This window comes from Euleptes europaea, chromosome 7, assembly GCF_029931775.1.
Source record: "Euleptes europaea isolate rEulEur1 chromosome 7, rEulEur1.hap1, whole genome shotgun sequence".
Lineage (NCBI taxonomy): Eukaryota > Metazoa > Chordata > Lepidosauria > Squamata > Sphaerodactylidae > Euleptes > Euleptes europaea.
In genome coordinates this window covers 16,746,484-16,890,662 of record NC_079318.1, presented here as the reverse complement: position 1 = coordinate 16,890,662, position 144,179 = coordinate 16,746,484, and the positions used below count along the sequence as shown (strand labels likewise).

The following is a 144,179-nucleotide window of genomic DNA, read 5'->3' as shown; positions in this document are numbered from 1 at the left end:
GTGGCTCCTAGTTACGTACATTTTGTTGCCAGGTAAGGGCTCGCTCCATTCATACTCAGGAAGACACTATGAATATACAGGGCTTTTTCTGTGACCGTACTCACCAGTACTGAGTACTAGCACCTTTCCAAAGTTCTCCCAAGTCCTGATCCTCTTGTGTTGGCCCACCCCACTCAGCCACAGAAAGCGAGGGTAGACCTCAGGAATAGCCTAGTGGGTATCTGCAGAGGGAGGGGGGAATTGATGAAAAATCTATGCAACCTTATATATAGGGTTGCCAACCTCCAGGTAGTAGCTGGAGATCTCCTGCTATTACAACTAATCTCCAGCCGATAGAGATCAGGTCACCAGGAGAAAATGGCCGCTTTGGCAATTGGACTCTATGGCATTGAAGTTCTTCCCCTCCCTAAACCCTGCCCTCCTCAGGCTCCACCCCAAAAGCCTCCCATGGGTGGCAAAGAGGGATCTGGCAACCTTACTTATATATGAGTGCTGTCACTTTTTTTTTTTTTACACAAAAGAAAAACTGAATATTTATACCAAAAACTCTGAAGTCCGTTTCTTTGATATGTCTATCCTGCCAGGACATTTCTGTTATTAATTACAATGTTTGCATCCTGCCCTTCCTCTAAGGGACTCCAGACAGTCCATGGTTCCACCCTTCCCCAGTTTAGCCTTACAACAACCCTGTGAGTAGGGGCGGATGGGCCATTTAGGCCACCAGAAAAAGTTGCGCCCTCCTTCATACCTTGTTCTTCCTATTCAACCCATGTGAGCATTTTGAAAAATTTACCCCTAATTTTAAGAAAGTAACAGTTAATGCAAAATGCAATAAAAGATGAGGCAGCAATATGATACGTACAGAAACATCACATTCCTCCTGTCTTTGATTAGAACGATACTATAAATCTAAAAAATGAACACGTGGTGTTTAATATCTGTATTATACATTCTCTGTATTATAAACCTCTTTCAATTGTTCTTTTAAATCAGGAATGACTTCTACAGTTAGAAACAGGACTGGTAATTATTTGGGCCTGAACTTTTCCGTCCTGCACAGTCACTGTCAGCTGTGAGTTTCTACTTAATTTGTGGCATCTGTAATAGCTCTCATGTGCATGAGGCAGGTGTGAGATCAGGCCATGAGGTGGATGTTGCTATAGCCGAATCCAGTTTTCCACACCCACAGTGCAATCCTAAGAACACTTTCTTGGGGGTAAGTGCTGTTAAATACCATGGGTCTTACTTCCGAGGAGACTAGTTTAGGCTTGCTTCCCAGTCAAGCAATGTCTCTTTTTTTATACTAGGGAATTGTTTACAAGTCTCAGAAATTCGTAAGGTTGCCAGGTCCCTCTTCGCCACCGGCAGGAGATTTTTGGGGCAACCAGAGTAGGGCGGGGTTTGGGGGGGGGGACTTCAATGCCATAGAGTCCAATGGCCAAAGCAGCCATTTTCTCCAGGTGAACTGATCTCTATCAGCTGAAGATCAGTTGTAATAGCAGGAGATCTCCAGCTACTTCCTGGAGGTTGGCAACCCAAAAAATTCATCTGGAGGACATCTATGGTGTTTTATGCAGGGACATTTCCCTGCGGTCACCCCTGCCGACTGCTTTGGGACTTCCTTTTGATTATGCATGCCTTTTACGCCCGTCAGAGGTTGCCTCGCTCTCCCTGCATGTTTTGCCCGTATTTTTCCGATTCTTGCTAAAACAGCATCTGGAAAACACGGGCAAAACATGAAGGGAGAGCGAGGAAACCTCCAACGGGCAGGAAAGGCATGCATAATCAAAAGGAAGCCGTGAAGCAGCAGCTGTACGTCCCTGCATAAAAGGCCACTGTTGGAACTGAAAGAAGGTTGTCAACAGGAACTTCTGATGCCTTTTAGGGCAGCCTGACATGAAAAGGTCAAACAAGGGAATATTTCCTCATGATTTTGTCACCATGCCAGGAAATCTGAACGATTTCTGTGCATTAGGGCTGCTCTTAAAAGTTCAGAAGGAGGGCTAGAGTTACCATCCTTCAGGTGGGACCTGAAATTCTCCTGGAATTGCAACTGATCTCCAGTCAACAGAGATCAGTTCCTCTGGGGGAAATGGCCGCTTTTGAGAGCAGACACTATGGTACACTCTATGATATGCCATAGAGTCTAGGAGAAAATGTAGTTCTAGAGTAGCACCACATCCCTGCTGTTCTCCCTCCCCTTCCTAAACGGTGCCTTCCCCAAATCTCTAGGATTTCCCAAGCTGACATCCGCAAGGAAGGTCATTAAATAAAAGCTGGTGACTCTGAAAACTAAACAGAAAAAGTAATTCTTGTTGAAAAATACCAATAACAAACCAAATCATGCCTCGTAACCAAGACTTAGTTTGGTTCATCAAATTACATATTAATCACAGGGCAAGGAGAGGAACTGGCTTAACAGCAGAGCACCTGCTTTGCGTGCGAGATCCCACTTTCAAGCCCTGGCATCCCCAGTTATAGGATCTCAGACAACAGGTGCCGAGAACTACCTTCCTCTGCCTAAATGCCACCACTCCCAATCAGAGTAGAGAATATTGAACTAGATGAACCAGTAGTCCACTTCATTATAAGCAGCCTCATATGAGAAAAGGAAAAACTTTCAGTAAGATTTAAAATATATTAGTTGTGTTGATAACGGGGTGTCTGAAGTGTTTTCGTTCATGATCGATTTGAGATGGAATGACAACTGTTGTAAACAATGTCATCAATCAAGTATTTGATGACATTCTGCTTATGGTGGCTTTTTCTTTTCAAAATTCTGGCACTAAGGCCAGAGTGCCTTGGAACATATATGAAGTATATTCCTTCTGAAGGAAACAAGGATTTGTACTGGGAGGAAAAAAAGAAGACAAAGGAGTAGTGCCTCTGAGCACGTGTAGAAATGCCTTTTCCCACTAAGATGACAGATTTGAAGAACATAAGCACTCCTACTCTGCTACACGTAAAACAAGCCTGCAAACAGCTTTTCACTCTCTACATGCGAAACACCAACCACCATTCATGTGTTATGGCCTTCCTGGTGCTCGACCCCTCTGCCTTTAGTCACTTGGAACCCTAATTTATCATCATTTGAAGCTACTGGCTTGGAACTCCCTTTTTCAATTTCAAATACGGGAATTCAGTTTGTCCCCCTTATTTTCACCTCTAGCTTTATGGTGTTGATTGACACCATCTGACATGGCCATAGTATGGTGTTGATTGACACCATCTGACATGGCCATAGTACTATCGTGAGCTGTTCTTTTTGGCATCAATGACTAATCTTGTAAAGTCATGACACCACACATCTCAAGACATCTGGGGAGGAAAAAATGCAATTCAGAATGTGAGCCAGGACATGCTGAGTTACAATCTCAACAATAGTTAGATCATTCAAAGGATTGGTCACTGCATCTATAACTCGTGGCTTCGACATATAACCACATTAAACCAGTCATGGGACTCAGCCTTGATGTAGATTTTTATGATAGGACCCTGGCATGGGATTCAGCCGTACTTAGAAATGTTTGTAATGGGACAGGCCCAGGTGCTTCTTTGTGGTGAGTTTACACCCCCTCACTGTAATGCCTAGCTCTGGTTATCACATGACTCCTTCCTACTGTGAAGAGTTTCCTTGAAACCCTGGCATCCCTTGCAAGCAAGAAAAACCTCATCATGTGATATGGAGGAGTTGTGAAGTCAACAGATATGGATATGACACGGTGTGGGTGGTTAAGTCATGAGGAAGCACTTAAGGTGTGGATAAAGTAACATACTCTGTCCAAAGCACTTTATCATTTATTTTAATCATTTATGTCCCGATATTTAGGTATTGAGGTGGCTACTGGGATTTCTGATGGCTCTTTCCCATCTTCTTCTGCTCTTTCTTTCTCAGAGAAAAGCCCCAAGGATTAAAGATAATGGTTTAGATTCCCTGGGGCATTTCTGTGGGCAAAGGATTTATGTCCATGGAGCACAACTTTCTCACCTCTCCCCTTTCACAGCTGCCTGAAAAACCCTCCAAAATTTTGTTCCTGGGTGACAGGGGATCCCCAGATTAGGAGGGCATTTCAGACTGCCATAGGAGGGGGACATATGAGAACATTGCACTCCATGAAGGGACTTCTTCTACCCACGGAAAAACTCTAGGAGATTTAAGCCAATATATGTAACTTGAAACTGTTTCTTAAGCTATATCTTATATAATTACTGCACCAGCCTCACACACTAGTTACAATGATGTGAATCCTGACAATCACCCAATTAATGTGAATGGCATCATGAAGGTAAAGAGAGAGAAACTGATAAACAGTCCTAAAGAACTCAAGTTTGCTCCCTGTTTGTCCTTCTTTAGTCCTTTGAAAAGATATTGCAATATTGTTGTTTCTGAATTTTTTTTTCTGTGAACTAACACTACTACTTACATTCTTTGTCTATTTAGAGCAATGGCATTTGCTCCACAGCACACAGAAAGCCACAATCACAATTAGCAGCAACAGAAAGAGTGACCAGTATGGTATGCTCCATGGAACGATATCTTTTTAAAGGTAGCACTGTCTCTTCCCACCACTGCTGAACCTTAGCCAGGCCTTGCATATGATGCAAAACTGCAAATGGTGCAGCTGAACCGGAGTCCACAAAAAGGGGCCCCCACAATAAGTGAAAAAATTACATACATACAGTGACTAAAAAAAGCACCAACCGAACACCCCAATTTTTACTCTTATCCTCTAAAAAACATGATGAAGAAAAAGTGGGAATTGAGAATCATCACACTAATCACACTAGTCTCAATATATTATTTTTTATTTTTTTAATTATTAAACTTTTTAATATTGTTTTTTTTAACATATATATGGGGGCACCAAAATCTTTTAAGTGCTTAGGGCCTCTAAAGGTCTTAATCCGGCTCTGATACAGCATTACAACATTATAATGGTCTATGTTCTAGTTCCTCTGAATTCACAGCTTTCCTATTTCTTCCTATTTCTTTCCTATTTCTAGCCCCCTTTGTTGCGTAGATATAAGGGGACAGGAATGTCTCTGCAGTGAAAAGGGCCAGAACGTTTTAAAATGAAAGTTGAGAATTAGCAGATAGATCATTATAGCATTAGCTCTATAAACTGCTTGGGAAAGCTTGTTGAAGGGAAGTATATAAATGACAAAAAAAAGGACAAATGAAGATGGGGAATCAGTTTGAATAAAAAACCCTTATGTAACCATAGCAATGAGGAGCCCCGTGGCGCCGAGAGGTAAGCTACAGTACTGCAGTCCAAGCTCTGTTCACGACCTGAGTTCGATCCCAACGGAAGTTGGTTTCAGGTAGCCGGCTCAAGGTTGACTCAGCCTTCCATCCTTTTGAGGTTGGTAAAATGAGTACCCAGCTTGCTGAGGGTAAAGGGAAGATGACTGGGGAAGGCACTGGCAAACCACCCCGCGAACAAAGTCTGCCTAGGAAACGTCGGGATGTGACGTCACCCCATGGGTCAGGAATGACCCTGTACTTGCACAGGGGACCTTTACCTTTTTTAACCGTAGCAAATCTCACCCCCAAACCCTAAAAAGATCAATAGATAATTAATCAAAAGAACTGATAGTCATAAATAGTCATAAATTCACAAACCATTTCTAATGGGAGCTCATTCTTTCAGCAAACATGGGAATGCTGACCAGTTTATCTGTTCAATCAAAGGCATTTGATATAATTGCTTACAGAGTTCTGTCCTGAAGTTACATAACTGTATCTTGCCTGCATGAGGTCATAAAGCTATTTATCATCCAGCTCCCTAATTAGGCATTTTAAATTTGAGTCAGCCTAAGTTTAGACGCACTAACCTTTTGATCAGCTTCTGGACGGGAAGCTGCTCAGAGTCAAACTCGAAACTGTAAGCGCTGAAGATATAGTAATTGTGCTATATAAGAGGCAATGAAACCTGTTGGCAAACCCTTATAAGGGCAGTTTAAAAGCCAACTGAATGGGGCAACTCTAGGATATGGTCTATTGCTGCTTGACCTCCTAAAAAGAGACAATGTGCTCCTTACTAATTTGGTAATGTACCTATTTTTAGGTCGGGTAGGGGAAAGGGGAAAAAAAAGACAATCTGGAGATCGGGTTGCCAACCTCCAGGTATTAGCTGGAGATCTGCTATTACAACAGATCTCCAGCCGATAGAGATCAGTTCCCCTGGAGAAAATGGCCTCTTTGGCAATTGGACTCCATGGCATTGAAGTCTCTCCCCTCCCTAAACCCCACCCTCCTCAGGCTCTGCCCAAAAAACCTCCCACTGATGGACCTGGGAACCCTATCTGGGGATGATGTGAAATGAATTATCAACCGATACTGTTTTATGACTTGGGGGTGAGATGCAGCTGTGGAAGAAATCAGGAGCCATCGCCCACAAGTCAAGCCCCACAGTGGGCTGGGGGTGTTGTGTGGAGAACCATTCGACTTCCTTTCATGCCTTGAAGTGAAAGAACTAAGACCAACATCAGGAAGGGATGCCTCCAGTAGTATTACAAACTTGCCTTCCTGATGATCCTCTGCAGAGTTACTCTGGTTTAAGCGCATTGATTCTGGGGGGGAAGCAGGGTTGCCAACCTCCAGGTGGTAGCTGGAGATCTCCTGCTATTATAACTGATCTCCAGGCGATAGAAATCAGTTCTCCTGGAGAAAATGGCTGCTTTGGCAATTGGACTCTATGGCATTATATTCCCCCCTCTCCAAGCCCCACCCTCCTCAGACTCCACCCCCACATCTCCAGGTATTTCCCAACCTGGAGCTGGCAACCCTAGGAAGCAGACAAGTAGTAAGTGCTTCCAGTATCATAAATAATGGCTTTAAAAGCACATTCTTAGCTGACTCAGATGCATGTTTTACGTGCCAAGTGTATTATTAATCCACTTTCTAAAATCCCAGTGATATAAACAAGCATGTTCACTTTCCCCATTAAATAACACTCTGTCCTCAGAGTTCACATTTTGGTCATTTTAATATTAAAAAATCTAAATATAACTGTGGAAAGTAACCGTTATGGAAGAGGGAAAGGGACCCTGCCCAACTTTTTTAGCGTTTTAGTTTGGCAAACAAAATTCACATACTACGATCATTAAAGTGTCTCTAGGAAACTCTGGCCTATTTTAAACTCTATACCAGGACTCAGTTTAAAAATGTATATTAAAACATTAAAAATGTATATTAAAAAATATTACAGAGTAGTATCCTCTGGGCATGCGCAAAGTAAGGTTTGATTGTATCCAAATCTCACTATGGCTGGCTTTCATTGTTAGGCTCTGCCTGCCCTAGACCATGTGCAGCAATTTGCAGGGGCATGAATACCTCTGGGCATACAAAGAGAAAAACAGAAGAAGAGCCCTGCTGAGTCAGACCAGTGGCCCATCTAGTCCAGCATACTATTTTCACACAGCAGACCCTGGAGGGCCAACAAAGGGCGCAGGGGCAGGCCCTTCCCATGATGTTGCCTCCTAGAACTGGGTTTCAGAGGTTTACTGCCTCTGAATATGGAGGTTCCATTTACTCACCAAGGCTAGTAGCCACTGATGGACCTAGCCTTTATGAATGCACCTTTTAAAGCTATCTATACTTGTGGTCATCACTGCCTCCACTGACAGTGAATGCCACAGTTTAATTATTCATTTTATAAAGTATTTCCTTCTGTCTGTCCTGAACCTATTTCCCAACAACTTCATCGGGTTCCCTTGAGTACTATTATTATGGGTAAAAGGTAAAGGTAGTTCCTTATGCAAGCACTGGGTCTTTAGTGACCCATGGGGCGATGTCACGCACAACATTTACTAGGCAGACTACGTTTACGAGGTGGTTTGCCATCGCCTTCCCCAGTCGTCTTCCCTTTACCCCCAGCAATCCGGGTACTCATTTTACCGACCTCGGAAGGCTGGAAGGCTGAGTCAACCTTGATTCTACAAATATTACAGTGTGGTGGAAAGTACCATCAAGTCATAGCTGAGTTGATGGTGACCCCATTGGGTTTTCAAGGCAAGAGATGCCATTGCCTGCCTTGACATGGGCTGAGAGGGTTCTGAGAAAACTGTGACCGGCCCAAAGTCACCCAGCAGGCTTCACGTGGAAAAGTGGGGGATCGAACCTGATTCTTCAGATTACAGTCCACCTCTCTTAACCACTACACCATGCCGGCTCTCATTATTATTATGGGAAAGGAATAAAAAATTCTCTTTACCCCCTTTCTCCATCCCATGCATAATTTTATAAACATCTGTCATTTTTCTCCTTAGCTGTCCTCTCCAGATTGAAAAGTTTCAGGCTGCCCCTTTCCTCATAGGGGTGGTGCTCCAACCTCCTAATCATCTTGATTTCCCTCCTTTGCTCTTTTCCCATCTCTGAAATATCCTTTTTTAAAATATGGCAATAGAGTTGTGCAAAAAAATTAAAAAAATTGTAAATTTCAGGTTCGGGTTTATTGGGCCTGATTTCTTCAGTAAACCTGGAATAAGCCAAATACCCATACCGGTAAATGTGTATTTCAGCTTTATTTCTGGGTTAATAAAAAAAAAAAAAAATCGGGACCATTATAGTCTATGGGGATTTTATGAAGCTCCTGTGGGGGCATTTTTAGAGGTAGAGTTCCCACATTTTCAGGATAGCTTCAAGGGACTCTCCTTGCATGAACCACAAAGTTTGGTGAAGATTGGGTCGGGGGATCCGATTTTATGGGGTCCGGAAGGGGTCACCCCCTCCTCCATAGAGAAGCATTGTAAACTACCATACTTCTCTATGGAGGAGGGAAGTGACAACGTCCGGATCCCATAAAATCAGACCCCCTACCCCAACTTTACCAAACTTTGGGGTTCATGCAAGGAGAGTCCCTTGAAGTTACATTGTGAATTTGGTGACTCTACCTCAAAAAATGCTCCCCCAGGAGAATGTTAAAAAGACTAACATTTCACAGTCTATAAGTCTTTTAAAATTCTCCCGTGGGGCATTTTTTGAGGCAGAGCCACCAAATACGCAGCATAGCTTCAAGGGACTCTCCTTGAATGAACCCCAAAGTTTGGTAAAGTTTGGGACGGGGGGGTCCAATTTTATGGGGTCTGGAAGGGATTGCCCCCACTCCATAGAGAAGTATGATAAAGTTTACAATGCTTCTCTATAGAGGAGGAGGTAACCCCTTCTGGACCCCATAAAATCAGACCCCCTGAGCTAATCGTCACCAAACTTCGAGGTTCATGCTGCCCTGAAAATTTGGGAACTCTACCTCCAAAAATGCCTCCCCCAGAGCTCATTAAAAAAATTAAACGCCCGGGGAAAGCTGAAGCCAAAAAAAGCCGAATATCTGTTCAGCTGATTGGGAGGATGGCTATTTGGCTTTGCCTTTATTCCCAGGTTTTAGTATTTGGTCAACCAAAATCCGAATACTGTCAAAACAGCTAATTTCAGGTTTATTTTCAGTTTGGGTTTATTGATATGCACAACCCTATATGTCAACCAGAACTGTATACCGTATTCCAAATGAGGTTGCACCTAGCTTTATACAAGGGCATTGCAATATTGGCTGTTTGCATTTCAATCTCTTTTCTATGGAAATGTGTCAAAGTAAAAAAATAACCTGGCATAGCAAAAAAACACTTTTTTTTTGCTGTTTTGGATAAGGAAGTAACATTCAGCAGTGATCCCGTTATTAATGTCATACAGTTAAATCAAAGCCAAAATACTTGTAAGCATGAAAAAATACATAAAACGTTATCACCTGCACTACATCTGAGCCAAAGGATATTAGGAGGAATTGCAATCTGCCTTGTCTTCATGGCAATAAACGCACAATTTCTCCATTCACAGAATTCCCTTTGGTATTTCCCCTTCTCCCTTCTACAAAGTAGCCTCGTAAGTTTAGGATTCTTTCCTCTCAGTAGAATAAATGCCAGCTAGTTCTGGAAAGAATGAAAAATAGTTTTTAAGTGCATAAGGCGCAGGGCTGCCAGTTGGCAGATGTGCTTTTCATTGTGCATTGAAAGGAGACATCTTGCTCAGCAGCAACTTTCCCCCGCATTATATGGGGTGTAATGGAAGCTCCCAGTGTGGAGAGCCAGCATGGCGTAGTGGTTAAGAGCAGTGGACTCTAATCTAGAGAACCAGGTTTGATTCCCCACTCCTCCCCATGAGTGGCTGACACTAGTCTGGTGAACTGGGCTGGTTTCCCACTCCTCCACATGAAGCCTGCTGGATTACCTTGGTAAACTGACCATTTCCAATCTGTGGGCTATTGTTTTGTTTTCCATATGTGTTGGTGTGCAGCTTGCACTTCACTTTCTAAAACTGTTGGTTCTTTTTCAAAAGTTTCTTGTTGGAAGAAATCTGCCAGCCTTTCATCTCTTTTGTATAGTTCTTTAGGGAATTGTTTCTTTATTTTGTCCTGTTCAGTTACTGTATTCCCATGTTGTTCTTTCAGCTTCCAAAGAGATAGAAGTCTTGATACGGATTGCTTTGGTATCTGTTTTCCTTGGGTCATATACAATGAGGAAACCAGGGCAGGGAAGAAGGAACTGGATCACCAAACAACTAGACCTTTCCTAGTGAGGTAGTCTGAAGGCTCTGACTAAAGAGCAAGATGAATCCATACTCCTGTGGCCAGCAACCGTAGACAATTAATTGCCAGGTTTCCCCAGCCACTGGTGGGCAGTGAGGGGTAGGGATGCCAGATCCAGCTTGGGAAACTCCTGGAGATTTGGGGATGGAGCCAGGAGAGGGCACAGACCTCGGTGGGGTGCAATGCAAGAGAGTCCACCCTCCAAAGCATCCATTTTCTCCAGGGAACTGAACTCTGTAGTCTAGAGATGAGCTGTAATTACAGGGGATCCCCAGGTCCCACCTGGAGGCTAGCATCCCTAACAATTAAAAGAGCCTTCAAAAGTCAGACAAAAGGTCAACAAGAAAGCCAGCATAAGAAAGCTAATTTGGATAACTGAAAATAAGCACCTTCACGTTATTGATAACAGACATGTTAATGTTTCTGCAGCCCAAACACCGGTTGCTGTGAATCCTGATTAAGAAGCGGCGCACACAGGATCTCACAATAAATAATACATGTACTCAGGAACATCCTGTGTAATTGTTTTAATGTACTGTCATAAATCTGCACATGGTTTACACTTGGATTACTATCAATTATTTGCCTCTATCGTTTCCCTTTCTGTAAAGCTCCATTAAGAAGCCCTTGAGATCTATAAAAAAATCTTTGTTGCCATTCCCTTCAAATACTGGTTATTCTAGTATCACACCTACCCCCTCCAATATACCTTAAAGATGTCATTTTCTTTTTTAAAAGAGCCATATTTGGTTCCATACTGCCATACGCCATAGAGGAAAACTGAGTTTCTTTCTAGGAAGGCTGTCCAAGCAGAGGAAGGAGGTGCAGTGAAAGAAGTAGGTGACTAGGTAGGAAAAAGTGGTTCAACTCCAGCCCATAGTTCTGTGGGTCAGCCCATTGACAAGTGCTTAGTTTAAGTTTTATTTTTCTTCATCTTTGAGGAAAGGGGAACATGTGTCTTATTTGGATTTCTGGCAGCTCGAGGGATTAACCCCCACATAGGGTTGCCAGCTATGGGTTGGGAAACACCTGGAGATTTTGGGGGCGGAGCCGGAGGAGGGTGGGGTTTGGGGAGGGAAGGGACTTCAATGCCATAGAGTCCAATTGGCATAGTGGCCATTTTCTCCAGGGGAACTGATCTCTGTCACCTGGAGTTCAGTTGTAATAGCGGGAGATCTCCAGCCACCACTTGGAGGTTGGCAACCCTACCTCCACAGCAGGAGCTGAGCAACTCCTTCCTCCAATACCTGGTTGCGATGCTCCTGCTCGGGTGCTCAAAAGGACAGAGAACCCTCTGCCTCCATATTACTTGCACAGTTTCAGCTTGTCATCTACATGCATACCCACACTGCTAGAGGTGTCTTGGGATTATTTATCCCCAGAGGTCCAGAGCCATGGTTGGAGGAGGAGGAGCTGCCACATCTGTTTGGCATGATGGAGTGTTAGTGGAATGCAACTGTGAAGAAAACGAGTTATGGAGTTGGAAGTATCTGGGTCAACTCTTTCACTTTCCACGAACCTTTCTAGTTTGCCTTTTAGACAAATTACTCTCTCTCAGCCCCTTATCTGTCAGATGAAGGCAAAAACACTGACCTACCTTGTGGGGCTTTTTGTAAAGATTACTATAATCACTTTGAATTCAGAAATGTTATCCTGACTTATTCTCTACTGTACTGCAGAATACAGCGATATATGTGCATGTCTAACCCAATACACAGCACTTCCCCTTTGTCCTTTCTAATTTCAAAAGGCATGCCATCTTTCAGGTATCCATCGCTGCTGGGAAGAAAGAATCAAATGAAGGTCTAATGGAATCCACAGCCCTGGCATTCCTTTGTTCTCAGAGCACTTCAGGCAGCTCAGCCTGAGCATGAAAGAACTCATTCAATGTTAATATGATGCGGTATTGCTTAAGACTGGTCCTGGCCATAAGAATCTTTTGGGCTTGAAAGCAAACGCCTGAGTGCTTGCAACGTTTCCTTGATTAACCAAGGATACGACCACATGCTTATGTTTTTAAAAAAATATAAATTGGTCTCAATTCTGCAAGTCATACAGCATCCTTGCACAGGATTTTGAATGAAAGCTACAATCTAATGCATGTTTGGTGGTGGAAAGTGTCGTCAAATTGCAGCCGGCTTATGGCGACACAGTAGGGTTTTCAAGGGAAGAGACTAACAGAGGTGGTTTGCCATTGCCTTCCTCTGCAGAGCAACCCTGGTATTCCTTGGTGGTCTCCCATTTAAATACTAACCAGAGCCAACCCTGCTTAGCTTCTGAGGTCTGATGATATCGGGCTAGACTGGGCCATCCAGGTCAGGGCAATGCATGCTTACTCAGAAGTAAATCTCACTGAAATCAGGGTACTTACATCTGAGTAAACCTTGAGAGACTTGAGCTATAATCCTATGCATACTTAAAGGTAAAGGTCCCCTGTGCAAGCACCGGGTCATTCCTGACCCATGGGGTGACGTCACATCCCGATGTTTACTACGCAGACTGTTTACGGGGTGGTTTGCCAGTGCCTTCCCCAGTCATCTTCCCTTTACCCCCAGCAAGCTGGGTACTCATTTGACCGACCTCGGAAGGATGGAAGGCTGAGTCAACCTTGAGCCAGCTACCTGAAACCGACTTCCGTCGGGATCAAACTCAGGTTGTGAGCAGAGCTTTTGACTGCAGTACTGCAGCTTACCACTCTGCCCCACGGGGATCCTCCTGCATACTTGCTCAGGAGTATAAGCCACTGAGCTGCCTAGTAAAATTGCAGAGGATTTTGGAATAAAGTATTTTGGGGTAAATCTATGCAGACTTACTATGATTATTCAGTAAAATATATAATCTTGCCTACTTAAATTTCTCAATGCATCTGTTTCAAAGCAAAATATGTATGACACACTTTACAAATAATATGTTTTACAGAAATAAAGGAAAGATGGTTAGCAGAAAAAAATTAAAAGACATTTGATGATATCTTAAAGACCAACAGATTTATTGAAGCACAAGTTTTCATAGGCTAAATCCCACTTCATCAGATGTATGAAGTAAAGCCTCAGCTGAAATATAGGTACAGCAGATGGGGCTAGGGAGAAAAGATAGAAAACAAATTATGAACAGCAGGTCAGAAGATAATACATTGCCGTAGTTTGTGACATTTCTATGCAAAACTCAAACATATACAAGATAAGAGCAGTGTCTGTTCATAACAACGGTTATTTATGATTGCAGAGTTGTAATAAGCAATTTAACATTTGTGGAGGCTAAAAAGGGAGCTATTGGGAAGGAAGGTGTCATGGAATAGCCCAGTCTTATGAGATCTCAGAAGCTATGCAGGCTCAGTTCTTGGAAGGGAGACCACCAAGGAAGGCTCTGCAGAGGAAGGCAATGCCAAACCACCTCTGCTTCTGACCATAAGTCAGCTGAGAGTTGACAGCACTTTACATGCACACACACAGAGACACACAGGAGCTGGATATGTTAACTCCCTATCTGATGAATTATAATTCAACCATTTCTTTTGTTGAAAAATGCTGACTTGTAGTTAAGTGCCCCCAAACTCCCGTTTGTTTGTGCTGCAGCAGACTAACACAGCTCTGCACTGGAATCGTTGCTCACACCCACCTCTGTTCCTAGTGCCGGGTTGCTGTCCAGTCTGCCGCAGAAGATCAGAACAGTTGCTGGAAAAAATAACATGCCAACATTACTCCCATATTCTGCCGGCTTTGGAAATTCTGGAGAACAAATGGGGTGGGTCACTCGTGGCGCTTCCAAGCTGCCCTTGTAGCAAGGAAGCAGCTCTCTGGGCACCATTACACATTTCTCCTCCAAGGCACTGCCTCCCCCTGTACCCATCAGAGGGGAGAAATACCAGTTTGGAGGATTTGTTCCCTTTTCCTTCCACTTCATCTTGGTTGGGAGGAAGGAAGACTATCAAGGTACTGGGTTTTGGCATCAAAGAACACTGAGCAATGTGAAATGACAAAGAAAACACACACCCACACACACACTGATGGGCTCAGGAACAATCCTCTACAAACTAGGTAGGGTTGCCAGGTCCCTCTTCTCCTCCAGCGGGAGGTTTTTGGGATGGAGCTTGAGGAGGGAGGAGTTTGGGGAGGGGAGGGACTTCAATGCCATAGAGCCCAATTTGCCAAAGCGGTCATTTTCTCCAGGGGAATTGATCTCTATCAGCTGGAGATCAGTTGTAATAGCAGGAGATCTCCAGCTAGCACCTGGAAGTTAAAACCAAATCAGACACCTCTATACACTTATCATAAGATGAGAAATTCAGTATAGGAATAGCTATGAGCAATGCCAACAATATTCTGGCTATATATTCACAGTACGTGGTAATATACCCACCAATGACATATATTCCCAACAAGCATATGTATTTATTTCTTTTCCATGTAAAATTTCCCCAAAGCACAAGTTCACAACAATTCCTATGTAAGGTAAGTATGGAATAAAGTCAATTGAAATGTCTTTAAAGATGTACTTCTTTTCTTTGCAGCAGTTGATTAATTGCAGGAGAAGACGATCGTTTCAAGGCACACAGCCCAATTCTTCCTCAGTTCTTCCTATGTAATACAATAAATAAAACTCTTTCATAGTCACAAATGTCTTTAAAACCCATTTCATATCAAACCACAACAAATACTACTCCTAACATAGTTGGTAATAAATATATACAAAAGTCCATCATATACTTACAAGATTATATTGCGTGCAATTATTCATCATCATCCATAGTCTCAGGTTTCAACCGAATAACCCATTTATGAATAAAATATACTATACTTCCCCAACAGAGGTAAGTAGAAGGATACCATCCATTACAGGTAAGGATCCTAGTGACATTATTACAACAGTGTAATCTAGGCAACCCTACCTCCAAAGCTCAGCCTTCCCCTTTACCCATCAGAGGGGAGAAATACCAGTTTGGAGTCGTTGTTCCCTTTTCCTTCCACTTCGTCTTGGTTGGGAGGAAGGAAGGCTACCAAGGTACTGGGTTTTAGCATCAAAGAACACTGAGCAATGAGATGGCAAAGAAAGTACACATGCACAGACACAGACGCGTGTGCACAGATGGGTTCAGGAACAAGCCTCTACAACACTGGTTCCCAACCGGGGGTCCATGGACCCCCAGGGGTCCGCGAGAACTAAATTAAGGTCCATGAAACAAAGTTATAAACCTTTAATAAATTAATATTTTCAATTAAAAGTTCTCTATTATAAAAATATATATTCAAGTATTATTCTAAGTTTAATGTTTAACTAATAGTTATGATTAAAGTTTATTTTCAAATTCTCAGAATTTTTATTTTGAACCTTGGGGTCCCTGCACCGAACAAAAAAGTCCTAGTGGTCCCTGGTCAAAAAAAGGTTGGGAACCACTGCTCTACAAACAAGGTAGCATCTCAAAGTTGCTCTTTAGGCAGGGGATTCTTCTAAACTGCTGCCCTCTCCTGAGCACTGGTGTTATAGCAGGATTTTCAAAGAAGGAGATTAGAAACTTGAGATCTGTCGCATATAAAGTTGCCCTCTTTGCTCTAGTAGCAAAGACAATTCGGGCCAGGCTGGCCCAACGCATTAAAATTGATTGCTGCCCCAGCCCAAAGGGGGGGAAGGGGGGCGCCTCCCCGGGAGATTCCTGACTCCCCTTGAACAACCCGTATACTCCTACCCAAATATGACATGCACACTGTAGCTGGAGTGAAAAGGCCACAACTTTTATTGATTACAGCGTTAGGCATTGGCATGCATGAGGGGCGGGATCCAGGGATGACACCCTGTGCCCAGCCCGCCTGCTGGGCGCAGCCTGAGATGGCAGTATGCTGGGCCCCCACGTGGACGGAAGCCAACTCCGTGGTCCACTGCCACTTGGGAGGAGGCCAAACTGTATCCCCCGAGCCGGGCTTAATTAATCCGGGCCTCCCCCCAAAACCCCTTATTGGGGTCCCCAGAGGGGCACGCTGGCCATCTTTCCCCAAAACTGGATCCGGCCCCATGCCCAAGCCGCCAACCGTCAGTTGTGACAGATAAGACCCAACTTCCCATAGCGAAAAAGGGGAGGGTGGGCGGGGCAAGCGGTGCCAAAAGTGGCCGAGCCAGGGGCGGGGTCCCAATTTATCTCCCCCTCCATTGGCCGGCCGGCGCTGACCCCATAGGCTCTGGCCCGGCCACGTGACCCACGAGCCGGGATAGGCCCGCCCGCGAGCGGGTAGATGGCCACGGGGGCGGATGGGAGCAGGCTTCCTCCATTGCTGGCCTCTGCCTCCTTGCGGGTCCTGCTGGGGTCCCCCCAGTCCGCCCGAGCCGCTGGACGCCGCCCCCGGGACCACCCGCTGCGGCTGCTGGTAAGCCGGGCCCGGCGCCCCGCCCCCCGCCCCCCAGCGGGGCCGCAACCCCTGATCCACGCCAAGCGGATCCGCCGCTTATAACTGTACTGCAAATCCCATTTAGATGTTGTTGGAGATTCCCTGTTCATAAAAGTGAGCTCTAACCAGGCAAGTATTAAAAGCTGTGACTCTAAGTTATGAGCAGCTGAGGGTTTTGGTGGTTAAATGTTAGTTAATTTTGATTGTAAACAATGTTTTATGCTCAATACTTTGATAACTTTCGGTGGTTTAGAGAATTTTTTTTCCTTTCTGTTTTAATTGGGCACTAAAATGTAAAAGTTAATGTACTTGTGATCAGATTGTTACATGATTTTATGGTGACGTTTAGTCCAATTTTTGTAACGGCCTTTGGCCATATGCAATAAACCTGAACCGTGAACCTTGAGACCTGAAATGACCACCAGAATTTCAGTTGACATGGGGACCCCAAGGTAAAAGACTATGCGCAGGTTTTGATTGGTTGGTAGCTTTAAAAGTGACAGGAATCCTCTTTGTATATCTGCAGGCAAGCTGCAGGAGGATGCCTTTCTGCAGGGTGTAGTCCTGAACACCACTAAGATGTGAATTGCTGATTCACAGGTTACACCCAAGGTCAACCCTAAGTCATGAAACGAACTCTCGAGCACACAGATGTGATGGCAGAGGAGTCCTGGATATCAGGATTTCATGTTACTATATGAGCATGCATTCAAGAAGTTATTCATGGGTCACTTTACAACATGACAGTTTTCCCATATAGAAATCATCTCTGTTTAGATTTTTTTTTAAAGTCCACATAGGTTGCAGTTCGGTCCTTGCAAACGTCTGAAGTCTTACTTATTGTAATTCATGCATTTAAGATTGGGGCAAAGTGATCCGCCTTTCCCCCAAACATATCAGTGCAAATTCATGATAAGGCAAGCCTTATCATGAAGCAACGTGGAGGAGGCAACAGATTTGAGCGGTGGAGGCTGTTCTCCTGCATCCAACTTCTATCTGTGTGGGCCATTAAAAATGAGCGGAAGCAGAGCTTCATTTTGACTTTTTGCTTCCAGCACAAAAATGTTGAGGATTGGCTCTGATGAAGGAAAATACCGTGTTTATGTGAATTTAATATCTTTTCCTGTTATTTTCCTTCCTATGAACTCAGATTTGGGCTTGGTTCATACAAAAAGAAGTTAAGGTGGTACAACTCTTTCTATATGGTTTCATTTCAGAGTGCAGGTGGAGATTTCAAGAATGAGTGCTTATCCATAGGAAAATACACATAGAAAAAGTAGTCAGGGAGGAAAATTCTACTTGATGGCTTCTCCACACTAAAACATTTTGCTCTGTTTTTGCCATGCTCCATGCTGAATTGATGTCAGAAGTTGATTCCATACTACAAGCTTTTTTCTGCTCCCCCCTCCCCAGTTTTTCTAAATTTCCAAGCTAGGCTTTCCTTTGCACATTGGAGCTGGTGAAAGAGGGCTTTTCTCCTATGTCTGGACATTCATGGCTGCTGAGCTCACAGTGCACTGCCCCTGAGGGGTTTCTCCTTTAAAGAACAACATCTAGGGTTGCCAACCTCCAGGTAGTATAGGAAAAGGTGTACCACGCTTCCGAAAATATTCCGAAAATATTCGGAAAGTATGGACTAAATATCTATAATGATTTACACATCACAACACAACAACAAAATAACAAAATAATGGTATGTCATATACAATCAAATTACAGAAAGGATCCAACCACTTAACATGAATTGCAATTACAAGTCCACTGTATATCAGTCACAAGAGTCAGATGCTCTCAGCAGAGGGGTATAATGCCAACATGTATAATTTTGGATATCAATATGAGGGAAGGTAAAGGTAGTCCCCTGTGCAAGCACCGGGTCATTCCTGACCCATGGGGTGACATCACATCCCCACGTTTCCTAGGCAGACTTTGTTTATGGGGTGGTTTGCCAGTGCCTTCCCCAGTCGTCTTCCCGTTACCCCCAGCAAGCTGGGTACTAATTTCACCGACCTCGGAAGGATGGAAGCCTGAGTCAACCTTGAGCCGGCTACCTGAAACCGACTTCCGTCGGGATCGAACTCAGGTCGTGAGCAGATCTTTAATTAGTTTTTTTCATTTTCTAGATTTATCCCATTGCTCCCCCCCTCCCCTCTGACCCTAACCCATTACATTCCCCTTGTATATAGTTCAGCCAGCTGCTTCTTCATCCGATGATGCTGATTCTGCCCTCCCAATTGCTCCTGCTGCCTTTTCTTCTTCAGTAAGATCCTTTCCAGCCAGTTCTCTAGAAGGTTGTTGTGGTGGCTTACGTAAGTCTCCTTCATATCTTCTGAGAAACTGCTCTGCTTTGGCAACATCTGTAAACTTGAACCTTTTAGCTTTGAAGATGAAAGAAACTCCTTGAGGATATTCCCATCTATGTTGTATTCCATTATATCTCAGCCTTTCCACAAACTCTGCGAAGTCTTTTCTTTTCCTCAGTAATCTTCCCGGGATTTCCTTCATTAGCCTCACCGAGTTGCCCTCTATTTTCAATGGATTATTAAAATTTATCATTCAGTTCATATCAGCACTGCATCATTGAACATAACTGAGCTAAATCAAACGAAATGTACAGATTAATCTAATCCTATTGTCCTCCTGAATTTTTAAAGGTGTGCTATGCATCCAGAGCGAGATGTGGAATAGGGTTACTTGCTCTGGGTTGGGAAATACCTGGAGATTTTAGGGGTGGAGCCTTTACTTGTTGTATTTAGAATATTTCTTTGCCACCCCTTCTGCTTGAGGTGGCTTACAATAAAAACAATGTCCCAATACTTAAAGGAAAACCATAGAAGCAAGACACTGGATATAAACAGTATAAACACTATCCATAAAACAGAAACAGACAATTAAAAACCTGGTAAGATAAAATCCCTATTTAAAAGTCTGGGGGGGAAAATGTGTTTTGGTCTGCCACCTAAAACAATGTAAAGTAGGTATCAAGTGAGCCTCAAGGGGGACAGCATTCTAGAGGCAAGGTGCCACCACAGAAAATGCCCTGTCTCTACTTGCCACCCATCTCACACAGCAAGGCTTCAGAGACAGATCTTCAGTGGTGGACTGGATAATACAGGAGGAGATGGTCCTTCGGGTACCTTAGCCCCAAGCCATTTTTTGTTTATTTATTTTTTTGTTTAATTCATTTATACCCCATTGGAGACCCAAAATGGCTTACATCATTCTGCTCGACACTATCATCACAACAACCCTGTGAGATAGCTTGGTCTGAGCAAGTGTAACTGGCTCAAGGTCGCCTAGCAAGCTTCCGTGGCATGAGGGGGGATTCATACCTAGGGCCTTAAAGGTAAGATACCAGCACTTTGATTTGTTCCCAGAAACAAATAGATAACTTGCGCAGATCTTTCAGCACAGGGGTTATACAGTCCCTGTAACCTTCCTCTGACAATTGCCTAGCCATTGCATTTTGGACCAATTGAAGTTTCCAGACTGTTTTCAAAGGCATCCCCACATAGATTGAACTAAAAGGGTAAAGGTAAAGGTCCCCTGTGCAAGCACCGGGTCATTCCTGACCCATGGGGTGACATCACATCCCGACATTTACTAGGCAGACTTTGTTTTACGGGGTGGTTTTGCCAGTGCCTTCCCCAGTCATCTTCCCTTTACTCCCAGCAAGTTGGGTACTCATTTGACCGACCTCAGAAGGGTGGAAGGCTGAGTCAACCTTGAGCCGGCTACCTGAAACCGACTTCCGTCGGGATCGAACTCAGGTCGTGAGCAGATCTTTTGACTGTAGTACTGCAGCTTACAATATGAGGTAAGCTCTTAGTATATTGGCTTGTGAGTAATATAGGATCCGTCTATGACTAATTTGTAATACTTTATTTTATTTAACCTTAACAAAGCACACTGAGGAAAGAATTGAAATGGTTCAATATCTAGAATAACCATTTGAGCTTGGATTGGGTGCTTGGATTTGTTTTGTGCATTCGGCGATGGAATCTGCAAAGTGATATTGACACATACTGCATTTCCACTGAGGATACGACAGTTCAACCGGCAATTTACATGTGGACATTATACCATTCTGCTGAGAAGGATAACTATGGTAAAAACAAATGTAATCTGTCCCTTGAGAACTCTGGAGGATAGGATGCAAATATTACTCATTAGTTCACACACACACACACACATAAATCACACACAGTCATAACTAGGAAGAAATATCTATATTGACCTCCTGTTTTCATGTGTGGCTAAGGACCCAAAGTGATGCACATTTATTGCAAAGTGGAACTCAAAAGCCTCATTTCCTTCTGTCCTCTTACACCAGTGGTTCCCAACCATTTTTTGACCAGGGACCACTAGGACTTTTTTGTTCGGTGCCGGGACCCCAAGGTTCAAAATAAAAATTCTGAGAATTTGAAAATAAACTTTAATCATAACTGTTAGTTAAACATTAAACTTAGAATAATATTTGAATATATTTTTATAATAGAGAACTTTTAATTGAAAATATTAATTTATTATGGGTTTATAACTTTGTTTCGCGGACCTTAATTTAGTTCTCGCGGACCCCTGGTTGGGAACCAGTGTTTTACACCCTCTTACTTTCAGTTGGATAGCATTTCTTTCCGTTGGTTGAAATAGAATGAGATAAGTGAATAACAAAGCAGCAAGGCTGGCTAGCAACCAAGCCTAGTGAAAGGAAAGGTCAGCTGAAAACTGCTTTCTTTGTTCAAATGTATAGGCCATGTGAGAAATGGTGGCATTCCACCCAGAAGTGGCAGACCTCAATGCAAATGAAAAGTTATACCCATTCATTTTCTCCTAACAACATATTTTAAATTGCAGATTGGAATGGCTTTCTTCTGCATACTTCAACCACTAAAGGCCGTCATTATAGTACTGCTTGGGTTGGGAAGAAGAAGAGAAATCCATGTTGTTTCTCTAATTTATTTAAATTATTTCTTGGCTTGCAAAACAGAACAAAACCCTTACCGTGAGGCAAATAAAGGGCTCCAGGTGTAGAAGGCAAAGTGTGGATTGTGTGGGTGACTGTCTCAACCCTCAATGTGATCAGGTTGCAAGTAAGTAATATTATTGTTGCGTGTTTGCTTATAAAGAGGGGAGTGAAGTGGCCTACCAGTGTTGCTCTTTTGAAAAGAAAAAAAAAAAAAAACAAGTGCAGAAATTAAAAGATATGTTGCATTTCCCAAAGCACAGATTCCTCCATAGTTTCATACTTTTCTACATTACATTCCTGCAAAATATAATTATAACAATAGTGTCTTAATCCAAATTTCAAAAGTAGTCAATCCACATCACACCTAAAGAATATTATTTATTTCTTTGATTATAAATCGCAATAATACAGTTGGCTTGAGTCAAATGCAATAATCTCATGCGTTCCAAACAAGTAATATCATTCCAAATTCTTATCTTCTCATCTACATCTTGAAATCTTTGAAGAGCTGTAGGTTTATACAAACAAAATAGATATTTGATTTTTTTAGCCAGTCAATCTTGAGTGATTAATGTTTTTGAACATAATGACATCCAGAGGTTCTCAGTATTATCCCCATAATGCAGGTAATAGAAATGAAGAAGAGTTGGTATTTATATGCCGACTTTCTCTACCACTTAAGGGAGACTCAAACTGGCTTACAATCACCTTCCCTTCCCCTCCCCACAACAGACACCCTGTGAGGTAGGTGAAGCTGAGAGTGACTAGCCCAAGGTCACCCAGCTGGCTTCATGTGTAGGAGTTGGGAAACAAATCCAGTTCACCAGATTAGCCTCCACTGCTTGTGTAGAGGAGTGGGGAATCAAACCCAGTTCTCCAGATCAGAGTCCACCGCTCCAAACCACCGCTCTTAACCACTACACCATGCTGGCTCCCAAATGAGACTGAAGAATCATGGTTTGCCTCAGGGGAGTGAGAGGATAGTCCTAACAGAGTTACACCCTTCTGAATTCATTGACGTCAATGGGCTTAGAAGGTGTAACTCTGCTTAAGATTGCACTGTTAGCCACTACAGTTCAAATGCTCAAATGTTGCCCATTCGCTAAGCAGATATTTAATGAGAAGTTGTTTTGCAATATGAATACAAACTGCTGCCAAATTAGATATGACTGTTGACTGAGTTAAAGAATGCTGCCATCAGGGTTACTTGCCACATCTGTAAAGAGTTTAGGCCAGAGCTAAGGTTGCCAACTCGGTGTTGGATAATTTCTGGAGATTTGAGGCTGGAGCCTGGGAAGGAAGAAGAGGAGTTGGTTTTTATACCCCGATTTTCTCTGCCTTTAAGGAGTCTCAGACTTGCTTACAATTGCCTTCCCTTCCTCTCCCCAAATCAGACACTTTGTGAGGTAGGTGAGGCAGAGAGAGAGTTCTGAGAGAACTGTGACTGGCCCAAGGTCACCCAGCTGGCTTCATGTGGAGGAGTGGGGAAACCAACCCAGTTCACCAGATTAGAGTCCACCGCTCATGTGGAGGAGTGGGGAATCAAACCCGGTTCTCCAGATAAGAGTCCACCGCTCTCAACCACAACACCACGCTGGCAGGGTTTGGGGAGGGACCTAACCAGGGTATAATGTCACACAGCTTAATTTCAATTTGTTCATAGCCAATTTACCACAGCAGCCAGGCAGTTATTCAGGACCTGTACCACATCACCAGGGGATAAGGATATATAGAGCTGGGCATCATCCGAGTATGGATGACAACCAACCCCAAATCTACAAATGATTTGTCCCAAGGGCTTTACATAGGGGCTGAAAAGCATGGGGGATAGAACTGCTCCCTGTGGAATGCCACAGGATAGATCCCACACTGATGACAACTGGTCTCCAACAGCAACCCTTTGAGTCCAGTCCATGAGGAATAATTTGAGCCAGTTCAATGTGCATCCCCTGATACCTATTTCTGCCTCCAAGCACCTCAACAAGATGGTACGATCTACTGTATCAAAGGCTGCAGATATCCAGTAAGAATCATAGAGCTGGAAGGGGCCATGCATCTAGTCCAATCCCCATGCACGCCATCATCTAGAGCAACAAAGAGGCATGGCTTTTGTCTACACTCAGACAGAGGTTGTCAACTAAAGCTAGCAGAGCCATCTTTGTCCCATAACCCAGCATGAAGCCAAACTGAAAAGGGTCTAGAGCAGATAGGTTATCCAAGAAGACATGGAGTTGGTCTGCTACTGCTCTCCCAATCATTTTGCCAAGAAAGGGCAGGTTAGAGATTGGGCAATAACTGGCTACATCATTTTTCTTTAGGGATAGTTTTTTAAATAGTGGATGGATAACTGCCAGTTTGAGCGGCTAAGGAAGGTGCTCTTAGTGACTGGTTTATAATAGATACTCATGGTTTGTTCATGACGTCCTTAAATTATTTTAGCAGCCACGATGGGGAAGGATCCAGAGTACAAGTAATGGCATTCACTGATTCCAGGATCTTGTTGACATTCATCTTGAAAACTGGGACATAAGTTATATTACCCCAACCTTCAGAAGTTTGCATACTCTTCAGGTAACCTGGTATTAAAATTAGTAGAATTAAGCAAGTTCTGTCCTTGTTACAGCTCACGTCATCTCCTATCTCAGTATTTGTCCCATTAGTCCTTTACTATCAGAACTAAGGATACTAGTTACTTGATACCCTAGCCAGAATGCAACTAGGTCTTGCCACATTGCAAGACTGGCAGGCCTCCAACAAGTAAGAGATCAGCGTCTTTGCTAACTATACTTTGCACATGTCTGGAATGCACTCTTGAATTTTGAGGCACTGGAATGGTATCATTCCAGACCAAGTTTGCAGATGACACCAAATTATTTAGGGTGGTTAAAACAAAACAAAACAAAACCAGAAGGATTTCTGCATACTGGAAGAATGGGCATTAAAATGGCAAATGAGATTCAATGTGAGTAAGTGTAAAGTGATGCATATTGGGGCAAAAAATCCCAACTTCACATATACACTGATGGGATCTGTGCTGGCAGCGACAGACCAAGAAAGGGATCTTGGGGTGGTAGTGGATAGCTCAATGAAGATGTCAACCCAGTGTGCGGCTGTTGGAAAAAAGGCAAGTTCCATGCTGGCCATAATTAGACGAGGAATAGAGAATAAAACTGCTGATATCATACTGCCCTTGTACAAATCTATGGTGAGACTTGGAATACTGTGTACAGTTCTGGTCACCACACCTAAAAAAGGATATTACAGAGCTTGAGAAGGGGCAGAGAAGAGCAACCAAAATGGTTAGGGGACTAGAGCAACTGTCCTATGGGGAGCGGTTAAGACGCTTAGGGCTGTTTAGCTTGGAAAGAAGGCGGCTAAGGGGACACATGATAGAGGTCTATAAAATTATGCATGGTTTGGAGAGAGTGGACAGGGAGAAGTTTTTCTCCCTCTCCCATAATACTAGAAAACGGGGTCATCTGCTAAAGCTGGAGAGTGAGAGATTCAAAACAGATAAAAGGAAGTATTTTTTCACACAACGCATAGTTAAATTATGGAACTCCCTGCCCCAGGATGTGGTGATGGCTGCCAGCTTGGAGGGCTTTAAGAGGGGAGTGGACATATTCATGGAGGAGAGGGGTATTCATGGCTATTAGTTAGAATGGATACTAGTCATGCTGCATACCTATTCTCTCTAGTATCAGAGGAGCATGCCTATTATTTTGGGTGCGGTGGAACACAGGCAGGGGGTATTCATGGCTATTAGTTAGAATGGATACTGGTCATGCTGCATACCTATTCTCTCTAGTATCAGAGGAGCATGCCTATTATTTTGGGTGTGGTGGAACACAGGCAGGATGGTGCTGCTGCACTCGTCTTGTTTGTGGCTTCCTGGAGGCACCTGGTTGGCCACTGTGTGAACAGACTGCTGGATTTGTTGGGCCTTGGTTTGATCCAGCAGGGCCTTTCTTATGTTCTTATGTTCATTTACTTACCATTCATACTTTTATAACAGAACCAAGTGATTTTGTTCATCCTTAAAAAGAACATTTTCCTTATAAGTTTTTTTAAACTCTGGTTTGTAGATGTCTTCCTATTCAGAGATCTTGACAAATATACACTTTCTCTGTATTTCATTTTCATTCCTTGCTTTTGGCGGCTAGTGGGATATGTAACATTCTGATCTAGTACAATACTACCTACCTGGTAATTTTGTAAAGGTGTCTCAAGGTCTCTCTTCTCTTCTCTTCTCTTCTCTTCTCTTCTCTTCTCTTCTCTTCTCTTCTCTTCTCTTCTCTTCTCTTCTCTTCTCTTCTCTTCTCCCTCCTTCCTTCCTTCCTTCCTTCCTTCCTTCCTTCTTTTCTTTCCCACCTATTGCTATATGCATGCATTATTAAACAAATAGCCCATTCAAAAAAGTGTCAACCTATAGAACTGTCTACATTACCAGATGGAAGAGGCATATATGTGGGATTTTGGAAATAACCAAGGAGCAACATTGGAACAATGAAGGACAAAATGCATCAAAACAGAATGGAACTACAACATGAAGCGCTGTAAGCTTTTAAATTCTTGTTATTGTTCTACCACAAGCAGTGATTACACTTATAATTCACTGCATCAGCTTTATCATTTCTAAGGAGAATATGTTAAGTGCATATTGGAAATAGGGCTGTCGATTCGGTTCGTCCAAACCGAAAAAACAGCCAAATTTTCCGCAATTCGGGATTTTCAGTTCAGATGGAACCGAACTGAAAAAAGGCGGGAAAACGACGTCCCGAATTCAGCAAATTCGGGGTGATCGCCGAATAAATTCGGCAGGTTTGGCGTTCCCGAACCTGCCTTTTCCCGCCTTTAAAGACCCACCACCCACTTTCACGGGACTCCCGGGAAACCGGGCGGGGGGTCTTTTAACTCCCCACTTAGGCTCCAGGTACTCTTGCCTTCCAGCAAGGCGCTTTAAACAGATCTGCGCCTTCCAGCTGGGAGGCGCAGATCTGTTCCCCCCCCCCATGTGCCTTCATGGGGCTTCCCTGAAGCCGGGTGGATGGCGCTTTAAACAGATCTGCGCCTTCCAGCTGGGAGGCGCAGATCTGTTCCCCCCTCCGCGCGCCTTTACGGGGCTTCCCTGAAGGTGCACGGGGGGCGCTTTAAACAGATCTGCACTGAAGGCACAGATCTGTTTAAAGAGCCCCCCCTGCGCCTTCATGGAAGCCCCGGGAAGGCCCGCGGGGGGGCTCTTTAAAGCCCCCTGCCCCCTTCCCGACTCTTGGTTTGAAGTGGTGGGTGCCGCCTGGGCAGGCAGTGCCCAGCACTTCAAAGACCCGGCCGAATTTTCCCCCGAACTCCGGATCTCGCACCAAATTTCGCGGATCCGAAGCGGGGGAGTTCGGACTTTGGCATGTCCCGAATTAAAAAGGGCCAAATTTTGCCAAAGCCGAACTTTACCGATTTTTTTTTCAACAGCCCTAATTGGAAATGCAGAATTTCTCAGGTGAAATCATAATCCCATCTTGTAAGAAGTCCTTGGACTTTTTTGAGGGGGGGGGGAAAACTTGGAAATTGTCATCATTTAATATGTCTATATAAGCCTAAATGTGCTAAGAACTGCAGAATAGTTAAAAACCAACAGGTTTACAAGCTTACCAATGAAAAGTTTATATCATACTTACAAGTGTGTCTAGAGTCACTGTAAAACACTCTCTGGCTATTTTGCATAATATCTATTAATACCTTCCTTACACATAGAGTAAGTCTATCTTGTAAAATAAAGTTGGAATTTCCTTTTTCCTGCTTTCAGTGATTCTTCATTTTGTGTATTTCCTTCTTCTTCCCACTCCAAAAACTTCCTCATTTGATTTGCTTTTCCAACTGGGATGGAATTAAGAAACCAAACTTTGACTTCTTAAAAATATCCCTGGTCTTATCCAATACTTTCCCGGTACTGTTATAATAAATTCACCTTTACTCTATGGACTTTCCCAAGCTTGGCATTATTCCCATTTGCTGCATATCAGTTCTTGCCCAGCCACCTTCATACCTGAAAGCTGTAACCTTGAAACTTCAGCCTCAAGGGATATGCTTAGTACATGACCTTGAGACTTTCCCCAATTTTTAGGGATGCCTGTCATCCTTAAATAATACTGAAACAATACACATAAATGGCCAAATTAGGGTAATTGTTTTAGTAGTACATTGTAATTTGAGATTCTGATCTTAAAGTAAATTAACTTCAATGATTAACTGCTATTTAATATGTGCCCTGGAGCTGATTGTAGTTTAACCACTGTGCTAACGAAAGTACCCCAATTCTCATTCACCTTAGATAAAAAATCTTCTTTAGGTAAGCCTGAGGATGTCAAACAAGAGGGCAAACATGAATAGATCAACATTGTTGCAGGAGAGGGATGTGATTTAGACAAGATGCACGGTGTGCAGAAAAGGATATGCTCCTGCCTGTTCATAAAAGGAAAGCCTTCTTCAAGTGTTGAAAACTGTCAGCGCCAGGTAAAAATGAGTACAATGACACAAAAGACTCAAGCACCAAGAAGAAGTGAACAAAAAAAGGTTCCCCAAGAAGAAGTGAACTAAAAAGTTTAAATATCTATGCCACCTGGTAAAGTGCACACATTCAGAGCTGGTCTTCTTAATGGGCACCATGGGTACAAGGTTATGGTGGAAGGAAACTGGAGATCTAGTATTTTATTATTGGGAATAGTGAAACAGTTGTTATGTGGATGCGTGATTTGTTTCATGAACAACTGTTTTGGTTGTTTTGGTTACTCTCTAGCCCTCTCTAGGTTTTGGCAGGGAATTGCCCACCAATCCACCCAGCCACTTTGGAGTGATGATCATGTGTGTGCACGGGTGTGAGCACCCGATAACATCACTTCTGGTTTTACTTCCGGAAGCATCACATCGTCATGGCTGCTTTAGCACTCATTGGCTGCAGCGATGCAGCTCTTCCAGAAGTAAAACTGCACGCACACAGCCGCCCCAGCCCTGCCCCCTAAAACCTCCCACGGATCAGAAGGGGGACCTGGCAACCCTTCATATAACTACACCTGTCTCTGAACTCTGTTGCCTGGAGATCAGTTCACTTGGAGAAAACGGCCACTTTGGAGGTGGACTCTGTGGCATTATACCCTACTGAAGTCCCGCCCTCCCCAGGCTCCACCCCTACATTCTCCATGTATTTCCCAACCCAGAGCTGGCAACCCTAGGTGTGTGGGAGACAAGAAAAGTGGGAGGGAGAGAAGGATGCAAAGAAAGAGGAGAAGTTATGGAGGCTACTATGTATGTATGTGTCATCAAGTCAGATGCAACTTATGGCACCCCCAGCCAGGGGTGGACCTACATTTTTGGGGCCCTGAAGCTTGAACTGATATGGGGCCCCCTTCACAACCAGCAACAACAGGGCAACGTCCAACAAGGTCCAAAGGGCTTTGCTGGCCTTGTAAGGATCTTGAGGCCCAAATGGCAGAGAACAGGGTGGTGGGGTGGAGTCCTTGAAAATGGGCCATACAGTGATGAAATAAAACTATAGAACTATTAAGCCATGCACCAGCGAAGAATTTGAGGATCCAGCTGCCAAAATGTAGGCTATGAATAGATTCTGGTGAGCTCAGAGAGGCCTTACAGCTGGGGGTTCGGGCTCTGCAAGCCCCCGAGAAAATTTTGAAATTTGACCAATTACAGGGACATTTTGAGGCCATATGAAATGGATATTAGAGCACATTCTAAGGTCAATATTAAGTACTTTGGCTTATTGGCTTATGATTCTATCACTAAAAAACTCCATCGATTTTGTTGAGAAATTCACTCATTAAGTTGCTTCAGGGGCCCCCTCCAGGATTAGGGGCCCTGAAGCTTAAGCTTCATTAGATCCGCTTTTGCCCCCAGGAAGGGGCTTTCAAGACAAGTGAGAAGCAGATTTGCCATTGCCTTCCTCTGCAGAGCTTACTTGGAGTTCTCCAATCCAAGTACTGACCCTGCTTAGCTTTAGGGTTGCCAGGTCCCTCTTCTCCACCAGCGGGAGGTTTTAGGGATGGAGCCTGAGAAGGGCAGGGTTTGGGGAGGGGAGGGGAGGGACTTTAATGCCATAGAGTTCAATTGCCAAAGCGGCCATTTTCTCCAGGAGAACTGATCTCTATCAGCTGGAGATCAGTTTCAATAGCAGGAGATCTCCAGCTAGTACCTGGTGGTTGGATACCCTGCTTAGCTTCCATGATCTGGCAAGATCAGGCTATACCATGTTGCCTTCCCTCCCCATTGGGGCTTCTAGGAGGATGGAAAGAGGAAATATAATGGAGAAAGGGATGAGATGCCCCCCCGAATCCTCAAGGGTCCTCCTCCTCTTCACAAAGTTAAGAATTATACTCCTTGCATGTACATAGAAAGGTCTCTCACCTTTCCTACCACCTAAGACAAACATTTAAAGGCTATTTTGCAAGATTTTGAATTCAAGGTACTGTTTGAACATGCAGAGTTGAGGGGCCAGGGTACCGAGAGAATGATTAACTTGATTGGGGGGTATCTTGTTTGCTTGATGTCTTCTAACTCTGTCAATAAAACTGTCCAAAGAGACTCTGGGCTTTCAGCGCACAACCTGCCTGTCCCGAAATGGGGGCTAGAAAAGATATCTTAGTGTTACTTTTATTTCTCTATTCAGGTAAGGCTTCTTTTACATTGCTTTTTTTAAAGGAAACTGAGCTTATGGAGAAAGTTTGTATCACTAATTTGCAATCCTCAAACCAATTTATGTTGGATTTACCCTTTTGACCTGAAAAAGGCTGAACCACAGTGATAGCTTGTGTCCTTATACAGTTGTATCTGTCAAATACTGGATACCAAAATCTCTAATTTTAAAAATGTGCCATAATCATGTGGGATTTCCAAATGGCTTATGGTACTAAAGGGGTGACTCAAGAGTTCTGTAGCCATGTTTAATGTAAACTAGGCCATTTTTATTGAGGCTTGCCAAGCTTCAAGTACTCCAGTTTGCAAACTGTGACCTGTACAGTAAAGTTCAAGGCACATGAGTCATTCTTATCAGATAACCCAATTTCACTCTGCATTCTTGTTTAAATCATTGTATCATTTTTGTAATTTTTTGGTAATTTTTACACTGGTCTCCAAATTCCCAAAGAGCTCAGGTTGCCCATTCACACAGCGTATATTGTCAGACCTGCTTAGCTTCAGCAGTAGCACTACATCCATGTGCCTTCAGACCACCCTCTAATTAATATTATATATAAGTATTATAGTTGGAGAAGGTGACAAATGTTTCATATTAGCAGAGATTTCTGATATGTAGAGGTTTCAGTGTTAACGGCTTCCCTCATTATGCGAGAGGCCAACATGGTATGTCAAGTCAAGCTTAAATTGTAAAGTTCAGAACCACCAAGAAGTGTCCAGATACACAGTGTGAGTTCATTTGATCCATAACGTGCCGTTGCTGTGTGAGTGCTGGAGGACATTTCATTTGCAAGGTGTAATTTGTTTATGTGCACTCATGTGGTGTGTGCCTAGGGTTGCCAACTGCCAGGCAGTAGCAGGAGATCGCCTGCTAATACAACTGATCTCCAGCTGATAGAGATCAGATCACCTGGAGAAAAATGGCCGCTTTGGCAATTGAACTCTACGGCATTGAAGTCCCTCCCCTCCCCAAACCCCGTCCTCCTCAGGCTCCGCCCCAAAAGTCTCCCGTCGGTGGCGAAGAGGGACCTGGCCAACCCTATGGGTGCCTGTTGTGTAAGATGTTGTCACATTTATAGCTATGACAAATCACAATATTAAGATTTTGTTGCTGGAAGCTTGGTCGCACCAATTCCAACGAAGGATTTGATATCACTAAGTGGGGTTAAACATAAAGAAAGAGAAACTCGCTGTTGAAAAAAAGCTCCTAACATTATTTGCCTGTCCTTCACATGATTTCTGAACTATCACAAGGAAAACCCAGTGGCCTGATTTTCCTATTTATTTTTATTTATTATTTAATTAACACGCTGCCTTTCCTTGTGGTTCAAGGTAGCTTGCAATAATAGTTTAAAAACACTTCCAGTCCAAACCAATAAAGTAGTATGTTAAGTATGTTTCACTATGTATAAAACAGTCTATATGAAGCATTAAGTATGTTTCAAAAACATAACATGATGAGACAGATCTGTCCACCTTGAATCTGTAACATCTTCATTAGCTCCTTGCCCAGTCTTGAATGGTCAGGTCATCAAGTTTTAACATTTTCATGTAATGTCCCACCTGTCTGTCCACCATTTCCTTCGATAATGCTTTGTCATCTTGGGCTAGAGAGGTATTGTTGTAAATCTGAGCAAGAAGGAAGGTAGCAGATTAACAGAGCAACCCTGAAGGGGAGGGAATGGCCTCAGGAGCTGGTGTGACCCCTGTGCCAGCATTAGTGCCACTTCCACCTTGCAAATGAGCCCTAATGCTGGCGTCGGGCCACTTATGCTGGCGCTGGGGAGTGGCACAGCAGCATGAGGCAGGGGCACTGGTGGAGCCTCGGTGGCAGCGTATTTCCAGCGCACACGCTCGTGCTGGCACCAAAAGGGGCATTCCCGGGGCGGGACTGACTCGAATTAGCTCCCTGAGCCCTTTTGCTCCATAAGCAGCTCTTTTTGCCAGCGCAAAATTGCGCCGCCAATCATGGTGGCGCAGCCCTGTGGAACTGCATGGAGCAGTTTCACGGGGTTTGGGGAAAATAACATTGTTGACTTGCTGCGCCAGGCCAGCAAGCCACTCAGGAGGTGGCGCGGTGGCGCCATCCCCGGGCACCCCGCAACAACCCCACCCTTTAGGATTGCTCTGTCTCTTTAGGGAACCTACAACCTTTAATCTGAAAGAAAGCTCCCCATACCTTTTCTTCCTAAGAACTGCATAGGTGATTGTACTGCTTTTGGCAGCCATTTGCACCTTGGTGACAATAGCCCCAATTATACCTTTGCCTCCTCATACCTTTTTGTATACCTATACCTGAATGTCAGTGTAGTCCCGTACTTAGGGAAGTGGGGGCAGAGGCAAGGGTCCCAAGGAATGGACAATCGAAGGAAACAGGAGACAGTGGAAGGAAAGGTAGGACAGAGATATCTGGGAAGAGAAATTTAGGGCTGGCACGTGGCACCCTTCCCTTCAGCCAAAGCCCACATTTGTGGCCATAATTGCTATTATTTGTTAGGCATTTTGATAGTAAGCAATCAATTAATGAATTTGGTCTATAAATCAATAGGTTTGCTTTGATAAAGAGGCTGAGAGGAGAATCGATGTCCAATCTGATACCGGCTGAATGGATTAAATGCTGGGATGAATATAGGTCACAAATACCACCTCTAATGTAATGACTGGAACCAATTATTGACCATCCTGACTTTGAAATGGACAGGCAATCTGGTAATTTTTGTATATGGGTAAGATACAGCTTCACAGTTGATGCATTTTAGAGGTAATCACTGTGGGGGGGGGATTTGTGATCGTGCAAGAAAAAATTAGCCTAAAAGGGGTCTCTAGGTTCAGTGCAAGCAATTAAGGAACTTTCTAAAAGTTTTGGATAGGAAGTTTAAAAACATATAGGAAGTTTACAAATAATGTTTAAACATTTTTCCCTCAACTCACTAGTTCAAAAGGGGCTACTGAAAAAATTCTATGGGGCTTTTATGGATCAAACCACACCAGTATTACCATTCAAAGAAAATGGGAAAGACACTTCCCTGTCTCTGTGTCAACACAGGAATGGTGCAAGGTGCATAAAATAATGAATACATCTATATTTGTGGAGGTTAAAGAGAATAGGATTAAGTTGCTGTATCAATGGTACTATCCCATCAGACTGGTACAAGTCTTTATAATGCAGTTTCCAGTAAATATTAGAGATGTGATGGTGCCTTCTTGCATATATGGTGGAATTGTTTGGAGGTCCAAGTATGTGCATGCATGTGTTAAGTGCTGTCAAGTCACTTCTGACTTATGGCAGCCATATGAATTAATGATCTCCAAACATCCTATTGTTAACAGCCTTGCTAGGGTCTTGCAAACTAAGGGCCATGGCTTCCTTGACTGAGTCAATCCATCTCATGTTGGGTCTTCCTCTTTTCCTGTTGCCTTCAAATCTTCCTAGCATTATTGTCTTTTCCAGTGACTCTTACCTTCTCAGAATGTGACCAAATTACAATACCCTCAGTTTAGTCATTTTAGCTTCTAGGGAGAGTTCAGGCTTGATTTGATCTAGAACCCACTTATTTGTCATTTTTTGCAGTCCATGTTTACCGTAATACTTTCTTTCAACACCACATTTCAAATGACACCATTTTCTTCCAGTCAGCCTTCTTCATTGTCCAACTTTCACACCCATACATAGTAATGGGGAATACAAGTATGCTGGGATAAAATATTTAAATATATAAGTGAGATTCTAGATTCTAGGTGAGCTGATGAACAAAAGCTTGAGTTTGGCTCTGTTAGGGATCTTACTTCCATCAGTACCAAGCAAATATAGAATTCTGATGCTATATATGTTAGCAGCAGCAAGAACCTTAATAGCTTAATAGTGGAAGGGAATTCTTCCAGATATGCTCAAATGGTTTAGGAAAGCATGTTACATGATGTATATGAATAAACTTAAGAAAAAAGAAAAATTACGGGCAAGAAATGTTTGCAGAATAATGGTATCCATTTATTAATTACTGGAATCAAACACACATTATCATCTTCTAATAGCGAAGTTGGCCAAATCTGAGGATACTTAAATCCAGTGACTGGAGCTGTGACTAGGCAAGACAGATCTTTCTACAAACCTAGGGACCTAGGTTTGCAGAAAAATCTGAAATTAAAAAAATACATGGTGTGTGTGTGTGTGTGTAAAAAACCCCAAAATGATAAAAGGAGCAACTGTATTTTTAAGCAATGGATTCCTTCAGTGGCCATTGCTAGGCAACCACAGTATTCCAGGCTGGGTTTCTGTGAGTTAAAAGGCAGGAGGAGGGGCAGAGCTCTCTCCAGGCCTATTTTGGCCTTTGAGGGAGGACTCATTGGGGCCAAGCTTGACTAGGGTTGCCAGCTCCTGGTAGGGAAATTCTTGGAGATTTTGTGGTAGAGTTTGTGGAAGAGGGCAGGGTTTGGGGAAGGGAGAGTCCTCCGCTGAATATAAAGCCATAGAGTCCACCCTCCAAAGCAGTCATTTTCTCCAGGGGGTCAAATCTCTGGAGTTCAGCTGTAATTCTGGGAGCTCTCCAGATCCCACCTGGAGGTTGGCTACCCTAGGCCAGGCAGCAGCCTCTGGGTGACTTGATACCACCTGACTTGCATGACTCAACTAGGCTTTGCTGATTGCTACTCTTCAACAGCAGCCATCTTATGAAAGCCAGTGTGGTATAGCAGTTGGAGCTTCAGAGTAGGGTCTGGGAGATTCAAGTTCGAACCCTCATCTTGCTGTGGAAGCTCACTGGGTGATTTTGGACCAGTTACATAATTTCAGCCCAACCTACCTCACAGGATTGTTGTGAGGATAAAAAGGACGAGAGAATAATGATGTAAACTGCTTTAGTCCCCACTGTGGAGAAAGATGGGGTAGAAATTAAGTAAAAAAAAATGTAGCTGAAGATGGGAGGCAGATAAAAGGTAGATTGGTGAATGGCTGAGAAGGAGAGAATGAAGCAGAGAAAAGGGAGAGGATATTGGGGTTGCCAGGGGGAGGGAAAGAGGAAATAGTGTGGGGAGGGTATACAGGGGGAAGTGAAGTGCTCACCCCACAAGTCCTTGAAGATTCCCTACCATGCAAGTGGGCCTGGCCACCTCTACAAAACAGGGCCATAGCTTTTTTAGGTAGAGGCTACTTGTGGGGGGGGGGAGGGAAAGCTGAAGACAGGGGGCAGATAAATGTAGGTTGGCTGTTTGATGGGAAGGAGAGAAGGAAGCAGGAAAAGAGGCGAGGCTATGGTGGTTTTCAGGAAAGGGAAAGAGGAAATAGTTGGGGAGTGGGAAATGAGATGCCTACCTCAAGTCCTTGCGGGTTGCCGCTTGTATAGCCTAATAGCGACCTTGGCCAAATCTAAGGATACTTAAATCCCGAGACTGGAATGATGAATGAATATGAACTATGTTATGACAAACCCAAAAAATGCCTCAGGTTTAGAGAAACATCTGAGTAGTAGTACTACTACTACTACTACTACTACTACTACTACTACTACTACTACTACTACATTGGGTATCTAAAAAAAAAAAACCCAAAATGTTAAAAAGGAGTGCCTGTATCTTTAATTAACAGAGGTCTTCAGTGGCCCTCAGGGGATATTGCTAGGCAAGAGGCAACAACAACAGTGTGGCCTGCATTTCAGGCTTAATATCTGCTTGGTTTCTTTTATTTATGTGTATATATATATATATATATATGTGTGTGTGTGTGTGTGTGTGTGTGTGTGTGTGTGTATATACATACATGCATGTGTGTATATATATACATGCATACAAACAAATAAAAAAATTCATCAATAAACAAACAAACATACACACACACATATATATATGTGTGTGTGTGTATGTTTGTTTGTTTATTGATGAATTTTTATATTTGTTTGTTTGTTTATTGATGAATTTTTAGGGTACAGAAATAAAAGGGGAAGCTGGGGAAAGGAAAAAGGGAAGGAGAAATTATTGTATTTTGATATCCAAAGTCAGTCAACAAGAACTTTACATATCTCATAGACACATTAATCTATTGTGCACCCAATCAAGTAGTATACCGTTTGATAAACAGTACATAATCCTGCACAAGTGTTTACACTGGTGATATATGTTCTTTTGGTTTTTAGTTTCTAATTAAATCTAGTTGCCCTATTAGATGCACTTCACGTTTCAGACATCATGCATATTTATCATAAAAGGGTTGCCGTTTACGCCAAAAACAATCTAATGGCTGCTTGTTTATCAAACAGGTTAGTTTTGACATTGTGGTGAATTCAAATGTAACGATGTAAACTGCTTTAGTCCCCACTGTGGAGAAAGATGGTAGATGGTAGATGGTAGAAATCAGATGGGGTTATATCAGTCTTTGTTGGGATCTTGGTGTTCTTCCAATATGAAGCGTACAGGATTCTCGCAGCCATGGTGGCATATTGAAAGAGTTCTTGCTGGATTGGACTTATTTGTGTGGGAACAATTCCCAATAGCATGAATTTGGGATCTAGTTCAAAGTGCACTTGCAAAATACTTTGAATGTCTTTATGCACAATCTTCCAGAATTGCCGGCTTTTTTTACATGTCCACCATTGATGGGAAAAGGTTCCTTCAGTCTCTGAGCATTTCCAGCAATTGGCATGATTTGTTTTTAACATTCTTTGAAGGTCTTTTGGAGAGAGGTACCATCTGTAAAACATTTTATACCAATTTTCTCTGATCGCTTGTGAAGAAGAAACTTTGATTCCTGTTGTCCACAAACGTTCTGCTTGGTTTCTGTCCGTAAAAGGCTGGGGAGTGGGCTGCTTCGGCCTTTAGAGGACTCATTGCAGCCAGGCCTGGCAACCACCACCAGGTAACTTGATTCAACCCGAATTGCTTGACTGACCCATGTCTTGCTGCTTGCAACTGTTCAGCAACAGCTACCCCCATAAAGGCTGTGCAATGTAGTAGTTAGAGTTACAGACTGAGACCTCAAATCTACATTCTGCTGTGGAAGCTAACTGGGTGACCTTGGGTCAGTTACACATTTTCAGTCTAACCTACCTTGCAGGAGTAGAAAAGAGCCAGAGTCCAGTAGCACCTTAAAGACTAACAAAAATATTTTCTGGCAGCTTTCGTGAGCCACAGCTCACTTCTTCAGATACCATAGTTTCTTACAGGGTTGTTGCCATGATAAAATGGAGAGGAAAATGACATACGCGCCATTGGGTCCCCATTGTGGAGAAAGACAGGATATATATGAAGTAACTAAATAAGATGGGGAGGGGCAGCGTGAGCCACAGCTCACTTCTTCAGATACCATAGTTTCTTACAGGGTTGTTGCCATGATAAAATGGAGAGGAAAATGACATACGCTCCATTGGGTCCCCATTGTGGAGAAAGACAGGATATATGAAGTAACTAAATAAGATGGGGAGGGGCAGATAAAAGGTGAATTGTTGGGTGGGTGCGAAAGAGAGAAGGAAGTAGAGAAAGGTAAGGATATGGGAGTTGCTAGGAGGAGGGAAAGAAGAAATAGTGTGGGGAGGCAATGCAGGAGAAAGTGAGGTACCCCCCACAAGTCCTTGCAGGCTCCCCCCAGATGGTCCCAGCTCAGCTGGCACCACACAACTGGGACACAGTTTTCCTGGGGAGAAGCTGCTGGAGATCGGGGAGGAGGGAAAACTGAAGACAGAGGGCAAATAAAGGTAAGTTTTAGGGATGGAGCCTGAGAAGGGCAGGGTTTGGGGAGGGGAGGGACTTTAATGCCATAGAGTTCAATTGCCAAATCAGCCATTTTCTCTAGGTGAACTGATCTCTATCAGCTGGAGATCAGTTGTAATAGCAGGAGATCGCCAGCTAGTACCTGAAGGTTGGCAACCCTATACATAGTTGTACATATGTTAATTTATCAATGTCTATAACAAAATGGAAAAAAGAGGCATGACCTTTACAATGGGCTGAGGGTGCACATATTCCGCTAAGACCCATAGGCCGCTACAGCTGCTCATCACCTTTAAAAATCTTTGCCTTGATGTAAAGGCTCTTGCAGTCATGGAAAAGTTTCACTGCACTTTGAGTCTGGGTCAACAAATGTGTCCAGGAAAATGTGTCCACTGCCAAATATCCTGCAACTATTTGGTCTTGAAAAATATTGTGTACCCGTAAAGAATTTCCCTATACTGAACAGACCAAGGGTCAGTCTCATCTTGTACTGCCAAGAAGTCTGAGATGGGCGATCTTTTTTGTGTCTGAGATCTTTCAGTTTAGAGGTGATACTGATCAAACCTGATCTGATTCAAACAAAGTATGTACTTCACCAAATATCGAGCCTGTCCTGCAGAATATTTCATGAGATTAGAAGCAATTAACATCAGGAGAGCTTCCACTCTTGGAGGGGAAATTTCTAAAGATCCCCTACTCACAAAGCCTCTGTCCATGTGCCACTGGTGAACTGGAGACAGTGGAACACGTTCTTTTTAGGTGTTGTTTTTATAATGATGCGCGCGGAAAGATATTGGGACCTCTTCTTGAGAAAAGTACAGGTTACACTGAGGCAGATAGAGTAAATCTACTTCTTAATGATGAATTCCTAGAAATAACAAAACAGGTGGCCAGGTTCTGTAGACTGGTGTGTAATGTAAGGAAGGCCAAACCGATTTGTACTTTTATTCCAGCTCTTAACAGGGACTCATGATTTTATCAAATAGTGTATTAAGGATATGATTTGTATTCGTTTATTAATGTATATTATTGAATTTTAACTATTGGTATATGTTTTCGGGTTTGTATTCTTTGGATGTTGGAAGCGTGACTGTGGATCTCTGAATTTCATATGGAAGTTCCTCCTTTTATATTGACCGCAATAAAATATATTGAAATTGAAATTGAAAAAGTATGTACTTACATATTGGACTGTCCCCTGTCCCTCCTTTCATTTCCAAGCTCAAAATAAAAAAAAAAATTCTATCATATAGACAATGTTTCTGCTTTCAATAGCTGGCTGCCTCTGAAAGCTTTCTCACTACTAGTTGGCCCAGGGCAACAAATCATTTTCAACAGATTAAAAATTTAATCTGAGGTTGTCTAGACACTAGAAGATTACTTTTCCAAAAACACATAAGAAGATTTATTAAAATGCTAGGCAGTGTGCTACGTCTCTGTAAAATAGATTTATTCTATTAATGTCTGCAGTTGCTGTAGAGAACTGGAATAAATGATAGAAGGTTACAGGAGTAAAATCTCAGCTTTGAAAATCATCAAAAGAAGATAAAATACTTATAGACATATTTCTATAGTTAGGCCAACTCTCTCCTTGCCTTTCACAAAATGGCAAAGACAATGGTGTTCTGGAGTATATTTGTCCCTCTGGAGATAAGCTGTTCTGTTGAAACTGCTTGGTATGCCCTGGATGTTCTTGCTTTCTGTTTTTCGGCTTTGGGGTTATTTTACAGTTTTAGCATTTCAGATGTCTTTTGATAGGATAATTTTATTTTAAGTTGTTTTGAAGACAATATGAGTTATAGGATTACCTGTGATATTGGTAGTAAGATTACTATGATGCCTGCATCATGATGAGGAGCATATGGGTACTTGCTGACACTGACTGAAACAAAGACATGCCAAGAGCCAGTTAATAGCACTTTTCAATTATTACATTTTCATGTGTATGTAGAGAATGTGCTACATGCACTCTTCCCAATATGCATGATCACCATGTGGTCAAATGGACAATGCACATATTTTCGGTGAATTTCACATATTGTCACTTGAACCAGAACACTAGAAAATCATGGTTCTGGGTATATGTGTGTGGAGGATGAAAATACGCATGTTATCACTTTCAGACAAAATGGCAATTGTGCATATCGGGAAAATCGCATATAGCGCATTCTCCCAGAATTCTTGGTAAAACGTTATGACTGAAAAGAGTTGCCATTAACTTGCAACTGAAGTCATAATGGCTGCTTCCATTCTAGGATACTTTGTGCTGCTTAGTCTTTCTTGCTATGCAATTATGAGCATCTGGAACTGAAGCAGGAGTTCTATGCAACACTTAATATGATATTAAATACCCATAAAAAAATCCTGCAATGCAATGGGCAAGATTACATTATAAATTTAGCGGGATGCAAGTCCCATTCAGCGATTATTATTCTTCTCCATGTAGTTCTCCTTTTGTTCTTTTGTTTATAGCTGAATTAGCAACTTCCTTTGCCCATGGTATCCTTAATCTAAGGTTAATTACCACTTCTTATCTCCTGGAGATAAGCCCTGGATGACCCAGGTTAGCCTGATCTGGTTAAATCTCAGAAGCTAAGCAGGGTTGACCCTGGTTAGTATTTGGATGGGAGACCACCATGGAAGTCCAGGATCATTATGCAGAGAAAGGCAATGGCAAACCACCGCTGTTAGTCTCTTGCCTTGTAAACCCTAATGGGTCGCCATACGTCAGCTGCAACTTGATGGCACTTTACTCACACAACAACTCCTGGAGAATGAGAGATGGATTTAAATATTGCTATAAACTTTGTGGTTCAGTTGATTGCTCATTATTGTTTTCTCTTTTCATTATAATATTGTAATAGTGCTCTAATGAGAATTAAAATATAATTTTAAAAATGAAAATATTTGGCTGCAAAGTGAAAAGCAGTACTTAATTTCCCTCCCACACACTCACACAATTAACAATTGACCAACTTATGAAGTTAATTAAGCTAGAAGCCAATGCAAAGAATGGTAAAATGGATTTAGCCTGAAGAAACCCCTGTAGCACTGACTATCTATACTAACAGCCTGAAACTGCACTTATGTTTTATATTTTTTTAAAAAATCAGGCCTGGAAAAAAAGGGAAGGTAGCAGGGAAAATATCAGGATGTACGGGGTTGCTGATGACACCATCTGGCTTTCCCATAAAACTGAGTGACTGAATTATTGTTATTCCAGACTAAATTAATAGTGTGGGAACAATGCATGCCTACTATCCAATACAAAGCAAGGTGTGTTCAACTCACTGAAATAAACTCTGTGATAGATTATGACCTGTATGCATTGTTTAAAAGATAATAACTATATTGACGTCTGAAAAATAACTAGCAAAATAATTCATAGCACTATGTTGCTAATTTAGTAATAAGAAATGGAAAATATGCTGCAATCCATGTTCAAGCAAGTCCCATTCAAATTGACACTAGTTATTTTTTCTGAGTGAGCCTCTTTCACATCATGGTAGTAAGAATATGCCTTTTATTGAACCAGCCAAGGAGTTTTTAACTACTGTCTTTCAAGCTGAAAAAAATATTTTACTCATGTGCTAGATTAATCCAGTTGACACATTTTGCAGCCATGGGTACATTATTATTTTTTGCTTTAATTGCATTGATCCATTGTTGGGGGTGGGGGAATGCCCTTTGTGACTAGCTTTCTACAGGCCAAAGATTTCATCTGTTGGAATGCTTATGGTTCTATTTGAACTGTTTATGAACTACCTCAATCAAATGAGATTTTGGGTGAGGGACTATTAAAACAATTATTATGGCTGTTGTGACATCCTTTAGTGTAGTTTGTGTATTGGTCACTGACTTTTCCTGCTTAGTGTTTCAGGAGCATCTCACTCGTCACTAAACTGATAATAAAATTACGGGAAAATAGAAAGTATATTAGCAAATGGCTGTTGCTGGAGATTGGATTAAACGAATCATTACTCTGAATCAATATATTATTCCATTTATATTTACACTGAAATAGTTATTCTGCTATTTTATCTCAGTCCAGTACAGCTGGTGATTTGTTTTCACAAAAGGCTAAATAAACTTTCATCATTCAATAAGTCTTTTCAATTTAATAATACATTTTTCTTTTGAAGACCCCACCATTTTGTTTCGCTGAAAAATGGTGAAGATTTTTGGGGATCATAGATTTGTATTGAAATTACAATGCCAAGAGTAGAGATGCCAAACTCCAGGTGGGAGCTGAGGATCCCCCGGAATTACCGCTCACTTTCAGACTATGAAGATCCGTTCCCCTGGAGAAAATGGATGCTTTGGAGGCTGGACTCTATGGCACCGTACCCCACTGAGGTCCCTGTCCTCCCCGGGCTCCATTCCCAAACCTCCAAGAGTTTCCCAACCTGCCTCTGGCAGCCCTACACCCCCCCCCCATCCACCACTGATAGTCAGAGGAGACCTGGCAACCTCAGCCATGAGCCATTAAACCAAAGTTCGTCTAGATTCATCGCCTCGCCCCACAATTTAGACTGCTTTAAAAGCAGAGTTGTATATTACTTTCCCAGATGCCTAGAACCTCACTGAACTCTGTTCTGAACTTCATTCCTGATTCCTGGTTCTTGTTTGACTGACCACAGTCAGTTTAATAGGCCAGCTATTTTTAATGTGCTTTTTACAGAAGGCAATTTTAGTGTATTTTTAGAGTAGATCAGTTTGCTACACACATCCTAATATTTTGGATAATTGAAATCTATGAGCAAATGTAGTTGTCACTATTAGCTAAGGCTGGTGTTATGGGCAATGTATAGCTACCACTGCAGATGTCCTCTATCTTCTCATGTTTCACTTCTGCATGATGTTTAATAAGCAGTCTAAGATGTTTTAGTGTCTGAGGCAGAAAATCCAAATGATAGCGTCAGGACGGTGAAAGTATAATAATAAATAGCTGCTTTTTAGGGATACCCCAAATCTGCCACGATGTGGAACAGTTCATCCTACTATATGGTTCCTCCAGCCCTGTAAGGCAAAGCATGTAACATGAAATCATGAGTTTCTCCATCCACCCACAAGTGGCAGCCAATGAATCTGTGAGGGTAGGGAGACTCACAACACAAGGACATCCTGTCACACAAGAAGATTAAGAACACATAAGCACATGCTTTGACTTACTAAAAAACAGAAGAGGACGGAGAAGAGCTAATTATCAGTCATCACACATTCTGATAAGATGGGCCGGCAGCTCTCATCAGTATCTGATGAAGGGAGCTTTGACTTTCAAAAGCTCATCCCCCCAAAATCCTGTTGGTCTCTAAGGTGCAGGGGTGGGGAACATTTTTTCCGCCAAGGTGAGGCCAAGCATGCAGGCATCCAACCGGTGGTGCACTTGCCCACCTGGTGGCACAGGATGGCCTGTTGCACCTGCTCCGCTTGGTCGGGGCCGGATTCTACAGCTGGCTCCTGCTACCTCTGCCGGCAGGGATGAAATGAGGACACACTGGCTAAGAACTCCCCCCACTGTGCATTCTGGCTCTGCCCCCTTTAATCCCTCCATTGTTGCCACTTCCGCCTCCAGCCCTCTTGTAGTACAGAGGGAATACGTTTCTCCACAACTGTGTGGGAAAGGGTTAACGCAGTTTCTTGGGCGGTCCTAGCAGCTCCATAGCTAATGACTCTTCTGCAAGGGGGAAAAAAGGTTCCTTTTCTCGGCAAAACAAACTTACATCTGCCTTGAATAGAGGCTATTCCTGTCCGCGGGAGGGGTCAGATCACCAGTCTTAGATCCTTCTGAGCTAGAGATCTGCCAGGACCCATGAAGAGCCAGACCAAATGATTTTGCAGGCCTTAAACGGCCCCTAGGCCTGACATTCCCCACCCCAGCGCTAGTGGATTTGAATCTGGCTGTTCTACTGCAGACCTACATGGCTACCCTCTGGTTTGAAGTTCCAACAAATTCCCTTTTTATACACTTTTTTGACATGGCGACTGGACAGTCTTTGGAATGGCAAAACCTCTACAACTTGTAACTTTCAAGAAAACCTCTGAAAGAAGTCTGAGGTAGCCTGTTACAATCCCAGTATGTGTTGGAGAAGAATCTCAAGAAACTCTCACCACATGAAAATTGTCCAGAAAACTCAATTTGTAGTGAGCCCCGCCCACCCTCATTATACATGAGGAATAGGAATTTCTTGATCATTACTACAGAGAAAACGATAAATTCCAGAAGGTAGCTGTGTTAGTCTGCTTCAGCCAAAAGAACAAAGAGACTTGTAGCACCTTACAGACGGACAGATTTATTGTGGGATAACTTTAATAAGCCAGAGCCTTCTTTATCAAAAGCATGAAGTGCTATATCCAGTTGGCAGCTATATATTTTCCCTAAGCTACAAACAGCAGAAGAGCTGGCGGAGGCAATTTACAAAGACCAGAAGGTCCACTTTCACAGGACACAGGTGTGTTACATCAGATGATGATCCAGAGCACAGATAAAGATCTAGTCAAAAGAGTCAATAAATTATCCACTCTGAGTGGGTGTGTACCACTCCCAACTGCTGATGAGTCAGCAAAGTAAGATAAATCTGAATAGTTTACATAAAGCTCTAAGGAAGGACAATTATTTTTTTGTGGTGAGCTAATTCCCCTGTTGAGTCAAAGCCTAATAATATCTAATCAACCTATGAATTCCAACTCAACAGCTTCTCACTGGCATTCCCTTTAAAACTTTTCTGCTGCACACTTTAAGTGAATTACTTAATGTCCAGGGAAGCTGGAATGCTCCCCTGCTGGTTTTTGATGGTTTCCATTTTTAATACCTGGGTTCACATTAGAGAATTGGAGGTGAGTGAGCAGTTATCATATAGGTAACATTATAGGATCCTGCAAGGGTGTCACTTAGGTTGATATGGGACAGAGCTGAGACTGAGGTATGTTGCAGGGAACAGGTCCCTGGCTCTGCATCTTTCCTGGATGTGTCATTGTTGCTGGGGAGTAGTTTCTTGAGATGTAGAAAAACGACGTTCTATTAATGACAGCGTTATCACTTTTTAAAATGTCTCATGCTTGCTACTTTTCCTTCAGTTCAAGGAGATATACTGGATAACTATATGAGAACTGATGGTGCTTGGATACTTGGTCAGAAAAAACTGCTCTACAGAACTCTCAACAGAGAAGAATGTGCTGAGAAATGTGAAGCTGAACAAGAATTCACCTGCAGGTCAGTTGTCACTTTGCTATATCCTGCAAAGGATGCCTGCAGGCTTTAACGCTGGATGAGACGCTCACATGGTTCTGTGTGCTAAATGTCTAGGATGCTGCAATAGGAAACACAAACTGTTCGAAAACTCTGCTCCATGGGGAAATTGAGATGACTAGAGTGAATCTGGGTTTTATATAACAATCCCTTTGTTATAAGACAGGGGTGTCAAACTCGTTTGTTATGAGGGGCGGGTATGACATAAATGTCATTTGGTCGGGCGGGGCCATGTGTACCAGCCCACAGTGGGCTCACCAGCCCAGATTGGGACGTGTGTGTGTGTGCCTCAGCTGGAGAGCCCCATAGCGGGCTCACCAGCCCAGATCAGGAGCGGGGGGCGGGGTCCTCGGCTGGCGAGCCCAGTGTGTACATCCCCCTCCCCAGCAGCCCCCGACTTTGGAGGTAGTGGGGAAGGGTGATCTGCGAGTTAGGCTGGAGCCACTGCCATCCGATCCCTGCTGCCTGCAGACTCGGACCCCCATGTGGAGGTCCCAGCTGGCAAGCAACATGGATCAGAAAGCCCTGCAGCCCAGAAATGGGAGCGTTTTTTGTTGTTTTTTTGCCTCAGCTCAGCTTTTGGGCCAGATAACAGCGCTCAAAGGGCCAGATCTGGCCCGTGGGCCTTATCTTGGATAGTAGGGTTGCCAGGTCCCTCTTATCAACCGGTGGGAGATTTTGGGGGTGGAGCCTGAAGAGGGTGGGGTTTGGGGAGGGGAGGGACTTCAATGCCTTACAGACAGAAAGGAGCATAGGGTTGCCAACCTGCAGGTGGTGCCTGGAGATCTCCCACTATTACAACTTATCTCCAGGTGACAGAAATCAGCTCCCCTAGAGAAAATGGCTGCTGGTAATTGGACTCTATGGCATTGAAGTCCCTCCCCTCTCCAAACCCCACCCTCCTCAGTTTCCACCCCCAAAATCTCCAGGTATTTCCCAATCCAGAGCTGGCAACCCTAGAGGAGGGGGAGGGAAGACTGTGCAAATAGGCAATTGGATGGGCGGGGAAGATGGGGCAGGTGGACTTGGGAGAAAGAAAGAGTGAGCAAGTGGTTGGTAAGGAGAATCAACGGATGGGGAGAGTACAGCTGGAAGTAGGGGCCAGCAGGGAGGAATGGGATTTCCCCTCCTCCATGAATCCTCCCATGTCCCACTGCTGTTTAACCAAAATTGATTAAATAATTGACTATATGACAATAATTAAAATAAAACTAATGCCTGTTTTACGTCTCACCATTTTAACAGGTCCTTTTTATTTGCCACCAAAGAACAACAATGTATTACATTAGCTGACAACAGCAGAACAACAGTGATGTTCAGAAGGTCAGACGTAGTTCTCTTTGAAAAAAGAAGTAAGTAAATAGCCTCAGATATATCTTTCATAGTGACTTCTGCCAAGAAGCTCAATGGGTAGATTTGGGCCAAGCACTCTCTCGCAGCCTACTCTTGTTGTTGCAAGGATAAAAAGGAGGAGAGGATAATGATGTATTCCTCTGTGGGCTCCTTAGAGAAAGGGCATGATAAAAATGTATGTAATAAATATAACATGGTTAATGTGCAAGTCCAATAATTTGAAACTTGTTCATCTCACAAATTGTGGTTTGTTCATGACATCTGGCTAGAACCACTGTAGATTATACCCTCATGAATACTGGAAAGCTCGTATACTGGAAAGCTGGTCTAGATATAGCCCCAGACAAACAAATGAATAAATGAACACAGCCAAGGACTAAGTTATCCATTTTGTCTGGCATAAGTGTATGGCCATAGCAAGCATGTGTGTTTATAACATAGGAGAAAGGTGCTGCATTATGGTTGCATTCCTGGAAGCTGAAAATCCCCAGTGTACACAGACATAATACTATGGGTTGGATCCAGTCAAGTTTTTCACTAACTCTCACTCAATTCCTTTTCTTGCCATAGCCTCTATCACACATGACTTTTGCTCATGCAGATCCCTTTCTCCCCAGCATAGCCCTTTTGGTGATCCTCGTAGACCCCTCTCTCCCTTTTTCACCAGTGGAAAACGCTGCTTGGCTCCAACCCAATGAATCAGTCTGACTACAATTATTTCAAAACTAGGTACATAAATAGATCTTATGTGTCTTCAGAAATTATGATATTGCTTGTTTAAAATATACATGCATATTTAGAGCAGTAATCTTCATCATGGAGGGGAAAACATGCTATTGCTTAGCTCTAGCGATGTTGTCCCTGGTATAATGAGGCTCGTGTCCAGCTCATTTTTCCCCTAATAAAAGGTGTCACAGGGGTACCGCAAGCAGATGTATTGCAGATGTTGTTATTGGGGGGAAACAAGCAGGTTACATCCTCCACTGCCAGGTTCTGGGCAGTAGCGATTAAAATTCGTCAATCTAAGGGTATTCCTAAGGAGTGTAAGGATTAACCTCAAAAGGGTGTCCATCGGTTATGTAATTATGTATTCAGACTATTTAGGACTGAGTTCCCAGAAAGAAGGATTATGTTGTAACAGCATATAGTATGTATATGAGTATATTTGCCCGTTGAACTAACCATATGTATTTTTCTGGCAAGGCCGTAATAAAATGTTTGTTTGTTAGCTCTAGCGATGGCCTGTGGGTTCAGGGTCCCTGACTGATGTACATGGAGCTTGCTTTGTTCTCACGTATTTATTTTATTTATTTATTTTTAGACTTATATCCCGCTCTCTATCCCACCCGAAGCTAGGAGCGGCTAACATCCATTACAAACATAGTACAATAATCAACTATAAATATACAAAAATGATTTCAGCTCCAATTTAATACCAACATACCCTGACACTAAAATCAAATTGGCCCCCATTCATCAGAGCACAGGTCCATGGCCAGCCCAGGGTCCCCAGTTAGAAAGCTCAGATGAGATAAAAGGAAGGGGAAGGGGGGCCAGCTATGATGGAAACTGTTGCTGCCCTCAACCATAGGCCTGGCGGAACATTTCGGTCTTACATGCCCTGCGGAACTGCACCAGATCCTTCAGGGTCCTGGTCTCACTAGAGAGAGAGTTCTACCAGGTCGGGGCCAGGGCCAAAAAAGCCCTGGTTGAGGACAGCCGTACACTTTTCGGGCTGGGGACAACCAACAAATTGTCTCTTCAGTGAAGAGAAAGCAGATTCATATCTTAATGATTTATGGTCCCGCAGAGTGGTCCCCTCCTGTGAAGTGAATGGGGGAGCATTCAAGCCTTCATTCATATGCTAGAGCATTCAAGCACAGTCAAGGCTTTGGACTGGGATATGTGTGTATATATTAATTGTTTATTTTATCTTGGTGGTAGTGGTATGTAACAGTAATGCTAATGCCAATGATAACTTCCTTTCAGTTTATCTTCTTGAATGCCAGACTGGAAATGGACAGGACTATAGAGGAACTGAATCTAAAACTCAAAACAACATAACATGCCAAAAATGGGCAGAGAGGAGCCCTCACATACCCAAGTATGATCCTTTTCCATCTATATGATGTCTGCTTCCCACCTTGTGCGGTACTGCCAGCATATAGCTTGCTGTGGTAAACATAGAAGGCACGATTCAGCAAAAGTTAGTCATGACTATGCTCATATACTTGCTTATTTGGGAATAAGTCTCTCTGAGGTCTGTGGACTGACTTCTGAGTGAACGTGTACAGGAGGAAGTGGTATATTCCAAAAGTTGAAACCCAATTCTTATGTCCAGACACAATCCTATGTGTAGTAAATCCCACTGATTCAGTGTAACTTATTCCTAGGAAAGTGCCTATAGGGTTGCAGCTTTAGGGTCAGATAAGGCAGAAATCTTGGGTCTCCTGGCCTCTTTTAAAGGTAAATTTCTGGTGTATACAGCCCCAGTTCCAATCAGGGCAGATTGGGGAGGCAAAGAGGGCAGTTTATCCTTTCACCCCTGCATAGTTTCTTATATTGAAGTTGCCCTCCTTATGTTGCTGTTTGCCCGTGGTGGTGGTGGTGGGGATAGGCCATTGTCTTTTACTCATTTTCTCTTCTTTCCAAGAATTAAAAGGTTTTCTTACAACATTGCAAGAGATGAAAGAAAACAAATTCCTGACAGTTAGCGTTGATATTTCCTGATGGCAGTGGCAATAATAGGTGACAAAAAGAGAGATCAGAAGCTGCACTGTTTGGAGGTGAAGCTCTCAGTGACTAAACTTTACAGATTATTGACCTATTTATTTATAGTCTGCCTTTCTCTCTGAGACTCAAGGCAAATCACACAGTGCGAGACCATTAAATCAATAGGAGTGGGGCATCCAATAAACAATGTCATGGGGTTGCATTAGATGCAATAGATGTTGAAGGGACGTTGCATGAACACTCTGCCATGTAGATAGAATAGGCTAGCAGCCATTTCTCAACATTTAATTGGTGCAGTTTGTATTCCCTATGAAAATCCTTTTTTGGGGGGGGGGTCTGCATGTACTCATGGGGCACACCTGTTTCCCTGGTGAGGAAAATAGTGCTATCCAGGAGCATTTCAGATAAGAAAAAAAAACCATGAGGGGATAGCTTCAGTCCCCATTCCTCACTTGCCACTGTCCTGGTCCAAATCAGGCTAATATATGTCCAGGAATTAAGATCTCATCAGAAAGCACACAGTCCACATTTGATTGTGCAGACTCAGGAAGGAGCCATGGAAAACATCACATGTAGTTGGGCCTTCACCAGAGCTGCTAGAGAACAGACAGAAACAAATGGAGGGAAGGCTCAGAAGGCAACAGTCACTTAATGCTGGGGATTGAACTGTATGCAAAATATATGCCTGGGAGGTACCATAGTTTAGTGGTAAAGTTAGTTGTGACTAAAGTCTCACTGAAAGCAAAGGCACTTGATTTAGTTATGACTAGAACTTCTTCCACAAGTTTCAATAGAAACAGCATTTAATCGGGGTAAATTTAGCTGGATATGGGCCAAATAATCTAATAGATATGTTCAGTACACTTGAAAACCCTGGGGTACTTCTTGATCTATAAAAAATCTGACTTTGCCTGCTCCTCCCCTTTCAGCTATTCACCTGCTACTCATCCTGAAGCTGGATTAGAAGAAAACTACTGCAGAAACCCTGATAATGACGAGAAAGGTCCCTGGTGCTACACAACAGACCGCGGAACCAGATTTGACTATTGTAACATCCCAGAATGTGAAGGTGTGGTTGAGGTTGTACTGGCCAGAATTTTAGTTTTGTGTGGCTATTTAAATACCCAGCTAGAAATATTTTTAATAAGAGGAAATACATTTTCTTCACTTGCAAGGCCCCATGATTCATAACAACATGACATCAAACACACCTCATGCTAGACAAGACCGAAGGGCTGTTGGCCAATGGAGAAGCTGCTCAGGGGCTGTAGAGTCAGTTTTCCTGAAGGGGGTCACACTCCCCCTGAAGGAACACAATTGTAGCTAGGGACACTACTGGACCCTGGGCTATGGCTAGAGGCTCAGGTCTTCTCCGTGGCATGTAGCACCTTCTAGCAGCTCTGGCTGGTTTGCCAGCTACAACTGTTCCTTGAAAAGCATGATCTGGCCATGGAGAGCCATGCTCTGATGACATCCGAGTTTTGATTATTGTAGTGCAATGTAAGAGCCCCGTGGTGCAGAGTGGTAAGCTGCAGTACTGCAGTCCAGGCTATGCTCACGACCTGAGTTTGATCCCAACGGAAGTTGGTTTCAGATAGCCGGCTCAAGGTTGACTCAGACTTCCATCCTTCTGAGGTCGGTCAAATGAGTACCCAACTTGCTGGGAGTAAAGGGAAGATGACTGGGGAAGGCACTGGCAAAACCACCCTGTAAAACAAAGTCTGCCTAGTAAATGTCAGGATGTGATGTCACCCCATGGGTCAGGAATGACCCAGTGCTTGCACAGGGGACCTTTACCTTTACCTTTTTAGTGCAGTCTATGAGGGGCTGCCTTTGAAAACAGTCTGGAAGCTTCAATTGGTCCAAAATGTAAAGGCTAGGCAATTGTCAGAGGAAGGTTACAGGGACTGTATAACCCCTGTGCTGAAAGATCTGCGCAAGTTATCTATTTGTTTCTAGGAACAAATCAAAGTGCTGGTATCTTATCTTTAAGGCCCTAGGTATGAATCCCCCCTCATGCCACGGAAGCTTGCTAGGCGACCTTGAGCCAGTTACACTGGCTCAGACCAAGCTATCTCACAGGGTTGTTGTGAGGATAGAGTCGTGCAGAATGATGTAAGCCATTTTGGGTCTCCGATGGGGTATAAATGAATTAAACAAATAAACAAACAAACAAACAAACAAATGGCTTGGGGCCAAGGTACATGAAGGACCATCTCCTCCTATACTATCCAGTCCACCACTGAAGATCTGTCTCTGAAGCCTTGCTGTGTGAGGTGGGTGGCAAGTAGAGACAGGGCATTTTCTGTGGTGGCACCTTGCCTCTAGAATGCTGTCCCCCTTGAGGCTCACTTGATGCCTACTTTACATTGTTTTAGGTGGCAGACCAAAACACATATTTTCCCCCAGACTTTTAAATAGGGATTTTATCTTACCAGGCTTTTAATTGTCTGTTTCTGTTTTATGGATAGTGTTTATGCTGTTTATATCCAGTGTCTTGCTTTTATGGTTTTCCTTTAAGTATTGGGACATTGTTTTTATTGTAAGCCACCTCAAGCAGAAGGGGTGGCAAAGAAATATTCTAAATACAGTAAGTAAAGGCTCCACCCCTAAAATCTCCAGGTATTTCCCAACCCAGAGCAAGTAACCCTATTCCACATCTCGCTCTGGATGCATAGCACACCTTTAAAAATTCAGGAGGACAATAGGATTAGATTAATCTGTACATTTCGTTTGATTTAGCTCAGATATGTTCAATGATGCAGTGCTGATATGAACTGAATGATAAATTTTCCAGCAGCTGCAGCACCCATATAATACCAGTCACTGATTCTTAGTATAGTGTATCATTAGCAGGGAGCAAGAAGGATGAAGATCCACTACACTTAGAGCTTGTAGGATGAATAATAAGACGTATGAGTCTAATTATATAACTCAGAGATGTTTATGTTCGCAGAGATGTGTATGCACTGCAGTGGGGAAAACTATCAAGGCAAAATCTCCCAAACAGAATCTGGAATTGAATGCCAGGCCTGGGATTCTCAAGATCCTCACACTCATGGATACTACCCTTCAACGTGAGTCATGTCACTAAAATAAATGGAAGCTACGGAAGAATCCTTTGAGCATGCAACTCTTTGGCCGTTTATGCTCGGTAATTAGCAGCGCATTCTAGGCTTAAGTGCCCTGCATATATTTTTTTGATTTCTTCAAACTGAACTGTCATTCCAGCCGCATACCTGCTTCGCATTTCTTAAGAGCCCCTTTAACACGACCTTTTGTGTTTGCTCTACCCCTGCATCAAAGCATTCACTGAAGGAACCATGGAAAATCCCAGCCACAGTTTAGCTATGCAAACGACCATTGCTTACAAAGGAACTAAGGAGCAGGCGAGAGGGAGGGGGTGGAATTTGTTTGACTTTCTCCTCTTGCATCGGGTCCGTGAATAGTCATTTTAAAGGGCGGATTTAAATAAGCAGCTTTGAGCAAACATCAGAATCGACCCTGCATAAATGGCCTTTATGTTCTGGGGGCATAATGTGTATGAAAACTACCCACTCAGGCATGTTTTCGGTATGTGCAAATCCAATTTTTTCCTCGAGTGGGCCTAAACATCAACAGACAGATTTCAGCTTGGACATATAATGTTTAGTTTTCCAGAAAAGAATCTGAAGAAGAATTATTGCCGTAATCCGGATGGTGAGCCTCGTCCTTGGTGCTTCACCACCAGTGTGACTAAACGCTGGGAATTTTGTAACATTCCACGTTGCGGTAAGTGTGACTTATTTGGATTATTCATTGCAATTTGCTGTGGTGAAGCCGTGCCTTTTGCTGGAGTTAGTTTTCTTCGAAAACTACAACATTGCCCTCCAATTTAAGGGAACGTCATTTCGTCTCTTAAAACGTGTAGTAGCTTGTTGATGGCCTAATTGTGTACAGAATGAGTCAAGAATGAAGTTCTTCCAAAGACATACTTTTGCTGTATTTTTAAATGTCTACTGAAGAGGGTGGCCTTCCTTGGCTTTCTCTTTTCTGATATAGCTACACCCCCACCAACATCGGGCTCAGGGCGCCAGTGCCTTGAGGGAAGAGGGAAGGACTATCGAGGCACAGTAGCTGTTACAGTATCAGGAACTAAATGCCAAGCCTGGAGTGCCCAAGAACCTCAGAAACACAGCAGAACTCCTGAGAACTATCCTTGCAAGTAAGTTAAACAGACCCATTATCATTTGAGTCTTGTTGAATGTTGTTTGTGATAACTAATAAGGAACAACATATGTAGGGTTGCCAACCTCCAGGTACCAATCAGCACAGAGCCCAGATCATATAACAATGTGCAAATGCATTGAGTGCTACAATATTACAATTATATACAAAAGGATAATGTTTCTTGTTCCAATTATATACAAAAAATCCTGTATAATATATGTAAGTCCATATTATACAGGATTTTTTGTATATAATTGGAACAAGAAACACTATCCTTTTGTATATAATTGTAATATTGTAGCACTCAATACATTTGCACATTGTTATATGATCTTGGTTCTGTGCTAATTTCCAAACCTCTTGGTATGAGTACAGAGGTGTTTGTTTATCTCCAACCTCCAGGTAACAGCTGGAGATCTCCTGCTATTACAATGGTCTCCAGCCGATAGAGATCAGTTCCCCTGGAGGAAATGGCTGCTTTGGCAATTGGACTCTATGGCATTGAAGTCCCTCCCCTCCTCAAACCCCACCCTCCTCAGGCTCCACCCCCAGAATCTCGAGGTATTTCCCAACCTGGTGTTGGCAACCCTAAACATATGAGAGGCCTGGTTTCAATATCACATTACAACCCATCACGTTATCACATCACAACCAATTATGTATTTCCCTCCCCCAGTGGGAGAGAGGCTGAGCCAGTTGCAGGTGTTCCCAGTCACAGAATTCTGTTGCAAGCGCACCAACCACCTTTCATTTTAATATCAAAGGCGATGTCACATTACAGGCTGCCTCCACACATTGTTGGATATTGCACTATCATTGTTCTACAGCAATCATTCGCAACTAGATTGTCTGGAAAATCCAGTTGCAATGATAGGGGCACTTGCCATTAATGTTTGGATACAGCTACAGTATGCTTTATGTCTGTTCTGCCTTCCCTACGCACACAAAAAAACCCTGATATGTGTTGGTATTTGAACTTGGAATGGAGAGTGGTGTTCTGAACATGTGGAATTTTTTTCTGATCTCTATCTGCAAGCGGAAAAATATAGGACAATACTGCTTCTGCTGCTACTACTACTAAATGTATTTGGCATATTTCCACGAGCCCCTTAAAACAGGTAAGAGGGTCAAGCTGGTGTCTGAATGTCGAACAGAGAATTATGTTACACACGTGTGTGTGCCAGCACTTGGAAAATCATTGTCATGTAGCGATTAAAGTGTTGTATTGACACTAGGGAGACCTGGGTTCAAGGCCCACTTAGCCTTGAAGCTATCTCAGTGACTTTGATCCCATCACCATGTTTGTTGTGGGGAAGGGGAGGGAGAGAAGCACATATACTACCCTGAGCTCCTTGCAGGTCCAGCAGGATAAAAATGAATGGATAGACTGATTGATAGACACATACACATTGCTTATGCTTATTTTTTATTTATATCCTGCTTTTCTCAGTGATCGAGGACTCCAAATGGCTTTTCACTTCACTTTCCCCATCCCCACTTAATCCTCACAACAACAACTTTGTGAGGGGAGGCTAGGCTGAGAGACTGTGATGACAGCCCCAAGGTCACCCGCCAGGCTTCCATGACTGAGCGGCGGATTCAGACCTGGTCATCACAGTTCCTAGTCCCAACACTCTAACCACTACACGTGATGTCTCAATCATCAAGGCAGATAGCACAATACAGTGTATTTGAGGTTGTTCCTGGTACCATTAAACAGAGTATGAGCGTCAAGGAAGTGTTTGAATGTGAGTGCTTTCATTTCTGTTTTAGAAGTTTAGATGGAAACTATTGTAGAAACCCTGACGGAGAGACCTCGCCCTGGTGCTACACTACAGATCCCACCAAACGATGGGAATACTGCACTATTCCTAAGTGTGATAGCACTGCAGTGGCTACTGGTAAGAAAAATTGCTCATGTGCATCTGTGATGTGGGAACAGAATGAACCATTCTGAGATTTAAACAAACAGTTTCGGTAACAGGGTCAATCATCCGTCTTTGATATCTAGAATGAAAGCTAGGGTTGCCAGCTCCGGGTTGGAAAATACTTGGAAATTTTGGGGGTGGAACCTGAGGAGGGTGGGGTTTGCAGAGGGGAGGGACTTCAATGCCATAGTGTCCAATTGCCAAAGTGGCCATTTTCTCCAGGGGAACCAATCTCTGTCGCCTGGAGATCAGTTGTAATAGCGGGAGATCTCCAGCCACCGGCTGGAGGCTGGCAACCCTAATGAAAGCAGATGTAGGTTTTTATGTCTTCCATTGTATTAGGTGATTTGTCATGCCCATTGTATTTATTGCATGTGTCAATTGTTCATATTTGTACAAAGGATAGTCAGTGCGGTAAATCAAATGCAGAAGTGTCTTATCTCTCAAGGAAAACTTACCTCACTGAACTGCTTCTGCTTAAGATAACCAGCTTGCATTAGACTGACAACCCAGATGCAAAATCAGAATAATAAATAAGTGAGGACTGAGTTGTCCAATTAAATACTGTATTACCCCAGAACCTTAAAGCTTGTCATCTATCCACTATCAGCTAAGGGAAGGACAGCATGCATGGAGAAAAGATCCCACTGCACCCCATTTTGCTTGGAACCTGCATTATTTCAGAACACTTCTCTACGTTTGTGGTGCTACAGCACCATAATTTTATAGAATGAGGGCATGAATAAGAGAAGCCATAGAACATCTGGAGACAGAGAACCTGCTGCTTAGTTGTGGTTGCTCTTTTTTACTTAGTTCTGCATTTGTGTCTGTGTTTTTGTTTTGCTTTTGAGATGCAGAAATAGTTCCCGCTGTTCTTCCTGCGCAAGCAGCAGTTGTTGAAGACTGCTATGAAGGCACTGGCGTAACTTACCGGGGTACAATGTCATCAACCATCACGGGAAAGAAGTGTCAAGCCTGGAGCTCTATGATACCTCATCGTCATACTAAAACCCCATCTGCATTTCCACAAGCGTATGTTTGGCTTAGCCTCTCACAAATGGTTGGCAGTCATTTTCCATGGAGAGAGTAAATAGTAATGGCTTAATAGCAGGAAGGCTAAACAAGCTTCTCTTGGCAAGAGTCCCACCTTTTAACTAAGCTCAACTGAATGCCTGGAATAATTGTATCTTCGGGTAGTCTGGGGTCATATCTAGGGTTGCCAACCTCCAGGTAGTTGCAGGTAAGTCAAGAGAAGCGTGATTCGCATACAACAATATATATATATATATATATATTTGTTATGCATTGTTGTAAAATTATTACTTATTGTAAAATATATTACTTACAGCATGGCAGTACAATATCTGCTCCTGCACTGAGAGGAACATCTGGTTCTCTAACTAGGCTAAGTTCCCAAGCGGCTAAAAAAAGTGCATCCCTTGAGTGCCGACAGCTGCAGTGTCAGCCAGCTCCGTGATCCTTAAAGGAACACTAACATATATCCCAATCCATACAGAGCTACTCACAAGTAACACGTTAAATTTAGTTCATTATTAAGTCCATGTGGATGTACCCTGTTGATTAAGTGAATATATATAGCCTCTTGTTGGCGTAGAATTTAATCCACATCGACATGATCCCGGGTTTTTTCCTCAAAGCACCAAATTACAAAAAAACAAAAGTCATCTATGCTAGTTAGAGAACCGGACGTTCCTCTCAGTGCAGGAGCAGATATTGTACTGCCATGCTGTAACTATATATATATAGTTGTTATACATTGTTGTAAATTACAGTAAGAGTAAACCAATAATTGATACAGATTTACATAGAAGATGTTGTTAAATGTACTTGATAGAATACGATTCATTGTACTTCGTCTCCTGTATAAACGAATTCCCAATGAGAAATATTTTCAAATTGTAACGAATCTCACATATGTATGTTATAGTGAGTCCTGATGAAGATGGAGGGTCGAAATAGGGCGATACCCAGACCCTGGTTGGTTGTATACCACAGACTGATTGAGTCATGAAAAACCGCGTTTTACTCACGCAATATTGTGCATCATCTAGGACACTATTCCTTGTATGCATTGTATGCGAATCATGCTGCTCTTGTCTTACCTATGCCTGGAAGTATGACATTTGATGCACAGGGAGTCAATAGAGATATGTCAGCATTTGAATTTATTTTGCAATATATGGTGTTTCAATATAATGTATAGGGTTGATATTGTGATTTATGCACTTTATCAAAATACAGTACAGTGTGTAATTTACAAATTGGGCGCTTGTCTGCTGCTTATTTTTGCCACACACATTGCAGCAGGCTGACTTGTTTTACCATAACCTCCAGATAGTGGCTGGAGAACTCCCACTACTACAACTGATCTCCAGGCAACAGAGATCAACTCACCTGGGGAAAATGGCTGCTTTGGAATGTGGACTCTATGGCATTATACCCCATTGAAGTTCCTCCCTTCCCCAAACCCCACCATCTTCAGGGTCCACCCCCCAAATCTCCAGGAATTTCCCAACCTGGAGCTGGTGACCCTAATCATATCAGATACTTGTTGTTGGGACTAGGGCTGTCAATTTGGTTCGTCCGAACCGAACAAACAGCCGCTTTCCCCCGATTCGGGGGTTTTCAGTTTGGATGGAACCGAACTCAAAAAAAGGCGGGGAAAGGGCGCACCGAATTCGGCGAGTTCTGGCAATCGCTGGATAAATTCGGCAGGTTCGGCGTTTCCTGAACCTGCCTTTTCCCGCCTTTAAAGACCGCCCCGCCCGGTTTCCTGGGACTCCCAGGAAACCGGGCGGGGTGGTCTTTAAACTGCTCCACGCTGCCTGCCCAGGCAGCGCGGAGCAGTTTAAACCCCCCGCCCCCCTTCCCGGGATTCCCAACCCCTGCCCCAACAGCAACCTGCGGGAGTGAGGGAAGGAGTTCCCCAACTCCCACTTACTGGGGAAGGGATCCGGAGAGGCACCACCACCCCACGGCCAGGCAAGCGAGCCGGAAGCCTTGGCAACAGCCAAAAGGCTCGTTTGTCAGCTGGCGAGCGGATAGGTTGGCCCGGCCGGGTCATGCCCGACAGGCGGGGCGCAGCAGCAACCTCAGCCCCCCCAGCCCCCGGCCCATCTTCCGCCCATCAGCTGGTTGTCTGGCCGGCCTGGGGTTTTTTAAACTGCTCCGCGCTGCCTGTCTAGGCAGCGCGGAGCAGTTTAAAACCCGCCCCGCCCGGTTTCCAAACTGCTCCGCTTCCTGGGACTCCTGGGAAACGGGGTCTTTAAACTGCCCGACCACCAGCTGGCAGCCCCGCCCATCAGCTGGTCGTTAGGGGGGTTTAAACTGCTCAGCGCTGCCAGCCATGGCAGCGCAGAGCAGTTCAAAGAGCCACTCGCCCTCTTTCCTGGGAGCCCCAGGAAGGGGGGCGGGTTATTCGGCTGAATTTTGTTCCTGAACTCAAAACTCGTGCCGAATTCCATGGAACCGAAGCGAGGGAGTTCGGACTTGGGCATTTTCCGGATCAAAACGGGCCGGATTTTGCCAGATCCGAATTTTCCGAATTTTTTTTTTCAACAGCCCTAGTTGGGACATTGTATAAAAAATATTGTTAATAATGCAGCTTACTCATAAGATACCACACCATGAACAGTAGCAGTTCAGAATCCAGCCAGAGTGTCATGAAGTACCAGTCTGCTCCAAGGGAATCACACCATGTTTTCAGGAGAGGGAACCGTTCCTTGTGGAGAATTGTTCCATGACAGTTGTTCTGCATACTGAACATCTTCTCCACTCTTATTCTCAAGCAGAATATTTTCAACAGTTATTTGTATGCTGATGTGACACTATATCTATGTTTATAGGGACCTTAGGAGAAACTATTGCAGAAATCCAGATGGTGATACAGCCCCCTGGTGTTTTACTACTGATCCCAGTACCAGATGGGAGTTTTGCAACCTACAGAAATGTACCAGACCAGCACAGCAACAACTTCAGACGACAATGACACCAAACCTTGGTATGGCTTCTCCCCCCAATGCAGGTAACAAGTGAAAAGTAAACCCCTTATACAGGTAATAATTGCTCTGAAATATTGTAGAATGTCACAGAGAAGTGATATCCTTCACTAGGTTTCAGCTATCCTTCAAAAATGTGCAGCCAAGTTATCATTTTCTCTGTTACATTTTATGATATGTGACATTATGCATTAAATTCTATAGTGCCTGTGCATAAGGGCAGTGAAGCAAGTAAGATGATAGGTGTTTATAGTGATGTGAATTCGGAGTTGTTAATTATGAAATCAGCCGCAGGTCTGACAAAATATTCTTCTGGTGAAAAGGATGCATATTTTTGTTCTGTGTTTTGTACTTAAAAAAAGGGATTGGTTCTATGATATTATTTCTGTCAAAAAGCTTTATTGTTTCTACATAAATGAAGAAGATGAGTTAGGTTTTATATGCCGATTTTCTCTAACTTTTAAGGAGAATCGAACTGGCTTACAAACTCCTTCCCTTCTCCCCACAACAGACACCTTGTGAGGTAGATGGGGCTGAGAGAATTCTGAGAGAGCTGTGATTAGCCCAGGGTCACCCAGATGGCTTCATGTGGAGGAGTGGGGAAACCAACCCGGTTCACCAGATTAGAGTCCGCCTCTCATGTGGAGGAGTGGGAATCAAACCCAGTTCTCCAGATGAAAGTCCACCGCTCCAAACCACTGTTACTAACCACTACACCATGCTTATAAATAGCATAAACACTATTCATAAAAAAGACAATTAAACAGCTGGTAAGATAAAACCCCTAATTAAAAGTCTGGGTAAAAATATGTGTTTTGGTCTGCCCCCTAAAAGAATGTAAAGTAGGCAGCAGGTGAGCCTCAAGGGGGAGAGCATTCCAGAGAAACTCTTCTGTTATACCCCACCGAGGTCCCACTCCTACGTAAACCCTGCCCTCCCCAGGCTCCACCCCTAAATCTCCAGGAATATTCCAACCCAGAGTTGGCAACCCAAGCAATAGTCTATTCAGTTGCTTAGTACCAACATAGCCATGATTCACTGCAGTGGGAAAGCCTGTGGGGGGTTTGGATGCTTTCACCTTTCAGTCTTTAAAAAGCATAGTGTGTAGCCCCAACTACTGTACATCTTTCAGCACCTCTCAATAAGTAAAAGTAGACTATTAGCTCCCTCTCCCCATTAGAACTATGAATCCCAGGTTTCTTGGCAAGAAGGAATGACTGTGACACCAGTTTAAAAACATAGTGTGTGTATGACTTATGCATAAGACGTCTCTCTGTCTCCCTTTGAAGACTGCAAGACTGGTAATGGTAAAGAGTACCGTGGAAATATTGCACAAACAAAAGGTGGCAAAACTTGTCAAGAATGGAGTTCACAGACACCTCATAAGCATCGGGATTTCACACCACAAACTCACCCAAATTCAGGCCTGGAAAGAAATGTAAGTACCATTATACAGCAGAATCAAATACTATTTATTAAGAAACAGAAAGAAACATACAATAGTCGACCGCAGGGCAATGGGATAGCTCTCATGGTCCCAGGATACAATTGGAAAGGGCATGTGACACCACTGGGCTGTGGTCCCAGGTTCAATCCCCGGCCTCTCCAGTTAAAGGGACTAGGCAGGTAGGTGACGTGAAAGACCTCTGCCTGAGACCCTGGAGAGCCGCTGCCAGTCTGAGTAGACAATACTGACTTTGATGGAGCAAGGGTCTGATTCAGTATAAGACAGCTTCACGTGTTCATGTGACACAGCATCCTTGCTGAAATCAAGCCACTTTGGTTCCAGTCAGTGTAGAGTTGCCATCCTCCAGGTGGGGGCTGGAGTTCACCCAGAATTACAACTGATCTCTAGACTACAGCGATCAGTTTCCCTATAGCGGTGATTCCCAACCTGGGGTATGCATACCCCCAGGGGTACGCAAAAGAAATTGAATAATGGTGGGGAGAGGCATTTGAAATAACAACAGCTATATTAATTACAAACATTTTTGTAATATACCGGTAAGGGGTGCAATTTATAGACATGGGCTGCCAAGGGGAATGCTAGTGAACAAAGGTTGGGAACCCCTGCCCTAGAGAAAACGACTACTTTGGAGCACGGGCTGTGTGGCATCACATCCCCACTGAGCTCCCTCCTCTCCCAAACTCTGCCCTCCCCAGGCTCCGGGAATTTTCCCAACTTGGAGTTAGCAACCCTATCAACCCTAAGTCAGTGCCTGGATTGGAAACCTGCTGGGAAGCTTATGTAAGCTGCCCAGTTCCTGATGGATGAAAGATAGGATATAAATATAATCAACAAGAGAGGAAGGATGTGACGTGCCTTGGATCATGTGCTGCGTGGAAGATCCCATCCTTCTTCACAGAGATTACAAGCCAAACTCAGATGAAATAGCTGTACCTTTCTTTTAACAGAATAGGAAAGCAGTCCTAAACAGGGCTACTCAGAATTCTACTCAAGGTGGATCAGTGGGGCTTACTCCCAGGAAACTCTTCTTTGGATTGCACTGTGGCTCATGAAAGCTCATACCCTGCCAGATGTTTTGTTAGTCTTTAAGGTGCTACTGGACTCTTGTTCTTTTCTAATACTTGGATTGTACTGTAAGTCTCCTTTACCAAAGTTCCTTAACTTAGTAGCCAAACAAAAGAAAGGATGCTTACTTTCCGTAACCCTTTTTGTCCTCTGTGTTGCTTACCTCTGCCCTGCCTTGAATAGCCAATCCTAGCTCGATCTCGTCAGACCTCAGAAGCTAAGGTGGGTTGGCCCTGGTTAGTACTTGGATGGGAGACCACCAAGGAATACCAGACGCTATGCAGAGGCAGGCAATGGCAAACCACCTCTGTTAGTCTTTTCCCTTGAAAACCGTATAGGATCATCATATGTTGGCTGTGACTTGATGGCACACTTTACACATACACACACACATTGCTTATCTCTGGCCTGGTCTCAAGCCCCCCCTGGGGTATTTTTTGGGTTAGCTTCCCAATTTGCAGCTCTGAAAGGATTCAGTGTTCCCTCTGGCTCAGACCTAAGTAGTCAATCAGCGTTGATGAATGGCTTTGATGTGGTATATAATTATGTTCACACAACTTTTATATGTGGGGTTGGGTAAAATTTATTGTGTAAGGCCAAAGGACATAACAATATAATGAAACAACTGCCCAGGCAGGAATAAATATAGCAGTAAAAGAAATCACAGCAAGATTAAAAACAGTTTTAAAATTGTCAGGACCAGGGCATAACAGATTGTACGTAAACGGCCCTCAAGTCCCAGCTGATTTATGGCTTCCTAGTAGGGTTTTCAAGGCAAGAGACTAACAGAGGTGGTTTGTCATTGCCTTCCTCTGCAAAAGGACTCTGATATTCTCTGGTGATCTCCCATCCAAGAACTAGCCATGGCTGATCCTGTTTAGCTTCTGAGATCTGATAAGATCAGGCTAGCCTTGACAGAGGTATTTCATCTTCATATTGAAAATAATAAAGGACAAAAGGCCACAAAACGAAATATAGAAATGGAAAGATGGATAAATGATGAATTTCAAAATCCAATTATTGTTGTGCTCTGTTGTTAATTTTTAAAATATTTTTGTATTTCTCTAGTATTGCAGAAATCCAGATGGTGATATTAACGGTCCTTGGTGCTATACCACAGACCCAGCAAAAACGTGGGACTACTGTGACATCCCATATTGCCGTAAATATGCATTTAAGGATTATCAGTTTTGCCGTATTTCATTTTAAGTGTTTTACAGTTTTCATTTCAAGCACAGTCTGGGGCTGGAACTAGGTCTGATGATCAACATGGAGCTGCTGCTGGAAATGACAAATGTTAGCCTTGCGACAGGTTCTCCCTCTTTCCCCCACAATCTGGAGTTACAGAAATGTGTGTGCAATCATCTTCCCAGCTCCATATTATTGGCTATTGCTGAGGGTAGAGAAACACGTAATTTGATGACATCATGTCATGTGTTTTCATAACTGGACTCTATGGGGAAAGGATGTGCAACATCTAATTCTGCCTTCAGAGAGTATTCATATGATCATTTATACAATTAGAGCTCACCCCATGATAAACTGGTACTGTCAGCTTGCTTGTGTGGAGCTGTTATCATTGACCTGTAAATGGGAGTTAAACGAAGAATGTGCTAGGCGTATGCACAATCATTTTATTCATTTTCATGGTTGTTTTGTTTTTTAACCTATTATTGAGATGTTTTGTAATCTGTTTAATTCTACAGCTTCTCCTCAATATGAATGTGGGAAAGCTAAATTTGAACCAAATCGGTGTTTTGCAAGGATTGTTGGTGGGTGTGTTTCTAAACCTCATTCTTGGCCATGGCAGATCAGTCTCAGAACAAGGTATTTAATAAGTACATATCATTACAGTACAAAGTACCTTCCATGTGTCTTTATGTGTGTTTGTGAGGGAGCGGATGTAGCATGCTTGTGTGTCTGAGGGAAAGTAAGTTTGGAGTGAAGACACTTAATGAAATGACTCAGGCTTGCCCTAACATTTCTTCAAAATGTAAAAATGTAAAAGATCAGGTTGAACAGTACCACCCAAACACTGCCCCTGCAAGGAACAGAGGATATGCATGTGTGACTGTGTACATATAGTTAAGTCCTTACTCTCTGTGCACAGTATTGCTGCCTCATGCTGTAGAACACCAAGGAAGGTCTACTGAAGCTAAAGCAATCTCCAAAGAGATGTTCTGATTGTTTCTGTGGAGTGCCTATAAATGAGAGAACCTGAAGATTTGACTAACGGTCCAGCTCAGAGTACTATGAATTATGAACTGTTTCCTCTGAAATTAATCTTCCTTTCTTCTGTCTTTCAGTTTCAATTTGCACTTCTGTGGAGGCACTTTGATAGATCCACAGTGGGTTCTGACAGCCACTCACTGCCTAGAAAGGTATGCCGTTGTGACTTTAGTGGCTACTGCCCCTTGACAGACAAACATAAGAATCGTTCTGCCAAAGTCAGCATGTTGCTATGAACAATCTTTGAGTACATTCATGAACTAACAATTTATAGTCTATACTATCCATTAAAAATGAGTTGAACTGGTTTTACGTTTTTAAAAAAATGGGTTTGGTTCCTGTAGCATCTTAAAGACCAACAAGATTTCTTTTGGTCACAAAGGTACCAGTGGACTTGAGTCTAGCTGTTCTACTGCAGACCAACATGGCTACCCTGTAAAACTGGTTAAACCATTGTCATTTTCTTCAAAATCTCTGGCAATTGTATCTTTATGAAAATACTTTGCTAGAGTAGTTACTAGAGTCTATTGATTGGGAATCATTCCATAAGGATTCTGAAATGAACATATTTCGTAGATCACAAATACATCTGTGGCTGATATCACAGGAACATAAGAAGAGCAGAGCTTTAGAAAAAAAGCTGAGCTAGAGCTAACCAAGAGTTCATCTAGTCTGTGTTCTCTTTCTGTAGCCTGTCAGCTGTCTCCAAGAAGCCCACCAACAGGGCATGAAGGTTGCTTGCTTCTGAACACAGAGGTTCCCTTTAAACATCGTGAATGTTGATAGCTAATAACTGGTGGCCCTAACTACATTTTAGGGCAGTGAATTCCATAAATTAATGACATGTGTGCTTTATAAGATTTGTGAGCTACCAAACTGAACCTGATCTGGCTTTCCAATAAGTATATCTGCAGAATAAAGAAAACATTTCATTTTAAAAAGGCAGAACGCACACCACGTACAGCAGGACGCATGCTCAATGAACCGTAGCTTGGAGCTTAACATTTGATTTGGCTTTGTAAAACTTTTTGTTAAGACTAGCAATTTCAGTTATTCAGTTTGTTTTTTGTTTCGGGTGTGCACGACGAAAGGAATGGTTATGTGTCTAAACATTTATAGATATCTCCTAAATGGGGGTGAATGTCAGGAAATGGCTCCGGCCAAGTGTCCATTAGGGCTTGGAAGAGGTGAAGCCCCTCTTAGCTGAAGGGAGGGAACAGGTGTGTGTCCCAGTGTAAAAAGAAAATACAATGAGATGCTGGAAGAAACTAAGAAGCAGCCAGAATGCCCTGTGATAGCTAAAGCACCTTTGAGTGCAGGATCCCTGTTACCTGTTGCTTTCTAGTGTAATATTGATTATAGCTTCTTAGCTGATGCTGCAATAGCCAGCATGGTGTAGTGGTTCAGGCGTCGGACTAGGACCTGGGAAACCCAGGTTCAAATCCCCACTAGCACCATGGAAGCTTTCTGGGTGACCTTGGGCCAGTCACACACTTTCCGCCCTGAGCCTGGCTAGTATTTGGATGGGAGACCTCCAAGGAATACCAGGGTCATGACGTGGAGTCAGGCAACGGCAAATCACCTCCAAATGTCTTTTGCCTTGAAAACCCTACGGGGTCACTGTAAGTCGGGGTAAAAGGTAAAGGTCCCCTGTGCAAGCATCGGGTCATTCCTGACCCATTGGGTGACGTCACATCCCAACTTTTACTAGGCAGACATTGTTTTACAGGGTGGTTTGCCAGTGCCTTCCCCAGTCATCTTCCCTTTACCCCCAGCAAGCTGGGTACTCATTTTACCGACCTTGGAAGGATGGAAGGCTGAGTCAACCTTGAGCCGGCTACCTGAAACCGACTTCTGTCGGGATTGAACTCAGGTCGTGAGCAGAGCTTGGACTGCAGTACTGCAGCTTACCACTCTGCGCCGTGGGGCTCCTAAGTCAGATGTGACTTGAGGGGAAACAAACAAACAAAACAGGTGATGGTAGCTTCACATCTTGTTTCTTTCCATTTCTAATACTCGTAAAAAGAAGTGCATCTTTGCTGCTGCTGTACAGGCCTGTGGAGTGAACATACAGAGCTTTTGGGTCTGTCACAGTTCCTTGTATGTGCTAGGGAAAAACCTAATAAAAGGAGGTACTTTCTGGTTAGCATGATGTGAGTGATGTATGTGAGTTTAATCCACTGTGGCGTCTTTTTTCCTTAGACAAACAAAGAGAGAAAGACAAATGTAAGCAGCTGACAGAGTCATGAGTGGATGAGGGCAGGGGGGAATTGAGTCAGATAAAATAAAGCTTTTGAAGAAAGGGGTAGAAGGCAAACATGAAAGTAGCATATAAATAGTTCTATCAACTCGGCTGTGTTTCCATTGCCTGCAGGCTCTGGAGATCTAACGGAAATGAGGACCTTATGGAAATTAGCTGCTGACTGCTTATAGTTTGTTTAGCACTTTACAAAACCTGGGACATTTGGAGGAGGCTTAAGTGTCAAAAGACAAACCAGCATTATCTCTACCATCTTTGGGGGGGGGGGGCTCTTGCCTCTTCAACCATGTGAATAGGCAGGAGTCCTGGTTGTCTGGATATGCTTGTACCCAACAAAGCTCTCTCTTCCAGGTCACCAAGAGCTTCTGCTTACAAAGTGGTAGTTGGATTACACAGGGAGAGGGCTACAGAGACATCGGTACAAAGCTGTGATGTTGAAAAGTTGTTCAAGGAACCAAGTGGGGCAGACATTGCCTTGCTGAAGCTGAAGAGGTATCCTTTGGGTCGTAGCTCTTATTCTGCTTGTTGCTCAATGCATGGGTTATTTTTGTGACATGAAAGTGACTGGGTAGTGTTCAACATGGGGAAATGACTCGTAATGTTGTTTTAACAGTCTGGTCAAAGCAGGAGGAGAGTATTGGCTTGGTGTGATTCAAATAACTGCAGTGAATTTCTGCCTTATGCAAACAGCATTCCATGTGATATCCACCCAGTACTTTTTTCTGGGGCAGTAGTGCTCAATTTGCCACATGTGTTGTATGATGTACACATCTAGGGATAGTGGCTTGGTGTCAGCAGTGACTTGTATGAAACAAACACATCTCGGTCTCTGTTCCAACACACGTCCACTGAATGAGGAAATAATATGGGAGCAAAACGTTCTCATAGTTACAGCTTTGGAGTATAACGGTGAAGACAGAAAAACATTTCAGTAATGCATCCAGCAGTTGTCTACCTGTAGGGTGATATCAGCTTCACAGCTTTCCACATATGTGCATCATTTGAAATTTGAATGCCTTCTTCCTCTCCCACATTTCCAGCAGGCTGTCCTCATAAATTCATCAGATAGAACTTTTCAAAGCAACATCATGGGTACTTTGGAGAGAGGCTGTGGCTCAGTGATAAGAGCATCTGCTCGGCACGCAGAAGGTCCCAGGTTCAATCCCTGGTATCTCCACTTAAAAGGCTCAGCTGGAGGTGATGTAAAAGACCTCTTCCGGTGACCCTGGAGAGCCACTGCCAGTCTGAGAAGACAATACTGACCTCGATAGACCAGTGGTCTAATTCAGTATAAGGCAGCTTCATGTGTACTTACCAACTGGTATCCTCCACAGCTAGATTTTTCTGGCAAGCTTGTGGGAGAGGAAAAAGTACATTTAGATAGAACGCAGTGTGGGTGCTTCCAAACCAGCTCCACTGCTTTAAAAACATTATGTCTTTCTTCACCCAGGCTTATGCATATTTCCTCAGAAGTAGGGCTTACTTTGGAGAAAGCATGCATGTAATCAGGCTGCAACAGAATGCAGATTAAAAATTGGATATTCCTCAATGCTGGGGTTATGAGCTCTTACCACTTACACTTGCCTGGAATCAGTTTATATAGTACCTTTGATAAGGCAGATATATTAGAGTTCTAGGAATGCCTTGCTTTTAAAAAGGTTGCTTTTTTAAAGCAAAAGATCACATGGCAGAACACTCTTCATATGAATCTGTCCAGGATAATTGTAATAATATTAAAAATGCAACCAAAGTCAAACCTCATAAAAATGTTTCTTTCAGCCCTGTTCAGCTCACCGATCAGGTAATCCCTGCATGTTTGCCTGCAGTCAATACCATGGTAGCAGACAGAGCAGAATGTTTTGTGACAGGATGGGGTGAAACAAAAGGTAAGATCACTGTATAATCCAATATACCTAAGCGATATTTTGCATTTCCTCTTTATCCTATCCTATCATTTTTATTTTCAACTTTTCTGATTTGTCTTGCTTATATGCAGGAAGACTTGGGTTGCTTCCATATGGATTGTTTAAATTATCCATACAATGTTGTCCACTAATCATCCACATTCTGGGTTTACTGTGAACTTGCTGTGAACTTTCTCAAACATAGTTTGACATTTTTTTTGAAAGATTACAAGCAAAGCACCTTTGTACACTATGTGTACAGGAAGATGTGCAATGTAATTTCTTGCCAGCATGATGTAGTGGTTAAGAGCATGGTGTCGTGGTTAAGAGGGGTGGTTAGAAGCGGTGGACTCTAATTTGAAGAACCGTGTTTGATTCCCCACTCCTCCACATGAGCGGCAGACACTAATCTGGTGAACTGGAATTGTCTCCCCACTCCCACAGATGGAGCCAGCGGGGTAACCTTGGGCTAGTCACAGCTCTCTTAGAGCTCTCTCAGCCCCACCTACCTCACAAGGTGTCTGTTGTGAGGAGGGGAAGGGAAGGTGATCGTAAGCCGGTTGACTCTTCCTTAAGTGTTAGAGAAAGTCGGCATATAAAAACCAATTCTTCCCAGTACTACATACGTTGCTGAGTATAACTTCTATCCCAAAAGCTCAAAGCTTTTGGATGAGTTGTTGAAATGTCATTACTTTGGTTAATACTTAAGGTAAAGGTCCCCTGTGCAAGCACCGGGTCAAACGTCACATCCCGACGTTTCCTAGGCAGACTTTTGTTTACGGGGTGGTTTGCCAGTGCCTTCCCCAGTCATCTTCCCTTTACCCCCAGCAAGCTGGGTACTCATTTGTCCGACCTCAGAAGGATGGAAGGCTGAGTCAACCTTGAGTCGGCTACCTGAAACCAACTTCTGTTGGGATCAAACTCAGGTCGTGAGCAGAGCTTGGACTGCAGTACTGCAGCTTACCACTCTGCGCCACGGGGCTCCTAGGTTAATACTAATATTTATTAGCTAATAAATATTGGTTAATACTTAGCTAATATTTATTATGTCTCAAGCACAAGACCAAACTAAAAGCCACTCATTTCATACCATGAAGAAATGAGAAAAGGGTTCTATATAATTGAATACATTCACATAAAAAGCTGAGACGAGGGGGATTTACCCTGCTTATTGGGACATGAAATGTATGTTGTTCAGGAGCTGTTCATCCCATTTAGTTATGCGTTTTTGCCTTGCTTACAAAGGAACCGGTGGAGACGGCATTCTGAAGGAGACGGGCTTCCCTGTAATTGAAAATAAAGTGTGTAATCGGCCTGAATTTCTGAATGGCAGAGTGAGAACCACTGAACTCTGTGCTGGTAATATTGATGGCGGTACTGATAGTTGTCAGGTAAGAATGGCTGGTGACAGCAGAATTCTTTCAATTTCTAATTGAACTCATTTTGGGTGTTACTTGTAAAGGCCTCATATGAGCCCGAGCAGCTAAACAATCCAAACAGCACAAGGATCAAGAACACTACTTGAAAGTAGATGTTAACATTGCATTTCATTTGGTTGATTGAGTTGGGATTCAAAATATGAAACAGAGCAGCTATCTCATTTTTGGTATCTACCAGAAAGACATACGATTGTTTTCTTTTATACCCATACTGAAATTCTCCTTTTTTCTTTTGCACAGTACGTGCTTCCATTGAATTCAAATGAGAAGAAACTCTGGTCTTTTTCATTTAGACCAGCTCACAGATCGGGGCCTTTAATTGGGTCAGGGAGCCCCATCTGTTGGGTCATGATGAGTCCCATTTAGAGCCTCCATTTTTTGCTGCTTTCTGTTCGTGCCCATGTGCAGAGAGCAAGGGTGCTGTGCCTCACGCCTGTCTCTACATGCATGGCTGTGAGGAACAGCAGGAAAGCAAGGTGGTAAATCTCCCATGCATAAATGGCCTGAGAGGAGTTTGAAGTGTTAACCACCCTCCCTTCCCTGTGTGGTCCCAAGGCAAATTGAGGCTCCACTAGCTGATTTTATGGGTGGAAAAAGATGGATCTTTGTCTTGTTTGTTCAACCCCTCAGATACCTCACAATGACCATGGCTCTTGTGTCCTGTGTCTGATTACCTATGTGGAGCAACAAGATATGGTACCTGAGTTTGGCAGTAAAGTCCATATGTTGGATGATCAACACATGAACACATGAAACTGCCTTACACTGAATCAGACCATCAGTCCATCAAAGTCAGCACTGTCTACTCAGACCAGCAGCGACTCTCCAGGGTCTCAGGCAGGGGTCTTTCACACCACCTACTTGCCTAGTCCCTTTAACTGGAGATGCCGGGGATTGAACCTGGGGGCTTCTGCATGCCAAGCAGATGCTCTCCCACTTAGCCACGGTCCTCTCCCAATATTTAATTCCTTTAAGTGATATTTAATTCCTTTAATTCGTTTCCCTTCCTTCTCTTTTATAGGGTGACAGCGGAGGGCCTCTGGTCTGTGAAGAGCAAGGAAAATATATCCTGCAGGGAGTTACCTCCTGGGGTCTTGGGTGTGCCCAGCCCATGAAGCCTGGAGTTTATGTGCGAGTATCTAGGTTTATTCCATGGATTGAAAGAATAATGAATGAAAACTCATGATTTCCTGTTGAAAGCAACATGTACAAAAAGAGAGGTTCTTCTGGTTGCAATGTTATTAAAAAAAATCACATGGAAGGAAAATAAATATGTAAATCCTGTAAGCTACACAACCAGATTGCCTTGTTTTTGGTGCCTTCTTTCAACATGTTTTGTATTCTTCAAAACATACACATCTCCTTAGCAAGAAGCTTGAGCTGTTGAGTGACATACTGTTTTGTTTTAGCTGAAACTCACACGTCAGCATTTGATTGAGAGACAGAACAAATAAAATAGATTGCTTTTATTTACTGTTTTCTGATCCACCAGACTTATGTCCTAACTTTAAGGTCATTCATGCTTGGTAATTAGCAGCGCGTTCCAGGCTGAATTGCCCCGCATATTTTTTTGAATTTTTCACGCTCAACCGTCATTCCCGAAATGACTGTGAAGCCTGTGCATACCTGCTTCACATTACTTAAGAGCCTCTTTAATGTGACCTTTGGCGTTTGCTCTGCCCCCGCCGCGAAGAATCCCCTGAAGGAACCATGCAAAATGACAGCGGCACGTTAGCTATGCACATGCTAATGGCTATGCAAACCGGAACGAAGGAGCAGGCGAGTTGGGGGGTGGGTGGAATTTCTCCTTTTGCATCGGGACCGTGAATAGGCATTTTTAAAGTTGCCTTTTAAAAAAGAGCTTTGAGCGAGCATCAAAACTGACCGTGCATAAATGGCCTAAGTGTAATCTTCCTTTATTTGTTCTGACTTTCTGTGGGTTGATAAGTGCCCTCAGCTAGTGAGTTTTCCCTTCTGGCTTTTGAATTGTACGCTCAGTTACTTGTTTGCCTTCAGTGGGATAAAGAAACATTCTTGTGAATTGGGCTGTACACAGATAGGTCACACTTTTCTAGTGTCCGTAACCTTAGAAACTGCCACAGTTATCAGTGTATCGTCCAATCAAATCTGTAGCCGGAAATGTTGTGGTGAAAGAAACTACGTATCTGTAAATTGATGAAGAGCATCAAGACCCTAAATAGGTAATTGTATTAAATATTAATAAAACCATTTAATTTAAAATGCTGGTTTCTCCACTACAACAGTGTCTTTGCACCCATTACCAAGAATACTGGAAGACAGGATCCAAGTCATTTCAGTGTTGATGGTTGTACACAAAGTTTGAAACAGGGCAAAACGTATTTTAAACAAAGGAAAACATTTATTCAGAGAAAACAACTTAGAATACAAATACAAGAAAAAATAAAGTGCATTCTCACTAATACTTTAATACTAACACTAATAATAACAATCTTAGCTTCAATAGTGAAGGGCAAAGAACAGGGCACTATACTTGTGTTTCAGTAGATCCCAACAAAGTTTTTTAGCTATGGTTCTGGATAGGGATGCGCACTCTTGTGCATCTCAAAAGATGACTTTAGCCAGTTCAATGGTGCCTAGAGGAGTGCTGAAATATGGTTGCTTGTGCACATATGCTTCCGTGTCCTCCCTGGCTACATGCATGGAAAGATGTTTCCACAAAAAAGATTTTCCTTGCTGCAAATGGCAATTAATTGACTCCACACAACCTTAAAACCCCATATCCCCAGCCTCTCAGAATGTAGCTGGAGTGAACTGAACCTCCCTGGAAATCATACCCACCCAGGATATTGTGATCTAATGCTGATTGAGTGCATCCGTAAAAAGCAGTTTTGGTTCATTGGATAAAAGAGCTGATGGAGTATGCCTGGGCTTGGATTGTGGTTGTTTTGGGCCCAGCACAGTGATCCTCAGTGTGGTGCCTGTGGGTGCCATGGAGGTGTATCCAAAAAAGCTCCTAAGGATGTTTCCTCCAGCCTAAGGACACTTCCTGCACCTTAAGTGGTTCTTCTTCCACCATAAGATATATTTAAGTTGGAGGAAGACTCCCTAGGCTGGAGAAAGGCTCCAAACTTTGCTCAGTGGAGTGGTAGGATACAGGGTAAGATCCACCCTGTGGTGTCTGCTGATGTGTTTCCTAACCCCCCGCTCTTTGTTCCTCAAGGCAAAGAACTGCCCTGGCTTTCTGCCGACTCACTGGAGCAGAGGGTGCTTCAGAAGAGCCCAGGAAGCATTACTTTTATGTCTCCAGAGAACCTCCCAGTTGGAAACAGTTGTCTTTATCATAGTAGAACATTTGGCTTATAGCCTCCCAAAATTTTGCAACTGGCTCTGGCCCCCATTGCAGCCATTCGAGGTGGCACCCACTCAGTGCTTTCAAAAGCCCCAAAGTGCCCACAGGCTCAACAAGACTGGGGATCCCTAGTCTAGCACTTCAGGGCTTGCTGTTGTACTCTGCAATACCTACTCAACTTGCACGTTTTTAAATACAAAAACACCATATGACCTCCTCTCTCTCTCTCTCTCTCTCTGTGTGTGCCATAAAAGGTTATTGTGAATTTCCCCCTACTCAAAAAAGAGTTTGAATGTATTTATACATAAGAAACCAGTGCTCTCACATATCACATACTACTCTAATTTTGTTCATTTGATCTAGGTAAGCCATAACACAGGCAATAGGGAAAGATAATGCATGCATTTCATGCCACTTGCCAGGAATAAGAGAAACACACTGCTACAGTATCTCTTTGCTCTCAGCAAAATAACAGCCCAATCCAGTACTTGGAAGCAAGTCCCGGCATGTTCAATGGGATTTGCTTTCTAATTAGTATGCTTAGGATTGCATTCCAACTCTCACAAACAATTTCCTTCCATTCTGCACTTTTATTTTGGAGAAGAGGGCGGTATTTTGTCTATTGCTTGTCTTCATAAAGGCCCTGGCCTACAGCGGCTGCATTCAGATGGCACAACACAAACTGTTTAATTTGAGATTCACCGCTGCCACGCACAGTGACAGCTTGCTTGCTGCCCTTGTACATTCCCCTCTCTTCTAACTCCCTCTGCCTCTACACTTTCCCCTTTAGAAGCCCAGCTTGTAAGAGAAAACAAACTCTAGCGGGATGAGGTGTGTGCTGTTAAGACATCATGGCAAACTGGCAAGTGTTGAAACTAACTCGGTTAGATTTGAATCCGGTAGCCCCTTAGAGACCAACAAGAGTATCAGGGTGTAATCTTTTGAGAGTCAAAACTCCCTTAGTCAGACACAGTAGAATAAAAGTGGAGATCTGAGTCCTTTTACACTTATCAGAAGGTGGGAGGGGGTGTTGTAAAGAATGCTGTAAAGCACTGGTTCCCAACCAGGGGTCCGTGGACCCCCAGGGGTCCGCGAGAACTAAATTAAGGTCCGCGAAAGAAAGTTATAAACCCATAATAAATTAATATTTTCAATTAAAAGTTCTCTATTATAAATATATATATATATTCAAATATTATTCTAAGTTTAATGTTTAACTAACAGTTATGATTAAAGTTTATTTTAAAATTCTCGGAATTTTTATTTTGAACCTTGGGGTCCCTGCACCGAACTAAAAAGTCCTAGTGGTCCCTGGTCAAAAAAAGGTTGGGAACCACTGCTGTAAAGGATGCAAAGGTACAGCATATATTGTGATCCCCTTGATCAGAGCAGAGGAAAAAAGCTTAGGGGCAGAAAATTACCATCTGTCGTGAGATAAAAATCCTAAATCCCTATTCACCTCTGGAGCTGGGTCCATTGTTCTGAACTTGTGAATTAACTCGAGTTCAACAATCTTGCACTGTAATTTCCCTTTGAAATGTCTTTGTATGAGGACTGCCCTTCTTAGGTCAGCAATGGAATGACCTGGAAGATTAAAATGTTCTCCCATTATTTTTTCAGTGTTGTGGTTTTTAATGTCGGATTTATGCCCATTTATTCTTTTGCGTAGGGACTGACCTGTTTGTCCAATGTAGACAGTGGAATGGCATTGAGGACATTCGACGCCACATATCATGCTGGATGTTGAGCAAGTGAATAAACCTGAGATACCAGGTGTTGTTAGGTCTGGGTATTGTGTTGTCAGAGTGGATATGGGGACAGAGTTGGCACCTTGGTTTGTTGCAGGCCCTGATCCGAGGCTCCAAGTCTGGAAGGGTATTGCTGTGGGTGAGAAGTTGTTTAAGTTTAGGAGGCTTCCTTTGGGCATGAAAAGGGTTGCCTCCCAACGTCTGTGAGAGAGGAGTATTATTGTCCAACATAGGTTGTAGGTAGTTAATGATGCATTGAATGGGTTTGAGCTGAGAGCTGTATGTGACCACCACTGGTGATGCATTGTAGTTTCATTTGGGCCTATCCTGTAGCCAGTCATCCCTTCGTATCATTCTGGCTTTGTTGATCTGTTTCCTTACTACATTGGGGCGGGGTGTATTATAATTTCAAGCATGTCAGTTTGCAGGTCCTGCTAGTGAGTCTGATGGAGTGGAACAGAAGCAGCTGTAGTGTAGAGCTTGGCTATAGACAACAGATGGTTTGGTGTGTTTAGGATAGTGACTGGAGACATGTAGATATGTTTGGCAATCAGTTAGGTTTCCGGTGTAAGGTGGTTTGTATGCCTCTATTATGTATTTGTACAGTGGTGTCTAGAAAGTGTATTTCTTGCATGGATTGGTTCATGACCAGGTTGACTGTGATGAGGAAGTTGCTGAAGGCCTAGTGAAATGTCTCTAGCGCTTCTTTCCCACGATGAAAACGATCAATAAATCTCAGGTACAAGAAACAAGCTCTGCACGCTAGCGGAGGAGGGAAGTGGGAGGAGCAAGGAGAGCACAGCATACAATCAGATTAGTTTGTCTTAACATCTGAATACAGCCAGTTCCACTAGCTTAGAACTTACTAGAAGTTTACAACAGTTCATGCTGCTGGGTAGAAAGGTCTTTCTTTGAGCAGTAAACAGACTTACACTTTCAGTGAGCCTCTGAGTATTTAGTGTGGAGTAAGTGGCACTTAATAAGCAATAACACCCCTCCTACACCACAGAAACATCTTTGAGATTGTATCAGAATGCTTTTAATTGGCATTATCTAGCAACCAACCTTTCCTACAGGCCGCAAAGAAGAATTCTGGAAGGAGAACGGTACTTCCTACCCATTCATGGGTACTACTGAGTTGAACAGTATGCTTGCAGGTGTATGAATTTGTGAGAAATCACATATTGGAGGTGTTAATGTCTGTGTGAGTGCTGCTGAGTCCACACAGCAAGAGAGTTTTGGAACTGGTCCCTAGTGCTACACCTGAGAAATACATGTAACAGAGTGATCAGGAACTAGTGAGATTGTGAACTGTTGCTTCAGGGTGTGTGTAAAGCCCCGCCATACTTCCTGAATCTTCACTTTCATAGAGCCACAGGCTGAGCAGAGGTCCAGCCCACAATTACATCCATAGAGCTAGGATGATGATACCAAGTGCAACCTAGACCTTTACACACCCATCGCTTTACACACCCATCACACACCCATCCTAGATCTTTACACACCCATCAGGGTAAATGTGGTGCAATGGTTTGAAAACCGGGTTCAAATTTCTGCTCAACAACGACGGTCAATGCATGGAATTGGCAAATAATTATCTCTCGCTCTCACCTATTTTATCATACAAGATTGTTGTGAAGATAAAACGGGACATCCGCCCCCATGCTGCTCTGAAATTATCAATAAATCTTTACTCTTGCCTGTATGTTTGAAACCAGAACTGCTCTTTATCCATTCTGCTAGGCTTCGTTTTCACCAGATCCGTAGAATGGTTCTGATTCCATCCCAAAATTGTGGGGCATTTTAATTTCATGCAATCCAGCAGCAGTTTGAAGTAGTTGTTTCCCCTAATTAGAGACGATAAGGAATGACCAAATGGCCCAGCAGGTAACAAGAACCGAGGGCTGGGTGAAGCAGTCTGTTGAAACGATTACTCTTCTACAAGAGCCACACAGAAGAGGTCCCAATGTGGAAACAATCGGCTCAGAAAATATGTTCATCTTTCCAAAGTCATAGAAAAAGACTATGTTTATTTTTGAGCATCTTAATAGCTTAAATAAACATTTTACAGCTGTTTATTAGGACTCGGCCAGATGGAGCTCCTTCATGATACTGGCATCCATTGGACATCAAATTGAGAACCTGATGACTGACGATGCCAACATTTGGTAAAAGATCAAATGTACGAGTTGATTTCCTGCTGTTTGCTTTCCCCACAACAATTACTGAAACTGTGGTAAAAGAGGAGATAAAAAAAGTTTTAAAATATTGTCGAAGGCTTTCACGGTCAGAGTTCATTGGTTCTTGTAGGTTATCCGGGCTGTGTAACCAAGAAAATACCAAGACCACGGTTCACAGCCCGGATAACCTACAAGAACCAAAAAAAGTTTTGCTTTAATCACGGGACAAAGTAGAAATGTGTGGCTTTTCAGATCTTGCAGCTCTGGACATCTAAGTTGGAACTACACATTTCATCCACTTCTGCGATCATTTTAAAGGAGTATTTTCTTTCCCAGATACAGACACTGAGGCTGCTTTTCAGAGGAGTAGATGCTATCCCGTAAGCTCTTTTTGCCCCTGCTGGGAAAAAAAACACAGGTACACTTTCTCCAGAAGGGATAAAAGTATTGCTGGGGGGTGAGGGGAATCAGGTAAAGAAAGGGCCAAAGATCACATCTTTCCCATGCTGCTCTTCTCTCTGAAAAACAACCACAGAGGAGGGAGGGGCTGTGGCTCAGTGGTAGAGCATCTGCTTGGCCTGCAGAAGGTCCCAGGTTCAATCCCTGGCCTCTCCAGTTAAAGGGACTGGGCAAGTAGGGGATGTAAAAGACCTCTGCCTGAGACCCTGGAGAGCCACTGCCGGTCTGAGCAGCCAGTACTGATTTTGATGGACCAAGGGTCTGATTAAGCATAAGGCAACTTCATAGGGAAGGTCCGTGGCTCAGTGGCAGAGCCTCTGCTTGGCATGCAGAAGGTCCCAGGTTCAATCCCTAGCATTTCCAGTTAAAGAGACAGGGAAAGTAGGTGATGTGAACGACCTCTGCCTGAGACCCTGGAGTGCCGCTGTTGGTCTGATCAGACAATACTGACTTTGATGGACCAAGGGTCTGATTCAGTATAAGGCAGCATCATGTATTCATGTGTTCAATCTGCATCTGGAAAGGGGAGAAAGTCTTTGAATGACCATGGAACGAAATGTAATGTGTAATTCTTCCAGAAGGGTAGTAACAGTTGCTGAAATAGAGTCTGAAAATCAAGACCTTGAATGTATCAGGAAAGCATATAGGAATATATAAGGATGCACAGCATACCTTCGTAATTGCTCTACATCTTCCACTGTCTCTGGAAGGGAAATCCCCTTTGTTTCTGGTAAAAGCATGAGGAGAATCCCACAAAGAACACAAAACAGACCTGTGAAAAAATGATAAAAAACATACATTGCATTTTTATAAAATGAGAAGTGGCTGTGGCAAAATTCCATAGGATACTTTTCTGGGTTAGAGCATAAGAACTTTTTTCTATGAAGGGGTTGTCCACAATTTTAACCTTGTTAATTAACCTTGTTTAATTTATTTACTCAATAAGAATTCAGTCAGAGATCAAAACCAGCTGATAGTAGTAGTAGAAGAAGAGTTGATTTTTATATGCTTACTTTCTCTACCTTTTAAGGAGAATCAAACTGGCTTACAGTCTCCTTCTCTGCCTCTCCCCACAACAGATACTTTGTGAGGTAGATGGGGCTGAGAGAGTTCAGATAGAGCTGTGACTAGCCCAAGGCTTCATGTGTGGGAGTGGGAAACTAACCTGGTTCACCAGATTAGAGTCTGCGGCTCATGTGGAAGTGTGGGGAATCAAACCTGGATCTCCAGATTAGAGTCCACCGCTCCTAACCACTACACCACCCTGGTCCTTGGTTGGTTTCTGCATTTCCCTGCCAACACCTCTGCAAATGCAGAGCCATTTGCAATGGCAACAACATACCCCCATAAGAGTTTTGTGCACACTTTGTCAGCTATCTTTTCCACTGTATTTTTCCCTTGTCACACTGCTGGAGGACTTTGCAAACACTGGTAATTGCTCTGTCTACAGGTGAGTGGAGAAAAATCCTTGTCCACTTTCATGTAAAAACCGGTATGGAGGAATTTTTTTAACAGTGGTCAGTTAAATGTCTTACTGTAGACGATTAGAGGCAGTTCCACCCAGATGTCCGCTAGTCGATAGAGCAGAAATGGGGCTACAATGCCCCCTATATCACACAGACCTGAACATATCGCAACACCAAAGTTTCTATGGAGGAAAAAGAAAACATATTAATCAAGATACACACACACACAAAAAAGATTGCACAAAAACATATTCTTACTTTTAAAAATGTACTTCTTCCTCCATACTTACCTTCTACTCTGATCACCTGTTTTCTTTATCTGACATATTGTGCCTGGTGTCAAGAAATCAGGGCCCCTGATCCATAGGCCATCAGGATTCCTTTGCACATGAGATTGGTTTGAGCTCTGGAAGGCTCCTTCAAGACACTGACAGATTTGTGGCTGCTGAGCTTCATTGCCTATTTCAGCCAACCACTAACTGCTATATAAACTATATGGAATGGTATGGATGTATTTCAGGATATAAAAACCTGAAAGGAAAACTGAGATTTTTGAACGAATTTATTTCCCTGCCATTGAATAAGAAATGGAAAAGAGCTTTGCATTCTTACCAATCAGTGTTTGGGTAGCTGAATATGAGAACCGTGTGTGCATAAGTAGCATCTGAACTGCATGTATCCTTAGGATGTATATAACTGACGATTTTACTACCTTTTTGAAAAATGATACATCAGCAGCTATGCGGTGAAATTCTCGTTACTCAGAAGAATGTTACAGATTCCCAGCTCACCTAATAGCTATATACCTCTCTGATAAGCTAGTTTGGTAAATGGTTGTTTCCATCCACTCTTTGGATTTTGGTGCTAAAACAAAAGCGCACCTGAAAGGTGGAGAAAAGCAGATATAGCTATCCGGGAATCTTAGTTCTCCTCAATTTATATCTCACTTTTCTACAAAAAAAAAAAAAAAAAAAGTACTCAGAGAAGCATACAAAAGAAATATTAAAAAGTATAAAACCCCCAGTTTATTACAATAGATAAATAACCTGTAAAAACAGAATGTACCCTTTGGTAAAAGGTGTTCAAAAGAGGTTAAAGCAGTAGATTAAATGAAATCTAAACAGAGAATACAATGTTTTAAAAAATAATATAAAACGTATTAGCAGCATTATAAAATCTGTTGAAATTACCCCAATATAAGAGCACTTTGAAACAGAAGAACAGTTTGTTCAAATAAGCAGCTGTATAAATCAAATCCATACACAAATCCATAAATTAAGTCTCTCTATCTATCTATCTATCTATCTATCTATCTATCTATCTATCTATCTATCTATCTATCTATATCTATATCTATATCTATCTATCTATCTATATATATATATATATACTCAAAGGTTCTCCATAATTAAATGTAAATTTAATTTTTTTTTAAAAGATGTGTCTTAAGATTTTATCTGAAGGCCTTCAAAATGACAACTGTATGTCCCTCAGAGGAGCACTCCATCACCCGGGGCCCCCCAAAGCTGTCGGAAACCTATTGCAAGTAAAACCTTGACAGGGATTGTAAGGAGGCTCCTACGATAGGGCACCACTGCACAATCGCAGCCCCCCCCCCCCCCGTCAGGCCAGGTTTATATAGGCAAAGGTGGCCCTTTCGGTACTTTGAATCAAGCTGCTGAGGGTCAAGTCCAAACCAGCAACTTGATCAGAACCCAAAAACGACACCGCTAGAGGGAGAAACGCTGGGGTGACCCATTCATTCTGTTGGGGGGGCCTCTTAGCACTCCAGATGCCACATTTTGCACCAACAAACTGTTTTCAAGGAGAGCCTCCCTTTGAGTGCCTTGCAGCAGTCTGATGTGGATGTCACCAAGGCACAGAAATGGCTGCAGCTGGAAAACCAGCCTACACTGGCAAAAAGCACTCCTGGGGCGCCTTTGCCACTTGTTCGCCTAGCGGCAAAGAGGAACCCAAAAGCATCCCCCAACGCAAACCTGATCTTTCAGTGGGAGTACAACCATATCCGGAACAGATTGTACGGCGTCGGTTTCGTCTGGATTATGTTTCTGTTTATTCTCCCATGCCTAGCCTTTCATGGCTCCCAAATGCTGGCTTGAGAGGATCATTGTTGCCCTCAAGTTAGAAGGAAAGGAGAGATGGAGTTGCTTGGATATGATCAGCAAACTGGTGACACTTCTCTCTTTTACATGTATACCCAGCAGATGTGATCTGCCAGCCTTCCTCAAAGGAACTCATACTCTGTGAACCAGTTCGTTGCTCGGCCATGTGATTTGTCAATTGTGGCATGCTTTCTGATCTAGTACTGAACTTCTTTTGTGCCCTCTGAGACAGTTTCAGATGACTTAGAAGAAGAAGAGCTGGTTTTTATACCCCGCTTTTCTCAGCCTTTAAGGGGTCTCAAAGCGGTTTACAATCGCCTTCCCTTCCCCTCCCCACAACAGACACCTTGTGAGGTAGGTGGGGCTCAGAGAGTTCAGAGAGAACTGTGAGTAGCTCAAGGTCACCCAGCAGGTCTTATGTGGAGGAGTGAGGAAACAAACCCAGTTCACCAGATTAGGGTCCTCCGCTTATGTGGAGGAGTGTGGAATCAAACCCGGTTCTCCAGATTAGAGTCCACCGCTCTTAACCACTACACCTCGCTGGCTTTCCTAATTGTTCCACTTACCTCAATGTGGTAGGATATAGTTCAGAATTCACAAGATACACAAGTTCAAAAGACATGGTGATCGCCACTCTTGCAATGATGGACACTGATGTTTTTAACCATGAGATGTCTGTTAATGAGACACATTCAGATGAAACATGAAAATAATTTAGTTAACAATAGGAATATCTAGATCATATTCCAGGTTCTGTTTACTAAGACTTTATACGGCTCTCAAGCATTTCTTACGTGAGAGAAACCTTTTTACAGATCAATTAGTGAACAAGGACTAAGAATCATCAAATTTGGCGCAGGCAAAATGGAAATTTAAAGGAACATTATATGTTCACATTCTGATTTTACTGTGACCTATCCTAGGACTAAGGGAACGGCTAGATTAAGATAGGGATTTAAAAAAAAAATAGCAACAAGACATGAACCAGAAATGTGATCTCCAGATTTGAAAATACATAGCAGCATTACTCACATTCACCTCTAGGTAGCACTAAATGACTGCTTTAGACATGTAAGGAAACTCAGCTTTGAAAGACAGAAAATTAATTCCGTGATTTTATCAAAAATTCCAGGCAGCCATATTGGCCCATTAATAATAAAAACCTGAAAGTAACAATAGCACAATTCTTTTATTTAAAAAGGTAAAAGGTCCCCTGTGCAAGCACCGGGTCATTCCTGACCCATGGGGTGACGTCACATCCTGACGTTTCCTAGGCAGACTTTGTTTGCAGGGTGGTTTGCCAGTGCCTTCCCCACTCATCTTCCCTTTACCCCCAGCAAGCTGGGTCCTCATTTGACCGACCTCGGAAGGATGGAAAGCTGAGTCAACCTTGAGCCGGCTACCTGAAACCAACTTCCGTTGGGATCGAACTCAGGTCGTGAGCAGAGCTTGGACTGCAGTACTGCAGCTTACCCCTCTGCGCCACGGGGCTCCTGTTTCATTCTTTTATTAGGACCAGCTCAATCACTACAAACTTAAAGAAATTTTTCAGTTCACTCCAACTGTTCTTCAAGCTGCAGGTTAAAATGACAAGAGGGGGAAAGCCCTTAGTTGCTGTTGGGCGTAATCCAGATGGCAAGTGAAACTGATTAGTTAAAGATTTTGCTAGGTGCAAAAAAAGATATCTCAGTTCCACCAAACGTAACTGTGACAAAGAATCAAGGGCTCAAAATATAAAAGCTGGCAGTTATTCAGACCTGGTTTTGGCCCTGGTAACAGCACACAGGTCTCTTGAAAGGCACAAGGCAGAAGTAAAAATAAGCTTGGTTGTCCTTATTTTGGCAAAGCTGAATATTCATTCTAGACGGTGCAATAGGCAGGTCACTAGAAGCTAAACCAGGTACTGTTATCTAGTAGTTGGGGAGCATGTATCCCAATTATACTGCCTGATCTCTGGGGGAAACATCACCTCTAGTCACCAGACAGCCGTGCTAATTTGCCTTCAACTGGCTTTTTACTTAATGAGAGCCAGTGTGGTGTAGTGGTTAAGAGCGGTGGTTTGGAGCAGTGGACTCTGATCTGGTGAACCAGGTTGGTTTCCCCACTCCTCCACATGAAGCCAGCTGGGTGACCTTGGGCTAGTCACAGCTCTCTTCGAGCTCTCTCAGCCCCACCTATCTTGCAGGGTGTCTATTGTGGGGAGGGAAGGGAAGGTGATCGTAAGCCGGTTTGATTCTTCCTTAAGTGATAGAGAAAGTCAGCATATAAAAACCAATTCTTCTTCTTCTTCCTTTTCCTCTAATGTATCACCTAGAATGTTGCTAATATAAATTCTAGTTTTACCACATTTTTCTCACTTCTGCTCTGTCCCTTAAAAGGAACCTAGGTCTTCTAATTAGGGCTAGACAAAGATCTGATTAGTTGCTGGCTTTCTTAATTTCAAAGGGACAAGAAGGCAAAGATTCTTTGTCCCAATAGCCTTTGCAGTATGGTTTTTTTTTAATCAGCCCCGAGAACATCATCTTGTCCTCCCCACACATTTTTTGTTTATTGCCATGGTCTGACAAATTCAACAGATTGATCACTATTTTGTGAGGTTTCAATTGGTCCAAGTAAACATATTACGCTACCAGATCACCATGGGTAGCCGTGTTAGTCAGTCTGTACTAGTAGAAAAGAGAAAGAGCCCAATGGCAAAAATTTCGGGCAGGGTATGAGCTTTTGTGAGGCACAGCTCACTTCTTCAGATATTATGCTACTGTTGCTGTTGTTTCACAAGTTACAAACCATTTAGGAATTGAATGACAGTATGTCTTACTTTCACTCCATGGGGAGGAAGAGAGAGAGAAAAACACATGGCCTGAATATACTTGCACTTTGTCTCCCAATGATCCTGTTTAATCTTTCGGCCGCCTTTGATAGCATCGGTCAAGAGATGTCATAATTCAGTTCTGACGCTTAGCAAATATTCCTGGAACTGCTTTGGATGATGCCATGCGGACCTGAGAAGTCACGCTCTCTTCCCCAGCGTTTCCTAGTCGTTGAGTAAGTGGCTGTTCTGCAATATTAGGCCTAACTGTGGGAACTGCACCCTACTGATCCTGTCAGATCTACCAGATGCTGCAAATATCATTAACCAAGAGGTTTGAGAGGGTGGGGAATTACTGATGACAAGATACTTTTCACCTTAATGATATCCTGCAGTGCTTAAACAGTATTTCTTGCCCTTGGGGAATGGATGCAGATGAGTCAATGGAAAGTGAATCCAGATAAGACTGAAATAATGAGTACTGGCAGGTAGGGTGACCATGGTGGCTTATTCTTCCCTGCATTCTGATACTGTCAATAGCTGCACAGGGTTGCCAGCGACCTGGAGAGAGAGAAAATGCTTTGCCCCTTTAGCAGAGGCTCAACGTGTAAAATCAGGCAGCTGAAACTTTTCATGGCATGGAGGTAAATAGCACCACCTGGTAAATAACATCACAATAACCCTTTCATAAAAGGTCAGTGCATTTTTTTTCTGCAGGTTGTTGGCAACCATAGTTGAGGGTAATCACATATTCATCCAAGACCCGTGAGGCACACACAAAGTCATTCTTGGTGGCTACTTCTGACTCTTGACCTCTCAATCTTGAATGTCTACCATTGGGTTGGATCCAACCAGCTTTTCTGCAGGTGAAAAATGGAAGATTCTCTTTTGACTACTCCCCAAAAAAGGCTATGCTGAGGACCATGGGACCTGCAGGTACAAAAGCCATGTGGGACAGGGGCTGTAGTAAGGATGAGAACTGGATAAGTTTGAGTGGAAAAACTGACTGTATATATATTTTCAAACAATAACACAGAATTTTGTTTAAGCAAGTTTTCAAGGACGTGAATCTTTTTAGCTATTTTAAAATCTGTTTCAAATATTTTAAAGTTTTTGCATAATTAAATTGCCTGCATCGAGAGACAGGGGGGTCTAGTGATCAAATGAATAAATAAAAATAAACAGGCTACCTTCTGGTAAAAATGCAGTGATTAAGCAGGAAACGCCTGCCACGAGAGTGCTGATCACAAAGGGGAGGCGCCGGCCAATCCGGTCAATTATCAGTATGATTAAAAGAGCTGCAGGCAATTCCATCATTGCTGTGACAAAGAACTCCAAATAAAGGTTTCCTTCAATAATTCCCAGGCGCAAGACTAGTCCTTGGTAAACCACTGCGCTTGTGAACCTTAAAAAGCAAACAAAGATAAGACTTCCAGAGAATTCAAAGCAGCCTGGTTTGATCAGTAAAGACTAAACAAAACCAAAAAAATCGGCCAGAGACAAGCAACACAGTTAGGACTTACCAGGCATACATTAAAATAAGAGTGAACTTTCTCATCTGCGGAGTTCTGACCAGGTCAAGGAAGGAAGGGTTACTAACCTCTTCATCAGCAACTATCATCTAGGTAAGAGAAGCAGATATCAGAGTCTAATTCAAGGTAACAAACTATGTACAGGTTAAAAAAAGGATATAAATGTGAATTACATTAATGAACTAATGGAAATATAGGTCTATGACAAGTAGATTTATGGTCTCAGTCTGAATCTGTTGAAACACAACCACTGGGGGGGACCCCAACTGAGTCTGAGTTATAATGGCTTGTCCACAGACACCTACAGCTGGGTGAGATTTGAACAAGAGTCTTCCTAGATCACTCTGTTAGGACCACAATATGCGAAACATGTGACACCCAAGTGCCCATCCTGACTTGTTGTCAGACAAAGGATTCGTGTACCTCCCTCTGAGAGCGCTGAGTTGCTGCACATGGCTCCAAATGCTGCAAAGGGGGAGAAGGGCCTTTAAGCTTCTCTCCCGCACCATTTTCACCAGCAGAAATGGGCTAAGGGGACCCGCTTTCCCCTTTCTTAGGCTCCACGCGTCTCATTCAGGTTTTTCTGCCATCTTAGCCCGATCTAAATATGCACATGTACTGAGAGCCAGTGTGGTGTAGTGGTTAAGAGTGGTGGTCTGAAGCAGTGGACTGTGATCTGGAGAACCAGGTTTAATTCCCCACTCCTCCACATGAGAGGCAGAGGCTAATCTGGTGAACTGGATTTGTTTCCCCGCTCCTACACACAAAGCCAGCTGGGTGACTTTGGGCTGGTCACACTCTCTTAGCCCCACCTACCTCACAGGGTGTCTGTTGTGGGTGGGGGAAGGAAGGTGATTGTAAGCCAGTTTGATCCTTCCTTAAGTGGTAGAGAAAGCAGGCATATAAAAACCAAGTCGTCGTCGTCTTCTATCCCAGATGCACCTAGATCTCTCCCTTTTCCCCACCATTGTTGTTGCCACAGCCACCCCTTGCTTGACGCTGGAGTTGATGCTGACACCATTGAGTCATATGCCCATGCAGGGTGAACAGAGCAGGCAAAAGAGGTGTCAAGTGCATTTCCCGTCCAGAAGCAAAGAAGTTAAGGTCAGTCCTGCACAAATGCACAACCTTTCCTGAACCTCAAGCAATGTAAGGTTCGAGTCCAGCAGCACCTTAAAGACCAACAAGATTTCCTTGGTTTAAGCTTTTGAAGGAGCCCCATGCCGCAGAGTGGTAAGCTGCAGTACTGCAGGCCAAGCTCTGCTCATGACCTGAGTTCGATCCTGATGGAAGTTGGTTTCAGGTAGCCAGCTCAAGGTTGACTCAGCCTTCCACCCTTCTGAGGTCAGTAAAATGAGTACCCAGCTTGCTGGGGGTAAAGGGAAGATGACTGGGGAAGGCACTGGCAAACCACTCCGCAAACAAAGTCTGCCTAGTAAACGTCGGGATGTGATGTCACCCCATGGGTCAGGAATGACCCGGTGCTTGCACAGGGGACCTTTACCTTTGCCTTTTAAAGCTTTTGAGGTGTTAGTCACGGATTTATTTTATCTCCTTATTTCTTCAATCTGTATGCAGAACATATCATTAGGAAAGCTGGATTAGATTTAGGTGAAGGTGGAGTGAAAATTGAGGGGAGGAATATTAACAATTTGAGATATGCCGATGATACTACTGCTGAAAGTTAAAGGAGAAAGTGCCAAAGCAGGATTACAGCTGAACATCAAGAAGACAAAAGTAATGACTACAGGAGAATTACTCAACTTTAAGGTTGAAAATGAGGAGACTGAAATTGTTCAAGACTTTCTATTCCTTGGCTCTATCATCAACCAAAAGGGAGACTGCAGCCAAGAAATCAGAACAGAAGGAGATTGAGACTGGGAAGGTCAGCCATGAAGGAGCTAGAAAAGATTCTTAAGTATAAAGATGTGTCACTGGCAACCAAGATCAAGTTAATTAATGCCATAGTATTCCCTATTACTATGTATAGGTGTGAAAGCTGGACTTTGAAGAAAGCTGATAAGAAGAAAGTGGATTCCTTTGAAATGTGGTGTCGGAAGAGAGTGTTACAGATACCCTGGACCACCACAAACAAACAAACAAGTGGGTTACAGATCAAATCAAGCCTGAACTGACCCTAGAAGCTGTAATGACTAAACTGAGGCTGTCATACTTTGGTCACATTATGAGACAAGAGTCACTGGAAAAGACAATAATGGTAGGAAAAGTTGAAGGCAGCAGGAAAAGAGTAAGACCCAACAAGAGATGCATTAACTTAATAAAGGAAGCCATGGCCCTCAATTTGCAAGACCTGACAAAGCAGTTAATGTCCTCCAAAACGTCCTATCCTGCATAGGATTGCCATGAGTCGGAAGTGACTTGACGGCCCTTAACACACACACAAGCTTTTGAGAGTCAAAGCTCCATTCAATATCTGATGAAGGAAGCGTTGACTCTCAAATGTTTATACCCTGGAAATCTTGTTGGTCTTTAAAGTGCTGCTGGACTCAAATCTTACTCTTCTACGGCAGATTAACATGGCTACCCACCTGACGCAACAGCGAGACTTGTTACAATTGACATTATACTCACCCAATTGAAGTGGACTTTGTCTCACGTCCTTTTGGATCTAGCCAGTGTGCTTATTTATTATCTTTGAAACAGCTTGGGTACTTATTTCTTGTTGTATATATCTTGTATGTAATTGTATATAACTTGTCACACTGTTTTTGTAATTATTAGTCCTTTCTGCACTTATTGTAACGTTAAATATACACTTTTGATATTTCTGACCTTTTGAGCTTGCCCTGTTTAGTTCTTACAACCCCAAGGTACTAGCTGGCGATCTCCTGCTATCACAACTGATCTCCAGCCGATAGAGATTAGTTCACCTGGAGAAAATGGCCGCTTTGGCCATTGGACCTACAATGGTTCACCTCATCCTTAGTCAACACAGCATTTACGATCAATTTGAAGCTGTCCCGAACAAATGGACAAGCAAGTCCTTCTTACACCTCAGGAACGTCATCTACTCTCAACTTGGCCTCCAAGTCGAAAAGGGTAACGAGAGTCTTTATCAGCAAAGAACCTCACAAAAAAAAGCAACATCACAGATAGGGGCCAACTTATCATTACTTACAGGGTTAGACTTAGGTGTTACCAAGTCATGAACCACTTTAAACAATTGAACTGGATGAGATTCAGCTGGTGCAATGGTGGTACGCACAAGCCTTTCCACAAGGAGGGGAGCTGAAATTAGGGTTGCCAGCTCTGGGTTGGGAAATACCTGGAGATTTTTGGGGCGGAGCCTGAGGAGGTTTGGGGAGGGGTGGGACTTTAATGCCATAGATTCCGGTTGCCACAGCGGCCATTTCCTCCAGTGAACTGATCTCTATCAGCTGGAGATCAGTTGTAATAGCAGGAGACCTCCAGCCAGTACCTGGAGGTTGGCAACCCTAGCTGAAATCATTTATATATGCACAAGAAATCTGTAACACATTTCAATAGATATTACCGATTCCCTTTTATTCTTTTTTAACAACAGTGCTGAAGAAATGACTCACAGTAATAATTCTACAGTTATATGCTTATCATACTGCCATTTATTGTTATAGTGGGCTTATCTCCATCAAGGTACTGAGGTACCTTGTTAACAATGCAGTGAAGTCCCAGCTTTACTTGGAAAAACAGAGCTACGTATTTTGGGAGGGAACTATCCTGCAAGTACAGCATGTGAAATGCACTTGATCATCCGCCATCACACTTTCAGGAGCATCATGCTCTCTGCTGGGCACAGAACCAAGAACAACAGAACTTGTGTAGCCAAAAGTTCTCTGGAATGAACCCAAAGACGTATTTAGAAGCCTTTAATGTTACTGACAACTAATCAGCTGCAGATGTGAATAAATTAGGGTTATGACTGCAAATTGTTCTTAAAATTTTAGGCTAAGATCATTGGACATGATGTGGGGAAAGTAATACAAGCCAAGGTCAGGGTTCTAAAAATACCGAGATGTTGAACAAACTGAAGAATCTGAACAGATGGACATCCGTAGTCCACAGATCCACTTGTCCGCTGCCCTTAATCTGAGTTCACAAAACATGATCTTCACAGTAAAGGCAGCAGACAACATTCACAAATTATATATATCTCTACATTACAGGAAACTCATTTACACTCTGTTGTTAAACTTGTTACAAAATGTAATGATTTAAAGTGTTTTGGTATTTAGCACATATTCTCTGATGAACGTATACAAAAGTATGGATTTAGCATCGATTGCTTGGGGAAAAAAGCTGATGGAAACATTGTCTTGTCTTCCAATTTTGCAATAACAGGCAAATTGATTATTAAAATAACAATAGTCCCAAAATAACTACTGAGTGCATTACATAAAATTAAAATAAATGCAAGCTCTGGTTGCAAGCTTGAAATCCAAAGGGCTGAGACACATGAACACATGAAGCTGCCTTATACTGAATCAGACCCTTGGTCCATCAAAGTCAGTATTGTCTGCTCAGACCAGCAGTGGCTCTCCAGGGTCTCAGGCTGAGGTCTTTCACATCACCTACTTGCCTAGCCCCTTTAACTGAAGATGCTGGGGATTGAACCTGGGACCTTCTGCATGACAAGCAGATGTTCTACCACTGAGCCATGGCCCCTCTCCCATAGATCTAATCTATGGAAACCTTTTCAATAAATAAATCCATATAGGCAACAAAATAAGGTGACAGGAGCCTGAGGCGCCATAAGTGACTGTACCGCTTCAGCTTGCAGGTGGGCAATCTTGTTTCTGAACACTCCCCAATATAAAAACAACAACAACAAACTCTTGAAGTAGAAAACTAGTACAGCTAGGAGAGAAGACCTAACCCAATCTTCCCATGCCCCCAGGGCTGGTCTTCTACTTTCAATGCATTTTTTTTTACATAGGGCAGTGTGGTAAAAGGACCCCACAAGCCCTTATTTTTACCATGGGGAATGAGGGATTTACTTAGCTGGCCCAGGTCTCAAGTTGCTAGCCCCCAATAAAGAGTTCACATCTCCGGCTTTATGCCACTCATTCCCTTCCACAAATCAGGTTTACTCTCTGCTGCCATGCAGCAGGTTACGAATAGACTCAAAGTTTGGTGGCCTGTGGTCAAAGCCTCTGTTCAGATTCAGAACACCCTCTTTGTATTCAGCCACCAAGTGTACAGGGAAGCCTTCGGAAATCTCACCAGGCAGGCTCACCTGGCCTCTCTCTTATACCTTGATAACACACTAGCAAACTCTGGGAACTGCTGCGAACCTTCCTTTTAAATCGCGATAACGCAAAACTTGGAAAATCTGGAAAAGTTGTGAAAGGAGGTGAGTTGATCACATGCATTGGCGATGAACGTGCGTATTGACTTTAGAGATTCGCAACATTCACAGGAGAATTGTTGGACAAAACGGCCATGCGTTTTCGGCCTTTGAGGTCCCGCAGGGCCCTGACATTGCCAAGAAGGGAATGCCCTGGCCCTTGTCGAGGACAGCCACACACTTCTCAGGACCATCAGTAAGTTATTATTCATATGAAATCATACGACCCATTTGCAGTCCTGGCTCTTCGAAACTCCTTCTGCTACGATCCAGACAGCCACAGCAGTGGTAAGAAAAATATTTCTTCTTGATAAAAGAACTAGTGGGTGGTGTGGAGAAACACAAATTGACACAACTCCTATAACAACACAAACTGCACCAGCTTTGCTGGCATCATGATAGTCACTGTCTCCACTGTATAGTGTACAGTGGGCCTGTACTGATAGACATGCAATCTGCCATCCAACATACACATTATATTATTAAAAAGATACCCGAAACAACAGCTAAATCAGGTCACGAAAATTCACTGTCCATATATGGCAGGTACCTCTGAATAATGCGGAGAAAGACATTTCCCATTCTGTTTGGCAATGGAGTGCATAATTTTCATGGCCTTATCTCCTTCCTTGCGAGACAGTAGCCACCGCGGAGATTCAGGTACTACCCTACCAAAAAAGAGAAGATAGTAAGGATTTGTCTGTTTGAGATTTTCAGAAAACAATGGGAGTTTATCGCCTGCATAGGGTTGCCAACCCCAGGTTTTGAAATACCAGGAAGTGTTAGGGTGGAGCCTGGGAAGGTGGGATTTAGGGAGGGGAGGGACCTTGGTAGGGTATAATGGTAGGGTATACAGCCCCCCTTCTAAAGCAGTCATTTTCTCCAGGAGAAGTGGAATAAACGTTTTGAATCAATAATCTATGCAGTTCGGAGATCAGTTGTAATTCTGGGAGCTCTCCAGCCTCCACTTGAAGGATGGCAACCCTACAAAGCATACCAAATGTAATAAGATCTTCAACATCTCTGAGAATTATTGTGTCTGCCAAATATATCCTGGCAAGCTAGAAATTCTTTAATGCTCCATGAAGCATTTTTGATTGATAGAAACATACTGATTCTGTGGCTGTGACCACCCTGCTATGTCTGAATTCCAAAAGTGCCCATAGGCTCAAAATAGCTGGGGACCCCTGACCTACATTAATCACAACACACACCTTTTTTAGTACAATACCAGTTGAATTCTTTATATTCCTGTTTATGAAATTTTCTGACTACCCTTATGGGCTACTGGTTCCCATCAGCAGGGCTTCCAAAAGACCCCACAACTCTTTTACAAAAAAAAAACTCATTCTGGGGCCCCCTCCACACACATTTAAAGCACACACACAAAGGAGGGAACTCACTAATCCACACACAAGGGATGGAAAAGCCTCTCTAAGAATTCAGTCATGCATTTTAACCCTTTGTTTAACTGGAGCACACAGCAAGTAGCCTGTTGCTACAGCAGAGCACTTGCTAAGATTTCAAGTCAAACAAAGGGTTAAAATGAGTTTTTATAGATTCCTAGATTAGAGACATCATGCCAGGTGAGAATATAAGGGCAAAATCAAGCAGGTGGGCTACTTTGCTTTTCAGACCACCAAAGCAACCTGGGTCCTTGGTATCTCTCCCTCTCAGTGGTCTGCCATAACATGCTTTACATGCACCTCTACAACCAAGATGAGTAGAATATCACTGGAAAATTAAGCCTGCGATTCCCAGTTTAGAAGTAACTTGTGGACTGAACAAAGGAGAATTAGGATGCGAGTAGCCCATATATGTCCTAACATTTTAGTGTTCTCCAAAACCTTTTATTTAATGGATTGATGAATGGAATTTTGTTTTTCTATATATCTTTTTCCTACCATTTCACATGAAATACAGTCTGTCCCTACAATTCACCCAGGCCTTATGAATCACTGAAATAAATGAAGCTGGATCTAGAGAATATCATCCTACAAGTTGTTATTATATTATAATTTACATTAACAAGAGCTATACGTTTATGACAATCATTAAAAAAAAAAAAGCTGGGGCCTCTAGCATTCCCCCATTATATATATCTTAGAACACAATTATTGCAATTTGATAATGGACCATTGATTGTTCAACTGGAAAGGATCTGTTTACATTTCTCCCTACAGGCATAAGACCACCTAGTGAGTTTATAGCAGAGGCAAGAACAAGGGGCTTTTCTTAACCATTACACAAAACGTGCTCTCTCTATATTACAATATATATTACAAACCTTAAAAACTAAAGTGTTGTGAAAAAAGATTCATTATCACAGAAGAAAAGTAACAACAAAGTTACCAGTAATATAACAGGAAAATGAAGTTGGGGAGCGTTGTGGCCAGCTGAATCCCCTGCCATGTGGGAATTAAATAAGCAATTCCGGGAAGAATCACAACTCCAAGAGTGAAGAACATCTGAATTACAATCCCAACAATCCTTCGCTGTTTTGAACCAACTATCTCCGTCACTGAATTGGTTAAAAAACAAAGAGAATACATTGAAAGGAAACAACCAATTCACTACTGAAATCATTAGTCAAGTGATAGCTTTTGCACCCTTGGGTGCTGCATGAGGGAGATTTTGCCTTGATATTACGGGTCTTAATTATATAAGTGACCGGATGAGAGCTATTTTTCACATGTGTTCGATCCGCTAGGATTCAAGGGCCAAACGACACTTTACATGAGTTTGACATGGGAACTTGTCATCGTACTGCAGCCGCACATCCCCAGGGGCAACTTCAAGTAAGAGTACCACAGGATTGGATTGGGACCACTGCATGGGGGAGGAGGAGCTCTTCCTATTTTCCAGAGCTGAAACAGCCAAGAGGCTGTTACGTGCCCCATCAGAGTACTGCACTGAATGTTTGCGGGTACAGTTCCCCAACAGGGCCAATAACAGCCCGGCAGGCCATTTTGGCTCTGAAAAATGATGCAAGGGGAGAAAGAAGGACCCCCTGTTTTCATGCCACAATCCCAATCTGAATCAGGCTCCTGTGGTCCTTTTATGCAGCTTTGCCACAGGGGACATGCAGCTGCAATATGGCTGCTAGCTAGGGTTGCCAGCTCTGGGGTCAGGAAATTCCTGGAGATTTGGGGGGGCAGAGCTTGGGAAGGGTGGGGTTTGGGGAGGGGAAGGACTTCAGTGGGGTATAAAACCCAGAATCCATCCTCCAAAGCAGCCATTTTCTCCAGGTGAACTGATTTCTGTCAACTGGAGATCAGTTGCAATTTTGGGAGCTCTCCAGGCCCCACCTGGAGGCTTTCAACCCTAAGTCCAGTTGGGAACACATGCAAAATGTAACATGTAATTTGGCTTTCATTCACCTATGAAATCCATGCTGTGCAAGGTTTGCTATATATATTATTGTCATATACAACGACATTTGTATAGTTTAAACTGCTTATACTAACACCTTCAAAACAAGACCATATTTTTTCCTGCCTGGCTGTTCTTGTGGGGGGGGGGGGGGGGAAATGATTTTTCAGGCTTGGACCTCCTTCCATGCTTTAGGTGGGCTATCTGCCTTTTTCCTTCTCTAAAATAACACAAGTATATTTATGTCCCCTCAAAAAAAATGCAGAATCTTTTTTTTATGCTAAAAATGGCTTGGGGAGGCAGAAGGAGGTGGTTTAGTGATGTTAACAGTTCTGGTCAATTTGTGACTTGCAGAATCAATTTTCCTTGAGCTCAGTTTGGGAGAAAAGATAACATTAACTTATTATGTCTATATGCATCCTTAGAATTTTTAAAGCAAAGTTCAGTGTCAGTGGGAATCAGTGAATGCTATGAAAAGCCCTACTTTTCCAGAAGATGAAAAAAAAAAAACAACCCACCCCTCCAGGATCCCTGGCCAATCTGGCCTGGAGCAAAATGGCTTCCTGACCCCAAAGTGGCGATCAGCAATTAAGAAAGGGCCACAAGAGCCAAACACTGACACAACCCTTCCTGCCCTCCCTCTCATGATCTACCTAAGTTCACAGAATCAGCATTGCTGACAGATGTCCATCTAGCCTCTGCTTAAAAAACTCCAAAAGAGAGCCCACCACCACTCGAGAAAGCCAGTTCCACTAAGGAACTGCTCTAACTGTGAGAAAGTTCGTCCTAAAGTTTAGCCAAAAACTCTTTTGATTTAATTTCAACCCATTGGTTTGAGTCCAACCTTCTGGGGCGACAGAAAACAACTCCACACCATCCTCTCTATGACAGCCCTTCAAGTTCTTGAAGATGGTTATCATATCACCTCCCAGTTGTCTCCTCTCCAGGCTAAACATACGAAGCTCCTTCAACCTTTCTTCATAGGACACATTCCAGCTTGTCTACATCCTTCTTGTGGTGCCCAAAACTGAACACAGTACTCTAGGTGAGGGATAACCAGAGCAGAGTAAATGATATCATCACTTCGCATAATCTGGACACTATGCTTCTGTTGAAACAGCCCAAAATCGCATTTGCCTTTTTAACTACCACATCATACTGCTGACTCAAGTTCAGTGTATGGTCTACTAAGATCCCTAGATCCTTTTACCACACACTACTGCTAAGACAAGTCTCCCTCATCCTATAATTATGCATTTCATTTTTTCCTACCTAAGTGCAGAACTTTATCTCTGTGGAAATTCATTTTATTAGTTTTAGCTCAGTTCTCCAGCCTGTCAAGATCATCCTGCATTTTGGCTCTGTCTTCTACCGTATTTGCTACCCCTCCCAATTTAGTATCATCTGCAAATAAGCATCTCCTCAATTCCTTCATCCAAATCATTTATAGAGATGTTGAACTACACAGGGCCCAGGACAGATCCCTGAGCCACTCCACTTGTCACTCCTCTCCAAGAGGATGAGGAACCATTAACAAGCACTCTTTGGGTGCGATCTCTCAACCAGTTATAGATCCACCTAACAGTAATAGGATCCAAACATTTCACCAACTTGTCAACAAGCATATTATGTGGAACCTTATCAAAAGGCTTACTGAAATCAGGATAAACTATGTTCACAGCATTCCCCTGATCCAGCAAGGTAGAAACTTTCTCAAAAAAGGAGATAAGATTAGTTTGACATGACTTGTTCTTGAGAAACCTGTGCTGGACTTGGAATTGGAGGTCATGAGCAACTAATCGGTCAGCCACTATCTTAATGTTTATGATGACATTCCGGTGCTGGACACTGCAGCTTGAACATCTGGATACATCAATTAGTGAGTCAGCATTCTGACCAAGCGATTAATTCACAACAAATTACTTTCGTTTTCTTATTGGCCCTTTGAGCTCATGCCATTGAGAAAACGAATATAAAGACAGACCAGTCCTGAGCCAAACGTGCTTGCTTGGGGCACAGCGGGAAGGCTGTGCCTGCGACATCAATCCCCATTTGATTTTGGCCTGGAGGGGAAACTCCGGTCGGATTGACCTTTTGGAGAAACGTTTGGACAACTTGTGGAACTCTTGTATGCTGAAAGCAACTCTTGAAACTGGTAAATATCTGAACGTTGCTGAAGAAGCTTTGCCAAACTTTGAACCTTGGAAATTAGAATGTATAAGTTAGCTATGCTAAAATGTTTTATTATTTTCTTGCTTAATGCTTCATGAAACCTTTCTTTCCTGTAACCAGCCCAAATCTTATGAATAAATCTTTAGCCTTTAATTGGCTGTGTCTTTTGACTTTGGGATTCCAAGCCTAAATCCAAGTGCCTTGTGTGTGTGTGAGAGTGTGAAACCACCTACTAAACCCTAAATCTTTTTGCTGGTGCAACGCTCACCTGGCGGGTCCCTACCCTGCAGGAGAGGTGTGTACTTTGATTTGGAGCCAGCAGGCAGATGCTGTCCTTAACCTCTGCCTGGGGATACTGGATGTTTAAATTAAGGGCTGGTGGCAGCAATACCCATTGGGCAAAGGAGGAGTCCTGAACCCAGTGTTCTGGTTTCTTTTGAAAGCAACTTTTGTTTTTGGGCTCATTTCATAAATGAGGTGACCCTGCCTGGCTGAGGCTGGGGAGGCTCTCCTCGACACACTGTACCTTGAAATTTCTGTTGCAGTAAAAATGCTGTCCTAGCAAGTATTGTTTGTGCAGTGGTAGTATTAGGAATAGTCACAGTAGTAGTAGTGAAGTAGGGGTGCCATCCTCCAGGTGGTGGCTGAAGATCTCCTGGAACTACAACTGATCTCCAGGTGGCAAAGGTCTGTTCCCCCTGGAGAAAATAGCTGCTTTGGAATATGGACTCTATGTATTATACTCTGCTGATGTCCCTGCCCTCCCTAGACTCCACCCCCCCCCAAAAAAAAGCTACAGGAATTTCATAACCCATTGCTAGCAAACCTAAGTAGTAGTAGTAGTTGTGGTGGTGGTGGTGTATATATAACCATATGTATAGCTTTTGAACTTGTTTTGCACTATGTGAAACAAAAATAGGGTTGCCAACTCCAGGTTGGGAAATTCCTGGCAATGTGGGGTGGAGCTTGGAGAGGGTGGGGTTTGAGGAGTATGAAGGACCTCAGTGGAGTATAATGCCATAAAGCCCACCCTCCAACGCAGCCATTTTCTCCAGGGGAACTGACCTCTGCAATCTGGAGATCAGTTGTAATATCAGGGAATCTCTAGGCCACACCTGGAGACTGGCAACCTTAAAGCTGCAAAAATATCAGAGAGGCTAGAAAGAGATGTAGTTTGATAGTTAGCCAGACTCCATTTATCCAAATGTAATTATTTACCTTGACCTAAATAGTGACATGTATTTGGATAATAATTAAATCAAGATTATTATTCCCATTGTCTAATACAGTTAACATAATAACAACTGCAACCATTTCTAATATTTGGCAATGAGTGAAAATATTTTACCATGGTTCTGACACCTTGTGTCTGCTTTCATTTTCTAGGCCAGCGAGGGGAAAGATTGGCTCAATAGACATGTCCCTGACATTGTCCAGTCCAGGACAGTTAGCAAATAGTCTGCCAAATGCCAACCAGTACCATCCCAGCTGGCATTTTTATACAGAATTTTCAATTTGGGACAATTATTATCTCTCAGGTCATTTAGGCAGGGGAAGTTTGTATTTGGTTTGCTGCAGTTTTCTGATCCGAATTCTCAAACATCATATGCATGAGGGCTTCCCCACCCCCAAGAAATTCCAGGAGTACCTTGAGATTAATTACGCATCTCCACTGAATCATGAAGCTTCTGAGTCCCTCCTCCTGAAAAAGCAGCTTTGTTGCAGTTTACTTGGAGGGGGTGGGTCAGCTCTTAAAAGAACTGCTCCCTGTCTGTGCATGTGCTTTTGAAAAGTTGGGTATTCCTCTCCTCCTTTCCTCAGCAGCTCCTTGTCCGAAGCTGCCTTCCAGCCTCTCTTTGGTTAGTGTCTTCCTGCACATTTCATGAAGGTTTCACTCACTTTGAGGGAAGGGGTTGGATGGGAGGGACAGACATGTGGGAGGGAGAAACCAGGATGGGCATGGGGAGAGAAACCCCAAAGTTAGGACTATGCATGAAAATGACGGGGGGGGTCTTCACTCTTGCCTCGAAGCAGAATTTAAATTCATTATAAAACAGCATCCTAGAACTGCAGGGAAAGAATGAGGCGGGAGCAAAGTGACTTCTAAAGGTTGTTTAAATCATGAATAATGCAAAGGAAGCAGTGCAGCAAGGATCACAAGCTAAATATCCCTGCATAAATGGCCTCAGTTACTCGGGGAGAGATTTCTGTTTCTATATAAGCATCGGTCTTGTTCATGTGAGGTACTTAGTTAACTGGAGCTGTTACTGTTCTACAGAGGCAAAGCTTTGCTTGTACCTATTGGTAGGCAGGCAGGGCTGCACAGACTGTTGAAACACTTTGCTTATGTTAGCTGACAGGCAGGACAGCAGAGAATCAGCGATGCACAGATTTCCCCCCTCCCAGACAGCTTGCCTGCTTTACAGACTCAGCAGAAGGAAACAGAGGCGGAAGCTAAAGCTTTTCTTCCCATTACAGTACCTTACAGATACATACATGCAGACACATACACACATAAAACCAAATGACATGTGACAGATTAATGATGAGGAAGAGTCAGATCGTCTCTCTGTGTATGAGAGACAGAACGGCTGATTTAAATGCAATCTCATTTGGAATACTATATAGAGTTCTAGTTGCCATATCTCAAAAAAGATATTGTAGAGCTGGAAAAAGTACAGAAGAGCCAAAATAATTAAGAGGTTGGAGCAACTTCCTATGAGGAACAGTTAAAGAGACTAGGACATTTCACTGTAGAGGTTTATACAATTATGCATAGGATAGAGAAAGTGGCTAGAGAGAATTTTTTTTCTTCCTCTCCCATAATATTAGAACTTGAGGGGCACCCAATGAAGTTGACGGGCAATAGATGTAGAACAGACAAATGGAAATATTTCTTTACCGAAAGAGCAATTAAATTGCAGAATTTACTGCCAATGGGCATAGTGACCGCCACTAGCATGGATGGCTTTAAATGGGTGTTTAGAGAGATTCAGAGAGAGTAGGTCCATCTATGACTGGTAGCCACAGAGACTAAAGGGAACCTCCATATGCAGAAGCAGTAAACATCTGAATTCCACTGCTAGAAGGCAACACCAGTGGAAGAACCTGGCCTCTTAAGCCCTCCAAGGTAACTAGTTGGCTACTGTGTGAAACAAGATGCTGGACTAGATAGACCAGTAATCCTGCAGGACTCTTCTAACATGTTATTATCTCTCAGGATCTTAAATTTTATGTAAAATAAGTTGTGCCTTTTCCCTGAAACACACCCCCCCAGTTGCTGTTAGTTCCAGTTGGAGGAAAAAGATAGGCAAACTATGTCCACATGTAAAGAAAGTAGGAAGTGTAAACTGCAGTGTGTAAGTGAGGAGATTTAAACTCTGTTCCCTGATGTGCCATGCTCCTGGACTTGAAACATTTTTTTCTACTAGCAAGCCTTTTCATTTAAAAATAGACATTACCATCCCCTGTGGATCATAGGAAAATAGGAAAATCTTACTGTCGTGCCAATTTACATTTCCCTGTGTCTGAGTGAGAACTTTAAAATGGATGTATTTTCTTTTGTCTGTCTGGTTTTTGGCACAGGGGATCCCTGTGCTAAAAGGTACACCCCTCCAAAAATTCATCACAGTTAACTGCAAACAAAAAAAAAAAACCTTCCAGCCAGAAACAGGTTTTCCATTGAAACCAAAGAAAATTCACAAAGAAAACTCAAACAAGTGTATTAGGAACAATAATGAAAACAACTTCACAATGATCCAAGGTACCGTGAAACATCACATCTGTACTGTGAGATGAGGAAATAGAGAATCTCATGGAGGGAGGCTGGAGGACAATTACAGCAAAATCTATTTCGGCTGTAATCCTGCTTTCTGTTGTGCACCAACAGCCCTCAGACTTCAGCAACCCAGGGAACTCCGTTTTGATTTAAAATGTTGCATAGACTCCCAAGTTTTCCTCTCCTCTCAAGTTTGAATCAATCTCACTCCTTAACTGGAAGGGAGTTTGTGTCACAGAGAACAAGAAACTTCCTTATTGGTTAATCTAATCATATGCCAGGTGAACAGGGGTGGAAAAGAGACTGGAAAAACTTTCAAAGCTGCTCACAGAAATATACAAATACCAGTGCCCCACAACCTGAATTTCCGATATTTCAGTTGGAAACCCCTTCAAATGGTCACAGAATGGCATCTTTCTCTCTCTACACTGACATCCTTCACATTGTGAAAACGACATCAGTTTTATACCTGAAGTAACAGTGATGACTGTAGTAGGACTGTAGGTCTTTGGTGATACTCGGCCAATTAGTTCTAGGGCTCAGCTATTGGAATCAGAACGCTTTCTGCCTCGTATGCCAAGGTAATCTGGAAGCTAGGTGACTGTGAGTGGTGGCAGCTCCAAGATTTTCCTCCCTTCTTAAGGGTGGGAAGCTGATTTCATCCCCAGCCCCTGAGACAGAGTCCCTACCCCCATCCCTGGAAAACTGAGAGGGCTTCATTTTCTCCTTAGCAAGATGGACATGAGAAGGGCTCACCCTCTGTCCTTCAAAGGATTTACAGATTCCCTGAAGCACTCTTGTGGACCCACTGGACTCCAAGGGTTCCCAGAAGCCCAGTCTGAAAAAACAGTGACACAGGCTGAACGTGTCCCCATTGTAGTTCCTAGTCATGGCTGTGGTAGACCGGTTGCTAACAAGAGGTCACGACTTAATCTATGCCTGTATTATTGTGCGGGTGGAAGAACTGCAGCGGATGCTGGTCATTGCGCTGGAGCAAGAACAGAAGCACCTTTCAGCATTCCCGCTTCTACATGATGGGCCCTTTTTATGTTGTTCCTCTACACACATCACAACCTGGCCTTACTTCTTCAAGCTTAACAGTATAGCATGCTGATAAACTATAGTGATGGGTGTCACAACAGCAGATATAGATAGCCTGTTATATTAATGCATGCTTCCAGGACAGTAATAGAATGTTTTGCCCTTGAATGAACTATCCCTTTGCATGCAATTTCCCTCTCTCAAGCAGGAATCACAGTGCAGCCCAATGACTTCGTACTGAACATTCCCGTAACGTAACCCAATTCCACTTGCTATCCCAGCTTCCCCCACAGGAAGAGAAAGAACCAACGACACATGGGCCTTACCAATTACAAAACTTGTCATCCAGGTTCCCTTTCCAAATACACCTTGCAGAAAGCGAAATATCATAAATACTGTAAAGTTTGGTGCAAACGCCACTACGAGACCGCACAGGCCTGCTCCAAAGCAGGAGAAGAGATAAGTGGAGATTCTGCCGTATCTGTAGAGGAAAGAACAAAAGGTTGTTTCGAAAATGTGTGAAGTTTCCCTTCTACACTGAAAAGATTTTAAACTGGTTGTCCGGGAAGGTACCGTTCTCAGGGAGGGGAGTACGATAGATCATAGAATCATAGAGTTGGGACAATGCAGGAAACTCACAACTGCCTCCCCCACACACCCCCAGTGACCCCTACCCCATGCCTAGAAGATGGCCAAGATGCCCTCCCTCCCATGAACTGCCCAAGGTCATAGAATCAGCATTGCTGACAGATGGCCATCTAGCCTCTGCTTAAAAACCTCCAGAGACGGAGCGCTTACCACCTCTCGAGGAAGTCTGTTCCGCTGAAGAACCGCTCTAACTGTTAGAAAATTCTTCCTAATGCCAAGATGGATATTTCAGCACTGTTTGTGCTGGTTTGTAGTAATATTTAACAAGTGCTTAGTTTCTGGGATGTGAAGCCTAGGAATCAGGCCTCTCATAAAGTTCCACCATCTCCTCCCTAATCCTTAGGGTTGCCAGCTCTGGGTTGGGAAATACCTGAAGTTTTTTGGGACAGAGCCTGAGGAGGGTGGGGTTTGGGGAGGGGAGGGACGAATGCAGAAATTGAAGAGAACCTGCAACTTATGCTTGACTGTTACACAGGGCGAGGATTCTGGACCCAATCTGTGTAGTTGGTTAAAGAGTGCTACAAGCATTTCCTAACAACTTTTGCCTGTTTTGCCCTCTAGGCAAATGACATGTGGTCCCTCAGGCTCAAACTACACATTATATTTAACAAGCTATTGTCACAGGGACTTGCAGTCACAAGGAAGTAAGAGGCTTACCTGTAAACCAAGTTTTAGTAATGATAGCCAACCTCTTCACAACTAGGATTAGTATGGTTGCCAACCTCCAGGTAATAGCTGGAGATCTGCTATTACAACTGATCTCCAGCCCATAGAGATCAGTTCACCTGGAGAAAATGGCTGCTTTGGCAATTGGACTCTATGGCTTTGACGTCCCTCCCCTCCCCAAACCCCACCCTCCTCAGGCTCTGCCCCAAAAATCTCCCGCCGGTGGCAAAGAGGGACCTGGCAACCCTAGTTTAAGCCCTTAGCAGCAGCTAAAAGAATAAGATCCATAGGCAAACTGTACCTGTCTGCAGTATAGCCTAGAGTGAATGCTCCTATTAGGAACCCCAAATTGAGAATAGATTGTGTCACATCCACCAGCCAATCCTTGGAACAAACAAGGTTATACTGTGGAAAGAAACAAAAGATAGAGTAAGATTCATAGATGAGGCAGACGTTTTACTCAACAGTGTAGTCCAGTCTTCTAAAAAGAGGTTACAGAGATGCATTTTGATGCAATGTACATGTCATATTGTAAATTATTTTTATCCTCGGGCATATACAGGACCCCATCTAATAAAGCAAACTATTTAAAGCATCTTGGCAGTCATGCTTGGTTCATGTGCTTAGAGGTATGATCTGCTTTTTGTTTTTACAGGCTGCCAGAGATACAAGTGTTAGTAAGAGCTCTATTATATTTCACTACTTGATAACTTACAGGAAAGCTAAAATACTTGACCGGCCATCATATTGATTCGGCAATGAACAAAAAATTCTCTTTTGCTTCCCCAAGTCCTTCAGTCTACAAAAAATCCCTTCCCAAGCCTACAAGCCAAAACTCAGAATAGTGTCACAAATGAAAACACCAAGCTCAGTTTTAATAAAACAATTTGCTTTTCTAGCTTCTTTTATAATATAAAATAATCCCAGAGCCTCTCCTTTGGTGAGCAGAGATAGAATTCTGATTTCCAGTCAGTGTTTCCTCATGGAACCTGAAACTGCACTGCTTTCTACATAGTCCCATCATATCTTAGTCCCATAGTCTAAATCCCATAGTCTCTTCTTATCATCTCAAGGCTCCAGATACTCCTCAACTAATAAATTAACAGCAGATAACAATACATTTACTAGCAGTAAAGTTGAAGCTAGTCTGTGGCAAAGTTGTTAGCACACTTAGCACAATTGTATCTACATGAATAAAATAACAAATTAAAGCACTGATCACATACACTTGCAGAATAACTATTGCCTGCATTTCCAGTGTGCTGCTATCTCCTGCCACATTACTGAGAAGGAAATAATAAAGGGTTGGATCCTGGCTACTAGTCATGGGAGGAATGTGAATCTCATGCAGTCCCTTCCAACCTCCCAGAGGTAATTCCCAGGGTCACGGGAATCATGTGGATTGAGAACCACATGGGTTGGAGGGCTGCAATGGGCAGGGGGAAAGGTGCAAAATCACCCTTCCTGCCACTTCCAAGTGTGCTGTTGAAAGAGATGGCAATTTAATTCATTTCCCCCATCCCACCGCAGCTCCCTAAACCACGTGGCTATCAATCCATGCAGATCTCACAACCACAGGGATCTTTTTTCTGGGAGTCAGATGGGACAACTGGGGCGATGAGAATACAGCAAACTTCTACATTTCTGCTGATCGTAGGAGCCATCCCTACGTCTGGTTAGTGTTAGGACCCAACTTTAAGATTCTGCAGTGTGCTTAACAGAGCTACTCAAGGCATTGAAGCAATGTTTGTAGTTGTAATCCTGAAGATTTCATGAAACAACATTCCAAAAATAGAGAATCCAGTCAATGTCAACCATGTAACATGGAGTTTGAAACATTCTCTGAATTTAAATAGGAAGAAGAAGAGTTGGTTTTTACACCCCAATTTTCTCTACCTTAAGGAGTCTCAAACTGGCTTACAATCACCTTCCCTTCCCCTCCCCACAACAGACACCTTGTGAGGTAGATGGGGTTGAGAGAGATCAGAGAGGATTGTGACTGGCCCCACGGTCACCCAGCAGGCTGCATGTGGAGGAGTGGAGACACCAACCCCGTTTACCAGATTAGAGCCCGCCGCTCGTGTGGAGGACTGGGGAATCAAACCCGGTTCTCTAGATCAGAGTTTGCCACTCTTAACCACTACACCACGCTGGCTCTCTAGGTGCCATCGGTGGATTACTTCAAGTACTGACAATGTAGATTTAGCCCATTCAGTTTTAAAAGGAAGTTTAAACCAATTTTGCTTTCAGGATATTGATGTAATAAAGAGCTTGTCTAATACTGATTTTCCAAGAGAGCAACTGGTTAACAATAGATATGGGAAAGTATTAGAAGTAACCAAACTACTGTCAGTCAACACAAAAGCAACATGTTTCATCAGTACACTTCTATAATCTTCATCCTGGTCACTGATGAAAATAATGAATTACGACTTGGAGGAATTCCTGCATAAATAAATCATTATTAGATTATTTGTGTCTTGTATGGCTCCCCCTTTGGGCTCCCCCCTTGGGCCAGTTTCCATGTCATACTTTAATCCAGTAGCATCTATACTTGAGGTGGATTTCCACATGCACATAGTGTGTGGAAACCCACATTTTTTTATATGAATGGTAGGTATATGGCATCCATGCAAGATTAATTGCAGGTATTTTAAGTAACTGGATTTTGGGCCTATATACACAGCGAGAGGGATCCCATGCACTCCAAACAGTGATTGCCAGCACATAAAAATGCACCTGCATAAGCTCTTACATGAGGGGAGGTGTGTAAGCATGCCTGTGCTGATACATTTCTTCATCCTGATATAGTTGAACGAGAATATGCTTTTCAAATGTGTACTGTGAAGGAGTGTTAGCTCCCATATGTACCACCTCTTTTCTTAAGATCTGCCAACTTGGACTTTCTCCATATACCAACACAGTAATTGGAGACCTAATTATCACCTCATTTGTATCTCAGGAGACAAATGAAGACTTTCCTTTTCTATCAGGCTTTTCATGATGGTTCATTGTTAATGTCTTTTAAGTTGAGGGGATTTATGTTAATAACAGGAAGTGGTGTTATTTTTAATTAATTGTTGATATTGGCTGCAATACTGCAGTCCAAGCTCTGCTCACAACCTGAGTTCGATCCCAACAGAAGTTGGTTTCAGGTAGCCAGCTCAAGGTTGACTCAGCCTTCCATCTTTCCGAGGTCGGTAAAATGAGTACCCAGCTTGCTGGGCATAAAGGGAAGATGACTGGGGAAGGCACTAGGGCTGTCAATTCAGTTCGGCCCGAACTGAAAATCAGCCGAATTTCCCTTGATTCGGCGGTTTTTAGTTCGGGAGGAACCGAACTCAAAACTGGCGGGCAACGGGGGGGGCGAATTCAGCGAGTTCGGGAGTTCGCAAATAAATTCGGCCAATTCGGGGCCGTCAGTAAGCAGCATAACCTTCAGTAAGCAGCATTCTCCTCCCCCGGCCAATCGGTGGCCAAGCTGGGTCTTCTTCTGGCCAATCAGTCAGGACTGAGTACTGGAGGAATCAGCTGATGTGCGGCCGGCCAGGGAAAGAGATAGAGAGGGAAATCCTCATGTGTGTGTGAGGGGGTGCTTGTGCACATTCGCTCCTTTCCGTGGCTGCAGGGGGCGCATTTTTTGGGGTACAGACCCCAAACTTTCAGGGGCTATTCAGACAAGTTTTCTTAAGAGACCACCCAAGTTTTGTAAACATTGGGTCAGGGGGTCCCGAGATATGGGCTCCCCCCTTTTTTCTTTCCATGGCTGCAGAGGGCGCATTTTTGGGTGTGCCGACCCCAAACTTTCAGCAGAGCATCAGACAAGGCTTCTTAAGATACCCCCCAAGTTTTGTAAACATTGGGTCAGGGGCTCCCGAGATATGGGCTCCACCCCTTTTTCCTCTCCCCCCTTTTCCATTTTTGTGGCTGCAGGGGGTGCTTTTTTGGGGGTGCAGCCCCCAAACTTTTATCATAGCTTCAGAGAATCCCTCTTAAGAGACCACCCAAGTTTTGTAAAGATGGGTTCAGTGGGGGCTGAAATATCGGCTCCCCCCCTTTTCTCTTTCCGTGGCTGCAGGGGGCACATTTTTGGGTGTGCCGACCCCAAACTTTCAGCGGAGCTTCAGACAAGGCTTTTTAAGAGACCACCCAAGTTTTGTAAACATTGGGTCAGGGCCCCCCGAGATATGGGCTTTCCCCTTTTCCCTATTGGGATGAATGGATCACCCTCGAGAGATGCATACATATGGATCTTATATTGGATACAAATGGAATCATATTGGATTACCCAGCCTCCCAGCCCCTCCTGCTGGAACAGAAGACAGCCACAGTAAGACCCCTTTGGGGGCTTTAATCTATAATTTTTCTTTTCTGTGTGTGTGTGGGGGGGAAAGCAGAGTCTGTGTGTGTGTGTGGGGAGGGAGCAGTTTCTGTGGGTGGGGGGGAAGCCAAAGGGGGCTTTTGCCGGTTCTGCCTGGGGTGTGTGTTCCCCTTCCAGTCTCTCTCTCCCTGGTTTGAGGGGGGGCTTCATTTTTATTCTTCAGGTTTTTCCTCATTCATAAGATCAGTTAGGTTATTTTGATGCTTGCTCAAAACTGGTTTTCAAATGGTGACTTAAAGAATGCATCTGCCTGGTCCCAAGTCCGATGCAAAAGGAGAAATTCCACCCCCTCCTGCTCATTATGCATAGCTAGCTGCCTCTGTCCCTTTCCATGGTATGCAAACTCCCAGGTGTCAGGTGTTGCTTTGCACTGTTGCAAAGGTGTTGCATTGCGTGCTTGTGTTGCTTTGCAGTTGTATTGTTTTGCAAAATTCTTCACACCTGCCCCGCCCTTTGCATGTTTGCAAAGGTGTTGCTTTTCAGTTGTGTTGCTTTGCAAAGTTCTTAGCACCTGCCCCCCCTTGCTCTCATCAGCTGTTTGTCGGGGCTGGGAGCTTTGTGCGTGGGCGGCAAGCTCTGCTGAGAGATACACATTAAGGGTGGGGGGGACCCCTTTCAGGGCCCATATCTCAGCCCCCCCGACCCAATCTTTACAAAACTTGGGGAGTCTTTCAATATACGTCCTTTGAAGCTCTGCTGAAAGTTTGGGACCTCTAAGCCCAAAAATGCCCCCCCCAGAGCCGCGGAAAGGCGCGATTGTGTTTTTAATGGCTTTATTCGGCCGAATTTTTTTCCGAACTTTGAATTCCCGCAGAATTGAACGGATCCGAAGTGGGGGAGTTCGGACTTCGGCACGTACCGAACCCACAAGGGCCAAATTCGGCCGAATCCGAACTGTACCGAATTTTTTTTTTTTTTACAGCCCTAGAAGGCACTGGCAAACCACCCCATGAACAAAGTCTGCCTAGGAAACATCGGGATGTGACGTCACCCCCTAGGTCAGGAATGACCCAATGCTTGCACAGGGGACCTTTACCTTTTTTTATTGGCTGTTTTAATTGGATTGTTTTTTAAAACTTTTGTAACCATTGCAATTTTTAAAAATAAAAGCTGTTTAGAAACTGATAAACTGAGGAGCTACAAGGACCTGAGAGAAGAGGGACAATTTGGAACTTGCAGTTTCTCCTCCAAAATAACCTGGCCTATGAGATATTGTGCCCTGACCTGGATGGCCCAGGCTAGCCTGACCTCGTCAGATCTCAAAAGCTAAGCAGGGTCAGCCCTGGTTAGTATTTAGATGGGAGACCACCAAGGAATACCAGGGTTGCTGTGCAGAGGAAAGCACTGGCAAACCACCTCTGTTACTCTCTTGCCATGAAAACCCCAAAAAGGGATCACCATAAGTCGGCTGTGACTTGACGGCACTTCACACACAGAGACACATGAGATTCTGTAAGCTCTCAGGGTGTTGAGCAGGCTAATTTCCCTCCCCACTCTTATATTAATCACTGACCCTCATCTGATCTCAAGATTGCATGCCTCCTGGAGCATATGCAGTCCTCATCTGACCACTTTGGTTTCCCCACCCCCCATTTATTTTGGTTGATTTACAAAGTCAAGTAGAAACCCCTGTATTGGCTGTGAAGGCCTGGTTTAGCTCCTTTCCTGATCATAACAGGCACCACCACTTCATTATTTGATGTGATAAAAAGTACATGAAAAAAAGATACTGGCATGGCCCTTCTTACATGTTCTTAGATACGACAAAAGTTATGTACATGTAAAGTGGAAACTTTTAAAATGGCTGGTCTAAATTCCTCCTTGGCCATTTGAAATACTAATGTTTCATAAATGACTGTATCAAATATTTTGTTGATATCCAAATAATCTTCCTCTGGCAGTCCAGTTGCCATGCCCAAAAGGACATATGAATTTAGTACAGACTATTAAAAGCTTTTGTAGACAGAGGCCCATAATGAATCCTTCCTGGAGGACCGAGTGTAAAGATTCAAGTTATATTGGTTCTTGTAGGTTATCCGGGCTGTGTAACCGTGGTCTTGGAATTTTCTTTCCTGACATTTCGCCAGCAACTGTGGCAGGCATCTTCAGAGGAGTAACACTGAACTGTCCCTCAGTGTTACTCCTCTGAAGATGCCTGCCACAGCTGCTGGCGAAAAGTCAGGAAAGAAAATTCCAAGACCACGGTCACACAGCCCGGATAACCTACAAGAACCAATGAACTCTGACCGTGAAAGCCTTCGACAATATTCTAGTTATAGTTTGACCAAAACCCAAACAGCCTGTGTGCTCTGGGAATTTGACACACTTGTGTTTAGCCTTAGAAGAAAACCCTTTACATGCTCTATATAGCCTTGTCCTTGATATTTACCCACCTGCTGCAGGTAAACCCATGCTCTCAGCCCCAGCTGAAGAGTAGGTGAAAAAGCAACTCGGAAATGGCCACCATAAAGACTGGAAAAAATTCCTAGAGCATCACCCAGGAGTGACGTCACATTTTCTCCCAACTTAATCCTTCCCCACCCCTGCCATCAAAATCTCCCAGCATTACTAGCAAACCTGGTTCTATCTGATCTCCGTACTACTGGGCTGCTCTTTGACTGAGAGCTGCCTATTGACTAATGAACAAGTAAATAGCAGTATGTAATGACCAGGATGTGTATTTGTATAGTATAGCCCAATCATGACAGATCTTGGAAGCTAAGCAAGTGGAGGCCGAGGAAGATTTCCAGCCCCTGGCTGGCCAGAGGTCACTTGCCAACAGGCCAAGCTGACAGCCACGGAGGGGGAGGATAGTTCTGACTCCCTTTCCAACTGGTCTAAGGCTGAGGAGGCACCTCTAAGTTGGCTCGGTGGAGGGAAAGACTCCTCTGGCCCGATGCCCGCGAGGTCGCAGCTTCACACAATAACTATAGGCAAACAAACGGTAAAAAGCCCATTCTGAACCTGAAGAGTGATAAAAAGTCATTCATGACTGAGAGGCATATGACCACAGCTCTTTTATTACTCTACAAAATGATGTATTTACAGCTTGGACCGCCACCTAGATTTATAGAATGAGATCTCAGAGGAATGGATATAGTGTAGTGGGCTAATGTGTTGACATGTAAGACTGCGCATGGCAAGCAGATAGAAAAGATCTAAGTGACAGCCAGGTGATTGGTGGTCACATGACAGCTCAATGACTGAGCAGACAAACTGGCTTGCACTGGACTGAGCTAGATGGTCCTGGAGACCAGGCAGCCAACTGCTGATGGGCTGGGAGATTGTGCCAGTAATGTATAAAAGTGTAACATATATGTATTTGTGTGTGGGTTGAGAGAAGTGGATGCTTTGCGAAGCACTTTGACACTGTGAAATCAAATAGCACTTTTGAACACGCGCTGACTCTGCGGTATTCACTCGCCTCTGGGGTGTCTGATACTTCTTCCAAACGCCAACAGGGCTATGGGCCCAGAACGACTGCGCTAGGTGCCCCCCCTCTCCCGCTCACTCCCCTGATGGACGAACAGCAAGAATTGTTATCATAATCGCAGCTTCTTCCACGTTCTCTTTTGCAGAGCTGGTACCAGCGCTCAGGAAGCTGGATTTGGTTCCAGAGCATCCAGCTGCTGATATCTGCACTAAATTCTGGTGTATATCAGAGTTAGTATATATTAACTAAATCCTCCTTGTTTTTTTCTTGTGAGCACATCGAGCACATAGATTCTGATCTATCCTCCTATTCTGTTAAGGAAAAATCACAGCCATATTTGATCTGTAATGATTAACCAAACGTTTCTGAAGAGAAACAAAGTAGGATTCAATCAAAGATTTCACTTTTCATTGTTCTCTAATGGCAACCTCCTCCCATCCACATTCCAGTAAAAGTAGTACTATTCTGATTCTCTAAAGAATTAATTGATATGTGTTCCCGGAAGGAAAAACCTCAGTATCTAGAAGAACATAATGTAAATATACTTATTTGTATTTTTTAATCTTAAAATACCTGTCCTTTCTCCAAATAGAAGCAAGGTGGTTCTAGTCAGTAAGAGAATATTATTGAAAGTTGACTCACTTCCTGAAAAGGGTAAATCTGTGCAGAGTAATAATTTTTCCCCATAGAAAGGTTAAGAAAACAATGCCAGGAATGAGCTTTTGATTATTTTCCTTGATGTAAATTTCCAAATAAGCAAAATCTGTAAGAGATAATTGGTGCATTTTTAAATAGCCAAAATCTTCTCTTAAATGGTGTCGGGAGCCACAGGTGGGATCCATGGCTGCCATAAGGTCTAATTTGGCCATGCAGGTCAGAAACGCCTCCTGGTTCCTGAGCATTATTTCACATTCCCTGGGGGACTCATGGCATTTTTAAATGGCCATATTCTTCTCTGAAATGGTACGGTGGTCACAGGTCTGACCCATAACATCTAGTTTGGTCCTCAGCGGCAGCTTTTTGGTGGGGAATACTGGGGAAGGCAGTAAAGTTCTGTTTCATGGAAGCTTGGATCCGACATGGATTTGGATTTAACACTATTTTAGTGTTAATCACTATTTAATCACTATTTTGTGATCTCACTGTGGTGATAAAAGTAAATCTCTGTACTCACATGAATTGCAGAATGTAACACAACTTCTTTATTGCAACTAAAATCAGACTAACACAGAAACGGAAAGGAGAACAGTGCAGGGGGTGGAGTTTTCCTCCAACCCATCATTAGGTTCCCGTTAACTTTTTAAAATCCATTTTACTAGACACTACATTCTGTATTCATTATCCAAAGAACCCTCAAGGGAAAACAAACAAGGGCTTATAGCAGAAATGCATTTTGCCTCTCTATGATATAAAACCATATCCATTTTATAGGACTTCAAATGTCACTGTTTCCCTGAAAAGATCTTAGGAATTATACTGTTGTGAGAGTGCTGAGAATTCTCTGCTAAAGATCTTTAAGCATACCTCTTCTATTCCCAGGGCTCACTGGTGGGGGGACGGAATAACACAGGCTTTAGCTGAGTTACTTCCAACAACTAATGTCTCAGCATTGTATCAGCAATGTTTCAAATATACTGCATGGGTATAAATTACAACCCATCAACTACACCAGAACATCATAGATACTGATGTTTCAGCATCACTACACGAGGAATTTAGCAAAACTATTCTATCTGTGTGGAATCCTAAAATGCCTTTTGCCCTCCTGGGAGCCAGCTATTTGACTGCATCAAGTATAGATCCATCTTGTGTAAACATGTAGTAGGAGAGGACACTACTGTGGTTACAATGGACCAAGCTAACCTTGGGTTCAAATTCCAGATCTGTATTATCTAAATCAATGGTATAATCTGCATTCTTGATCTCATTCATCTCCTGTGATCTTACTTTCTACTGGCTAGTCATTAATGAATGCTCAGATTTTGAAAATTATGCCAATGGCTAAAATTCGATTTAGGAATGCAGAGCATGACTATCCACATAGGTATGTAGAGGTGCCCTAGAGCGTACCAGTCCCAGTTCAGAAGAAAGGAGATCCAGTACCATAGACATGGCCTGTGGCTACTGGAACTCACTGCATCTCCCTTGGTCTAAGGTGTGACTTCGGGACTTGAGCTCCCTCTTCACCATCAATATTCCTAGCTACTTCCAGCTCCCAACCCCTAGGTCCCCAGTTTTGTCCATGGTTTGCTGGCACAAATTTTGAAAAACAGTGAATTTGGAGCATATTGTATCCATTTACAATCTCAGTATCATCAAAATTACTCTGATGCCCATGCAGTAAACTGACAGTGGGATAACTGGTATTTTATTAGCATCAGTACTACAATATCCTTATTAAGACCAACTGAAAGTCATATGTAGTAAGCTAGCTTTTGAGTACCACAGAACTCTTCTCCAGGTAGAATATTAAAACAGTTGGGTGTGGTTTGAAAAAATAATGATTCTGGTGCAGGACATAGTAAAGGTAGGGTTGCCAGGTTGCTGGGATTGGCAAGCAATCACCTGCCAATCTACTGGGCTCCTCGGTGTGGTGATCGCACATGGCCGCTTGCAACGCAATTACATCATTTCTGGGTTTACCCCTGGAAGCGCAGCATCATGAAGGGACACTTTAGCCCTCAACCCCCCAAAATGCTACGGGGTTTGAGTGCTAAAGCATCCCGTTGCAATGCAGTGCTTCCAGGGTAAACCCAGAAGTGATGTAATCGCATTGCGCCTGGCTACGCATGCGAGACCTCTGCCACATCCTTGCCCTAAAAAGCTCCCACCGGTGGCGAGGGGGGACCTGGCAACCTGAAGTAAAGACCTGTCTTCCATATGAACATTTTTGGGTGTAGGAGACCAAATCAGCACTAAGTAATGCTTCACAATGTGGCTTCTATTGACTCTATACCTAGAACATAACCTCAGATTAATCTCTGGGTTTGCTAACATTATGACAACCATGTTTTTCTTGACTTCTAATCAAGAAGGATTTGTGTGTTCCAGTTGCCGCGGATCTGAATAACTACTTGCTTTTATATTTTCATCGCTTCTTTATTACAGTATAGTACAGCTGTAGTACGGCTGTAAATCTTTTGCATTTGGTACAAATGTAATATGCCAAGGGCCCCCTAAGACCATCCCATAATGTAGATCGGGCCTATACTTGCAGCTTTCCCCCCTATTCCCTCCTTTTTAAATTTTGCTTACCATCATGGACATTTTCTGTGAAACTCAAAAGCTACTTCACTATTTTGTGTCTTAACCTAATAAAGACATTAGGCTACTTCTACTGCCTGGATTTTATCCAAATGCACCAACACAGTTACTGGCATTTTTCGTCTTTTATTGCCTCGCGTTTTATGATGTTTGTTTTGTTATTATCATTTTAGAAGCTGGCTTTGCTGATACATGATCATATTTTTCTATTTTTGTTATGGTGGCAATGAAAATTGATCTAGGCTGAATTTCAAATTGCCAGAGGAGAAATTCCATCAAACTCATCCAGATAACTAATACAAAGATGCGGTCACTGAGATCATCTCGGAGATCGAACATACAGCCAGTCCTTCTATGCAACTATCTTGCTTTAGTTTTCAGTTGGATCCTTTTGTTCATATTTCTGTACATCCAATATCTACAATGCCTTGTCTCTCTTTATACTCCCCTGTCTCAAAGCGTCACTACAAATGGGAACCGTTTTGGCATTACCTAACATATTAATCGCATTAAGCATGGGCAGTGCCTTTTAAGAATATCTGTGACCCTGGCTAATGTGAAGGAAATAGGAGGACATAGAAACTGCTTTTATCAGAGATGTCAGCCCTCCCTAAATTGCATTCTAGCCCTCTACTCCCATGCATTTTACAGTCCTCTACAAACAGTCAGAATATTTGTTGGACGATTTGAATTCTCTTACCTCACTGGCAATAGTTGCATGAGGCTGTTCGTATAGCCAGCCATTCTGGCATGCAGTAAGTGGCGCGCTGCCCAAGCTGTTATTGGTAAGATGAGCCAGCGGACTGGCACAGCTGACGGAGGTGGTATTCCATTTTATGTCATAAGCCTGGCATTGATGACCATAAGTACTATTCACCAGGTTTCCAACGAGACGGGTAAAATTGTACTCCTCTTCGAGAGTCCATCCACAACGGTCACTAATTTCTGCCGCGTAGGGGAGCCTGCACGTAAAGCTCTCTGGCTTCGGCCCAAGAAATACAATTCCAACAAATAAAAATGAAAACGTTACGCCAGTCTGGGAGAGGAGAAGGAAGGCCCTCTTTTGGAAACTTCCAAATTCCCCAGCCTCTTTTAAAACGGCATCAAAAGACGGCATTGTAGACAGTATTTTTTTTTTGGTGAAGTCAGTTGAATCCAAGAGGTGGCAGCGTTACAGTTCTCAAACTTTGTAACCACTGCTTGTACTTCCTATAAATCTTGCATGCGTTTTCTCCCCCTCTCTTTCTCTCTCTCTCTCTCACACACACTCCCCCTCTCCTTCGCCCCGCACACATGTAATCAAGTAACATAAGCAACGCTGGGACAGAGCACAGTTACTCCCACAGGACGTTATCCTGTGGATTGGCACAAAGTTTGCTCGTGGCAATTTAGGATTTCACTATAATGCCGGCAAACACGCCAGCCCGAAAAGAAGGGGCGTATGTTTCCTATCTGTCCAGAATGGGTGATTATGCAATCAAAGCAGTTAACCCTTCAGGGCCAGGTGATCAAAAATAGCAGTATATACAGCAGGGTCGCAGATGTTTCCTCTAAACGTCAGTCCTGGGTTGAAGCATCGCAAGCGCAGAATTTCAGTTCTTTTGAATGGGAGGAGCAGAATGCTGGGGCGCCGGTCAGTTGGGAAACGGCTTTTCAGCGGAGAAAAGACTCCGAGGAAAGGGAAGGCTGGAAAAGAAAAATGAAAAAAGAAGGTTTTGCCGTCTTTGTAAAGGCGGCATTGTTGCTTTCCCTAGCAGAAATATCACTGTCAATTGCAGTAACCTCCTAAGGTTGTTGTCCTTGCTACTAGAGCACTGGTTCCCAACCGGGGGTCCGCGAGAACTAAATTAAGATCCGCGAAACAAAGTTATAAACCCATAATAAATTAATATGTTCAATTCAAAGTTCTCTATTATAAAAATATATATTCAAATATTGTTCTAAGTTTAATGTTTAACTAACAGTTATGATTAAAGTTTATTTTCGAATTCTCGGAATTTTTACTTTGGACCTTGGGGTCCCTGCACCGAACAAAAAAGTCCTAGTGGTCCCTGGTCAAAAAAAGGTTGGGAACCGCTGTACTAGAGATTAGAGTAAGTTCAGGAGGTAGAAATTCATTCTGTTCCTGAGAGATTCAGGATATAACTATTTAGTTAATGGATTACAGGTGCTGATAAGTTAGGATTTTGTATTTTCCCCCCTGTCATTATCTCTTTAATTTGTTTCAGTGTCCGTTTTGTTCAATATCTGCTCTCGGGGAATATTGTTATTACTCACTTATTTCAAAATTAAAATGATTGAACATGTTAGTGTATGTGGTTATTATTACAAAGCAATAAAATATTTAGCTGTAATTTTTCATACAGTTTTGTCTGAATTATTTCCGTTTGATCAGTTCAGCCTGGGACTCACGCCATAAGCATGCAACTAAACTCTCACTTGATGATGGCCGTAGGTAGTAAGTGCAACACTTGGGTGGCACTCGGGAGTAGGCTTGCCAGGTCCCTCTTCACCATCGGTGGGAGATATTGGGGGTGGAGCCTGAGGAGGGTGGGGTTTGGGGAGGGGAGGGGCTTCAATGCCATAGAGTCCAATTGCCAAAGCAGCCATTTTCTCCAGGTGAACTGATCTCTATCGGTTGGAGATCAGTTGTAATAGGAGATCTTCTGCTATTACCTGGAGGTTGGCAACCCTACTTGGGAGGCAGAAATTAAGAAAGGGCACTACTTTATAACAATCCACAATGCTTCTCTCCCTCATTTCACGAGTACAAGACCTATTACTGTAGTAATGGAAAACTAAAATAACTTTATAAATTAATATCCACAAGTGGGAACTCATAACGTCTTGCAGGAGGCATCTCATGTCCCCTCTCCCACTATTTCCTCTTTCCCTTTCCTGAAAGCCCTTATAGTCTATCCCTTTGGCTGCTTCCTTCTCTCCTTCCAGCCAACCTACATACAGTATATCTGCCCCTCTGTCTTCAGCTTTCCCTCTCCCTCCCCAGCAGCCTCTACCTAGGAAAACTATGGCCCAATTGTGCTAGCCATTGAGCCAGGCCCACTCTCATGGTAAGAAACCATCCAGGTTTGTGGGGGGGGGATCTCACTTTCCCCTCCCACCACTATTTCTTTCCTGAAAGCCCCCCAAGACTCCTCCTCCCTGCTCTGCCGTTGGCCCGTCGATCAACTGCTTGCAGAATTGCAAAGCATTGCTGGGGCGCATGGCCTGACACATGTCCCACCCTAGGGGTCCCTCCTGCTGCCCTGCCCGGGGGCCAAGCAAGGGCCAAGGTGCCAGGGTGGGGCCCGATGCCGCCACAGTGTCCACCGGGCTGCCGCCAGCTTGGCCAGGTCCCAACGTAGCAGCCTCCACCTCCGAGCCTGGGCCGTCACCACTGGCTTTAGAGGCCAGGATGGACGCCTGAGGCCGCAGTGTCTGAGTCTGTTCCCGGACAGACATGGTCACATCCCCCTAAGGTTCCCACCACTATAAATATTTTAATAAATAAAAATAAGCAAGTGCCATTTATTTTGTGTTGCTGCTTGCAGCCGCTGTTCCATCTATGCCGTTAGAGAACAAGCATTTTAAAGTTTTAAAAGTTTTAAAAGAAGTTTTTTAGAGGGAGAGAAATAACACTTTCCACCAGGCCATGCAGGAACACACATGCCTAAATTGATCTGGATCAAGACAGCTCAGCTGTCATTAGTGGACAGCAAGTTATGCTGTTATAATAAGGCACACAAAGACACCAGCTACATAATTTACAACACAAAATATTATTTTTTATTTTAAGACACTGCTATTTAAGTTGGAAGTGGTGTGAGAAAGACATGAGCCAAAATGGTGGATAACTGAGCATCCATTGTCATGATCCAATCCCATGACTATTATAAATGTAATGAATCCTCACAGCTGCCTTGAACCACAAGGAATGGTAGGGTATAAATGTTTTAATTAATTAATTAATTAAAACAGGTATTCAGTAGGAAAAGTCATTTTCTTCACATTAGTATCCCTTAACTTCCCCCAAATGGAAACCTGAGAGTTAGGGCCAAACTAGCTATTATAACAGGAGCTCTGTGCAAACAGAAGATTTATGAATTCCTGACTGGGATTGCAAATGTGGTACTCAAGATGAGTTAACCCTTCTCTTCTGTACCATTTCTGCAAACACAGTTGTTTTCCTGAAGTTCATATTTGCTCCTGTCAAAAAATAGACACCAAACACTGGCCATTAAAAGCATAATCCTACGGGGGGTGCAAATTGGCTCAGGGAGCCAACTGACCCTTACGCTGGTGAATTGCCAAGATATGCCGGTAGGACCCAGCGCCGCTGCACTGCTCATAGGAACTGGTGAAGCTCTGCTGCGGCTGTGCACCCCCCTGACTCAGACGTAGGCCTCTGCATCACGTCGTCGTAGGTGGATCACAGGACATTTTAGTCCGCTCCTTAAGCCCTTTCAGCCTGGGAATTCTGTCTGACATAGGCGCAAAGCTGCACCAACAAAAACATGGTGCAGCCCATAAGCTCCCATTGAGTGCCCCCCCACTGCAGTAGCCATGTCCATATAGCCCAAGCAGCTCAGGGTGTCAACTAATGGTATGACCAATCACAGCTGCTTCCAGGGACCTGGAGGGGCTACTTGCTGTCATGAGGGATGTAGAGGAGGGAGAGGTGCTCCTCGAAAGGCTGCTGGGGGACCTGTTGGAGGTGCTGGTGGGCCCCCTCCTGCTCCACCACCAGCAGGGGTGGCACGGGGGTTGGTGTGGGTGTGCCCTTGGCAGTATGGGTGTCCCACTGGAAGGTGCAGCGGTCAGTGAGTGGAGAGCACCCACAACTGCACAGACTGCCCACAGCATCTTTCCCTTCCCCTTCCAAGGTGTGGGCGTCAGCTGCTCTGTATGGGCTTGGGGTGCTCTGTATGGGCTTGGGGTGCTCTGTATGGGCTTGGGATGTTTGTGGGGGGGATGCTGGAGCCCATGCCAAACCCTGGCAGGTGCCCGTAGACTTGTGATGGGAGTTGGACCCTTTAAGCAAGGGAGGTGACAGCGAGCCGGCCTCACTGGCCATGCCCTTTTCCACCCCTAGGCTCTGATGGGTGCTTGGCTTGGCCCCCGTGGTGGGTTCAGGCTGCCTTGCCCATTATGGCCCTACTGCCTCACCACAACACTTCCAAGGAATGTAGCGGCGCGGTTGTCGGGGATGCTGATGCAGTTGCAATCACGGAAAGCCAGCTACTGACTCTTTGTTCCTGCTGGCCACCATATTACCATACCCTTTAGGGAGTGGACTAGCAGTGCCACAGTGACGCCACTGCAGTCCATCGTGGCACAAGTGCCCCACAAAATTGCTCTGTAAATCATGGAAAAATTACTCTCAAGAGGCAGCATGGCTATGCTGATGCTTATTTGTTGCCTTGTTTCTTTTTTTCTCATTCTGCCTTTTCATTTATTTTCCAAAAGGTGGCAACACTCAGTAGACTTAGATGTTTCCCATGCCTCTGGGTCAACTGAAGAAACTGCAGATTAACCCTGAAATGTGGGAAATATCATTTTTCCATCAACTATATCCACAGGGTTCCCACTTTCAGGAACAGTGAGTAAACATATTGGTGCCCTTCATGAACCTCAGTTATTATTTTCATAGATTTTAAGCTTTTGCAGGGATGGAGTAATCATTCATCTAATGTAAATATACACTTTAGTATAATCTTGGACTGCAAAAGAACAGGGAAACCTAAAAAAAAAAAAACACTAAAGGAAACCTAAAAATAAAAAGAGAAACAAGGACGCAAACAAAGCAGATGTTCACAAATGAAAAAGTGCAGAAGTTAAATAGCAAAGGAAGAAAATTAATATATTTTTGACAAGGAATGACTATCCTCTCAAATTTTCTGCCTAGCACTATCCTAACATAGTTAAACTCAATGTTTAAAAGTTTAAGAAGATAGTTAAAAAAAAGAGAAAACTCAATATTTACAAAATGTTAGAAATATTTAGAAGTATTTTCAGACAATTAACGTAGTCCACTAAGGAATAAGTAGGAAAGTACAACCGGACACCTAGGATTGCCAACTCTGGGTTGCGATATTCCCAAAGATTTGGGGGGTGGAGCTAGGGGAGGTGGAGGCTAGGAAGGGGGAGAACACAAGAACATAAGAAAAGGACATGCTGTATCACACCAAGGCCCATCAAGTCCAGTGGTCTTTTCACACAGTGGCCAACCAAGCGCTAAAATACGACAGAATCCCCTTTCCAAAGCAATTATTTACTCCAGGAGAATTGTAGTCTGGAGAGCAGGGGTACCTTTACATGTCCAAACACACCACTCCTTGTGAGATAAGCAATTTGTTAAAAGTGATTATCCTCTTTCACAGCATTTCTTTAGAGAATATGCACCAGTGCAACACCTCACTTCTTTTCTATTTCTTGAAGTCCATATAAAAATTGCACTGAGCATATTGCTTTTGAATACTGAAAACAATGGGTTTGGGTCCTAGGCACAGTTAGGGATGCTGTAGCACCTGCTTGTTTGGCTCACATCCCGTTCATTGGTTGCGAACAGGGAGCTGATTTTTTGATGATTGGCTCAAACTGTTCATTGACCCATTTGTGACCATCTGGCAGGTTACTTCTCTGTATTCCTTCCTAGCAATGCACTACAGTGCTTTTTGCTGCCGCTGTTAAGTGCTATATTCCCTGCCTTGCCACCAGAGGGCTTTTCAATGACTTAAAAAAAAACAGTAATTATTATTGTGGAAGTGCACAGTGATGTCCTAATGAACGGTTGCCACAATCTCTGAATCCCCGCTCTTCAATTTTTTAATAAAAAGCTAAGTATCTAGCCTTTTCCTTACAGAGTCGTAAAGGGAAACGTGGGCTAGAGACTTTAAAAAGAAAAGAAAAGTGAGAACTCAGAGATCAAGGTCACAGATTGCTAGAACATTAGTGTACGCCTTCACAATAGCAATTACTGATATTTTTAAAGCCCTCTGGTGGCATGGTAGAGAAAAAAAGAAGGAAAAATGGGGATGCAGCCTTGGATGCAGCCATAGAATTAAATCAGTCTAAAACCACAAGGTTGACTCAGGCCTTCCATCCTTCCGAGGTCGGTAAAAAGAGGACCCAGCCTTCTGGGGGTAAAGTTTAGATGACTGGGGAAGGCAATGGCAAAACCCCCCCCCCATTAACATAGTCTGCCTAGTAAACGTCGGGATATGATGTCACCCTAGATTTGCCAACCTCCAGGTACTACCTAAAACAAAACAGGCTCCATTCTGTAGCGTATTGTGAAGGGGAAAAAACTTTTTGAGGTCCTGAAACATTCACCTATTATGGATTGATATTTTTGAACTTTGAATGCATTGCGGCTGAAGAAGCCCACAGCGAAACATGTCCAAACGATCTAGACAACACGTTCCGGAGTTCTGCTTGTCTTCGTTCCTGAAGATCTTTTTTCTGTTGCCATGTATGGATGCAACAGCATTTATGTTTATGTATTTACATGACCATTGAGGACTGTGCACTGAATTATTGACTAGATATATTGTATATCACACCAGGATCAAAGTACGGGGGTCTCACCTCTGTGTGTATCCCCGTTGAATTTTTTATAGGTGTTTTGTCTTTGTACTGTTTTGTGCTTTGTGACTTTGTTGGTATTGTATATGTTTGTATATACTTCAAATTTTGCCATTACATTTTGTATATATTCAAAATACCCAAATGTTATTTGGGTGCTGTTTTTGTTGTCACAACCTCCAGGTACTAGCTGGAGATCTCCTGCTATTACAACTGATCTCCAGCTGATAGAGATCAGTTCACCTGGAGAAAATGGCTGCTTTGGCAATTGGAAACTATGGCATTTAAGTCTCTTCCCTCCCCAAAGCCTGCTTTCCTCAGGCTCCACCCAAAAAACCTCCCGCCGGTGGCAAAGAGGGTCTTGGCAACCCCACATCACCCTATGGGTCATTAATGAGCCGGTGCTTGCACAGGGGACTACCGTTACCTTTTTTTAATCACATAAATCAGTTGTTAATCAATGCTGTTGGGTTTTTAAATATATTGTTGGCAGGTGTCTGAGGAATCCTCAGCAATGTTTGAACTGGCATTTTTGAAAAACTGATGCAAACCTCTTCAGCAGACATTCAAATAGTTTGGTGTGAACTGAACAGACCAGGTGATTAGTTCACACTTTTTCATTGCGTTCAAACATGGTGAGTTTGACTGTCAAACACCATTTGCTACATCCTTAAGCATGGCCAGCAGATCTTTCCTTTTTCCCTTTCCACCGGCAAACCCCTGTGATGCCAGAAAGGCACTACTGAGTAACTTGCTTGGGGGAAAAGGCACACAGCATAAGCAACTGGTACAAGAAGGGAGGAAGTGGGTGAAATTGCCCCTCTTTGTTTTTATGCCAGTGGAAGTACTTCTGGCCGAAACTGCAGGATTTTCCCACTTTTCCCTCCTCATTGCAGCCACTAATTTTTTGTTACCTTTTGTCGAGGCAGGTCACCCAACATTGCCTTATCAGTGCTCATAGGGAACTCTTGGGAGAAAGGAAAGGTGGGAAGAATCCACTTCCAACACTGAATTATGCTGTTTGAGTATAGGATCCTAACCTTTGTATCATCTAATACATTTATATTCTGAAGAATAATTTAGGTCAATCTAACCAATGTTTTAAATTTAAAAGTCCTATTTTAATTTGTAATGACAAAAAGAAGCAAAATAAACAGTGAAGTCTTATAATTTTCTACTTTTATTTTTAAACAGAGATGACGGTAATAGCAAAACATCTCTTGCCTGGAACACCCCGTGGATGGCGTCATCATGAGTTGGCTGCAATTTGACGGCACATTCTTCTTCTTTAAAGTAAAGGTCATGTTGGATCCTCGACTGTCCCCTTCTTATCTGCTTTTGGGAAAAAATACAATTATGATCCACCCAGGGTCAAAAAAGTATACTCTTGCTAGTTTTTCTGATTTTACTCACATACGATATGGGAGAAAATCTGTTCGTCCTGGGAAGTAGATACAGGGGAGATGTTGAAAACAAGTGCTTGGGAAAACTGGCAGTAGACACTGTGTGGAACAGGATGCTGGACTACAAGGAACTTTGGTCTGACCCAGAAGAGCTCTTATGTTTTTATGCTCTAATAAGGGGGCTGGAGAAAACACATTTTATATCTGAGCGATCATACAAGAATTACAGTTTTGAATTATAAGGCAGTGATAGTGATCTATGCAAACCTGAATTTATCTCAAGAAACAATGTAATTCAAGACAAATTCTGCTTTGCTAGAAAAAAATATGATTGTCAAAGTTTCATTGACATGTCCCATACTTCAACAGTTTGAAGAATGAATGAGAAAAATATTGGGTTTGTATATGGTTAATATAGCAGAGTTTGCCCAGTCATGGAAGCGAGATACTGAGTGCGGTAAAAAATCAATCCTCCCAAGAAGTAAATTGCAAAAAGTAAAACTTACATTTATTCAAGTAGATTCTGTTCACATTCTTGTTGCAGTTGACAAAAGAAACAGAAAGCCTAATCTAAAGAATACATTTTCCCTATACAAGTGGCTAGCTAATCCAGCGTTGCATGCGTGCAAGGAGAGACCTGTAGAAATGTCTGCCTCCATGCAGGTCCATGTGGAAAGAGAGGAGAGAGATAATGGCTACTGAGAGAGAAGGAGAAGGGGTCAGAGGGCAGTCCCCAGGTCCAGACAAAGAGGAGCATCCCATTCAAGAGATAACAAGTACACACTTAGAGTAAATTAGCCCCCCCCCATGTCCAGGCATGCTGAGTTGCTCTCACTCCAACAAAAAACAACAACAGAACAAGATCAATTATAAAATGCCAAGCCATTGTAAATTTTATTTATTTAATGTATGTATGGGCTGCCTTTCTCAGACTCAAGGAGGATTACAGAGTAGAGAGAGAGAGAAATGTAATCATAAGGCATAGGATATCGAATGAACAATGCAATGGGACTGAAAACTAGGGCTGTCGATTCAGTTCATCCCAAACTGAAAAACAGCTGAATTTCCCCATTCGGCGGTTTTCAGTTCAGATGGAACCGAATTCAAAAAAGGCGGGGAAACGACAAGCCGAATTCGGTGAGTTCAGGGCGATCGCTGAATAAATTTGGCAAATTCGGGGGCTCCGAATCAGCAGCATAACCGTCAGTTAGTAAGCAACTAGCAGCATTCTCCCGCGGCCAATGGTGGCCAAGTCGGGTTTTCTTCTGGCCAATTAGTCGCAGTTGAGTGCGTGAGCCCAGCTGCTGCGCGGCCCGGGGAGAGAAAGAGCGAGTGTCTGTTTGTGTGTGAGAGAGATCCCCGTGGGGGGTATGTGTGCATATTCGCTCCTTTCCGTGGCTCTGGGGGGGCATGTTTGGAGGTAGAGGTCCCAAACTTTCAGTGTAGCTTGAGGGGACCCTTCTTGCAAGAACTCCCAGGGCCCCCCGAGATATGGGGCCCGGAAGGGGCCCCCCAATCTGCCCATTGGAATACAGCCTTTAAAAACACATTAGTATTGGGCCGTACCATTACCCCAGCCCGGGGGTCTGGTTGCCTCGGCAGTTGGGCCGTACCATTACCCCGGCCCGGGGGTCTGACTAAAAGGCAATTAATCCCGAGTTATGGGGTCCCCCCCATCCACCCATTGGAATGAATGGGAGCAGGCAATCCTTAATGTGCATCTAGAGAGCGGCAAATCCAAGGCAAAACCTCCAGTGCATAAATGGCCAGAGAGTATGTGTGGTTGAGTCTGCTAGAATTGTATTGGATTACTTCTGAGTCCTGACTCCCAGTCCCTGCTCCTGATGGAAGAGAAGAAGACATCCACAGTAAGACCCATTTGGGGGCTTTTCTCTATAATTCTCTATAATTTTTTTCCTATGTGTGTGTATGTGGGGGAGGGGGAGATTCTGTGTGTGTGAGAGAGAGAGAGGGGGGAAGCCAAAGGGGGGTGGGTTTCCCTGTTCTGCTGGGGAATGGGCTTGATTGCCTCTGTGTGGGACTGCTTTCTACTGTTTTCACCGGTTGCCAACTTCGTGTTGAGTTAACTGTGGGTCAGTGAATCTCTCTCTGGCTGGTTCCTATTGTTTCCAATGGGTTGTGCAGCCGCTCCTGTTGTTTCGAATGGGCTAGCCTGTCATTCGTTTTAGTACATCCCCTGTAATGTATTTCAGTGGAGTCAATGCAAGTCAACTGACATTCACCTCTCCCATTATCTTCAATGGGCTGGGCAGCCTCTCCCATTGCTTCCAATGGGCAGACTTGTCATTCGTTTTAGTACATCCCTTTTAATGGCTTTATTCCAATGGGCAGATGGGGGGACCCCTTCCGGGCCCCATATCTCGGGGGGCCCTGACCCAATCTTAACAAAACTTGGGGGTTCTTGCAAGAAGGGTCCCCTCAAGCTACACTGAAAGTTTGGGACCTCTACCTCCAAAAAAGCCCCCCCCCCGAGCTGAGGAAAGCCGCAAATGTGTTTTTAATGGCTTTATTACAATGGGCAGATGGGGGCCCCCCTTCTGGGCCCCATAACTCAGGAGGCCCTGACCCAATCTTCACAAAACATGGGGGTTCTTTCAAGAAGGGTCCCCCTCAAGCTACACTGAAAGTTTGGGACCTCTACCTCCAAACATGCCCCCCCCCCGGAGCCATGGAAAGGCGCGAATGTGTTTTTAATGGCTTTATTCGGCCGAATTTTTTCCCGAACTTTGAACTTAGTGCCGAATTCCACAGATTCGAATCGGGGGAGTTCGGACTTCACCATTTCCTGAATCAAAACGGGCCAAATTTTGCCAAATCCGAATTTTACCGAATTTTTTTTCAACCGCCCTACTGAAAACACAAAATTCAATGACGAGGCAAGTAACAATGAGAACAGCAACTGCCTAATGCAAAGTATCATTTGAGCAATGCAGAATGTGGGATTCCAAGGTACAAGACAATGCAGTAAATTTTCTCTGCAGGAGATCCTTGTGAGATAGGGCCCTGAATCATGCTGTATGTTTTGTCTAGTTCAGGTTTAACAAGCATCTGAAAAAGAAACTTCAGAAGCAGGTGTGGGTATTCTGTGCTCAAGAGACTGGGGTTGGCTGACCGGAGCAAGCGTTGCTAGCTCTGGGGTGGGAAATTCCTGTAGATTTGGGGATGGAGTGTGGGAAAAGCAGAGTTTGAGGGAGGGGTGTCAGCAGAGTATAGTGCAATAGAGTCCAGCCTCCAAAGCAGCCATTTGCTCCAGAGGAACTGATCCCTATGCAAAAATGTCCCCCACTAGATTCTGAAAGCTCTGAACAGGCTCCTTTTCCATCCTCCCTATTTTTCCCTGAGCTGACTCTCACCTCCCCTTAACACAGAGTTGCCAACTATGTATTTGGAAATTATTTGGAAAGGTAAAGACTGCCATAGAATGCCATAGAATCTATGGCATATAATGCCATAGAATCCACCCTCCAAAGCTGCCATCTTCTCCAGGGGAACTGATCTCTGTAGCCTGGAGATCAGTTGTAATTCCAGGAGATCTCAAGGCTCCACCTGGAAGTTGGCAACCCTACCTGATGCTGCTTTGAGAATAATACTGCCTGTGTAGGCTGCTTCCTTATTTCATTCCTTCTCAATGTGCATGTTTGCAAATAACAGCAATAATTTCACAACAATAACAAGGTATCGCCAGCACTTTCTTCACCAAGGAAGAACAATCTGAAAAATCCTCTGTTGGTCTTCCACTGTCTGTTTGAGGAAGGATTAAAATACCAGGGGTATCAAAGAAGAACCCCAAATTTAACCTGGGAAATTCTAGACTTCCCCTAGCACCTGTGTTTAATCTCCTTGTATAATGTTTTTGGAAACATAAACATGACAACAGTCTATTTATAAAGCAGCTCCTGTTTTTCTCTCTGCCATTACATGGTTATTTTATACCACTGCTGTTTGTCATCAGTTGTTTGAGCACAAAAGTCTATTAATAGAAACAGAGGTCTTTCTGGATCTGCTAAATCAAATGCCTTCACCCACCAAGCACATAGGAACCTGTACCCTTAGCGTCTGTAAAGTTTCTCTGTCCCAGTTGCTGTTGTTTTGATTTAAAGATATTAGTAATTCTCATTAGAAGTTAAATTTCCTTACTTTCTCTTCTTCAAAGTGCTTCTCATTCACTTTAAAGGAGTGACATACAGCTTTAAATGCTTTCATTCAAACCAGTGAAGAATGCAATTAAACTTAACACTGAAAAAATCAATGAGAGATACCAGAAGGAAAATGTCCCCTTCTCATACAAATGAAGAGGTGGCTATTTAGAGCATTGCCATTGGATTGATAGAAAACAAGAAATCTAGGAAGAGATTCCAGTGGTTGAAGAGCGGGATTTCCTCACTGTGCAAAACATATTAACCAGTTCCCTACTTCCAACTCCTCCCGCCCCCATCCTGTGCTCCCTATTCTTCATGCCACTTCTTTACAAATACAACATGATTGCCCAGATCCTGAAAAGAACAGTGCCTTTCTGCAAGTTGAGAAAAATATGTAAATTAAGTAGGGTGGCAAGTGTTGCACCTGTGCGCATGCTAAATATTTTCTAAAGGCCTTCCTCAAAGGCAAAATCTGTATATTGATTTGCTAGGGACAGGTATCAGAAAATTTGCATGGTCTGATCAACAGGAAAATGTTGTAAACAGCCACCTTGGAGCATGTCATCGGTGGGGGGTGATCTGCTGTAATCCAGTTCCATAGTGGCGACTGGTTTATTTAAACGCCATCTTGCTGTTTAATTAGTGTGATATTATGTCTTTAACTTGATGTTTTATGGGTTTTATGTGATTTTATAGAGTGTCATCCACCCTGAGCCCGACTTCACTGGGAATTGAGGGTGGGCTATAATTCAAATAAATAAATAAATAAATAAATAAATAAATAAATAAAATTCACAAACAAGACCAACATTCACATAATATCTTTTATTAGGACAAATGAAATTGACACAAAATATATTAGGGAGAAAAGATAGACACACAAAAAAAGGAACAGTAAGAACTAGGGTCGCCTACAATGGGTTGGGAAATTCCTGGATATTTGGGAGGTTTGGGTAGGGGAGGGACCTCAGCAGGTACAGTCCACCCTCCAAAGCTGCCATTTCTTTCAGGGGAACTCATCGCTCTAGTGTGGAGGCTAGTTGTAATCCCAAGAGCTCTCCAGGCCCCACCTGGAGGTTGGCACCCCTTGTTGGAACGAATGTGAAAGAGCTTAATGTCACCGTTCACATTGTAAAAGCGGAATGATGAAAATGAACTTCACAGGATTGACTGTTGAAGGGGAAATTGTTACTACCTTCTCCGAGTGTTAGTGATAAGTAGTTCATAAATCTAGTTGAATAAGATGAGCAAGCTGGCTGGCTATCTGTTGCTTGGAAGCCTGCCCGTTGTACTAATCCAGGGCCTCCGGGCTGGCTGCCAAATATCACAAAATGGAAAGCATTATTGTTTTTGGACGCTTTTGCTTAAAATGCTTGGAAAACTGGTACAGGCGTTTCTGTAAACTCCCTTGACAGGCTGGTTACTTTTGCTTCACTCTACTCAAGTTGAGAACTCCTGGTTTTCCGAAGGCAGTGGAGTCAGAGTGTTGTCTAGTCTGGTATTGTTACCATGGAATTTTACAAAGTTTCCAGTGCGTTTGACCAAAAGAATGAATCTTTCTCTGGCAACCAAAATGCAGTTCTGGGCCAAATTTCATGAAAAGTCAAAAACACGGAAGTTAAGTTTTGCTGGAACTGTGCTTGTGTGAATAATTCCCATTTGTCTTGCTTTGCATACTTCAAACAGAACCATTCTTTAAACAGAATCACTGCATGGCAGCTCTCACAGACAGGATGTGTTAAATTTTCCCTATACCCTTGAAACAGTGGAATATTGCAAAGAAGCTATAGATTTTTGTGGGGTTGATTATTTTCAGCAGAAGGAGAAGTAATCCATTAAAGGCAAACAAACTCTTGTATATCACCCACTCTGAAGAGCTCAGACATGTCCAGTTTAGGGGTGGTCTTAGCCAATGGGCAACGAAGTAGGGTTACCAACCGGAGGTTACCAACCCTACTTTGTTGCCCATTGGCTAAGACCACCCTTAAGCTGGACAAGTCTGAGCTTCAGTGCCATAGAGGGACTTCAGTGCCATAGAGGGACTTCAGTGCCATAGAGGGACTTCAGTGCCATAGAGTCCCATTGCCAAAGTGGCCTTTTTCTCCAGGTGAACTGACTATTGGTAGGGTTGCCAACCTCCAGGTACTAGCTGGAGATCTCCTTCTATTAAAACTGATCTCCAGCTGATAGATAGGTTTTGCCAGGTCCCTCTTCACCACCGGCGGGAGGTTTTGGGGGCAGAGCCGGAGGAGGGCGGGGTTTGGGGAGGGGAGGGACTTCAATGCGATAGAGTCCAATTGCCAAAGTGGCCGTTTTTCTCCAGGGGAACTGATCTCTATCAACTGGAGATCGGTTGTAATAGCGGGAGATCTGCAGCTAGTACCTGGAGGTTGGCAACCCTACCAATAGAGGTCAGTTCACCTGGAGAAAATGGTCGCTTTGGCAATGGGACTCTATGGCACTGAAGTCCCTTCCCTCCCCAAACCCCAGCTTCCTCAGGCTCCGCCCCAAAAACCTCCGGCCGGTGTCAAAGAGGGACCTGGCAACCCTACAAAAAGGGCAGCTGATCTGATTTGGCCTGGGAAGAGGTGGCCAACTTCCCACCGCCCTGCCCCCCTCAGAGGAAGGGAGAAAAGAAGAACAAGAGCCGCTCCTGCTGCCACTTGCACCTGCCCCATTTGGGGCTCAAGGAGCCGGTGTCCAGCGGCAGTGGTTGCTCCCACTTAGCCTGCAGGGGCAGGGGACACTCCTTGTTTGGCCCTGGTGTTGGCAGTGATGATGGGGGGCCCTCCTGGACTTTTGCCCAGGGGCCCAGAATCACAAACACTGCCCCTGGTCTAGTTCAGTTAGTTACATTGTCAGCTCTCTTGACATTTTGACATGCCATTGGCTGTTGTAGAAGGCAGATATAGGAAAATCCCCTTCTCCTAAAGTACTTGCCCATGTAATGGTGAAGAAATTGAGACCCGTGAGCATGTCTTACTGAATTGTCCTCTCCATCATGAGATAACTTCCAACAACTTTTGGAAGATAGTAACCCATTAATCTTGAGATGTGTGGCTGAACTTTGTGCCGCCATATATAAGGCACGGAAAGATGCAAGTTATAAATAGCAACTGCTATTAAATAAACCTTTTAGAAGTTCGAATATGGTCCATTTCAGAAATGGGATTTTATTGGGATTGTGTCGATAATTTTTATCTATGGATTTGTTGAGTAATCAGTATTGTTTTATGGTGATTGTATGCTATTCTGATTTGGTCAAATGACTGTAAATTAAAGATTGATTGATTGACATTCTGACACCAGGAACAGTAGCAAAACCGTATGTTCCCATTTAAACCGAAGAACCTTTTTTCAAGACATTGCTCTCAAATATTCTCACTCTCAAGTTTGCAGCACCAGTTGACAACAGTCAGGAATGCACCTGGGATACCAGAGGGCATTAAAAGCTAGCACATCCAGTTCTGCTGTAACAAATATAGTCATTATCTGATTTTATCTTTCTAATATCATCCAGGGGAGGTGGGGAGAATACTTTTGAATCAGTGGACAAAGGCTGAATCTGATTAGTGACATTGATTTGAAAGAGCAAAACAACAGACCCTTCCACCACTCAATAATAATATCATATTTGACAAGAATTTGCCATATACATAGTACGTCTTCCAAAATCAGATATTGCCCTGTTATTATAATGATTAGTTGTTTTGTCTTCAATGCTTTTTACCTCGAGGTTTATGGGTTTATAGAAATCCATTTCCTTTGAACAAAGCTACATTTTTTTGTACAGTTTCCTGCATAATTTTTCTAAAGAGTACTAAATGGAGGCCACCATGTACAACTTTTTATTTTTAAACTTAGAACAGCTGTGTCTAAAGAAGACTACAGCGTAACTCAGAAGTTCATTCCCAGTGTTTCTCTATTTAGTCTTTCCATTTAATCAGTTCCATATTTCTAGTTTGTGAGACCACTGCAGGCACTAATATTCTTACTGTCTTTTTCTGTAGCTCTCATTCATCACTTTATTCTGTATAAGTCACTTCTTTATGTTAGAATCCAAGCCACCAGATAGCCTTCTGTCATGAGAAACCCAAACCTATGCAAAGAAACAAAATTTAAATGCAGTTCTATTTATTTTATTTTGTTGACTAAGGAAGCCTTTCGACATTGCTTTAGCACTGTGTCTGTTGTTTGGGGTTTGGGGAGAGCGCAAAAGTACCCTGCTCGAGCCGTTGGCATGGGGAGAAGCCGCGCCCCCTCTCCCCCGCAGGATCGGCGCTGTTTGTGTTGGGTATTAGAGAGCGAGCTTTGTTACATGTCAGACAGTTAAAGGGTTAATATTGTAACTAACCATTTGGTCAGTGTAGTGGCCATTGCAGTCGTGCCCGAGGGTCACGTATACAACTACTTTGCATGTTCAACTGCTTTCGATTTCTTTGTTAGAAGAGAAAGTAGTTGATCACTTTCTTCTTGCTTGACTGCTAAACAGGCAGGATGGAGAGAGGCTCTCCTTTTGCTAAGGGTGCCTACTCGTAAGTAAGCTTAGTGCCTTGCCAAAGGCTTTTGGCAAGTATAGGAAACATAGAATGTAGACAGATATTATTTGTTTTGTATCCCAGTGACTTTTTCCCTACCCTGAGTTAGAGTAAAGATTGTTTTACTTCAAGACAAATGCGTCTTGCCTCTTTTGTGCGTGTGTGTGATCTCAATTCTCATAGTTCAAGAGGAACGATCCATTCCCTCTGATTTGGTAGCAGATAAATTAAATATCGGGGTTCCCTTTACAGGAACTGGGGCCCCGATCCCCCAATAAGTGGTAGCTGAGTACGCTTGGTTTTTATTTTGGCTATTGAGATAGGATCACACCACACCTTTTTTTTGCTTTTGGGATCTTCACTGGAGACGAAAGGATTTACAAACGCCCAGAGGGAATTTTTCCTGTGACGGAGCCAGCAGCCTGGTCTGCAAAGGACGGCAGGAAACTTAACCCCGCGCGCCGCGCTTGAATCCTGTGAGGAAGAAAGCAGCCCTGAGCCGCTGGAATGAGCAACGATAAGGAAAGTATGAATTCAAAACAACCCCAATCCGTTTCTGTCCCCCATATCACCCAAGCCTCCTTTCCAGTATGGAAGAGAATGGTGGAAAATGCTTTAACAGCAATTGGGGTGAATCACGTTTTGAATGAGGACCCGCCAGCTGACACAGATAGAGAAGCCCTAAAGAAATTTAAGATTTCAGATGCCCAGGCAATGAATTTGATTTCCAATGCGATTAATCCGGAAGAAACTGCAATAATTTTGAATAATGATACCAGCAGAAAAATGCTGAATGCACTCAATGAGAAATTTGGAACTGTGTCAAAAACCCAGAAAATGATTTTAAAAACTAGACTGTATGCAAATAAAATGTCTGGAGATATGACCCTCTTGCAACACCTTAAGAAAATGCAAGATATGGAATCAGAGTTAAAGGCTGTAGGAGGGGAAATCGGTGAAGAAGAGTTTCTTGTACTATTTCTGGGAAGTTTGCATTTTAAATATAACGCTGAAAAAAGGAATCTTTTGGGTAGGGAGGACTTAACCCTTACTAAGCTGATGACTGCACTTAAACAGTTTGAAGCAGACAGGAGCCAAGAGAGGGAATTGTCTCGTGGAGTGTCTGTACTGCGTGTAAATGACAAATCCACAATCAGATGCTTCTTGTGTGGAAGGCATGGTCACCGGTCGTTTCAATGTGAGAGACGTGAAACAAAGGGAGAAATTCCCCCCCCCCTCTCGCCGGGAAGAAAAGCCCGCCAAATCCTCACAAAGGGAGAGGGATGGAAATGGGAGGCAACAGCCCCAATCGTCCACAAGAGGGAGCCCAAGTACAAGCCAAGGGAAGCCCAGATGGCACAGTCACCCAAAGGCTTATCTAGTCTCGAATACAGCTTCAACCAAAGATTATTTAAGGCGTGTAAATACATTTGTTCTGGACAGTGGTGCAGATGTACATGTGTCTGGCTTGAGATCAGCTTTTGACTTTCTAGAGCCTTGTGATGAAACATTAGTTATGGCTTGTGGAGAAAGATTTCTATGCACTCAGAAAGGAGAAGTTTCTATTGCAATTCAAAGCTATTGTGGAAATGTAATGCATTTGACCTTACAAGACGTATTCCTAATGCCTAATTCAGATGAAAATTTACTGTCCGTGAATAAATTAGTGGATGCAGACTTTGAAGTGTCTATAAAAAGAGACAAATGTCGCTTATTTGATTCTAAAGGAAGAGAATACCCAGTGCTATCAGTAGGCTCGCACTATTGCCTGGAGAATGTTGCAAGTCAATTGGAGGAATATGCTTGTAGTGATTTTGAGAGCAATGTTGATTCTGATGAAAGTGATTTTGATGGAAATGAAGATAATGTTGAGGAAGAATCAAAATGCCTAGTTGCTTTTAATAAAGGATTGACAGAGCAGAAGGCTGCAGATTGTAACCACAAGGACTGTTTGTACCAATGGCACGTGAAACTAGCTCATAAAAACTTTAAGTCAGTGAAGCAACTGCTGATTGATTGTGGAATGCCAGTTAAGGAATGCTTTAAGGACAAAGAACGTTGTGAAGTGTGTCTCAGAGGAAAGGGAACAGCGCCTAAGCACGTGCAGAGGCCAAGCAGTGTTAAGGCAGAAATTTTGGAAGAAGTGCACTCAGACTTGATTGGCCCACTCAAGGCTTCAGCAGGAGGGGCAAAATATGTTCTGCATTTCATAGACAGCGCTTCAAGATTTGCATATGTGTATTTGTTGAAATCAAAGACTGAAGTAGCTGAAAAGTTTAAAGCTTATGTTGCCCTGATGAAGAATAAACATGACAGAGGTATACAGTTATTGTTCACTGACAATGGAAGTGAGTACCTTAATAAAGAAATGAAAGAAATTCTTGAATCTGAAGGAATAGAGCATGCAACCTCAGTTGCATATACCCCTAGGAACAATGGGTTGTCAGAAAGGTTTAACAGAACTCTGATGGAAAGTGCAAGATGTTTAATGCTACAGGCAGGCTTGCCTTACCCCTGCTGGGGAGAATGTGTAAATACAGCAGCTTACCTTTACAACAGGACAATTTCAAGTGCTATCAACATGACTCCATATGAAGGATGGAATGGCAGGAAGCCTAGTCTGAAACACTTGAAAGCATTTGGATCTCATGTGTTTGGATACATCCCAAAGGAGAAAAGGGGAAAAATGGATCCTACTACAGAACTTGGAATTCTTGTGGGATACCATCCTTTCTCAAAAGGATACAGGATAATGGACATTAAGACTTACAATTTACAAATATTGAATGCAGTATATATAGATGAAAGAAATGTTATTAATAATCAACAAATTAATAACTTTGATGATCCAGAGGTTTGTGAAGAGGAAACCATAGAGATTCCATTTACAGCATGGGATTGCAATCCACCTGCTCCTGCGGAACAGCAAGAGACTGCAGATTCAAAAGGGGTTGATCCCGGTGCTGATGGAACAGCGGAACCCTCTCAGACCTTAAGGAGATCTACAAGGACTACAAAAGGAATACCAGCAGAGAAACTGAGTCTTTTCACTAGAATTGACAGCCACGTGGAACCCTCAAGTTGGGACGAACTGCAAAAGTTGCCCGATGGGGAGCGGTCGAGATGGCTGAAGGCAATTCAAGAAGAATTAGACTCACTGCAGAAGAATAATACCTGGAAACTAACCAAACTCCCACCAAACAAAAGGACTGTGGGATGTAGATGGGTGTTCAAGGTCAAGAAGAATTCTGATGGAACTGTTGACAAATACAAAGCAAGACTAGTTGCAAAAGGATTTACCCAGAAGTATGGAACTGACTACACAGAAACCTACGCACCTGTGATTAGTCACACGGCTATAAGGACTTTGCTGAGTATAGCCGCCTCCAGGAATAAAGTGGTACTGCAACTCGACGTCAAAACAGCTTTCCTGAATGGAGACTTATCAGAAGAAATATACATGGAACTTCCACCAGGATTAAAGGACTGTGATACTAAAAATCAAGTTTGTAAACTTGAAAAGACTTTATATGGGCTCAAACAGTCAGCAAGAGCATGGAACCACAAACTAACCTCATTATTGAAAGCTCAAGGCTTTGAACAAGGAAATATAGAGAAATGCTTATTCAGAAGGAAGAAGGATGATGGATGGGACTTTGTTTTGGCCTTTGTAGATGATCTTCTGATTTGTTCTGACACTGAAGAAGCTGCAAAAGAAATTGCAAACAAACTGAATGAATCAGTAGAAGTGAAACTACTTGGAGAAGTAAAGAACTATCTTGGAATGGAGATTGAAAGAAACCAAGACAATGGATTTTCAATCAATCAAAGGAGCAAGATACTGGAATTTCTACAATTCATGAATATGAAGGAGTGCAAGACCAAGAACACTCCACTTGACCCTTCATATATGGATCTAGACGGAGGTGAACTATTGCCTAACAATCACAAGTACAGAGAAGCTATTGGAAAACTTCTATACTTGAGCAACGTTAGTAGACCGGATATAAGTGCAGCAGTTGGAATCCTAAGTAGAAGGACCAGCACACCTGCAGAACATGATTGGAATGCAATCAAACACCTCACACAATACTTAAAGAAAACTATTGATTTGAAGTTGAAGATAACTCCAAATACTGAGCTGAAACTGATAGGATACATGGACGCTAGTCTGGGTGGTACTAGAACAGACAGCAAATCTACAAGTGGATATCTGTTCTACTTTGGAGAAAACCTAATCTCCTGGACCAGCCAGAAACAGCAAGTTGTGTCAACATCTTCAACTGAAGCAGAATGCATAGCAGCCAAGTGTGCATGTACGGAGCTGGAAGAGATAATTGAACTGCTACGCGACTTTGGATTAGATGAACTGACACCTGCTACAATGTTTGAGGACAATCAATCGTGTATAGCACTACTGAATGGCGAGAACTCTAAGAAAGGGAAGAGACTTCTTCGACTCAAAATGGACTCAGTAAAAGACAAACAAGAAAGAGGTCTCGTAGTAGTGAAGTACTGTGAAAGTAAAGAGATGGTGGCCGATATCCTGACGAAGCCACTGCCTAGACAACAGTTTGAATACTTACGTGATGCATTGTGTTTATATGTCTGAATGTAACTAAACCTCGAAAAGGGGATTGTTGGGTATTAGAGAGCGAGCTTTGTTACATGTCAGACAGTTAAAGGGTTAATATTGTAACTGACCATTTGGTCAGTGTAGTGGCCATTGCAGTCGTGCCCGAGGGTCACGTATACAACTACTTTGCATGTTCAACTGCTTTCGATTTCTTTGTTAGAAGAGAAAGTAGTTGATCACTTTCTTCTTGCTTGACTGCTAAACAGGCAGGATGGAGAGAGGCTCTCCTTTTGCTAAGGGTGCCTACTCGTAAGTAAGCTTAGTGCCTTGCCAAAGGCTTTTGGCAAGTATAGGAAACATAGAATGTAGACAGATATTATTTGTTTTGTATCCCAGTGACTTTTTCCCTACCCTGAGTTAGAGTAAAGATTGTTTTACTTCAAGACAAATGCGTCTTGCCTCTTTTGTGCGTGTGTGTGATCTCAATTCTCATAGTTCAAGAGGAACGATCCATTCCCTCTGATTTGGTAGCAGATAAATTAAATATCGGGGTTCCCTTTACAGGAACTGGGGCCCCGATCCCCCAATAGTTTGACTTCGCGCTTCCTCCTGCTCTTAAGCCAGTTTGGGGGCGAGGGGGAGCTCTTGCACCATCAGTTTAAGAAATTTGGCTCTCAAAAGAAATCTCAATCATTGTACTGTTGATATTTGGCTCTGTTGACTAATGAGTTTGCCGACCACTGATCTAGTAGGTCCTGACCACAGAATTGGCACCCCAACAAAAGGGATAGACAGTCCATGAGAAAGACACATGCCATCAGGCCCCATCCATAGGGTAGGTCACTTACAGCACATTCCTGAAAAGAATGCCTACGCCGGTTTTAGGAGGCAACCCAGCGGTGTTGCCTCCTAAAGAGGTTTCGGCACAGCCGAAACCTCTACCCGGCGCCAAAAACCCATGCAACCCTCATAGGGTTGCACGGGTGATACACCAGCAAAAAGCTGGCGTATCTTTTAAAAAACAAAAAGGGGCGTTCCCAAGCCAAAACGGCTCGGGAGGCCAACTAATGTCAGCCCCACCCCATCCCCAGCACCAGAACAGCCCGGGAACTCCTCCCAGGGTGCCGTGACGCCCCAGGAACGCCTCCCGGGGTGCCAGAACGTCTCCCGGCTTGCCGCCATGGCCTGTGGCAGCTCCCAAGCCTAGCGCTGCTGTGGCCGTGGCTGGGGACCAGCATCCGGGCCTACACGCCGGAGCTAGGGCCACTCCCACTGCCGGGCGCCTTCCAGGCACCGGTGGTGTGGGGCCCTGCACCGGCAGAGGCCGGCAGAGGCCTCCTAAGGCCTTTCAGCCTGATTTTCAGGAATGGGCTGATAATGGTGCTGATATCAAGCCATATGTTTTAAAGGATATTTATGGTACTTCATTGAGAAGTTCGCTTAAGAGAAATACTTAATTATCTGTCCACGTCTACAGATGCTAATTGTCGGCCCTGCTCTAATCAAGCTGCTTACATTCTGCATTGTACCTTTGCGTCCCAACTCCTTTCTTTGCAATACCTCTCCCACCTTCTTACCGGGATATAAAGACTCAGGGATCTCCATTCCTACTTGTATCTGACAAATGGAGCTTTGACTCGACTTGAAAGTGTATACCCCCAAAAGTCTTGTTGACCTCTAAGGTGCTACTGGGCTTGAATCTAGCTCTTCTACTGCAGACCAACACAGCTGTCCTCTGAAACTAAATTTTCTGTGGCATCCCTCTGACTATTGCTATTAAAATCTCAGGCTTCTTATCATTATCAGATTCTACTAGTAGTGCTTACTTCTTCTTAGCGCCTGTTCTGTATAATTTTAGTGTCACTTAAAACACCTCCCATCAACTTACTCCCTGTTCCCACTCTGCTGCAGTCTCCTCCCAGTTTAAGTCATTTTTATTCCTTTAGTTCTGTATTTTTCTTTAGTTCTCGAACACTCCTGTATGTTGTGAAAAGAAAGAAAAGATTAGATGAGCAGAAAGGCTGCCACCCCATCTATCACATAGTAAAATTCAATGCTAGTATTTCTGAATCCTACCTATAGTAGATAGAAATAGCATAGCTGCCTTGACTTGGATAGCCCAGGTTTGCCCGATCTCATCAGATATCAGCTAAAAGCATAAATAGTACTATATGGGTATTGCTACAAATGACCTTGAAAGCACCCGACTGTTAATTGCTAGGGGGTAGATAAGTGATCTTTAGATGCTTAAATTGCTGACGTCTATGATCTATGGGCCAGATATGCACTGACTGTGTATTAAATTGTCCATGTGGACACACATACGAGGGCGTTCATGGAAAGGATTTAGCGCTCATTTCGAAATCCCATGTGAATGTCCCTGAATGGCTTTTCCTGAGACCATGCCCTTCCCTGTTCCAAAACACTCAATCATGCTGTTTTCAGCTCTGCAGGAGAAATACCACAAACAAAAAGCACTTGAACTAAAAGGCATTTTAGTACATTCATTTGATTTACATTCCCCATTTGCAAACATCATAAAACATAACAAAGTGTATTGTGTAAGACTATGCAGGCAAGCAGACACTTCGTAAAGTTTGCAAAAACTAAATAAAATAGTTTACAAAATTAAAAAAATATATAGGGCTGCCTGCTTCCACCAAGTCCCATGTTCAGATCCCTTTTATCCTTTCTGTAATGCCTAGTTTAGGTACGGCTGATATCAGTTCGCCCTCAGGCCATACACCCCATTTTTATTTTGCAACCCCATCCTAGGGTGCCAGTTATCGGCTGTGAGTGGGAGAACTCCCACACCCATTCTCCATTGACTGTCCTCACTTTGGTGAGCAGTGGGAGGAAAATAAGGGGGAAAACTCTGCTGATGTTTCAACATCGTCCCCCACTCTCACACAATTCTCTAGGAAATGGCTGAATCTCTATGGTATTTACCATAGAGTTTGGGGGATTTCTAGAGCATCATGGAGGAACAGTGACATCAATTTCAGGTCTTTGCCAGGAGATGATGTCAAAACATCAGCAATACTTTCCTCTCCCAGCACCCCCCCCAAACAGCTCTCACTGTCCATTTTTCATTGTTAAAGTTGTATTTTTGTATGTGTTTTCTTGCGCTTTTTTTTTTTGAGCCCCCGATGTGGAGAAAATCAAGCTATAAATGCATGTATAAATAAATAAACATCGTACTGAGTCAGGCCTGCATTATTGTTGCCCATCCCGCGCTGCATTACTACCTGCTCTGTGCCTCAGTAGACTAGAGGCAAGACTGCACTAAAGCAAAAAAGAGGAAACATAAAGAGCAGGAGACAGAGCTGCTGGTGAGGAGAGTGTTAGTTTTGCCCTTCCTAAACTGCCGGGGAACACTAAATGAGGTAGCTGTGTGAGAGGACAGTGTTTGAGGTTGGGTGGGTGCTTGGAGCCTGCAAGAGGGGTTCCGGATTGGTTCTGTGAGTTCTTTTGCCTTGTTTGTTGCTGAGTGAGGAGGGCCTGTTTGCCTGGGGGTGATTGCCGGCCCTCTGCTGTTGCTGCAGCTGTTGAGAGGTGGGGACTGTGAGCCTTTGAATTGTAAGGCCCCTCCTTGCCAGAGGCACGAACCTTTGGCATGAGCCTGGGATGGGGCCTAGGGACCCTATAAGTCAGGGGTGGGGAACCTTTTTCCTGCCAAGGGCCATTTGCACATTTATAACATCGTTCGGGGGCCATACCAGGTGTAGATCTCCCGGTGGGGGTGGGGGGGAGAGGCTAGGGTTGCCAGGTCTCCGGCCACCACCTGGAGGTTGGCAACCCCAGGGGAGGCCACGCAGAGAAGGCCTGGAGTGCGCCCCCACTCCCCCCTCCTCCCCTGGAGGGCAGCCAAAGGGCGCCGCAGCGCCCCTGCAAGCCGTGGCCCCAGGAACAAGCCGTGGCCTCAGGGAGGGCCGCCCTGCACCACGCCTCCGCGGCAGGGCCCCGGAGCTCCCAAGGGCCACAAAAAATGTCCTTGGGGGCTGCACACGGCCCCCGGGCCTGAGGTTCCCCATCCTATAAGTAGTCAAGAAGCTTTTACACAGTTGGACTTGTTACCCCTTTTGGCTCAGGTAGACATTTGGTCCGGTCTATAAGTTTCAGGTTAGATCAACACACCAAGGTATTTCTAGGGTGAAGAAGTCCTAGGGTTGCCAACCTCCAGGTACTAGCTGGAGATCTCCCGCTATTACAACTGATCTCCAGTTGATAGAGATCAGTTCACCTTTGGCAATTAGACTCTATGGCATTGAAGTCCCTCCCCCCAAACCCCCCCTACTCAGGCTCCACCCCAAAAACCTCCTGCTGGTGGCAAAGAGGGACCTGGCAACTCTAAGAAATCCACTTGGAAGGCGATGAAGAATGCTCACGGACCATTTCCCAGTCACCTGCTGGGAGTGCACCATGTTTGTTTTCCTCCCTGAGGACAAGATGGACTTCACTTCACTTGTCAGAAGTGTAAATTGATATGGCTGTTAGAGGAGAAGGTTTGGAGCTTGGAGGAAAAGATTATTACTCTTCATGAGATCAAAGAAGGGGAAGAATTCATTAGCAGAAGCATTGATGCCATGCATAGGGATGGGGAGACAGGTCAAATGGACAATAGCATGGTTGACTGCCCTAAAAAGACTCCTAAGAGCTCTACAGCATGACCCCAAAGGTATCAAGCAAGATGGCATTTATTGCCATTAGAACTCAGGAATTGATTCCAGGCCCTTTCTGTGGCGGCAGAGACGGAAACACTGCCAGTGGAAGAATCACAAACACAAGAAAGACAAAGGGAGGATGACGGAGGGATATGGAGAAATGGCACTGTTGTCATAGTTGACTCCTGCTGAGGGGTATGGAATGTCAGGTGTCCAGGCCTGACCCCTAGCCCGAGAGGTGTGTTGCTTGCCAAGGGCGAAAATTAAAGCTATTGTAGACCACATCCCAAAACTGATCAAATCTACAGATCATTACCCATTTTTGATGGTCCATGTGGGAACCAATGACACAGCTGTGAACACCATCAAAAGCATTAAGGCTGACTATGAAGCTCTCAGGGGGAAACTGAAGGAAATAGGGGCACAGGTGGTGTTCTCTTCAATCTTTTCTGTCAGAGGAAGGGGAATGTGGCAGAAACAGAAGATAATGGAAGTGAACCACTGGTACCGGCAAGAGCAATTTGGATTCTGGGACCACAGGCTAGGTTTTCTGGAAGATGACCTACTAAGCAATTACCCGTCTGGAGAAATACCTATCCATTAAGTTTATTTTTCTTTTCTGCATTCTTGGAACGACTTCTAAGGGGCGCTTACAATTTATTAGCCTGACCAGATAAAATCTGTTGTTGTTAATTAACAGTAGATATTCATTTATTTTTAATACAATTATATAATAAGGGAGCAAGAGTGCTGTTTATAACTGCCAAGTATCTATTCCAGCATCATACTGTATAATTTGGAACCTCCAGGTACTAGCTGAAGATCTCCTGCTATTACTGGTCCAGCCGATAGAGATCAGTTCACCTGGAGAAAATGGCCACTGGACTCTATGGCCTTGAAGTCCCTCACCTCCCCCAAACCCCCCTCCTCAGGCTCCGCCCCCAAAAAAACCCACCAGTGGTGAAGAGGGTCCTGGCAACCCTAGCAAATAATGTTTATGTAACTTAAAAATAAATAAAATAATCTGGCCAATATAGCCAGTCAGATTTATGTTTTGGTGTAGTAGTCAGGATGCAGTCACCAAATGAGTGCCATCCTAGTCAATCAAAATTTTGGATAAAAAGTAAACATTTTAGAGTTCTCCCAACTTTCTGGAGGGAAAGGCAATTTTTCTGGGCAAGCAAACAATAAATTGGACAAACACGAGTAATTTTAGGTTAGCCCTACTTACAATGCGACTCACAGGAGTTGCCGAGAGCAAACAGCAGCGCATTTTGCAAGGCAGTTGTCGAGTGGCAAACACACTAAGCAAGTAACTGAAAATGAGACAACACTATTAAACAGCAAACAAAAACCAAGAGCAGGCAAATGTTCAAAGGGTCACATTGAAAGTCTTTCCCTTCTCATCCCCCTGATATATTACTTTTTCACCACAAACCCAGTTTTGAAAAGAAGGATTTGGCCTGCTGCTAAAAGTCCAATTAAGCTAACTGCAGAAGGGAACATTCTTATTGGATTCAGGTAGCTGCAAACAATCCTTCTTGGCAAGGAATCCCCAACTCTTAACTGCTAGGACAAAAGTCCCCCAAAGGTTCACAGACGCTTTTGCATAACATGTTGCAAAAGAGTTTATGAGACTAACTCCTAGCACAACTCACTATGAATTCAGCAGGGACAGGGCTAAATTGAGGCCACTAAACGTAATTTGGGGGGGAAAAGGGGAAAAAAGGAAAGACTTTGAACACAAAACAAAATTTCCCATAGAAAGCACAGTGGAATTCGTCTTTGAAAGAATAAGGACTCTTGGGACCTACCGTAGGCTTTAATAATTAGTCAAAACAAGGCTCAGTAATGAAAGGGAGTTCTTTCCTTCACAAATGGGCCAAGTTTCTTCACATTGGAAAGTACGGTTATGCAGGGACCAGTGTTGGGTCTCAGCTCATTTAAAACTAAGCATTAAATGGAAAAATACAATATCAGGACTGGTAGGATTTGCTCCAGTTGAGGCACAGCGAAAAGTGTGAATAGGAGGCAAATGACCTCCCTCTTTTTAATTAGATTGGATTAATTAGATTGGATATGGTTGACAGCATAATTGCTTGATCAGACTCCTGCATTAATTGTGCCATTTGCTACTGAAACTGTCTCCCAGCTGCTTTTTTGATGGAAGCCTGTTAGCAGGCTGAGCCTGGCTCTGGATTCAAATAGGGTTACCAACCTCAAGGGGGAGCCTGGAGTCCTCCTGCAATTATAAATGATCTCCAGACTACAGAGATCAGCTTCACTGGAGGAAATGAATCTTCAGAAGACAGGACTTTATGGTATCCCATCTCAGCTGAGCTCCCTCCCCGTCCCAAACTCTGACCTCCCCAAACACTACAAGGAAACCTCTAGGAAGTTCCCAAACTGGAGTTGGCAACCCTAAATTCAGAAGTAATCATGAGCCTACTCACTCCACAGAAGTCTTTTTGGAAAATGTTGCCAACAATAGGAGACCTGGTTCCTATTTCTTTCTTTATCACTTACTCACTGAAAGTATAATTTGCACATTCTCTTTCTGTCTTTGGATTTGCAACAGGAACTAGCACTAGATTTGACCCCTGGTAAATTTTTAGGGTTGCCAGGTCCCTCTTTGCCACCGGAGGGAAGTTTTGCGGGGAGAGCCTGAGGAGGGCGGGGTTTGGCGAGAGGAGGGACTTCGATGCCATAGAGTCCAATTGCCAAAGCGGCCATTTACTCCAGGTGAACTGAACCCCATTAGCTGGAGATCAGTTGTAATATCAGGAGCAATCTGAAAGGGGGGGGGATCCAAGCCTCGTTTTTAAAACTCCGAGGAAGCAGGAAGCACTTGAATCCCCACCTCTTTACACACTGCTTCATGATTGGCTGTGAGAGAAGCCAGTCTTCTGTGTTTCCCTCTGTTTAGCCATCTGCATGCTGCTTTGAGCCGGGCTGAGCTCAGGGGAGAGGGAAAAGTCGGATTAACAGAGGAACGGGAAAACCCAGGTTGGTTGTGCATCGAAACAGCGTCGAGATACCAAGGAATGGGATATTGTGCATACTGAAAAATTAGATCCTGGCTGAAACCGGAAATAAAGGAGGTTGCAGCGACCACACGTAAATGACCAAAGTTTGCTTATTTGTATGTACAGGGAGGGTTTTATGTAGTGAGACTCTGAAACATTGGCCACGTTGTCTGAAACGGAACAGCCTAGCAACACATGCATCACATAAAACTCCTGCTTGCCTGGTTTAGCATCAGGAGTTCAGAGTACAGGAACCCTTATTTGCATTTTGTGTTGGCACATAGTTCACCACAAGTGTGAGATTATGCCA

The 144,179-nt window shown here is 43.4% G+C and overlaps 2 protein-coding genes across 2 annotated transcripts; one reads left to right on the top strand and one right to left on the bottom strand.

Annotated features, from left to right (window-relative positions):
- The first annotated feature begins 45,428 nt into the window (after positions 1-45,428).
- On the top strand, positions 45,429-71,533 carry PLG (plasminogen). Its single transcript, XM_056852876.1, has 18 exons — positions 45,429-45,528; positions 46,833-46,916; positions 48,907-49,021; positions 50,580-50,719; positions 52,607-52,727; positions 53,303-53,421; positions 53,692-53,854; positions 55,633-55,760; positions 56,645-56,819; positions 59,654-59,832; positions 61,096-61,244; positions 63,408-63,501; positions 64,046-64,166; positions 64,646-64,720; positions 67,180-67,320; positions 68,608-68,714; positions 69,978-70,123; positions 71,193-71,533. Exons 1-18 carry the CDS (start codon positions 45,429-45,431, stop codon positions 71,355-71,357), a joined length of 2,322 nt encoding a protein of 773 aa, XP_056708854.1. The 3' UTR covers positions 71,358-71,533.
- Positions 71,534-76,940: 5,407 nt separating this feature from the next.
- On the bottom strand, positions 76,941-115,072 carry SLC22A3 (solute carrier family 22 member 3). Its single transcript, XM_056853312.1, has 11 exons — positions 114,619-115,072; positions 103,142-103,245; positions 101,853-102,007; positions 93,516-93,684; positions 91,714-91,831; positions 85,811-85,908; positions 85,478-85,692; positions 82,045-82,153; positions 79,425-79,537; positions 78,562-78,661; positions 76,941-77,097 (listed from the first exon to the last, which is right to left on the bottom strand). Exons 1-11 carry the CDS (start codon positions 115,033-115,035, stop codon positions 76,941-76,943), a joined length of 1,755 nt encoding a protein of 584 aa, XP_056709290.1. The 5' UTR covers positions 115,036-115,072.
- Positions 115,073-144,179: the final 29,107 nt, after the last annotated feature.

What these genes read in the sequence shown, in the direction of transcription:
- SLC22A3 (XM_056853312.1), bottom strand. Translation starts at nt 115,035, where the DNA reads ATGCCGTCTTTTGATGCCGTTTTAAAAGAGGCTGGGGAATTTGGAAGT. An exon ending in ACTGCCTCTAATCGTCTACA is followed by an intron (nt 78,662 to 79,424) that starts GTAAGACATTTA and finishes ATTTTTTCACAG; the next exon opens with GTCTGTTTTGTGTTCTTTGT. An exon ending in GATGTAGAGCAATTACGAAG is followed by an intron (nt 77,098 to 78,561) that starts GTATGCTGTGCA and finishes GTCTCTAATTAG; the next exon opens with GGGAAACAACTACTTCAAAC.
- PLG (XM_056852876.1), top strand. Translation starts at nt 45,429, where the DNA reads ATGGTGCTTGGATACTTGGTCAGAAAAAACTGCTCTACAGAACTCTCA. An exon ending in TAACATCCCAGAATGTGAAG is followed by an intron (nt 50,720 to 52,606) that starts GTGTGGTTGAGG and finishes TTATGTTCGCAG; the next exon opens with AGATGTGTATGCACTGCAGT. An exon ending in GCGGTACTGATAGTTGTCAG is followed by an intron (nt 70,124 to 71,192) that starts GTAAGAATGGCT and finishes TCTCTTTTATAG; the next exon opens with GGTGACAGCGGAGGGCCTCT.